This window comes from Antechinus flavipes, chromosome 2, assembly GCF_016432865.1.
Source record: "Antechinus flavipes isolate AdamAnt ecotype Samford, QLD, Australia chromosome 2, AdamAnt_v2, whole genome shotgun sequence".
NCBI lineage: Eukaryota > Metazoa > Chordata > Mammalia > Dasyuromorphia > Dasyuridae > Antechinus > Antechinus flavipes.
The window spans coordinates 673,411,554-673,555,732 of NC_067399.1; the positions used below are offsets into that span (position 1 = coordinate 673,411,554).

The 144,179-nt window shown below is 38.8% G+C and overlaps 2 protein-coding genes across 3 annotated transcripts in view; one reads left to right on the forward strand and one right to left on the reverse strand.

Moving 5' to 3' along the window:
• The first annotated feature begins 21,291 nt into the window (after positions 1 to 21,291).
• On the forward strand, positions 21,292 to 85,785 carry A1CF (APOBEC1 complementation factor). Of its 2 annotated transcripts, none has more exons than XM_051982647.1 (11): positions 21,292 to 23,499; positions 48,515 to 48,649; positions 51,279 to 51,409; positions 52,158 to 52,396; positions 62,500 to 62,664; positions 66,416 to 66,513; positions 67,755 to 68,028; positions 70,536 to 70,744; positions 75,397 to 75,533; positions 76,221 to 76,360; positions 79,885 to 85,785. In XM_051982647.1, the coding sequence occupies exons 1-11, from the start codon at positions 23,401 to 23,403 to the stop codon at positions 80,034 to 80,036; spliced, it is 1,779 nt and encodes a 592-aa protein (XP_051838607.1). In that variant the 5' UTR covers positions 21,292 to 23,400; the 3' UTR covers positions 80,037 to 85,785. The 2 variants fall into 2 exon arrangements, with proteins under 2 accessions (XP_051838607.1, XP_051838606.1); XM_051982646.1 differs by having other exon boundaries at positions 70,560 to 70,744.
• A 21,666-nt stretch (positions 85,786 to 107,451) lies between these two features.
• ASAH2 (N-acylsphingosine amidohydrolase 2) overlaps positions 107,452 to 144,179 on the reverse strand; it is an 80,861-nt gene continuing 44,133 nt past the window's right edge. The window contains exons 9-21 of the mRNA XM_051982639.1: positions 142,526 to 142,651; positions 137,312 to 137,398; positions 133,120 to 133,224; positions 130,837 to 130,918; positions 129,327 to 129,442; positions 127,799 to 127,893; positions 125,285 to 125,324; positions 123,671 to 123,766; positions 123,461 to 123,556; positions 118,681 to 118,827; positions 114,493 to 114,552; positions 110,806 to 110,894; positions 107,452 to 108,015 (exon numbers count right to left, since the gene is read on the reverse strand). Of these exons, the coding sequence (XP_051838599.1) occupies positions 107,826 to 108,015; positions 110,806 to 110,894; positions 114,493 to 114,552; positions 118,681 to 118,827; positions 123,461 to 123,556; positions 123,671 to 123,766; positions 125,285 to 125,324; positions 127,799 to 127,893; positions 129,327 to 129,442; positions 130,837 to 130,918; positions 133,120 to 133,224; positions 137,312 to 137,398; positions 142,526 to 142,651 (1,329 nt within the window). The 3' untranslated portion in view covers positions 107,452 to 107,825. The remainder of the gene's footprint in view (positions 108,016 to 110,805; positions 110,895 to 114,492; positions 114,553 to 118,680; positions 118,828 to 123,460; positions 123,557 to 123,670; positions 123,767 to 125,284; positions 125,325 to 127,798; positions 127,894 to 129,326; positions 129,443 to 130,836; positions 130,919 to 133,119; positions 133,225 to 137,311; positions 137,399 to 142,525; positions 142,652 to 144,179) is intronic.

Consider the following 144,179-nt stretch of genomic DNA (forward strand, 5'->3'; position numbering starts at 1 on the left):
ATTGTCTGTTACTACTAAGTGAGAAAGTTATCAGGAAGGTTACTCATATTATTCTGCCCTCTGCAATGACTGTAGCAAGTTTTCTATCACCAAGAGGAAACTCTGCTGGAATTTTGTGCAATAAAACATTCACTGTGGCTTAATCTTTCCGACTTGAAAAATAAAAGCCAGTCCATTTCGGGTCCCTTGACAGATTTTGAAGATTATAGTTTGGGATAATAGAAATCAAAGAGCTAAATATCCAGATCCTGAGATAGGCTAGCCTAGAAACGTCTCACTACAGCTGATCGAGGGTATAGAGCCAGAAAGCTAAACCAGGGGGCTCATCTCTTATTGGTATTCTTTCTGAGAAGTTTGCCAGATATTCCTGGAGTGAGGAGATATCCATTTGTTACTCCCTTAGTGTTTATTCTCCATGGTGAATGAATAAGAAGAAAAAGATGTGTTAACTATGGGAGTCTCATATATCCTTCTAATTTAATTCAACCTTTCTCCTTTCCCCTTATTTCCCAACACTTAACATTCATTCATTCAATAAGGATTTATTTAAAACTCACCATGTGCAAAATGAGAAGCTGTCTAAATGGAGAGGATGTCAGCCGCTAAATCAAAAAGACCTAAATTTAGGTGTCACCTCTAACATGTACTGAGTGTGTGACACAGGGACAAATAATTTAATTAGCCTAGGCAACTCTCTCAGGCTGTAAGTTTTTAGAGTAGGTATTGATTTTCATTGATAAAGGGAACCAAAAGTTCTTCCAAATATTGTGATCAACGCTGGCAAAAGTAAAAAGATAAATAAGATTATCCCCTGGCCCTGTTGGAGTTTATAACATATTAGGGGTCCATTACACACATAGGAAGTTGCATACGTTACCAAAACTAGATAGAAATTCTAGTACAGGATAGAAGAGGAAAAAAGAGCCCAAGGTGATTGCAAAGCATTGTGTGAAACTGGAAGAATTCAGAAAGGTTCCTACGGGAGGAAGCACTTAGAAGGATCTTGAAGATTAAGAAGGATTTATAAAAGATAAGATCCTTTGAGCATCTTGTGTATGGAGAACAGCATTAGCAAAGGATGGAGACTGGACAAATGCAAGGAATGGTAAATACTTCAGTGTAGGTGGAAACATAATGCGAATGAACTGCAACATTCTTAGGTAAGACTGCATGGAAAGGCAGAGTGGTGCAAGGTTTTAGAATGTCTTACAAACCGGACTGAGGAGTAGACTTTATTTACTAGTTAGTAGAGAAGCATTGAAGGGTCTGAACAGAGGAGTAAGCTGCTCGATCCTGTTGATGGCAAAGAGGAAGTTGGCAGCTGTACAAGTGGAGTCGAGAGAAACTGGACTTGAGGAACCAATTGGAGATGGTTGCAAGAGTCTTGGGAGGTAAAGGACAATAAAGATGTAAGCAAACGTCAAAGTGTAACAATTCATTTTGGAGAAGACAAGCAACATGAAAACAACTCAAATCCAATTTTAGAATTTAGGGAGTAAAAATGATGGACAAAGCAAATTTAGTTGCTCAAGAACAGAAATTAATTTCTATAATGACTCATAAATGGATATTATTATTATTATCTAGTAGTTTCCTAATTTAACTATCCTTGCTAACACAATAGAGAGAGTGTTGCTCTTGCAGTTAGAAAGACTGACACGAATTCCAATCCTATCTCCGAAAGCCAAAGTTATGTAAGCGTGGGCAAGAAGATTCACCTCTTAAAATCTAGATCAAAGCTTCTTAAATAAACTTCATATGGGGTCATGTAACAGAATGTGGGGGCTATAAAATTATGATTTAATATCAGTAAATATTTGATTTGTATACCTATTTTATATATCTATATATCTAGGATCATGTAAAAGTTTCTCAGGTAAAAAGGGGTCACAAATGGAAAAAGTTTAAGAAGCCTTGAGACAACTCCCAAGATTATAAATTATAGGATATTACCATTCTGAATCTTAGATTTCCCCACATGATAAAATTACATGGTCCTCTTATTTCTAAGTCCCATCTTTCCTCATCAAACCTTGATAATGCTTTAATATTATGGTAATCCATGAAATGGATAAAAATATTAAGTGTAAAAAAAAGTGGTAGAAACTTGGATTCCCCAAAATGCCCACTTTATAATAATAAAAATTAGGATTCTTATGGTTATCAAAATTAAATTGTGTCACCTTTGGACTAGCTTTCTGGAGGTACTTTAGACAGGCCTTGGTCTCAGCAGGATAGACACCACAAGAATGGTCAGAAATAGAGTCTAGAGTGGTGGCCTAGTCTTGATCTTAGTGTAGGAGGCAGGAGAGCCACTAGGAGGATGGTCAAAAATGGAATGTCTCATTTCTAGTCCTCTCAGCCCTTAAGTAACTTATTATAATTACATCATTACAGCATATTGATTATATGTGAACTAGAGAACCATTACATCACCATATTAAGTACTAAGTATACGTGAACTAGAGAACCATCATCTCATCAATTACACTGAGTTAATACCTTGTTGTAAGTATCCTTGTTTTAAGTATACTTCTTCAAAGTTCTGGCCCTCTACAAAACTGGAATAGCAGAATTAGATAAAATGGGATCATTGCACTTTTATATTCAATTAGTTTGACTTTCTGCTTCAGTTTTTATAAAGTTAATTCTTTGCAGCATCTTTATAGATTCCCCACGAATATGGGCTGATTGACATAGAACAATGGAAAATGGTAGAGCTAAAAACAGGAGGGAGAAAAGGAAGCTTAGAAGCCAGGTTCAGCCAGGATCTTTAAGAAAGAGGTTTCACAGAATCATGGAACCTGAGTTGGAATAAACTCTAGAAGGTATCTGGATCAATCTGTGACTGCTATTTAGACATATACAGGTTCACAGAATCTCACCATTGGATGGGACCTCAGAGGCTATCTGCTTTAACTCGTATCTGCCTCAGCATCTCCTCTGCAATATCCTCAACAAGTGCTCATTAGCCTTTGATTGAGACCTCACTAATGAAAAATTCACTCCCTTTGAATACAACTAATTTCACTTTGGGGCAGCTCTCATTATTTGGAAGTTTTTCCTGATATAGTCCTAAATTTGCCCCTTTGAAATATCCTAATCAACAAACATTTATTAAGTACCTACTATGTGTCAGGAACTGTGCTAAGCATTGTGAATATAATTAATTTTTTTAAAGAGTTTTTTTTTCTCTTGAAGAGTTTGCAATTGAAAGGGAAAGAACATATAAAGTAGGCAGGGAAATGGAAGGTGGATCCAGGAGGGACCTGATATGTGGACATCTTGTTCTGTGAAGTTGAAACCAGGCAGAAAAGCAGGAGCAAAGTGGAGAGATCTGAGAATTTGGTTCTTGCTGTCTATCAAAGAAGGCATCCCTCCAATCTAAAGGGAGAAGAGACTGAGGGAGATGGTGTCAATCAAGGTTAAAGTTAATAGCATGGTGATGAATTGAGAAATGCTGAGATTTTGGGAGGGGTATCTTGTTCCTCGGAGTTGAAACAAGGCAGAGCAGAGATACAAAGTGTAATTTCTGCCCAGTCCTCCTGGTTCTGCTCTCTGGAGCTAACCTGAACAAGTGGAATCCCTTCTTCACTTAACATCACTTCTAATTCTTGAAAACAAATATCATGTGTTTCCTGAGTCTTTTCTTCTTCAGGTTAAGCACCCCCAGCTCTCTTAACTGTACCTCACAGGGCAGGGACAGGAGGCCTTTCACTGTGCTTTGATATTTGAGCTGATCCTAACCAGAGGAGTGAAAGAAAAAAGTGGAGTGTGAGTAAATTCAATCATTGTTTTCTGAGGAATAGGAAGTCCTTTAGAGATAACATCTCATTGCACCTTGGAAGAATCCCCATGGCAAGCTAGAAGTAGATGCTTTTAGCCAGCAAATCACTTAGATTTGTCTTCTTCAACCAACTTGTGAATTCCTCCAGTTGCTCTTCTATCCATGGCATGTTTATAAATGTATTTATCTTTCATCAGTGGTCTTTCTCCTCAGAAGACATGAGCTTATTGGTCATTCTGTGTACGTGAAATGGGAGACAGAAAGCCGTTCTGCTGATTCTGTAGAAGGAAACAGCTGCAATGATATTATTAGCCATAAGGACATGGGACAAGGCTTGAATGGGACTTCCAACTTGTCTCATAGAACTTGCTAAGTCCTGAGAGAAGGAAGCCTCCCAGGGAAGGGAAATATCACCCTTTCCATCTCCCCTCAGGATTATTTTCCTGAATAATCATGATCTGGCCAGAATCCAAGAATAGCATTTCAAGGCTTCAAGGCCATCAAATCCCACCTGTAAATGGAAGAAAACTCCCCTTAACAATATTCCCAGGGAGTCAGCATCTAGCCTTTGTTTGATATCCTCTAATAAGTAGGACTCTATTACCTCCAGAGGTTACCCAGACCATTTTGATGTAACTCAAAGAATTAAGAATTCTTTCCTCCCATCAAACTCATTTTCTTTTTTAGTGTTTCCCCCTCATTCCTTCTAGTTCTGCTCTCTAGGGTCAAGCAGGAACATCCTAATCCTTTTCCCATGTGAGATGGGAATCAAATATCGAAAACAACTTTTATATATCATGTCAGTCTTCTCTTTTCCAGACCAAATCACCCCTGTTCCTTCAAATTGTTCTCTACTATATGAGCTCTATACACCATATGTTCTATCAATGGCTTTCCAAGAAAGGTGTTGCCAAAACCAAACACAGCATCCTAGATGTGGCCTCCCCAGAGCAGATTAAATTAGAACACTCATCTTTCTAGTCTTGCATGCAATGTTACTTTTAACACAGCCCAAGATCATAGTTAGGATCATTAGCTATTTTTTAACTGCCATATTATACCTTTGGAGAAAGGGGACAAATACCTGCCTTAATAGTCAAGAAGATCCGGGCCCAAGTCCCAACTTTGATACCAACTGACTGTATGACCCTGAGAAAGTCCCTAACTTCTCAGTGTCCCAGGTTACTTCTAAAGCTATAAATTGCTGAGGAGCTGCTGACCTGCATTGGGAAAGGGAGAATGTTCATGCAGAAATATCCAGGAAATCTCAAGTTCATTCACTAAATCCCTAAGATTTTTTTTTCCGCCCCATTTCCACTTAGCTATATGTTCTCCATCTTGTCAGTAGTAGTCAGAAAGTGAGCTGTCTTCTGGATGAAAGGAAATGTATTGTGTGACTCCAGACAGACTCCAGACACTTGAATGTATAAAATATACGTGGAGGCAATCTCTATTGAGGTGAAATGGACAGTAGTCTGTGTAGAAGCAAATATCCATTGGTCAAGGGACCTGAATTCAGAGCAAGGAAGTAAATAAAGATATAAATTATAGGAAATTATCATCTCTCTGCAGAAAATCGACTTTTCCCATAGTGAAAGGGACAATCAGGCATATTAGTTAATTTATATGACATAGATATGTCTTCAAAAGTGTGATATGAGGCAAGTTCAAAGGTCTACCTGGATCCCTATTCAATTGACCCAATGCCCAGAATCCCCCCTCCCCATTAAAGTCATTCCATTTGGCTAAGGTATTGTGTCTTTAGAAGCCCCGCCTCCATTAAAATGCAAATACTTTGGTAATACATTAAATCATTATGGCCCATTAACAGCTCAGCACAACTCAGTTCCCCAGAGAACCACAGATATGATGCTGATCTTGCATATGGCAACTGTGTCTTACTGTCTTTTGTTCTAATTCATGGTCAGAATGTCAATATTGACATACTTTAATTATTCCAGATATATACTGAATAAATGGTTGTTGGGAAAGGATCTTGCTTTGAGAATACCAACTGCTAAACAATGCTTAAGAGTAGTCTTAAAAAACCTCTGAAGTTTAGTCCCCTCTGCCACTTTTTCCAAGATTTTATCATGGTCACTGCAGAAGAAGCAGGGGGCTGCCCACAACTTGGGGCCATTTTGTATTTTTCTTTGTTACATAGATTATCATGGCCAAAGACTATCACTACCTCATGGTATTCATGTTTTCATGCTTGTTTAGGCTAGTCCTTGATCAGAGGACAGAGTTTGTTGCTGGGACCCTGCTTAAAATCTTTCCAGCTTGGTAGGACCTGCTCAGACTTGGCTTCCACTGGCCTGCTCTTCAAGAATTCAGAGTTCCTGCCATGGCTTGAGGAGATAGCAGAAGAGGGATTTGTACAAAGTTAATCTTATCTTTGTTATGAGTCTTGTTCTAATCTGCTTGGAATATCTTAGGAAGTCTCATTTCCTATATGAATTAGGGTTTTTCTATCATGAAAAAAGGAACAGAACTTAGGGCACAAAGCTGAAGGAGCATCCTTCCCATATAATGAGGAGCACATGTCCCATAAGCTCCCCAGCAACCTGAAAAGCTGACAAATGGGATGAATATAGAGAAGCATAGGATGATCTACATCACTTGATGCAGAGTAAAGGAAGCAGAGCCTGAAAATAGGATTCATGATGACAATAGAAATTTAAATCAAACACCAAAAAAAATTTAAAAGACTATAAGAAAAATTATAAAGAACAAATATGGCTTAAGAAATAGGAGAAGACCTCCACACACTCACCCCATCCCTTTGCAGAGATGAAAAAGTCTACAATGTAGAACATAGCATATGTTTTCAGACTTTTTCAATGCTAATTAATTTTGTTCATTTCCTCTTGTCCTCTTTCTTTTCCTTTTTTTGTCTTTAAAACTATTATCCATTATAAGGGATGGCTCTTTATAAGGGAATGGAAAAGGAAAACTGGGAGAAATTGTGGTGACATTAAAAGAAAATAATAAATACCTATTTAAAACAAAAGAAATTTATATAGCTCTTTAATGTGGCTGTGGTATACCATGAAGGTCACAATAGGCAACTTCAAAGGATATAAGATATAAGATAAGAGAGCAGAAGATGAAGTACTATGAATTTATAATGACCATACTTGAACCTAAAAAATTATAAGGAAGCACCTCTATCTGCTTGGACTATAGGTATACAACACTGCAGATATTGACTCATTTTCAGTCTGAATTCTTTTTTCCTCTGTTCTTTGATATGAAGAATGGCTCTCTAAGTAGAGCAATGGAGGGGGGGAAACACTGGAAAGTGTAAATGACATAAAAATTAAAATACATTTTTAAATAGACCTGGGAGTTAACTACATCTGCCTAGACCAATACAAAGATTTTCACATTTTTGGATGTCAACGTAGTATCTGCTTTTCTTTTGGAATGTAATCCACAGCACATCAACTGAACTGCCTTGTATAGAAGAAAACATATGAAAGGCCATTTGGAAGAGATTCAAAAGAAAAGAATCTACCAAACTAAAAATTGGAGAGGGGAACCATTTGCATTTCCCTTGATGATACTATTATATGAAAGAAACCTAAAGTTTAAAAGTTCACTATGAAAAAGGGTATCACAAAAGATTAAACAGACAGATAGATAGAGGGATTGACAGATGGATGGATGGATGGATGGATAGATAGATAGATAGATGGATAGATAGATAGATAGATAGATATAATACTTTTTCTGGTAAAGCACCTAAACAAAAATCAGTGAATGCTGTGAAAACTTTTGCAGCTCAAATTAATAGAAAATGCTAAGTTGTCAATTATTTGGATAATTAAATAGCATTTCATGTAACTATTTCTTAAGGAAATTCCTTTTCAAAGTGTCAGATTTAATGAATTATATCTCCATGGAGGTCTTCAAGAAAAGATTGCATGATGGCTTCCCAATTATGTTTTTGAGCATGGTTTGAACTAAATATACTCAGAGGACCAACTCCAAAAAACTCCAATTCTACAATTCCATATCTTTCCATCAGTTTATCAAGTTGATATTGCCAAAAAATGATTAGTAACAAGATTTTCTAAGATCCCAAGAATCATGGTATTTATTTATGAATTCACTGCTTGAAAAAAATAAGGTCATGGCCCAGAAACAAATTTTAGTGAAAATATACTAAGTGGTATTAGTAACAATTTTCTTTAGACCCTGGGAAGGTCATAGCATCAAATATGGCACCAAGATGCCTTGCCTGCACCTGCCTCTATAAGTAGCTATTTTATTGTATTCCAGCCATTCCAAACATCCTCTCTGACTAACTACAGTACCACAAACATTGCGTTGGTTGCTCCTGGGAATTCTCTATGGTCACTTTTCTCCATACTTTACTCTCCTGCTCATACCCCATGACACTGGTCTCCTTGATTTTCCTTATACAAAACACTCCATGTTCTAACTACAAGCATTTTCCTGGGCTTGGAAATCTTTCTCCTCATCTCTGCCTTCTGATTTCCTTCCTTCCTTCAAATTTCAGTTAAAATTCAACCTGTAGCCAGAATCCTTTCCTATCCCTCCTAAATTTTAGGGTCTTACTTCTGAGACTTCACTATATCTTGGCTATGTCTCATTTTTCATAGTAATTTATATATGATATCCCCTAATAAACTGTCAGGGACAGCTAGGTGGTGCAGTGTTCTGAGCACTGGACCTAGAGTCAAGAAGAATTATCTTCTGGAGTTCAAATCTGGCCTCAAACACTTCCTAGTTATGTGACCTTGGGCAAATCACATAACCCTGGCCTCAGTTTTCTCGTCTGTAAAATGAGTTGGAGAAGGAAATGGCAAGCCACTCCAGCATCTCTACCAAGAAAACCCCAACATTACTGAAACATTTGAACAACAATAACAAGAGCAAGCCATGATCTCTTTGAGAGTAAAGACTGTCCTTTGCCTTTCTTTATACTTCTTACACTTAGCACAGTAGTTGTGGCACTTAATAGGCATTTGAAAATGCTAATTGTTCATCTGACTGACCTGGAGAAATACAGAGAATATCATTATCTCTATCCATACTTTATTTCTAGTGGAGGGATTTTTGATAATTTGTTTTAGATACTTGTGAAACAAAATACTCTGGCATTAGAAGCAGTCTAGTTCTTCCTATCATGGTATCTTTAGAGGTTTAAAAACAACTTTGAAATATGAGATAAAGAGGCCATCAAAGGACCTCGAGGTCACATCAAATAAGATTTGAATGAAGGCACTGGGAATCCCAAGCCTATCAAAGAGAAGATTCAGGGAGATGTAGGAGTTTCCTCCCCAGCATTTGAAGAGTGATTGTGTGGAGGAGAGGTTAGCTTTGCTCTGCTTGGACTCATAAAAGAGTGGACACGATAGGAAAATTACTAAGAAGTGAATTTAGTTTTCTTGATATAAAGGAAAACTTCTTAAAAATTCAAGCCATCCCCAAGTATAGAGGGCTATGTCAAGAGATAGTTATTTCTACCTTACAAGAAGGCATCAAGAAAACTCAGAGTGGGGAAATGTGGGATATGGGATTCTTATTGATTTGAGTGTAAATGAACATCTCTCCTATGCCTCCCATTGATCCATAAGTGATCTGGTTCTTCTCAAAGGGCTTCCACTCCTAAACCCAGAAGCTCACTGGGATAGCATTAGGAACAGGATTACCATTTATCTGATCCTGAGGGAGACACCCAATAAAAAAAAGGGAGACCAAGTGGGAAGGAGAACTTGGTGGGTTATGGGCTTCTGGGACACAATACTGGTTGCTCTGGCTAATGTGCAAAAGCATGTTCTTGATTAGAGAAATAGCTCTGAGACACTAGATATGTCCCAAAAATAAGCTTTGAAGATATATATAGATGTAATTGGAAATGAGGGAAGCAAATGTGTCCATCAGGAAATGACTAGAATACAATCTTGATAACTTACAAAATGACTCTACTCTTTGTCATAAAATAATTGGTCCCAGGGCTACGGACAATACGTTGTCTATGAACAAGTTAAGACATTTGCATCATATGTGGCAATGCCCCCAGGAAACTACTAGCTAATACATTTAACATATTTGAGAAGCGTACATGCTTTCCTGCGTCATCACTCTAGCATTTCCTAATCCATTCCAGCTCTCCTCCCTGGAGGGTAGAAGGATGGGAAGATTGAGAAAGGATGGGCTATTTGTGTGCTCACTTCATTTCCTCATTTGTTCTTGAGTTCCTGGCATGGACTGTTGTGTGTGTTTTTTTTGGGGGGGTGGCAAAAGCTGTTCTTGAACCGGGGTAATTTTCACTTATTTTGTGTCTGTGCAGGAGTTAAGGACCTTATTACTTGATCTGAGAGAATCTAGACATGTGTTGGAACAAAGGTTTGTTTTATTTTAGAAATTTCTTGGAATAACACTCTGGCAACAAGTCAGAGAGAGCAATCAACCTCACTGGGGTCAGGCTTCCAGGACGGAATTCAGGCCACGTGAGCTCAGAATCCCAGGAAGGCTCTGGTCCTTGCCTTAAAATTGATTTGTACTTAATTTGTATGTTTTTTTTAATTGGCTTCTCTATATACATGTTAGCCATTACATTGGGGACAGGGACTCTATTTTGTTTTTACTAATACCCATATCTCCCTATACCAAACCCTTGTGTCCACCATACAGAATGTACTAATAAATGGTTGCTAGATTAATAGGATAGGATAGAGTTAGGTTGACCTATATAAAGTAGGGCCTGTACCGGATGGAATGAGATGGGTTTGGGCTGAATTTGACACAAATTTCCTCCAACTTGAATACATAATTGCTAATCTCATACCACAAACACCAGGACATATTTTCAATCAGACCAGCCTTACACACATCCCCATGTCTTCTTTGAAAATATTGTAGTCCTTCACGGTTAGCTACATAGACTCACTTCTGCTTGATTTCAAACTATTTGATTCAATATAAAATATTTATTAAGTGCCTCTTATATAGAAGCCAACTTGATGAGCAATTAAGACCAAGGCTGTGTCTTAAATTTGGTCATAATCTACAATAAAAGGCTTGTATCCAAGAAAATATTTACAGTATCATGCCTGGTACTCATTGGATATCACTTATGAACAGATCACACTTGATTCCTCAATTTACAAATCAATATTTAAATGTCTCAGAAGCCCATGCATCCTCAAGAAGTTTCTCCTGTATATTCAAAATTTCCAAATTAAGCCAAGGAGAAGAGCCTTTAATCTATATTGCATTCAACAGGTAATTCTGGGTCTCAGTTTCTTCACTTATAATATTGAACTCGAAGCTTTCTAAGGTACTTTCAAATCCTATGATGGCTTGTGGCATGTATCTTTGATCTGTAAAATCTGGGTTAGGGACTATGAAAATCCAGAATGTCTCTTTGAGAAGACCACATCTGGAGAGGGTTTCACACTTAACAGAGTCAGGCTACATCTGGACACTCAGTTGGTGGATCTGTCATAGAAGGCCTTGTTGTTCTGGCCTAGGGTGGACTCAGTGATCTCTGAGATTTTTTTTATGTCTAAGATTCTGTGATTTCAAACCCAGAACTTTTAATTATGCCATGTAATTATTGTCTGTGATAAAGGGAACAGTCTTATAATTTGGTCTTGCATTAGTCACAAATGCAAGGTTTTTCCAATACTGAACCTATTGTACATCTCTATTCCATCAGATAAATCTTAGGTAAAATGATTGTCACATATTAATGTATACAAACAAAATTCTTAATGTAGATGGGCAAAGCTAGACCACAAAATCTGATGCTACAAGACAAGAGTCAGACATTGATCCAAAGGACTTCCCATAACCCTTGTCCAAGGCATAGAATCTCAGATAACGGGAGCTGCAGGCTTGTCAAGAAAGGGTACACTGGCTACTTGGAAAGTCAGAGAGAAATTAGCTCCTTGAAACTCTACATATGTTCACTCCCAATGGCCATACAACTCCTGGTCACTCGGTGTAGATAATTCAACAAGTATTTATTGAGCTCCACAACCCATAACCCATAATCCATGCAACTGGCACTGGATTAGACATTCAACTTTGGGGCCCAGAACACAGTAATCCCCATTCTCCCTTCTTTGTCATAATTTACTGATAACTAACCTCTAGGGAATACATTATCCCCTTTGATCTTGATAACATGCCTGAAAAACATTATTATGTACATTTTACAAATGCAGAAACTGAGACCCAAAGGAATAAAGTGACTTGTTCACAGTCGCAGCTACTATGTGTCTAGTCAAAGGAAAAATTCATAGCTAGTCCCATGACTGGTAGTTCAGCATATTTTACTGTTGTTGTTTGTCCTGCATTCTCAAAGAGAGACACGATGTCAGGGATGAGATGCCATAATAATCAAGCCAATTGGATTGAAGTGAGGAAGGGCTGTGCAAAGTCCCCTGCCTCACTTTCCCCTCCAGAGACATCTAAGTCCAGTGGCCAGAGATAGATCAAGACAACTGGAGATGGCCGTGGATGAGATGGGGAGACCTTGGCCTTTTTAAGCTAAGGTCTTCCACAGGTCTCAGTTTGCCTCAATTGCTACCTAGCCCTGTACTAGAGGGAAATGGGGTGGGATCCATACTAAAAATGGCAACCTAGCTCTCATTTCTCTAATGCTTCAAGGTTATACTTTCCTCACATGCATTCCCCAGTTGAGCAAAATGCATGCTCTTTGAAGGCAGAAATTATTTGACTTTTGTCTTTCTGTCCTTAGCATCTAAATTCCTGTCTGGCAGTGGTGAGGAAGGAGCTATAAAACCAGCCTCAGACTCAGGGAAAATGGGGTATGACATGTGATGTTTCTGTGACATTGAATGAGTTCTCTAACCTCCCATTATCCAGGAAACTCTTGAAGATGATCAATTGTAGAGAGGATGCTGACCTGAATTGGGAAAGGAAATTTCCTTTCCTGAAAGTTTCCTATCCCAGGTCTAGTCCCCATCTCTATCCCCAGCACACAGTAGGCATTTAATAAATGCTTATTGATTGATGAGAAAACCAAAACTAATATGGTTTAACAGACCAGTCTCAGTCTCAGGATTGGGCAGCAATCCTGCCTTCAAGAAGTTTATATAGGAGACAATAAGTGGGGTATGGTTAAAAAAAGGAGGGAGAGAGAGAGAGAGAGAGAGAGAGAGAGAGAGAGAGAGAGAGAGAGCGAGCGCCTTGGCTCTGGAGGTAGCATTGGCTTCCCAGCTTCTTGGGTCTGTGAGAAATATTAAATAGATACTCCAATAGATAGACCAAGAGCCATGTCTTTATCAGATAGTACATTTTAATGGGAAAAGGGCCAAACAAAAAGAGGTTCAAAATAATAAAAAAAAAAATTTCTGAAATCCAATAAAAATTACCTACTGTCCTTTTGAAGAGAACTCAGTGACTATCCAGCCCAATTCACCCATTTTACAAATAAATAAACTGCAGCCCGAAAAAGGAAATAATTTGCCTAAGGTCACCCAAGCAGGAAACGGCAGTCCAGAATTCAAACTTATATGCTCTCATTACAGCTCTTCTTTTTTTTTTTTTTTGGTAGTGCCATGGGCTTATCATGAGGAAGTATTTTATAAATTGTAAAGTGTCCTGCACCCGTAAACTAGCTGAAAAATGGAGAGCGATTGCTAGATCCCCCCATATTCCAACAGTTAACATTGTAATAGCACAATGTTCTTTTCATGGACATATTTTCCGGCATTGATTAACCTTTATGCCCTTTATCAACAACTCCCAAATATTGTTGACTTAACACTATCAGGTAATGAACAAAGGTTGGCCATAAATTCCCCACAATGCAACTATATACAATGATATAACTCTTCTCCCTCAAAATTTAGAAGAGACTCCTTAGAGAAAATTGTTTGAAATACCAGCTGCTCCAATTTTCCTTCTGCAGCTCCCAGGGGAGGCAGTCATGGGAGGCCAGAAAGAGATGCCAACTTCTCCTCTTGGCCCTATCTGTACCAGACTTTAGGAAATGAGTTGCCCTATATCAAGAAGGTGCCAAGAGATATGGCATCCTCAAAAGAAAGCAAGATTTCTGGGAGTGAAGTCAACATGTATTTAGATTAGAGCTATAAGAGCCTTCGAGGCCCTACTCTGAGTCCCATCTGGTCCAACTCCCACATCTTGTAGATAAGAATTTTGAGGGTTAGAGGGGTCATGTGAATTACTGATAGTTAAACAGGTAGTGAGAGGTAGCATTTGAACTCAGTTCTTTTGGCACTGAGAGCAACAACTCTTGGTACTGAACTCCGTTGCCATGTATGTATATGTATATATGTGCTCGTGTATTTTTAGACCTTTGTCACATCCCAATAATCTTGCTTATTTGAATTAATAATAGAAGTCATTTCCTCATACAGTGAAAATATAGTAGAGAGCCTTCCCATGGGAACCTGATCTTTCCTTCTCCCCCAATTAACATAATGTCACTCAGAGAGGAGCTTTGCTCTCTGCTGCCCATGACTTTGTTGGCATCTCAGAGCATCAGCCCCTCCACTGTGCTATTCTCATGGGGAACCATATAATATCTTGATCATAACTTTCAGGGAATTCACCAGTTCTTACATTGCCTCCTCTCGATCTCTTTTCCAGATCAGTTGTTTTTCTTTTTTATATAGAATAATAGATCTTTATTTTTCAAAATACATGCAAAGATAGTTTTCAACATTTACTCCTGAAAAGCCTTGTAGTATATATTTTTCTCCCTCTCTCCTCTCCTCTCCCCTCTGCCAGATAGCAAGTAATCCAATATAGGTTAAACATGTGCCATTCATCTAAACATATTCCCACATGTGTCATGTTGAACAAAAAACAATCAGGCCAAAAGAAAAAAATGAAAAAGAAAGAAAAGCAAACAAAGAAACAACAAAAAAGGTAAATATGTATATATGTATAATCCACATTCAGTTCCCATAGTACTCTCTCTGGATGCAGATGGCTCTCTCCATCACAAGCCTATTGAAATTAGCCTAAATCACCTCATTGTTGAAAAGAGCCACATCCATAAAAGTTGATCATCACATAATCTTGTTGTTGCTGTGTACAGTGTTCTCTTGGTTTTACTCATTTCACTTAACATCAGTTCATGTAAGTCTCTCCAGGTTTTTCTGATATCATCCTGCTGATTGTTTCTTATAGAAAAACAATATTCCATTGTTTCCATGTACCAAGACTTATTCAGCCATTCCCCATATGATGGGCATCCCCTCAGTATCCAGTTCCTTGCTACTTCAAAAAGGGCTACTACAAACATTTTTGCACTTTATGGGTTCTTTTCCCTTTTTTATTGTAGATCAGTTATTTTTTTACTGAGATGTTTCATATTCTCTTCTATTTTTTCTAGTTTTATAATTTCTTGGTGTCTTATAATATCATTCAATTCTACTTGCTCAATTTTAGTTTTCAAGGCGTTGAAGTTCAAGGAGTCTTCAAGGAGTTGGAAAAAATCTTATTTAAGATTTTATACCTCTTTTTCCAATTGGTTAGCTTTTCTTTTCACAATTTTCTTGGATTGCTTTATTTTTTCCCTAACTTTTCCTAAACTTCTCTTATTTGGTTTTTGGATTTTTTTAAAAAAATTCTTCTAAGAGCTCTTTTTTGGACTTGTGGCCATTTGACATTTACTCATTTTTATTTTGTTTTAATTTTATTTTGGCAGCTTTTTTTCTAATCAATTTTTAATCCTGACTTGTGGTAACAGTAGCCATCTCTAGGGCAGGGGAGAGAAGTGAAGAGAGAAGTAAAAAATAAAAGAAAAAAATACATATTAACTTTATTATATATTTTAAAGGAACAGCAAGTTGTACATAATAGATTTGCAATTTCATATGCAATCCTATTTTTTATTATACAATGCTATAAAAATACTTGTTTTGTTCTACAACTTAAAAATAAAATAAACAAACAAATGGGGGGGGAGAGAGACATGGTGTTTTAGATTTGACCATGACAACCTAATATTTGCATATATATTGAAAACTGCTCATTACCACTTTACTTTTGGAAAGTTAAATCCAAATTTGGGGTTGGGGGAAGTAAGTTTAGCTTTTTAAAAGAAATGCTTACTTGTGGGGAGAAGGGAGTTTTCCAGTGTAGAGGAAAGAAGACTTTATTCTCATTTGGAGACAAAATCTGCATCTGAATCTAGATTTAATGCTAAAGCAAATCAGACTCTTCTTTTTATAAAAAAGGGAAATGAGGCCCAAGTAAGTTAAGAGAACTGCCTAAAGTCACATAGTTAAGAAATAGCAGAGGACTTGAACTCAAGTTCTCTGACTTCGGGGCCAGTGCTCTGCCTGAAAATATTACCCTCACATGTGACCTAAGAACCTCAACTGGGAGTGACTCCTTCATCCTCCGCCCTTGTCTCTAATGATTAACTGAAAGGAGAAGCAGATTTTGCAAACATGAACTTGTCACTTTAGCATCATCTGTTGTGACCTTATGATTGAAAGTTAGGCTTTAGCAAAAACAAAAAAATCCCCAAAGGACACGTGCTGTTGCTTTTGGATCCAAAGAGACCTAAGTAATTTCCAAGACTCTGATCCTTTCTACCTTTATCTCACTCATATTGAGAGGGGATCTTCTAGAAGGAGAATTGGGTCATTATACTCATCAACAAGAATATTCTTGAGGATCTTGAGGAGAAGCATAAGAATTAGCTTATTTGGGGCAGGTTTTTGTAGCAACTGTTTCTTACATCTCTTATAGCTTTTTGACACAATATCATTTTGTTTTGATTGACTATTGGGCAGGGTAGTCCATGGTGCATAGATGTTGCATGGACACTGTAGCACATAAGTTTCATGAAGGCAAGGGCTATTGATGGTTTTGTCTTTGGAAATCTAGCACTGGGTACAGGGTTCTGCATATACTAGTAGCTTGATAATTGGTTATAGAATGTAATAACACTAGAAAATAAACTTATTAATGTCAAAGACACTACTCTACTTGATCCCCTATCTACCTTCTTTCCTCTATGCTTCTAAGCAAAGGGGTGACATGATTAAAATAGGGCTTTTGATTAATGAGTCCAACAATAGCCATGTCAAGTGGATTAAAGAGACAGAGGTAGGAAAAACAGTTAAAAGGCAATTGCAAGTACTGGAGATAGCAATGTAGGAAAAAAGGAGGTATGCAAATTGACAAGGTTTGGGCTTTAAGCTTTGGGGTTTGAAATAGCAAATCAAGGGGAATGGATGAAAAGTCTAGAGCACATAGAAGAAGCTCAAAAAATCAAAGTTATTTGGAAAGGACCTGATTTTGAAGCAGCTAGATAATGCAGTGGAAGGAACCCTAATCTTAGGATCAAGAAAGATCTCAAACTGAACTTTAGATATATATTAGCTGTGTGACCTTGAACCAATCATTTAACTATTTTGACCTTAATTCCTTATCTGTAAAATGGGGATAAGAGTATATACCTCCCAAGGCTGTCTTGAGGATCATATGAGATAACTTGTGTAAAGTGCTTGATAAACCTTAAAGCTTTATGTAAATACACCACCATCATCATCATCGTTTATTATTAATCAACCAGTCTAATCCATTATCACATGGTTTCCATGTACAAATCCCCACCAAGGGAAGAACAATTCCAATTTGGGGTTTTCCCCCCCATCCATCATATTTGAATTTACCTCTTTGCCACTTTGTCCCTTTGCTATCAGTTCTGATCCCTCCTCCAGATGAGGGTCCTTCAAATAGCTATACCCCACTTCCAAGTTCTCCCTAAGTCTTCTTATTTCCAGGCTAAAAGTTCCAGTTCTTTTCATCTATTCTCATGCTATGACCTTGATGACCTTCACCATTTTTGTTGCCCTCCAGTTCACCAATCAAGGCCCTTCCTAAAATGTCTCACTCAGTTTAAATACAGTCCTCCTGACATGATCTGCCCTGGGGAATATCAGCCTCCTTTTCCTGGATGCTATACCAAAAGCTTATCGATTGAATTATTTCCAAATAATAGTTAGTACTGATAACATTATTAATCATCTATTATGTGCTAGGTTTGGTGACCAGCTTCAAAGAATTTAATGGAAATAGTGCTATCACTTGAAATCCGGTCTTGATACTTTTTACTATGAGATTTTATGATGTCATTTTACCTCAGTTTTCTCATCTATCAATTGGGATTAATGATAGTGACACTTCCCAGGGTTGCTACGAGGTTTATATGAGATCATAAGGCCATAGGTTTAGAGCTGGAAGAGACTATGGAGGGCATTGAACCTGTTTCCCTCCATTAGAGATCAAGGCCTTAAGACACAGAGGGATTAAATGTCTATGATAACAATATGGTGGAATACGAACCCAGCTTTTCTTGCCTGCAAGTCTGGTGCCAAATGTACTACAGCATTTTGATTCTGAGCAAGACCCTTGTGAAGTGCTTTGTCTGAGGTTATATGGATAGAAGTGGGATAATATATTTCAGGTGCTCTCTAAACTTTGAAATGCTATATAAATGTTACTCCTTATCTTCATCACTTTCACTAATAACCTGGAACTGAACACCAAAAATCATATATGAAAGGAACAGGAATTCAACATGTCTACATATCATGATTTCAGAACCCAATGCACACTTCTGGAGTACTTTGAGGAATAGAAAATATTTTCCTGCCCACAATTCTGTAAAATCAAAAAGAAAATTGCTTATGATTGGATGGTGTAGTCACATGAGACATAATGCCTTGGGATTCCTGTTAAGGGTCACACTAGAACAAAACTTTGCCTAATGGAAGCTATGAATATCAACAAGAGTTAACAAATTTGAAATCTTCCAAAGTGCTCACAACACAGTATCATCCAAATGAAAATCATCAGGATCGTCTAACCTAAGCAATTCCAGGGCTGAGTGATCCTGTCTCTACCCTCTGTGTTCTATTCTAAGGGAAAAGATAACATTTTCCTTTTGTATAGTTCAATGGGAACTTCCCTCTGTGACTTTGGGAAAAACATCCTTCTATGGGAAATGAGCAGATCTGTTCCTTTCTGGTTTTATAAGTTGTATTTTTAAAAAATTGTTTCTTAATAATTATCTTTTAGCTAGGGGTCTTTTCTTCCATATTTTAAAAAAAAGTTTTTATATCTTAAAGTTTTGACTTTTTGAAAATATAATCCCAATTAGAAGATTTTCCTCTGTTTACCAATCAATCAATCTGAACCAATGAGAGAGACAGAATTGTGGCTAGAACACTAGATGCAAAATTGGACAATGGGGGTTAAGATGATCATTTTGTACTTAGCTTGTGATCCTGGATCTCACGGTACTTCAGCTCTGTGTAAAAAGAGAGAATCTAACCAGATGACCTCAAAAGTCTTTATAGTTCTAGATGCTATGTATTCTTTACCCATGATTTCCACATTTCCACAGATCAATTCATTTAAACAATGCCCCAACAGAGGTCTAGAAAGTTTCATAAAGAACATAATCCTTTTCTGTCATTTCATGGTGTCATCTGTGTGACCTGGCATTCTTAATGGCTGTGTCATATAGAATGTAAACTTGGGGTTCTATCAACCCAGTGACATTCAGTAAATAATTATTAAGCCCCTACTATGTGTACAAATCTGTGTTGGGAACTGGGGAACAAATCTGAAAAATGAAATAGTCTCTGATCTTGGCAAGGTTATATACTATCCAGGGAATAGAAAACATTAAAAGAAAAAATTCACTCAGAAAGCTAATCAAAAAAAGCTTCTTCCTATGGGAGTTGGTACCTAATCTGAATTTTGAAAAGAGCTAAAGAATTTAAGAAGCCAAAGTGAGAAAGACAAGCATATCAGGAATAGGGGACAGTCTGGGTAAAGAGATGGGAGAAGAGATGGGGGAGGTGGGACATAGAATTCAGGAAATAGAAAGTAAAATCAGTTTGGTTGGAATATTAGCAAATTGGAATGATTTCAATTATGGATCTAGTGATGTGCTATTTGGATGCAAGGTCAACCTAGGTACCTTGGCTCATCACAAAACTTTTGACCTCTAGGTCGTGACTTTTTTGGTCACAGTAAATCATGAATTGAGAAACTAGCTGGAGTAAGAATAAAGAAAACAGACTGAAAGAACTTATTTTCTAAGGGAATTGTGTTTAAACCTTATCTTATGAAGATATAAAGTCATAAAGAGAATGCTTAAGAAAAATCAGTTTTGTCTTTTGAAAAAAAAAATCTTTTAAAAATATTAGAGAGGTTAGATAACTAGTTATGGTGTCTCAGTTGATATATATCCTGAGATTCCTTTATTTAAATCCTTTCAAAAATTAACTTTTTGGTGATCTGGCATGGCTTGAGATCAAATGCCAAAGGAAACAGAAGGGAGATTATGAGAAAGCGTCTAATTGCTCTGGATGAATTCAACTCCTCCCAACAATGCTGTGAAGTAGATAGTTATTATTGTGCCCATTTTACAGATGGAGATTTTGAGGAGGATAGAGGTCATGACTCATCCAAGATCACACAACTAGAAAAGGACTGAGACAAAATTTGAACTGGGGTATTCCTAACCAAGTGCAGTATTCTATCCACTTCAGCACTGAAGTTCTCATGGTATTCCTATGCAAAAGATAGAGGAGTGTGATTGAATATAAAGTTAGATGAATCCTAAAGTGAATAAGTAACTAGACTCAGAGTAATTACACTGATGGTTCCTTGGCCATTCAGAAATGAGTCTCCAGTAGAGATCTCAAGGATCTATGCTTGCTGCAGAGCTCTTTCACATTTTAACAGTGACTTCAAAGTGTAGATACAGTATTCATTAGATTTTCAGATGACCCAAAGCTGAGATGGGGCAGTTAGCCCGCTGAGTGACAGAATATGGGACTGAAATCATCTTGACAAGCTAGATATATAAGATGAAATATACTAGGGTTCAAAGTGTACCGTGGGTTGAATTTTTCACAAAAACAAATACAAAGAAGAGGAAAAAGCAGGTGTGATATTGGGGGCGCTCAGGACAGCTGTAAGGTTTTCCATCTATCCATCATTCAGAGAAGAGTCTCTCCATTATATTTTTGGCTAATGGCCAGTACTCCTTTTTAATTTGTGTCTGAGAGGTATAGATGCTGGGCAGCTGGTTTCTGGGAAGTTTGCAAGTACACACAATGTCCTGATTTATCTTATTGTTGATTTGGGATATTGCATAATCTTGATCTCTGGGGTTGCGACACCCAGCTTGTGTGTAATTTGATAAATTTCTGCAGCCCTTCCTCCTCCAAACTTAAAATCCTTCTAATTGGGCTGAGCCCGGGAGAATGTAATGCCAGCCTTTGAGGCTGAAAATTCTGGATCTAAATTGGTAAAGGAGGAAGGAAAATGGATATGAAGTCAGAAGAAGCTTGGTTTCTAATTTTACCTTGAAGACTCACTACCTATGGACCAAAACCAAGTCTCTCTGAACTTCTAGTTCCTTATCTGTAAAATGGAGATAATATTTGTTGCACTTACATGATGGGTGTATCGAAGGTTCAAGTAAAATTTTATTGGATCTCTGATATCCTTGGTATTATAAACTTCTAATGAGGAAACTTTTCAATGTAGGTCAGCACCTTTCTTTATCAAGAGTTGTCCAGACTGTTTGATGACCTAGAGCAATATCTGTCAGGCCAGACTTGAATTCAAGACTTCTTTAATCCAAGAAGTTGGTTCTTTACCCTTGAAATTATTCTCCCTTTCTTTAATAATAACAATAATAATAAATCCCTTATTTAGAATAAGGAGATTTGTTAGAGAACATTATTCCAGGCTCTTCTTTTTTGTAAATAATGAAAATAGATCAGAGAAAAGTGGTTTGATTCAGTTCAACTCAATTCAACAAAGTCAAGTGCCTTTTGTGTATAAGATAGTGTTGCCTAATGGATGGGAAGATAACCTCAGAGACATTAATAACTGGGTCCAATCCTCATCTCTGCCAACCAGTCCTGACTCAAATGCATTTATGTATATATGCCTATCTGCCAGGCACTATCATGTGCTGGGGATACAAATAGAGAAGTGAATCATTCCCTCTCATCAAAGGACTTACCTGTTCTGGGGATAATGAAGGGAGAGAAGAGAAGAGACAGACAGACAGAGAGAGAGAAACAGAGAAAGAGGAGGAGGAAAAGAGGAAAAGAAGGAAAGGGAGAAAGGGAGGGAGGGAGAGAAAGATACTGAGATAGAGATACAAAGAAAGAGAGAAAGAAAAAGACAAAAACAGAGAGACAGAGACCAAGAAAGACAGAGAAAATAAGATGCAAAGAGAACCATAAAGAGGGCCTAGTCAGAAGGCTGGGGTGAGTGCATGTGGAGGTTATGGGACATGAATGAGTATCCAGCGAAGGAATCAAAAATGAATGGCCAATTACGTGGGGAAAGAGGCCAGAAAATCCCGTGGCACATGTGGTCTTTTTTTTTAATTTTATTTTATTTAATAATAACTTTATATTGACAGAATCCATGCCAGGGTAATTTTTTTACAACATTATCCCTTGCACTCATTTCTGTTCTGATTTTTCCCCTCCCTCCCTCCACCCCCTCCCCTAGATGGCAAGCAGTCCTATATATGTTAGATGTACATGTGGTCTTGATGGCTCTGCCTCCACAATGCCCATCTGCTTTCCAGTACATGCCCACCATTCTACTTCAGGTCGGCCTTATTATCTGCCTCTATAGTTGCAGAAGCTTTCAATTCATTTCATTTTAGTTCTGTTTAATTCAATTCATTTAATTCAACAAGCAGTTGTGATGAGTCAACTGGGTTCTAGATGCTGTGTGGAGGAAACAAAGATGATTTCTGCTCTCTAGGATGTTATATTCTATAGGGAAGGAGAAGGGACCATATGTACACATAAAAGTAAAGAGAATCTATGTGAAGTAATTTTAGGGGGCGCTAGAGTTTGGAAAGCTCAGAAAGCTCCTCCTGCCAAAGAAGGGGCTAGAACCTTGAAGGACATCAGTGGCTGTAAGAAGGAGACAAAAGGAGCAGGAGGGGATATATTACAGACATGGAAGATTAGGCAAAGCCACGAGAGACAGATCACCATCACTGAGGAATCGGGAGCTGGCCAGTTGATCTGAAATGTTGGTGAAGGAGTAATTTGCAATAAGCCTCCAAAAGCAGGCAGGGGCCAGGTTGTAAAATCTACAAAAGGAAGTTTGTATTTGATCCTAAGACAAAGAGAAGTCACAAAGGAGTGACAAAGCCAGGCTGTGCTTCAGGAATATTCATTTGGCAGCTATGGGAAGGCTACCAGCTATGTGATTTGGGGCAAGTGATTTAGTTTCTGTGGGCCTCAGTTTTCTCCTCCTTAGAATGGGAAGAGGGGACAGCGATAATATTCAGACCCCAGTTTTTAAGTGATCAAAGATCTGTGAATCCAGTTTGCACCTAGGAAATGTTTTACAATGGTAATGGTGTGATGTTTAAAGGACTTTGTGTATTAGTTAAATTAAACCATGAATGACTGATTTATTTTAAATGGTTGATTAAAAATACCCTCCACAAAAATATTTGTCACCTTGGCAATATTAATTTTCTTAATTTATCTTAAATTTGATTGCAGTGAGCACCCCTAATTAACCTGATTTTTTGCTGATAATCACTCTCAATGGAATCAAATCAAAAATCCGGGGATGGATTGAGCGGCACTCAGAAAGAAGCAGCCCTCCGTGCACTCATTCAGCGCACAGGATATAGCTTGGTCCAGGTAGGAACTCTCAGTGATGTGCTGCCGAGCTCTTGTCTCAGCAACCTTGCATGTTGTCTGGTCTTGTTGGGGTCATGGCCTCACGAGGTCAACATTTGCTTATCTGACTACACAGATGGGTGATCACCTTCAAGGTAAGAAGTCCCTGGTGGGAAAGGTACTAAGCTTTTTATCCTTCAGCCGGAAAGATGATTTTGTTTTCCTTGGGTAGAATTAGGTCACAGATTCTGAGATGGAAAGGAAGCTGAAGAACTTCTGGCCCAGTTCCTCCATTTTACAGATGATTAGAGAATATAGTCTCTAGCTAAGATTTGAACCCAGATCTCCTGAGTCCAAGGCTAATTCTTTTTCTCCTATCCACAGTGCTACTCCTAGCTTGAGGAATCAGCCTAGCATAATTACAATTTCAATTCAACAGCCATTTATTAAGCATCTACTAAGTACAAGTCACTGTAGCAAATGTTTGAGACACAAAACTGAAATCAAATACAATCACTGTTCTCCTGGGGTTTACATTCTACAGGGACCTTTTTTTTTTTCTTTTTTGGAACAGACTTGTGATTTCATCCACACAGGAAGCTCCCTGGTGAGAAAACTAGACTGTCCTCAGAGCTAGGATCACAGACCTCACCTGTCACATGCCGTCTATGTGACCTTGGTGGAGTCATTAACTTCAATTTCTGCTGACAATTCTCAGGGACTGTTAAGTTGCAAACTACCAACATTGGTAGATTTGGGGGTATACAACATATGAACTCTTGTTGAATCAAAAAAACACATAAAGAGAAATGTAGGTGTATTGTAATTTGATTCTATTGAATAAATGTCCTTGCAACACTATACTTGTTAGAGTTTTTAAGAAACATATGGAGGGAAAGGAAGAAGGAAAGAAAGAAAGAAGGAAAGAAGGAAAGAAAGAGAAAGAAAGAAGAAAAGAAAGAAAGAAGGAAGGAAAGGAAGGAAGGAAATAAGGAAAGAAGGAAGGAAGGAAGGAAGATTGGAAGGAAGGAAGGAAGGAAGGAAGATTGGAAGGAAGGAAGGAAGATTGGAAGGAAGGAAGGAAGGAAGGAAGGAAGGAAGGAAGGAAGGAAGGAAGGAAGGAAGGAAGGAAGGAAGGAAGGAAAGAAGGAAGGAAGGAAGGAAGGAAGGAAGGAAGGAAAGAAGGAAGGAAGGAAGGAAGGAAGGAAGATGAGGACTGGGTCTGGTTGAAGGCAATCTTCTTCATCTCTTGATGCAATCATGTGTATGCAAATGAAAGAAGCCCAGGAGTTCCCTTTCACAAGAATTGGAAGGTTAGGGAGTAGGAAGAGAATTTAGAAATAAAGAAGAGATGGAGAAAGGAGGGAGTATGGTGCAGTGACATGAACATAGGCTCTGGAGTTAAAGGAAGTGGACTGGAACCAGTGGGTCCCTTTAAACACATCACTTAATCCCTCTAGGTCTATTTTCCCATGCCCAAAATGAGCAGGTATGGGGTTGGACTATGTGACAAAGTTTATTCCTTCTCCAAGTCTATAATATGATAGGTTAGGATATGAAATAAAAACACAAAAGGCAAAATAGATGATTTCAATTTCATAAAATTAAGAATTATTTCCATTAAAATGCAACTAGGATAAGAAAATAGCCATTGAATGGTGGGGAAGGGGCTGTATTTGCAGCAAACACTTTTGATAAAAAGGCTTCAGAAACATATAGAAAGAAAGAGTAGCTTTTATATTCCTGAGGCTGTGTAGCCTGAAATACCCAGTATTTGGGTAATTTGAGTATTAGAGGTGCCTGTCTGAACTTTATAAAATGGCAGTAGAATTAGGTTAGATTGCAGGGGGGTGGGCTCTAGCTCCAATCTTCCACTAATTCATAAAACCCCTCCATCTCTCAAAAGTTCATTTGATTAAAAATATCAGACATTCTCACCTCATGAGTCTTCTCAACTCTATTAGTGTCTGAGTTTGATTCATGACACATATCTGGCTCCTCAAGCTTCTACAGGAAAGAACATTGGATGCTCAGTTTGGGAATCTTAGCATCAGAAAAGACATTGGGGACCATGTAGTCCAATGTGTAACTGAGCAAGGTCCACCCCCCCATTAGCCTCCAACATGGTGGTAGCACTCATGCCTTTGCTTGGAGACCTCCAATGACATAGAGCTCACCATTTTCAAAGCAGCTTATAATATTCTGGGTTCATTCCAATTTTTAGGGACTTTTTGCTTACAGTGAGCAGAAATCTGCCTCTCAGCAACCTCCACCATTATGTAACCTTGATTAAGACTGGGTAATAATGAAGACTTTCTTTTTAATAGGACTTTCAGGGATGCAAAGTACTCTCATTTGGTTTTCGTAATCTGTGAGGTAGATGCTATTATTATCCCATTTTACAGGTGAGGAGACAGATTTATAGGTATTAAATGATTTTTACAAGGTCACACAGCTGATAAGTGTCTGAGGAGGTATTTAAATCTACCTTTTTCTGACTCCAAGGACACTACATTCTCCACTACAACCTATTGCCCCTTGTTTGGTCCTTGGTGGCAAAGCAGAACCAATCCAATCCCTCATGTGCAAGCTAACTCTTCAATCAATCAGTCAACATTTCTTAAGCACTTACTATGTTCCAGACACTAACTAATGTAAGAGTACTAAATGACCTTAGAGAAGACATGATAACCTCTCCGTGACTCAGTTTCTTCATCTGAGTTCCCTTCCAGTTCCAAATTCTATGAAATCTAGTAATATCAAGTATTCAGGCATCCTGAGATCCTAGGGATATATATATATATATAATCAGGATCAAAAATCATGATCAAATGAACCCAGAGTAAGGGAGCAACTGCTTAGGAGATTGGCCAAGCCAGGTGGTCTTAGTAGTTACAACTTCATCTTTTTTAGGAGGTAAAGACCCTCCCACCTTAAATCTATATATCCCCAAATCCTAATCACTGTTTTCACCATCAGCACCAGTATCATGAAGCTGTTAATCATCTCTTTGGAGAGTACACTGAAAAGAAGCACATTTAGACATAAATTAAACTAATTACTTGGTGAGCCAATGTTCCTATTGTTCTAACAAAAGAGCACTGTTCTTTAATTCACCAAGTGTCTTAATTCTCCCATGTGCTTTTCCAACTCCCGAGCCATAGTTCTAATCTTGCTATAAACTAATTCACGTGTCGATAACAAACCTCTCAAACATGTGTCTGTTTTCTTATCAGACATTTATTTGTTTCGGTTTCTCTTCACTGTTGACTTTCCAAACATTCTGAAGGTGCATTGGCCCCTGGGAAAAGAATTATAATAAATGGCCATAAAATCACCTCCAAGGGACCTCCAAGCTACCTAGTGCAATTTCTATTTGGGGGAGGAAGGGGAAGCCCCTCCTCTAATATATACAAATGGTGGTCCAGGGTCTGTTGGAAGAGACCAAATGAAAGGGAGCCTGCTACCTTCAATGCATCTCATTCCATTAGGGTGTATTGTTAGGCAATTTTTCCAGATATTAATCCTAAATCAGCTTTTGTACAACTTTCAATTATTGCATGTGGGTAATCTGCCCTCTAAGTTTAAGCAATAAAAAATATAGTCTAAATCCTTCAGGTACCTGAACACAACTTACCCTATCTCACTTGAGTCTTCTCATAGATATAAATATAGATGTTTACATAGGAATATATGCATGTACATATATGTATATGTATATATTATATATATTTTGTATAACATATATGCTTGTGTTGACACTATCAATTTAGCTTTTTAGGAAAATCCCCCTGGTCCCTTCAGAATATGAACTGGAGTGGGCTGAGACTTAAGAGCAACAAGGAGGTTTCTGTTCTTAAAAGTCCAGGGGGTAGTTGGGTGGCAAAAGGTGAGGTTCTGAATAAGGAGTGTGGGCAAAGAAGAGGCTTTATGTGAGAGGTGAGGGGAAGGGAGAAACAAGATATGGAAATTTCTTAGATGTGGAAGGTGACTGAGAGAGTGTGTTGGGTCCAGGAGGTAACCAAGGTTCTGAAGGGAGTTAACTGGAAGAAAAGCAGTGTCTTCAACAGAAATAGGAAATGATAGAAACAGGGTGGGTTTGGGGGAAAGAGAATTTTCAACATGTTTGTTTTGAGTTGCCCATGGGAATATACATACACACATATATATGCATGTGTGCATGTATATGTATATATACACATTATATTGAGTGTAATATTTTAACAAACACTATACTCTATACAAACTAGTCATATTATATACATTATAAACATGCAGATATACTTTATGTAGAAATTTTTATTTATGATATTCATAATATATAATTCATTCATAATATTTACACACACACACACACACACACACACACATACAAAGTCCCATGGACAACTCAAATGAACATGTCTAAAACAAAACAAATTTTCTTCTCCTTCCCTCTCAACTCACCCTGTCTTAAGTCTCAGCCCACTCCATACTCTGAAGGGACCAAAGTGATTTTCCTAAGATAACAAACTGATAGTGTCAGCACCTATATTCAATAAACTCCAATGGCTCTCTATTACCTCTGGGATCAAATATAGATTTATGTGACATTTAAAACCCCTTCATAACTTGACTCTAACTTATCTTTCTAACCTTACTCCATATTATTCTTCTCTACAAACTCTACAAATTAGCCACTCTGGCTTACTATTAACAGCATAGATGGCGCTCCATCTCTAAGCCATGATATTGACCATTCCTCAGGCCTAGAATATCCCCCTCCTCACCTCTCTGCCTCAGGAAACTCTTGATTCCCTTCAAGGCTCAACTCAAGAATCATGTCTGAAATCTTTCCTAGGGCCTCAACTAGTGGTGCTTCCTCTCTCCTGCTCACCCAAATCAGCTGGCATTTGCTTTGCCTGTGTTTTGCTTATCTTGCAGCATATGCACGCTCTGCCCCCTCTGGGATGTATTTAGGATTAGTGTAGGTTCCTGAGGACACTAATACTTTTGCTATTGATTAGAGCTCCCCAGATCCTAGCACAGTATCTGACACATATTAGGAAGTCTTTTTTTTTTAACTTAGATTTTCAAGTCTTTTTTTTTTCCCTCAACTTAGATTTTCAAGTGTTCATTTCAGCTAGGAGAGTTTTTGTTAATTTTTCAGTGTTATTTAAAATTTTAATACAGACCTTCAAGATGTTTTCAACTGAGGAGATACTGAATACAGAACATAGTCCCCACTCAGACAAGTAATCTATACAAGTCTCCAAAGTGATTGATGATAAAATTCTGCAAAGCTTCCCACTGAGAAAAGAGGCACTTTTCCAGTTCTAAAGGGAAATTTAAAGTCATCAAATCCAGTTAGTAGAGAACCAAGACATTCAGCCTAATGAACACATTTCTGTGTGTGTGGGGATGGGAATTGCTGAATGGGGAGAAACTCTTTTCTTTTTTGTTATTATTTGTAAGAATGCTCTGAGGATTAAAAATTAGGACTGAAAAAAATCAGTGTTCATTCCATTTATTTACCTTATTTTATTCCATTAAATGTTAATGATGCTACAAAGTTGTTAGTATAAACTGTTACCATTAAAAGAGAAACACTATACCAAAAGTTAATGTTACACCATTAAACCAAATAAGTCAAGTAAATATTAAGGTTTGTGACATTACAGATGTAACACATCACACTGTTGGTACAAGAATAACAACTGTTGATGCTACAAGTGTAGCAAATGTTAACAAAGGAAGCTGAGGTTTACAAGTGTACATGACAGGACGGTCTCATTTCTTGTTCCATGCTTTGGAAGATAAAGAAGGCAGCGTTGTGATCTTGATAGCAGCAGGTTAGCTATTTGTGTGTTGAGATATAGCTAGAGAACATTTTACTTTGGGATTTCAGCTTAGTAACTTTTTTTTCCAGTACAGTATTATTTATTTATTTAAAACAAATACAAAATAGAAAAAAAAAATAACCATGTGCACAGCAGACCATAAGAGAGGTTTCAAAATTTAAAAAAACAATATTTTTTTATTTCAAGAAAGCCTATATTATAAATACACATTGTATTCAGAGCTGTACATCTTTTCTTTGATCCCTTGTGAGTTTTCTTTTGTTCTCTATGTCCACTTTTTAGTTTATTCTTTTTTCTCTTTCCTTTCCCTAATTCCCTCAAGAAAGCTATAATTAAGCAGAGAAATAGATAGATAGATAGATAGATAGATAGATAGATAGATAGATAGTAGATAGATATAGATAGGTGTGCATGTATGTATCAATATACACACAGTATATATTTAATTTGTATGCATATGGACATATATGTAGATATCTATAATCCTACACATGTATATATTCATAAACATCCATATAAGATTGTCTAAGCTTGGTTATCCTGTTTCTCTGAAGTGGATAACATTATCCTTCATAAGTCTAAGTCTTTCCATATTTTTCTAAATCCATCAAGTCACTTTTCCCTCCATCACAGCAATATTCCAACCTACCTAGTTATTTTAAATACTCTAAAACAATGTTAATATGGCTCTCATGTTGTGTAGTTTCCCTATTTTCTCTTTTAATTGAATCTATTTTAGTTTTAATTTTGTCTGAGATCAATGATTACTACTCCTGTTTTTCCCCATTCTGCTCATTATTATATTTGTATGTATATCATTTCCTACCCCTGCTGCCTCGTCTGCTTTACTTCTACCCATTACTTTCCCTTGCTACCCCCCAAGTATTCGTATTCTTCCCTTATCCTCTCCTCCTTTTTCCTTCCTCTTTATTCCATTCCCATTGAGCTATACATCTTTCTATAAGCCCCTTATCCTCTTCCCTTCCCCTCTTATTTCTTTATAAATTTAGAAGACTTTTATATTCTTTTAAATATATATATATATACGTATATATATATGTATATATGTATATATACATATATATATATATATATATACGTATATATATATATTGTTCTCTTTTTAACCCATTCTCAATGTGAGTAGAATTCCAGTACAACTATGCTACCTTGTCAGTTCCTCTCACACCTCATTTGTATAATATGACTATTCCTCTTACTTTTTCTTGTACAGTTTTGCTCTTTTAAATCACATCATATTCAGCTCTATCCCAATCTTTCCTTTGAACTTCCCAATTACTAATGGCAACCTTAGACATATAGTCCACATTTTCACTTATAAAAAATAGTTTGTCTTTGAGTCCCTTCAAAGTAGTTACTGATATTTACCTTCTATTTCTCTTGATGGCACACTGTTTTACAGGACTGATCTAATTATTTATGCATCCTTTCAACTAATTGAAGTCCCAAGAATCATAGAGAACTATCACAGCAACTGGGATTCAGACTCAATGGACCTAAATTTGAATTTTTAGCTCTGCTCCTTTACTTCCTGAATGATCTGACTTCCTTAGCTCTCAGTTTCACAGAGTAGTTGCCAGTTGGAAAGAACCAGAGGCACTATCTGGTCCAAGATATACCGAAGTGGAATGACCCCAACTATTGAACCACAAGTCATGTCACCTTAGCCTGAAATCTTCCAATCAGAACAGATTCCCTCACTCCCAAAATGGTTCATTGCATTCTGGGATAGTTCTCATTGTTCCTAAACTGACCTTTTGGCTATATGTACCCATTGTTCTCAGTTCCCTGCTCTGGGGTTGAGCAGTATATTCTAAACTATCTTCCACATGATAATCAATGAAATACTTGAAGATCACCATCATGTTCTAGCACACGTAGAGGACAGATTGGCTCTGTAGTTAAATGATATTAAAAACTCACAGGGAAAAAACTTCCTCTACCAATGAAGAAATGCAATTGGTTTGGCCCTTCTAGATTTAGAGAGTTGCCTGAGCATTGAATTAAGAGGTAAGGTCCCACAGACAATATGTGTCAGAAGCAGCATTTGAAAGCAAGTCTTCCTGATGCAAGACTGGCTCTCTATTCCATATGCCATGCTGTCTCTCACCTGACATAGGTAGCACTTGATTGATTGAAATAAATCCACCATGTGCTAGGGGCATTTCACTTTACTTATGTATGAAACAGAGGAGTTAGAGTAGATGATATTCAGCCAGTGGTCCAATGACAGCCTGAAAGAGAGGTCATTTGTGAGGTAAGGAGTTGTACGGTGAAAAGAGTTCTAGCATATATCAGAGAACCTGGGTTTAAATCCTGCTTTGTTCCTATCTACAAGTCACTTAAATCCTTGAACCTCCTCATGTTGCTCAACTAGAAAATCATTTGAACTTGATAGCCTCCGAGGACCCTTTCACCAGTACCTCTATGGCCCTAAAATCGTTGTCTTTCTGAGGTCAAGTTACATAATCTAACATTGCACCAGATTGCTCTCACCCAGAAGGAAGATTGAAATTGGCACAAGGTTGGCGGAACCGTATTACCTGAATGTTTCTATTTCTGGGCTCCTTTTCTTATCACCTTGAAAGCCAAACACAGCTGTCTGTGATGGAGTGTTGTAGGTTATTTGATAACAATGACCAATCAGCTCTCCACCCGCCAGCCAAGCCAAGCACCCACAGGAGTTTCAAGAAACTCTGTTGTATGATGTTATTTTTACTTTGGATGCTGATTCTAAAAAAAATCCAAGGAGATACTGGGGGAAATGCCTGAAACAAATAACACACCTGTGTTCTGTGGGCATTTCATTCCTATTGGTTAATTGGGACCTGACTTTTGAGCATGAGTAAAACTTAAGTTTAAGTAGCATTAACCCAATCGAGAAGAAATTGAATCCCTTATAGAGATCAATTTCACAAGAGGAAGGCTAGAGCCCAGAAAAACTCCAGAATAGACTTCTACTTTTACTTGACAAGCTCTGAGGCATGGTAGGTTGAGTGTAGACATAGAGGCAGAATAATGGGTTTGGATCCTGTTTCTAATACGAATTAACTCTGGGAAAGACCCTTAAGCTCTCTCAGTTTTGGTTTGTTCACCTATAAAATGGGTATAATAACAATTATATATTTATAGAATGGTGGAATATTATGTGAAGCAAAAGAGGCAGCAAGACAGCATAGTGGGTAGAGTGCTGGACTTAGATTCAAGAAGAGCTGGGTTCAAATGCTGCTTTGGATAAGTATTATCTGTGTCCAATCATTTAACATCTCTGAGCCTCAGTTTCCTCATATGTAAAGTGAGAGGGCTGGTCTTGAAGGCCTCAAAAGTCCTCTCCAGCTCTTACTCTTTCATTCTAATAGCACAGGAAGAATCTCGATTTGAAGTATATGAGTTAAATTCCAGCTCTGCTTCTTATCATTGATGTAATTTTAGATGAGTTCCTTTTGCCTGATCTTCAAGTTCCTCATGCATAAATTAAGAGAATTATATGATGGTCCTTTTCCATTTTCAGTCCTGTAAATTTATGACACTTCTTTCTGGACTCAGTTTCCTCATCTTTAAATTGGAAGATTGAGAGTGGCTAGCCTATATGATCTCTGGAGTCTCTTGAGCCCCAAACTTTTGAATCCAAGTCAGCTTGGTGGTAAAGAGGATAGAGTACCAAATCCAGAATCAGGAAAATCTGAATTCAAATCCAGATTCAGATACTTCCTAGTTATGTGACCCTGGACAGGTCACTTAATCCTGTTTGCCTCAGTTTCCTAACTGTAAAATGAACTGGAGAAGGAAAGGGCAAACCTTCTGTTTGCCAAGAAAACTGCAAATGGGATTATGAAGAGTCAAACATGGCTGAAATGACTAAATGCTTCTCATTGTGACTCAGCTTTTTCCCCTGAAAGAGTACCTTCTATCTAGGGTCTTTTCTAACTTTAAATCATTTAACCTGTTTTGACTATACAGAGAGAGAAAAGAGAAAAAGATACAGACAGAGAGTAAATGGGAAGTGATCTCAGAACAATGGAGGTTGAGGTAACAGGGAAATGTCTCTTGCATAAGGTGAGATTGGAACAGAGCCTGCAAGGAAGTCAGGGAAGTCATGAAGAAAAGGTCAGAAGAACAAGCATTCTCAGCATGGCGGCAGCCAGTACAAATGCACAGAACTGGGGTATGGGGTATCATATTCGAGTCCAAGCAAGGAGGCTAGCATCACTGGATCATAGAGGGCATGCAGGGAACTGGGATATAAGAAGACTAGAAAGCTAGGAGGGGACCAAGTTTGTGGGGACTTTAAGAGCTAAGAGTTTTTTCTATTGGATCCTGGAAGTAAGAAGGGCTTTCTGAGAGTCTTCAGTGATGAGTTGACATGGTAGGCCCTGCACTTTGGTAGGCGCCATGACTTGGTGAATAATGGAAGTTGAAGCCTACAGAGGGCTCTGATTGCCACACTAAGGATCCTGAACATTTCTGGGGCGAGACTTGAGGGGTGGAGTTAGATGTGGAATATATAAGAAATAATCAAGATCATGGATAATAGCACAGAAATCCAGAAATTCTGAAGCTATGAAGACACCTCAGTTATGCTCTACTTTAACCCACATCCCAAAAAGAATCCCACAGAAAGTCTGCAGTGGATCTGGTTGAAGCCTGTCCATGAGAGAATAATGAATAAGACAGAGCACATGAATGTCTGAAGTGGAGCCCATTTTACTTTTTGGTGACTGAGGTTTAGAAAGCTTATCAAGCCTAAATTCACCTCTTTACAATTTTGATGTTTTCAGATAATAGGGCCAGGTGTAAATTCTATTGATTAGCATTTAGAGCTCTTCCAGCCTGATCCCTTCTTATCATTCCCCACTTTCACAACTCCCACCCCAATATACCCACACCGCTCCCTGCACTCTATGACCCAGCTATTTTGATCTGCTTATTCCTCACACAGGACATCATCTCCCACCTCCATGACTTTGTACTGGTTATCCTCCAGCTTTCAATATTCTCTCTCTCTCCATTTCCTAGAACCTTTGATGTATTTCAGGACTCAGGTCTAATGTCAACTTCTACAACATATTTTTCCCAGTCCCTTCCCTCCCAGGAATAAATCTTGAGATAAATCATATGATTCCTGGCTTATATTTATCTATATATTGTATTCCCCATTGGAATATAAAGTCCTAAAGAACAGAGATACATTTTGCCTTAGAGATTATCTCATCTAAAAACAAAAAACAAAAAAAAACAAAACAAAAAAAAAAAAAAAAAACCAAGGAAGCCTTAGAAAGGTAAAATGGTCACACATCTAGTTCAAAGAAGATCCCAAGTCTCAAGGAAGCATAGCGCTGGAATGAATGTCATTTAAGGTCACTTAGTCCAATGCCCATAAATGAGGAGACTGAGTCCCAGAGAAATTAATTGAGTTAGTTAAGATCCCAGAGGTTGAACATTTTCTACTGTAAAATCAAATGATTCCTAGCCTACTTCTCTGTCAACCAGGGATCAGATGATTTATCTCAAGACACATTCTTTTTTTAAGGAAATCCCTTAACAAGGGATCCCTTCTCATCCCTTGAGAAGGAGCAGAAGGATATAGTCAGAAATTCCCCTCTAACTCTGGGATTCTGTGAGATAGTAATTGACTTGCCTAAGGCAAGTAGAAACTAGAGGAGCCAAGATTTGAACTCAGCTATTCTGACTGCAAATTGCAGGCTCCTTTGACCAGACCATCTCTATCCCTACACTTATTTCTTCTCCAAGAGACAAACACTAACTCACTGTAATCAGTTGGTTGGAGGTTGTCCTTTGTCCTTGAAGAGGACCAAATTGGTACCACTATGTTAGAGTCGAGTTATGGGGTGCCCGACTGTGGCTGATCAGACTAATAGGAGCTCGGGACACTCTGCCACGGGTTGCACACAGAGTCCCCATGAACATTTGGGTCGGCTTCTCTAATTTGGCCCAACTCATATTTCCTTTAGGCTAATTCACTTCTGCTGTACTCATAGAGCACAGCAGCTATTCTGACAAGGGCATGCCATGTTGGTTGGTCCTGTGCCAGAGTCTCCTGTGTCATATAATCGATTCTAAAGTTCTTAAGAGAGACCTTAACAGTGTCTTTGTATTGCTTTTTCTAATCACATTTTGAGAGCTTACCCTGTGTGATTTCTCCATAAAATAGCTTCTTTGGCAAACATCCATTTGGTACAATGTGGCCAACCCAATGGAGTTGTGTGCTCTGCAGTAGAGTCTTCCACCCCACACATACATAGCCCTGACTCACTATAATTACAGCTTTTTAAAAGCAGATTTTGCAAAGTATACATGATGGGATGAGTTAGCAAGGACTTTGATGAGTCATCAATTGAAAAGTCTAGTAAAAACCGTAGGGGGGAGGGGAGAAAACTATTGCTTTATCTTCCTGGGAAGCAATGCAACATGGTGGAAAGAGTTTGATTTGGAGTCAGAAGTCTCAGATTGGGATCTTTATTATGACCAGTGTGACCTTGGTCTTGTCACATAATCTCTTACTAAAAAGGATCTCAGCAGCCTTCTAGGCCCACCCAAACTTAAAGGAATTATCACTTTCACAAAGTCAACAAGGGGTTCACCAGCTTCTGCTTGAAGACTTCCATGGAGAGAGATCTCTGTAGAGAGCACTAATCACTTCCACATGCAACTTATCCTGCTTGAAATGAGTTCTAATTGTTAGCAGGTTTCATTTCTGTTTTTGCTTTTCTTACTGCACGTCTCTGTTCTGTCCCTTGCTCTTGTTTAGTTTTAGTTATCCCTGAGAAAAATTTATAAAATGCCTTCAGATAAAAGTTAAAAGGAAATAAAAAACTTAGATTTTGTGAGAAAGCCCACCTTACTTTAAATTATATAAAATTGCACAGAATCGTTGCTTGCCAAGGGATAAAGACCTCTGGAGTCCTCCTCCACTGGCAGCCCTTTTAAGAAGTGAATATGGCTATCTTGCACCCTCCCCAAGACTTGTCTTTTCTAAAGTAAACAGCCCAGTTTTTTTCAAGTAATGCTGGCCTTTCTGGATACTTTCCAGCTTATCCACGGTTCTCCCTGAACCCAGATTTCCAGAATTGCCCAACAAACTGAATGCAGTTCCCCATGTGAAGTCTAATGAAAAGGGGACAATTAAATTCTTTGGTCCTGGAAGATGACTAGCTGTGTGACCTTGAATAGATCATACTCTCCCAGTAATGGCTGTTTCATCTGTATGGAGATTAGAGGGACTATAGTATCTCCTTCATGGGGTTGTGATAAGGCTCCAACTGAGTCCTCTGTCAACTTGAAAGTCCTGTATAAATGTCAATCATTGCTATCTTTTTATTTGAGACAGAAATAGACTTGGGGTTGTACTTGGTTTAAGATCTAGCACCAGTAATGAGGGCTGTCAGCTCCGGAACCTGAAGAGTCGACTAGAACACCAAAAGAACATGCCCACTGTCACAAGCTCAGGATTTTTTCAAAGATAAGATTTAATTCCTGTCTCCCTGACTTGAGGGTTGGTCCCCTATACACGAGACCAGGCTGCCTCTCCCTTATTATTTCCATTAATTTCTATTATTTCCATTAATATTCCAATATTTTGATGGATCCATTATATCTTCAATATGAGTGGTCCCTCTAATGATGCAGATTTCAGCTCTTTTTTGCTTGTCCACTCTGTGCAACTTTGTCCTCATCCTTCCATCTACACTGTGTATAGTTTGTTTATATTTGATCAATCTGTATTTTGTCTCCCCATTAGAATGTGAGCTCTTGAGGGGAGACACTATGGTTTTTCTCTCCACTGTTTAGCACAGTTTTCAGCAAATAGGAAGCACTCAATAAATGCTTGATGATATTGTAGTTGAGGATGATGATATGATCATGATGACACCTTTCCATAAGATCACCCCAATGGTTGTAGATAGAACACCAGCCCTGAATTCAGGAGGACTTAAGTTCAAATCTGGTCTCAGACACTTACCACTTCCTAGCTGTGTGACCCTTAACCCCAATTGCCTCAGTAAAAAAAAAAATCACCCCAATGGGTACTCCATCACCACCACCATGCCATTTGTGTCTAGAAATTACCAAATAAATAATTCCCAAAACCCAGATGAGAATCGTGGACCTAGATTTGTCTCCTCCACAATAAAGCGAGTAGAAAAATACTTCAGTATTTATACTCATTCCCAACCACTGGGCAAAACTTCTTGGAAGATAAGATCTAAGCCCCAGGACCTCCTTCTTCACTTGATTGTCAGTGGCTTCCCATTTCAGGACATTAGCTCATGTACACAATGTATGACCATCGATGTCTTAAATAGGTAGCAAAAGTCTTAGAGGCCAGATTGGGCAGCGGAGCACTAAGACACCCCCTCAGCCCACATGTTTCCCTAAGCTCTGTGTCCCAGCCGCCCACACCCCTGGGCTATTTTCAGGCTCAGAAGAATCCCTGTGTCCATTGGCCGGACATGCCAGAGCGTGGTGTGGATGTGTCTAAATGGGTGAGCAATTTAAAGTCATTAAAATAGGTAGACGGCATGTACACAGCCTGATGAAGCAAGGAGCTCACACAAGGGAAATATATCCACGAGGTTATTTTCACATTCTAATAATATTAAGTCACTAACCATTTCTGGCCTCCTCTAGGTGACCTTTAAGGGCTGGCTCTGAAACTTCATGAACTAGGGGTTCTTGTAGCCCTCAGGGAAAAAAAAGAGAAAGATCTTTGCTGTTTGTTCTGACTTGACTTACCTGAATATCATGGCCTCCAGTATTGGGGAGCAAAGAGACCATTAGGGACAGTGTGCTGCTCATGGGCAGCTTCTGGATTTTTAGAAGGGAAAAAAACCACAGCAAATGACCCTGTGTGCTTGTTAATTATGGATCAGTCAAAAATAAGCTCCACCCCACCCTTAAGTCTTAATAGCTTCTTGATGTGAATATGCAACAAGATGGACTGAGGGGAGAAAGAGAGAGTAAAAGTTTAAAGTCAGGAACTTATTTGAAAGAGAAAAGGTTAGATCCAGAGAAGCCCTTAGAACGTAGAAAATTAAGGTTAGAGGAGCCCCCAGAACATAGAACACAGAATGTTGGACTCAGGAATAAGGTCAGAAAATAGATTGTCAGAGATGGGCAGAACTTCAGAACTTGGTATAGCAGAATGGGGAGGGATGGGGAAGTCAGCATGTCAGATCTGGAAAGGATTTTAGAACAGAAAATGGAAAATGGCAGAGAAGGGAGGCATGTGTGAACATAGAATATAGGGATCTGAAGGAACTTTAGAACATGGAATATCAGAGCTAGAAAAGGTTCTAAAATGTAGAAGATGGAACTTGAGTTTGGAGGACCTACAGAATCCTGGACATGAAATAGCAGAACCAGCAGAGCAACAAAACATAGAACATAGACATTAGAACGCAAAGGAACTTAGAATGCATAGAATGTTAGAGCTAAGGCAACACACTCCCCTCGGCTATGTACCAATGCTTTCCTTTCCAAGGTTACTTTGCTACTCATATATGTCTATGGGATTATAAACACATGTGTGTGAACCCTAAATGTATACACACACGTGTGTTTATAATCCCATATATATACATATACATGTGCGTATGTATGCTCACAACCTATACTTATATATGTACAGTGTACAAATATACGTGTGTATGTAACATGTTTTCTTCCCATTTAGAAGTAAACTCATTAAAGACAGGTGATTTTTTTTTGTCTTTGTCACCCTAAATCTTAGCACACAGTAAATATTTAATAAATACTTGATTGGTTTGAGAGGATACAGAACATAAGACATAAAAAGTCAGAGTGATAAGAAATCATAAAGAGTTTGTGAGTTACAGATAAGAAACTGACTCAGAGGGATAGTGATTTGCCCAAGTTCACATAATTATTTACCAAAAAATCAGTGACAGAAGGCAGATAGGAGCTTTATAATAGCTTTGTAACATGCAACTGAAGGATGCTACATTATTCCCATTTTATAGATGAAGGAACTAAGAGTTGGAGAGTGAAGGGGACAGCAAGTCACTGAAGTGGCTTGAGCATGAGTGTTTATCTGTTAAGTGTCAGAGGCAGGATTTATCCCAGCCTTTGTTAACCTCAAGTCCTGGGCCCTTTCTATTCTATCCCTTGGATTTTCAGCAAAACTTAGAACTTATTCATGCTCCTCTTTCACTGAGAGCTCATTCTCAAAATGTGGAAGGTGGTCCTTGACCTATTAGCTCACTCAGGAATGAGCCTGAGCCTAGCAAGCTCCAATCAGGCCAAAATCAACATTTTCCCCCAGAATACGTCACACTGTGACCTTCTGTTGCAAAGTAAAGAGAGCCTTGGTACTGAGTTGGTATCATTCCAATTATTGACCAACCAAGAAGAGTATCCTAGAGTCCTTTATGTTTGGGAGACTCCCTATCAAAAACAACAAACCCTTCCAACTAACAATCCCTAGAATATGGCCATAAATTTCAGCTGTAGGAAGTTTTTGCTAGCTGTAAAGATCAAGAACATATCCATTCCTGACCCCTGGAAGTCTTCAACGATGAGAATAAATGATTATTTAGTGGCACTTTTGCAATAATGCAACAAACAATAGTGAAGAAAAGTATCAAAAGTCCATGCTGATGAACATATCGGTTCAACACCAGAATCGCCAAGACCCCAAAACCAGCACAGTTGATGCTGATGAAAATATCACAGAGGAAGAGCAGGAAGGTAACTGCTCAGTTCCCCAAAAACTCAGCCACTGATAAATGACATTCATTGTAGGGCAAGAACATTTCTGAACGTGCCCTTCTCGTTTTGCCCAAGTTCACATAATTAGTTTTTAAAAAGCCATGATAGAAGGCACCTTATACATACAAGCTTTACAATAACACTATAATGTGTAACTGAGGAAGACTACATTATTCCCATTTTATAGATGAAGAAACTGAGATTTGGGGAGTGAAGAAGACAGATCTCCTATTGGATAGTGCTCAGTCTGGTGTCCTGAACACCTGGGTCCACTCCTCACCTCTGAAAAGTGAAGAGATGTGTGATCATGCTTCATCTCTCTGAAGGATTCTGATCTCTATTTTACAGATGAGTTAATTAAGGCTTAAAATGCAGGGGATTGCCCCATGCCCTACAGGCCAGTAAGTGGCAAAGTTGGAATTCTGGCTGGATTTTCTGCATTCTAATAAAACACTCTTCACTATTTCTGATTTCAAAGCCAATTTGAGTTCCTATCTTAGCACTTCAGGTGAAGGAAAAAGGTCTAAAAAGTGAGCCTTTCTAAATGTAAAATAATCCTAATGATTCATTTGCCTCGTGCTCTTCTTTACTGCAGAACCATAGCAAGAGTTAAATGATTTTCACCCTGGGATTTCAAACTGGAAGGGAGTTTAGTTGATACTCCTAAAATCTAAATCTAAAACTGTCCATCCCCTCTCCTCAAATCTGCGATGACTCTATTGCCTCTAAGATACAATATTGAATTCTCACTCTGGCTTCTAAATCTCTCCAAACTAACCTTTCCTGGCTAATGTCCAGGTTGTTTCTCCTCAGTTGATTGACTCCTTAGTTGTTTCCTGTACCTATCTCATCTCTCGCCCAAGTAGCTCCCATACCTAGAATAATTGCCTTCCTTGGCTCCACCTAAAAATCTCCTTTGTTTCTTTCAAAATATGGCTCTAAGATCTCCCCCAAATGCCTCCCCCAGTCTCCAGTGTGCTTCTCCTCTTGAAATCACTTTGCATCTAATGACTTGTGTCCATTTTGTTTCCCCAGTAAAATATAAGTTCTTTGAGGACAGGGATCATTTTGTGTTTGTCCATATCTAGCACCGAGCACAGTACCTAGAACATAGTAGGAATATCATAAATCTCTGTTGAATTTATTTCAGTTCCTTCATTTTACTTATGAGAAGGTTGAGGTCTGGTGATGAGAAGGGACAATGGGGCCTAGAGGAAAGAGCTAGAGAGGTGGTTAGGAATGCCTGGATTCAAATCTTACCTCAGACTCTTTGTAGCTTTTTGCAGACAATCCATCTGAGCCTTTGTTTTCCCCACTTTGAAATGGGGGAGGTGATAAAAGCACCTACCTGAAAAGATGGCCATGAACATAAAATATTACTAGTTTCTGTAACATCTTATCATTTGCAAAGTACTTGACAGATGTTACTTCATTCGATTCTCACAATAACTCTGTGAAATAAAAGCCCATTTTACAAATAAGGAAACTTAAAGTTGCCCAAGGTCACACAGCTAGTGTCTGAGACAGGATTTGAACTCAGATCTCCCTGCTTCCAAGTCCAGTGTTCCATCTACTGCAGCAGTGTATATATGTAAGGTACTTAAAAAAAAAACACCAACTTTCCATTCCATTATAAATATCATGCAATCTTGTTATTCTAAATCATTAGAGATGAGTTCCAGATCATTAGAGGAGTCCTTAGTGAGGATCTTGTCTAACACCATTAGAAACTAAGATCCAGAGAGAGGAAGGAATTAATATAATAGGATATTATCAACTTGGAACTGGTAAGGACCTTAGAAACTGGCTAGTCCAATCCCCTCATGGTAAAGATGTTAAAACACAGCTTGCCCCAGCTTGCTCTTGAGTAATAAGTGTCCAAACCAAATTTGAACCCCATTCAAGGTACTCTACCACATTGGATCCTGGGATGCTAGGTTGTCTGCCCATCTCAATCTATCAGACAAAGAATCCAAAAGGGGCCAGGAGATGGCTGGAAATTTGCCCAGATTTCCAGGGCCAGCTAAATGACAAAGCCAGGGCTAGTACCCACATACCTTGACTTTCGTACCCATGCGCCTTCTATTGCACTATGTGAGATTCAGTATGAAGACTTTATAGAACATAGACCCAGCCAAAACGTGTTCCTGTTTGATCTGTATAGAGTCATAGATTTAGAGGTGGAAGGGACCTGAGAGATCATTGAGTCCACCCCTTGATTATGCAAATGAGGTAACTGAAGTCACTTAAGTCTAAGTTTCTTTCACAAGATCCCATAGACAAGAGGTTAGAGGCAGGCATCAGAATGCTACAGAAGTCCAGGCTCTTCCACTTCACCACACTGCTCCCTAGAGGTCAGAACCAATTGCATCTATTCCAGCCCTAGAACACTTCCAAAGCTTTCTAGTGAAATCACTCAGCTCATGACTTCTGCCTTCCTCACCAGTCTCTGTCTCCTTCCATCCTTGCCTTTGTTCTTAAATCCCTGAATTCCACTTTTCTTTTTATGCTCCATTTCATCTGCCTCTCCTTTTTGGAAAGTCATGGATGCCATTTATGCCACACATTCAAGGCTCCAGTCCCAGGGTATCTATGTTCTTGCCAATATGGATGATTCCTGCAGTGAGGATGATTATTATTACTCTCTCTCCACTTCACCATAAGGGATGCACTCAACTTTCTGTGGTCTTCTTCACTTCCTCTTTACATGAATGCCAGGGAAACATGAGCATTGTCTTATTGGTTATCTCATGCTAGGACCACGGCTCTTTATTTTTCATTGTACATCTCTTTTCCTATTAAGATCATCACCATTCCAAGTATTCATGCACTACAGAATTTATATTTTGTAGAATATCACAATCTTCAGAGAAGACAATCCTAAGGATCCCAGAAGGTAACAGAAAGGCACAAGATGGCTGTAGTCTATAATGGATTAGAAAAATGACATAAATAATATACAAAAATTATCACAGGCATAGGGGAAAGAAAAGAAAAAGGGGGCAGAAAACCTTCATCAAGGGAGAAGTTACTGGTTGCTAGACCCCAGAGCTAAACATAAAAAGAATAAGAGAAAGACTTCCCATGTATTGAAAGCCTGTGGAAGAAATTTTTTAAAAGATACCTGCATAATTTTTTTCACAACATGACCAAAACAAAAATATGTTTAAATAGTTGTATGGATAACCTATATCAGATTGCTTGCTGTCTTGGTGGGGAAGAAGGAGAAAAAAATTTGGAACTCAAAATCTCACAAAAGTGAATGGTGGAAGCTAGCTTTACATGTATTTGGAAAAAAACAAAATAATATTAAATGAAAAAAGACAAATATGTAATTTCACAAGATCACAGAATTTCAGAGCTGAAATGTACTTTGCATATGATTTGTATGAATTTATCCATGACAATTTTGTTTCACCATTCTCTTCTAGAATGTAAATCTCTTGAGGGTAAGCACTTTCTCCTTTCTTCACCATATATCAACAGTGTCTCTGATACACAGTATCTTGCCAATAGTCACTGCACAGCAAATACTATTGAGTGAGGGCGTGTACTATAGACAATATCTGAACAAAAACTCCTCTAAAAGAACATAGGGACAAATCAGAGGATGGTGGGAAGAGTCCTTGCTGGTTTCCAAACCGGAGGACTTATACTTGCTAATCTTAGAGGGCTATATAAATTCTATTAATATTGTTACCAGTATTGTTATTATTCTCTAACATCAAAATCATTTCCTAATATGTTTAAAATTTCAATTTTATTTAGAAAGACTCTCTAGTTTTAAAGATAGCAGACACTTGGGGGTGTGGTGAGGAACACAGAGAAGGAGCCTCGGATTTTTGATGTTTAACCCACTTGGAGAAGAAGAGCTTACTGTTGCTTGTTTGACTGGAGAAGTCCAAGGCTTTCTTGGACCCGTCAGAATGCTCAATGAACATTCCTGCCTTAAAAACAAGATATCTGTTTTTCTTTGAGCACTGCTAGGCTCTCCTGTTCTGGGACCATGTCATCCGAGAAGGACTTTAACTGATAAAAAGTAGTTTTAAACTGCCTTTGGCTATTTCCATCCCTTGGCTTATAAAAATAGGGCCCAAAGATCCAAAGTTCCTGGCCCCATCTGTCACTAATGGGCAACGGAAGGCTATTCTCTGTCCTCGTGTGACTCACTTTCTACACCTGTCTTTCGTAGGCCTTGGCAAATTCCAAATGGCAGGGAGGGCAGGGTCCACGTGGCACAGTGCTCCCTCCACGTATTGAGTTAGCAGCATCTCTGGGCCTGCCAGGGGCTTTACCGACCTCAAAGGATCCCCTGGTCTTTTCCTGGTGGCAAAAGAAGCCACATCAAGACTTAGTGGGGAGGAGACAGCAGGAAGCTTCCCGTCCAATCATTTCTTTTCTTAAGGAAATCAAGCCTTCTATGTCCATGTACTGGGCTGGAAGGGCCCCAGCAAGGGCAAGGGACTTTCCCAGACGTGCATGACACCATTTTGGTAATGCAGTTTTTAGCAGTTGGGGCAAGTTGAGAATGGCCTAGCTTGCTGATTGCCTCTCTATTTTAGACAATCAGAAGAAATAAATCAAGTTAGATGACAATTCTGGAAAATCAATGTTACCTACCAGTGGATGGAATGCTGGTATCTAGGCTGAAGAAAGGCAGAGGACAGCAGAGTAGGAGAAAGATTGAGAGAAAGGAAAGAAGAAAAAGGATAGGAAAAGGAAAGTTTTTTCTTTAATTTTCCAAACTCATACTCAATTTATCTCAATACTTCAATGAACACCCAAATTCAACTCAATTTTCCTCCATTTATAAAGACCCTACTATATGCTCTCAGGCACTATGTTAAGTTTAGGGAATATCTTAGGGAATACAAGGACAAAAAAAGAAACCATTCTTGTATCAAAGAAACATATATTTCACTGGAGTGGGAGGTGGAAGGGTTGAAGATTCGACATGGCTGAGTCTAATATCAAAAGAAGGAAGTGAAAAGGAAGAAAATATTAATTTTTTGGGAATCAGGAAAGATTTCATTGACAAAGCCATGCTTTTGCTGAGCCTTGAAATACCGGGGAATACCCAAGGAATACAAGGACAAAAAAAGAAACAGTTCTTGTACCAAAAGAGCATAGACTTCACTGGAGTGAGGGGTAGGAGGGTTGAAGATTCAACATGGCAGAGTCTAATACAAAAAAAAAAAAGAAAATATGAATTTTGGGGGAATCAGGAAAGATTTCATAGACAAATCAATGTTTTTGCTGTGCTTTGACAAATGATTTATAAAACAATGTGTTCAGAAGGAAAGATCATTCTCTGAATTAAGAGAAATGTTTGTTGAGTATATGTGTGTGCTTCAATTGTGCACCCTGAGTATATGTATTGCCCCAAAAGTCTATGACTATCACAGAACAAATTGCTGTGACTTTGGACTTGCTTCCCTTTCCTTACATGGAAAATTGAGGAGGGGGAGACCCAGAGTAGAGGACCCCTGAGATCTTTTCTAGGTCACGATTTACATAGATCCAATTTGAAATGTCCTAGGAGGCTGATAACTTTAAGAAATATGTGTTGTTTCATAAAGTAGACAGATCTTTCATAACATAAACATGCTAACTATATCTTTGCTTCTTTATGTAAATATTAGGGATACATGTGGACTGTATCTAGAAATGTCAAATAGATGTGAAAATTCTTCAAAGAAAAGATGTTTGGGGCCAGAGAAAGAGCATAGTGGATGAGGCACTGGGCTTGCAGTCAGGAAGGTCTAGATTCAAATATTGCTTCTTCTATTTACTAACTATGATCCTGAACAAATGACTTTATTTTCTGAATTTCAGTTTCTTCTTCTGTAAAAAGGGGTATCAGCATCTATAACCTGCCTCACAAGATTGTGGGATTCAAATGAGATCACCCTAATGTGAACTTTAAAGCACTCTGGAAACATCATTTGTGATTAATTATTATATAAGTCTAGGTTTTTAAACACCAGGAGTGTTCTGTTATCATAAAATAAATCACTTCTCATAATACCAAAATGGAGATTTGTAATTAGGCCCAAATATAAAGAATGAATGAAAGCATAGAATTCTGCAAGCAAACTTAAATATTTGATGTAGCAGAAATGAATCCAGCTTCATTGAAGTCAAAAGTTAAAATTAAAACATGAGAAACACTTCCATCTCCGTTTCCACTATATTTGAAATAATTACATCATAGTATATTTTAAAATCCTAATTAGTTCTCACCATTAGCATCATTCAAACCACATTAGCCCACTATCTCATAAAGCAACAGTCTGAATAAGAAAACTGGGCAAGTCAATAAAATGAAAACAACTCCTAGAATGATTTAGTAGCTAAAGGACCTTGGTTTTAAACAACTAATGTAAGTTTCATATAGTCATCATGGAAGAATGACAATATTAGCCTTACATTCAGGAAGATTGGCTTTCAAAAAGTCCAGAGTATGAGAGTTGGGGAGGAGCACTATATCTAACCCATGTCTGAAAGTAATGCCCCATGTAAGACCCCTGGCCAATGGTTAAATAGTCTTAACTTGAAGATCCCCAAAGACAAGCTCAAATTCAAATGCTGTTTTTGACATTCACCACTTGTGTAACGTTGGAAACGTCCATTTTTTCTCTAAAGACTTTAGAAACTTTCAGTGTCATTTAGATGACCTCAGAGATCTCTTCTAGGTCCAAATTTATAATCTATAGATGATATTTTAAATGTCCTAGGAGGCTAGTAGCTTTAAGAAATGGATTGAGATAGAGATGGATTGAAATCTCCCTGGATGAAGTTCTTGTGCTGGAAGATTACCCCACTGATGAAATTACAGATGAAAAACTTAAAAAAAAACTAATAATGTGAGTCAACTGTCTTTTCAAAAGGAAAGAATTCTAGAGGATAGTTAGTCCAATCTTCACATTTTATAATTGAGAAAACTGAGGTCCACAGCACAGAAGTGGCTTGGTCAAAATTACTCAGGCATTAAGTAGCAGAGTTTGCATTAAAAACTCAGTCTCTCTCACTACAATTGCATTGGACTATACATATTGTGAGTCCATGGTTCAATTCAGGGGGAATCTGGGACATGGAAGTAAGATTGTTGTTAGGGAAGTTGCTATGAGGAAATTGGGCATCAACAGAGCTTCATCTTTCTACTTTTCCTATGCATGCCATCTCTAAATGTATTTGCTGCCTCTCTAAATGTATTTGTTTCTAAACTTCAGAACTGAAGTTGCAGGAAGAAGCCTTTAAAGTATCAGTCTTAATTTCTGCCTTGAGATAGTGTCCAATTACTCCCCTCTAGTTATATCTCTACTTGTTTGTGATATAGAAAAATTGAGGCACAGAAAGGGGAGATGTTTTTTCCCCTGTATTAGCCTATAAATCATATGAGGGCAGGAACTTTACTGCAACAAAACTTTACATTTGGCTGAACACCTAATGCAGATACTTTTTAAATTTTTGTTGATTAACTGAATAAATATTACATAATAGCTCTTTCTGTGGTGGTAAAGAATGGGAAACTTAATGCCCATCTATCAAAGGGAAAATGGCTTTAAGATATATATGGATGTGATGGAATACCATTTTATCATAAGAAAGGTTGAAGGTAATGGTTTCAGAGAATCCTGGGAAGACTTTTATAGACTGACATAGAAGTGATCAGAACCAGGAGAATAATTTACACAAAAACAATAGTAATTCCAGTCAACACAATGAACAATGGCAATTCCAGAGGACTCAACATGAAGCATACTGCCTAGCAGTCTGAGGGCAGACTTAGATATGTGGAGAGGGAGCAAGGGAAACAGGGCCAGTATAGAAATTTGTTTTCCTTGACTGTACATGTTGGTAATTGGGGCATTTTTTTTTCTTCTTATCCTTCTTGTTTTTATTTCTCAGTGGGCAGTAAAGGTAGAGGCAGAAAGAAAAAGTGAACTTTGTGAAAAATAAAATATAATATAATTTTAAAATTTGCAGTAACAAAAAAAAATTGCATGATACATTGGAAAGAACACCAAATATAGAATTAGAAGACTTAAGTTCGAATCTGACTTCTGCCATTTACTCCCTGAGCTACATTAAAGAAGTCACTTACTATATCTAGGACTTTGTTTCCATATCTAACAAATGAAGCAATGGTACCCATATCCCAGATAATTCTAAATCTATTTTCTTGTAATCCTAAAATCCTAAGTATCAAATATGCTGAAGTCTCCATTAAAATGCCTTCACATATCTAGAAATCAAAGCTCAAAGAATAAGCATTACTATTATTACTATATCATTTACATGGAATTTTAAAGTTTAAAATAGTGTACCAAATGGTTTTATCATCTCATTTTATCAGCAAAACTCCTGGGGGACATGAAGTGTCTTATAATATCTTTCTTTTCTCTTCCTCTCTTCCCTTGCAGGAAAATGGACAAAGAAAATATGGCGGACCTCCCCCTGGCTGGGATGCGGCACCCCCAGAACGAGGCTGTGAAATTTTTGTTGGAAAACTCCCCCGAGACCTTTTTGAGGATGAACTCATTCCACTTTGTGAAAAAGTGAGTTGTGGTCCCGCTTATAATCTACCCACTCTCATCTAACTTCTGAGCCAACCAGTTTCCTCAAAGCCCTCTTCTGGCCCGTTCTAAATCTATTGCATTTCTTTTCCAATCACCCTCTACACAGCAGGCAGAATAAAATTCTTGATTCATAGATGTGACTGTGTCACTCTCCTACTCAGGAAACTCCTGTGGTTCTCTTTTAGCTCTAGAAAAAAATACAAAGTTCCTAGTTTGGTCATTCCCCATTAGAATGTTAAGCTCCTTGGGGTTAGAGACTTTTTTCCTTTCTTTATATTTCTATAGGTTAGCAAACAATACCAGCACACACAAAAATTAAAAAATTTTGTAAATTTTCCTTTTTTAATGTACTATATTATGGAAATACTTGTTTTATTACATACATCAAATAAATTAATTTTAATTTTAAAAGAGAATAAAATGAACAAAACCAGAAAAATAAATAAACAAATGGTTTTTGATTGAATGAATTCTTTAAAAAGAAATTTATATTAAATAAATAGGACAACAGAAAGAACAAATTATATGGAACACAAACACAAAGCAAAGATTCGGGGAAATATCTGTGGCAATTATAAGAGCAAATTTGACATTAAATTATGCAAAGATCCAATCTTATTTCAGGAAAACACAAAATCACTAGTTCAAAGAGTATAAAAGACAATTAACAAAAGAATAAATTATAAAGATTTATAAAACTCTTCAAGCTCCCTAATAAAAAATGCAGGTTCAAGCCATTTCAAATATCAGCTCATACCAATCAAATTGATTCCCTCTGTCCCCTCCCCCTACCAATAGCTAAATCCAATGTAGGTAGGGCTGAGGAAAAACAAGCACAGTAGAGTGGAATAGAAAGATCACTGGGTTTGCAGTCTGGGAACCTGGGCTCTAAGTTCTTACCTATGTGATCTGAAAAAAACCATTTAATTTCTCTGAGACTTAGTTCTGTGATTAGCAAATTATGGATTTTTACCTAATGATCTCTATGACTTTTTATTTTTAATATTCCATGAATTTGTATATTCAAGGTATATATTTATACTTTTCTGGCAAAATTTGAAATTGGTGGAATTGTTCTGGAGAATAATCTGGTTAAGACTCCAAATGGTTACCTTTTGATCCAATAATCTTATTCAGAGAAAACATACCCTTAAAAATTGTCAAAATTATCCAAAAGAGCCTTCAGTTTTAATATGTTTATTAATATTATTTGTAATTGGGGGAAAGGAATTTTAGGGGGTTTGTTTTATTCTGAACTTAAGAAATGAAACAATCATTATTTGTGGAATGGCTAAACAATCTAATTTTTCAATGTATTCAACTACCATACTACTACTACTACTACTACTACTACTACTACTACTACTACTACTACTACTTCTACTATTACTACAACTACTACATAAAGAAATGGGGAAACACAAAATAATATGAAGAAAGCAAACTTGAATCAGTATATGGATTATTTGAATTTATGTAAAAGGAAATATGCATATATATTAATATACATATAGGTATCCATGCAAACCAGTTGGAATGTAAGTTTAATTTAGTTTGTTGTTTAAAGTTACATTCATATAACATTGCTTTAAAAAAAAAAAAGATGACAGTGTCTTATTCCCAGCTGTTTCTCTGACAGCTGTCTTCATCAAGTAGCAACTTCACTTTATATGGAAATGAGGATAGAAATAGGTCAGAGAAAGAAGTCATCACAACTATAACTAAGAATGCTTGTGCGTGGGGCAAGTGCCACAGACTGACTGTTGTGAGGGTACTGGGATCAAGAGGCTTGGAAGAGGCAGACACCAAGAAATATCAACATAGGAAGGCTGCTATAGAGAGCTGAAGTTGAGATAGAGAGATGCTCACTTTGTAGGACCTCAAATGTCTGTAAGGATCATTAACAATCTCAAATTTGGCAATCTGTGACTAACTTCTGATAGCACTACCCCAGTTCCATTTCTGGTTGGTATGCTCAAAATTGGTGTCTCTTTCTCTAAGTTTATGGTTGGTTAATACTTTCTATTCATTATTACCTTTCACAGAGGAAAAAATTACAGGATCACCAGATTTAGACCTGGGAGGAACCTTTGAGGTTGTCTAATCCAAACTATTTTTCCCACTGAGGAAATTGAGGTCCCAAGCAGTGTTGTGACTTACCACTCATACAGGTTATTAGTGACATTGCAATGATCTGAGTCTAGAAGTTCTAACTCTGAAATCCAGTGCTTTTTTTTTTCCTTAAAAAAAAGGAAGAAAAAAGGAGTCACTATCTCCACAGATTCAAATTCTATCTGTAGGGGTAAGGACCCAGTCATTTCCTGGAATCAGGACTTTTGTTGCTGATGAGTACCTTTTTGGAGCCATACAGCACTCTGAAAATGTTTCTGGGTCCTTGCTCCACCTCACCTTCACCCCCATTCCCACCATCTCCTGATAAAAAATGCTTCAGCCCAGGTATAGAACTATGGAAAAAGCAGAACTGAACCCAGAACTAATCCTCCTGGAATAGGGATGCCAAGTTGAAAATGGAAATTTTGGGGGATCCCACGGGATCTCATCTCAGTGTTGAAAGATTAAGGCTTCTGTCTGTTTTATATTTTTATAGTTTGGTAAAATCTACGAAATGCGGATGATGATGGACTTTAATGGAAATAACCGAGGCTACGCTTTTGTCACATTCTCCAACAAGCAAGAGGCCAAAAATGCCATCAAGCAACTGAATAACTATGAGATTAGGTAAGACTCCACTTGATGCACATCATTGTGACCACATCCTCAGGGGTTTCCATTGATTCACGGTTTTTTGGACATTCTTTAGCCCAACATTGGTCTTTCAAAAATGTAGCATCCAGAAATGTACGCACATCACCCCCTTATTCCTGAAAAAAAAAATGTGTCTCTCTTAAAGCAGCCTAAGATCACACTGGGGAATTTTGACCTTTATATTATACTATTGCTAGGCAATGGGCAAACAGAGCTGGGCTTAAAGTCAGAAAAAATCTGGATTCAAATTCTTTCCTGAGTGATCCTAGCAAGTCATTTATCATTTTAATGTCCTGAGAAACTCACTAAGATCATACATTGCTGAGGAGGTGCTGACCTGCTTTGATAGAGAGAGTTACCTCTCTTGGGAGTTACCTATTTCAATGAAATTTCAGGTCTAGTCCCTATTAGCTTTTGAAGCAGAATTGCCTGGGACTGCCTGCCCCAGTGGTAAACACTTTTTACCAAGAAAACAGTGATGGTAATGAAATGGACTCTCTATATGAGGGATCAGAATCCCAGAGTCCAAGCCTGTCCACCACACCATTCAATAAATCATCATCCAACCTCACCCAAAATATGAAGAGGTTTCAATGTTAGTGTCTCCAAGGAGCCTTCCTCCTTCACCAGGGTATAGATGAGTGGGGATCTGGCAAAGGTTCTGGAGGGTGTTTAAAACTTGGTAGGATCGAACTTCTCACCAATGACTGTTTTCTTGCAGGAATGGTCGCCTCCTTGGGGTTTGTCCCAGTGTAGACAACTGTCGATTATTTGTGGGGGGAATCCCCAAGACCAAAAAAAGGGAAGAGATCTTGTCAGAGATGAAAAAGGTCACAGAAGGAGTGGTGGATGTCATCGTCTACCCCAGTGCTGCAGACAAAACTAAGAACCGGGGCTTTGCTTTTGTGGAGTACGAAAGTCACCGAGCTGCAGCCATGGGCAGGAGAAAACTACTCCCAGGTTTGTAGCTTTCCCCAACCCCACCCCTAACAAGGGAAAGAACTCACTGCTCCCTTCTCTATGGCTGTCACTGAGAATGAGAGAAATCAGGTTTTCTTCCTTTCCCATTCAAAATCCAATATTCTCTCCTTTCGGCCTTCTTAAACACCCAATAAATGGGCAAGGTTAAATAGAATAAATAATAGAATCAGAAGACGTTGGCTTAAGGTCCTTGATCTGCTTGTGATACTTTAGGCAAGGTCTTCCTCTCCTCCTACGCAAGAAAAAGGTAGACTTAGTCTCTGTGATCCCTGAGGTCTCTTCTAGCTTCAGGTCCCATGATCTTAAAATGGATGCATCATCTGGCTTTTCTATCATAAGTTATACTTAAAAACAGAAGCATATTAAATTGATCTGGGTAACAATTTCCAAATAGATACACACATATGTGTTTCTGTACACACACACACACACGCACATGTGTGTATACATATGCACACATGTATGTAACTAAATGTTACCCAACAAAGACTTTTAAGTTTCTCAGTCCTTTCTTGGAAATGGATCATAATCAGGACATTCCTCATTTCAAATCATGTTATACTGCTGCTCATCTGAGTATGGGATGATGATGATGATGATAATGATGATGATATTCTTAAACCTTTACAGATCTTACAAGTTAGAGACAAGGGCTTCAAACTGCTTTTTGTCAATGGTACTTTCAGCTCTAAATCACACAACGATGAATTACAGACCACTAAGAGCAATCATAAAATATCATTTCCTCCCTAGGCCTGCAGTAGTTGAAATAAGAGTACAATTGTGAACACACTTAAATCAAAAGAGGGAAAAGCACAGAAGCTGATGGCATTGAAACACAACATTAACTCCCCCAATTTCACCTTGACAAAAAAGAATCCTGCTGTCTGAAGTTATTTTGAAGAGGAGCTGGAAATACTTAGACTCATATCTCAAGAAAATCCTTTTGGAGTTTATTGGCACCCATCTGACCAGCAGAAAGAATAATCAGACCAAAACAGCCATTGAATGTAGCTGTAATCTGTAATAACGTTCATAAACAAGCATAGCTTCCCACAATATTTGACTTTATGCAAAAATAGTTTGGAAGCTACACACAAAATTAGCTACATGATTTCTTAATAGCAGTTATTCTCTTAAAGGTGCTCTCCAATCATTATCTCATTTGAGCTTCACAAAACCATGAGAGTTAGATAGAAGTTATTATATCTATTTTACAGATAAAGAAACTGAGGTCCTTAGAGATTAAAAAAGTCTTAATGACTGGGTTGTTATCAACCACTACCCCATTATTTTTAAGTGTACTACCTTAGTAGAATTAACTCTAGGGGTGGCTACTGAAGATATGTGAAACAGTTTCATAAGATTTCATCAAAACCTATCCAGTATTCACAGTAGAAAACTTGAATCCCATTTGGCCCAATAAAAGAAAAGAGAAAAAGAAAGGGGGGGTAGAGGAAGAAGGGGAAGACAGGAAAGACAAGGAAAGAAGACAAAGAAGGAAGGAAGACAAGGAAGGAAGGAAGGAAAAAAAGAAGGAAAGGAAGGAAGGAAGGAAGGAAGGAAGGAAGGAAGGAAGGAAGGAAGGAAGGAAGGAAGGAAGGAAGGAAGGAAGGAAGGAAGGAAGGAAGGAAGGAAGGAAGGAAGGAAGAAGGAAGGAAGAAGGAAGGAAGGAAGGGAGGGAGGGAAGAAGGGAAAGGAAGGAAAGGAAGGAAGGAAAGGAAGGAAAGGAAAATGGAAGGAGGAAAAGAGAAAGGGAAAGAGGAAGGGAAGGAGAGAAGGAAGGAAACATTTAGAAAACAAAAGTACATTAAAAACTCCAAATTCTCTTTCTCAGCAACTAAAAGCAAACATCTAAATGTTGAGGTGTTGCATGGAGAAAATATGTTGTAGGAAACAGAATGAACAATTCATATCTGATCATAAACTCTACTAGAACAATAAATAAAGGAGATAGAGAACCTCTGGAGATAGGGACATGGGGACTCTACAAGATCACAAAAACATCCCAAATGACAAGTGACAAAATGACTCAAAGGAGATAAGGAAAGATGGACCACCATTAATAATGACAATGTTCATCACAGGATATGGTTGAAACTCCAAATCCTCTGCATAACTGAAAGGAACAAAACAATACACCAAAGAGACCCAGAAATAGGAAGAGATACTTCTTATCAGTTTTGTAATCACTGAATTAGTTGCCTAAATTACAACATTTATTACAACTTTTGAATCTGTTTGATACTCATGGTTTGCTTATGTACTAAAATGACATAAAATAGAACCAAATATAGTTAAAATGTCAGGGGATTTAATATCTTCATGAAAGCATCTCTATTTAAAGTATGTCATCCTTAGGCAATAGGAATGTCAATGTAAAGTAGGAATGGATGTTGAAAATTATCTTAGGGCAATTTCCTCTTATTATAGTTAAAATAAGTAGAACTCAAAGTACCTGCCTCAGTCACACGTATAATAAGAGAAAGAGTCAGAGCTTGAATTTTAGTTCCATTCAAAATGTCAAGAATAACTGATATATACACACAATATTTTTCAGGGAAATCATTAAGCCCATTGAGGTTCTTCCCACCTTTCACTTGTCAAAAACAAAACCAGAGTGTGGCTTTCATGTTAAAAAGCCTCCCCTGAAGCTCCTAAAGAGTCTCACCTCAAAAACAAAATGAAGAACAAGACAGATAATAGAGCTGACATCAAAAAGTACTCTAAGGTTGACAATTTTTTTTCTATATGAATCTCATAATGACCTTTTAAAGCAGAGACTACCAGGCATTGCCCCACAATAACATTACCCAACAGGCATCTGTTCTTAGAGGAGAATGCTTGGGCTTAGAGAGCTGAAGCATCTCTCCCAGGATCACATAGCCAAGAAATATCAGACAATGGTATTTGAACTCAGGTCTCCCTGTCTCCAAGTTCACCCAGAAGTATTTTCGGTGAGGGATTTAGGCAAGCTGCAGTTTCAGTCAGACCAAGTTGCAAGAGCTCAAAGTCCACTCCATCACTGAGTTCAAGAAAGGAGGATGAAATGAATTCTTTCTGTGAGGTTTCATGGAGAACAGATTAAACTAATCAGAAGTAACTAACCACAACTAGGGCTTCAAGTATAATATGATAGATAGAGAGCACTGGGCTTGGAATCAGGAGGATCTGAATTTGAATTCTGCCCAGATTATTTATTACCTGTGTGATCCTAGGCAAGTCACAGTTGTTCTAGTCTCAGTTTCATTACTTATAAAATAGGATATCAGTAGCACCTACATCACAAAGTTGTAAGAAATATAAAATTATAGCACTTTGTAAACCTTAAAACCCAATAAAATGGCAGTCATTATGCTCTCAGAGTTCCATTTTCACTGAAACTTGGGAATAGTCATAACACTAGAAATTCTGCTCTATGCCTGGTTAAGAAACAGAGAGAAGATACAAGGACAGGCTTCTGCATCCCTCACCCCAGCAACAGGGTCAGAACCCTTTGCCTGAGTTCTCATACCATCCTTGCAATGACCAGACATTCTCAGACGAGGATGACTAGGAGGTAGGTGACTGCCTCAGGAAGTCTTTGGAATCACAGACATGATCTGAGAAGCTCTGAGAGATGAGTAGAGAAGGACCAAACACAGCCACGGCACATGTGGACATCCAGGAGAGGCAAAGCACATGAGGTCCTGCTGCCCTGACCACTTTCCATATGCCACACAAGATGGAGACGAATTAGCACATGACTCTTAGTTACAAATGAACTCCCTCTAAGGTCGAGAGAGACATAGGCAGAGCAGGGAAATCTGGGAACCGGCAAAGTGCAGCCCCAAGCTATCCCAACCAAAAAGGCTGACCTGGGTCTGGAACACTGCATGCAACCTCAAGGCTTCATAATAGCACCAGCAATTAAGATAGAATTATAGTATATTGTTGGTGGAATTGTGAACACATCCAGCCATTCTGGAGAGCAATTTGGAACTAGGCTCAAAAAGTTATCAAACTGTGCATTCCCTTTGATCCAGCAGTGTTTCTACTGGGCTTATACCACAAAGAGATACTAAAGAAGGGAAAGGGACCTGGATGTGCCAAAATGTTTGTAGCAGCCCTGTTTGTAGTGGCTAGAAACTGGAAAATGAATGGATGCCCATCTATTGGATAATGGTTGAGTAAATTGTGGTTTATGAACGTTATGGAATATTATTGTTCTGTAAGGAATGACCAGCGGGATGAATACAGAGAGGACTGGCGAGACTTACATGAACTGATGCTAAGTGAAATGAGCAGAACCAGGAGATCATTATATACCTCAACAATGATACTGTTTGAGGATGTATTCTGCTGGAAGTGGATCTCTTCGATAAAGAGAGCTAATTCAGTTTCAATTGATCAAAGATGGACAGAAGCAGCTACACCCAAAGAAAGAACACTGGGAAATAATATAAACTGCTTGCATTTTCGTTTTTCTTCCCGGGTTATTTCTAACTTTTGAATCCAATTCTTTCTGTACAACAAGAAAACTGTTCGGTTCTGCACACATATATTGTATCTAGGATATACTGTAACCTATTCAACATGAAAAGGACTGCTTGCCATCTGGGGGAGGGGGTGGAGGGAGAGAGGGGAAAAATTGAAACAGAAGTGAATGCAAGGGATAATGCTGTAAAAAAATTACCCTGGTATGGATTCTGTCAAAAAAAAATTATTAAAAAAAAAAAAAGATAGAATCATAGGATCCCAATGTGGGAGGCAACCATGGGATTCATCTTGTCCAACTCACCCCTGAATAAGAATTTTCTCTAGAACATAATCTTTAAGCTTTTCCTGAACATCTCCAACAAGTCCCTGAGGGATCCCACTCCACATTTAGACATTTCTTGATGTCAACTATTTTTCTTTCTTTGATCTCAAGCCTAAACTCTCTCTGATTTCTACCCATTGCTCCTACTTCTGCTCTAGACCCAAACACAGCCGGTCAAATTTCTTCCCTCCTTCAATATTTGAAGACAAACATCTTTTTAAGACCCCTTTAAACCCTTCACTACATTTCATTCTCCTCCCTTTTCCATAATGTTCCATAATGTTTCCATAATGTTTCCATAATGCTAGACAGCAAAACTGATGGCTGTCTAGAAACACTATTTGCCAAGGTGCTGACTCAGCACCCCCCTCTCAGGTTTGTCACTGTCCCTGGCCAGGGTGCTGATACAGCTAGAAATGGAACTCTGTGGCTACAAAGTACAAAGTTGGCACGGGATGCATTTTTCTTAGGTCAGGGTTGTTTTCTTACTTGAAAGGTGGGAGGGGAAGAAGAAAAAAAAATCTCCAGCTCCCCTTTGGATAACTGGGGGTATATTTGGCTTTCTCTTCTCCTTTTGTTATACTCTCATCTTGGCAAATCATGGGTACTTTGAAGCTAACTTATGCAAGTCCTGAACTTCTATTTGCAATGATTCCGACCCTGACAGAATGAGGATAAAAGTGATCCCCGAAGCAGATGTGCTCAGGAAAAAGCAGTTTATTAAAAGAGTTTAACTTGGCCAAAGTAAAATTATATCAGTATACCTCACATAGGTATTACATACACATAATAAAAGAAGAAACTCAATCTTATCTATATTTATATCTTTGTGATAAATGAAATAACAGACAAAAAGAGCTTGCAGCTAAGTGGAATGATTACTCAAAAGTATTCATAGAGAAACAACATGGCAGAGTTAATTTTTATCCTTCTTTTAATAAAAATAATGAGGAACATGGGTGGTTTGATGGATAGAGTACCAGGCCTAGAGTCAAGAAATTCTGAGTTTAAATCCAATCTCAGACACTTACTAGCTGAATTACCTGGGACAAGTCACTTAATTCTGCTGGCCTGAGTTTCCTCATCTATAAAATGAGCTGGAGAAAGAAATGGCAAACGATTCCAGTAACTGCTAAGAAAATCCTAAATGGACAGTCAGACACAACTACACAACAACAACAAGGAAAATAACAAAATTTTTAGTGGTTTACATGTTCTTCTCATGGTATAATAATTGTAAAAAAAAAAAAAAGAAAGATCACCATGAGGATAGTTGTGGAATCTGTGTCAGAAATGAAAATGTAGAGATATTCTATTGAGAACTCAATAATTCCCTGCAAATCAGATCAATATGTAATATTTTGTGAATTTAATGCAAGCTGGACATAAAGGGTGGCTTAAAAGAAAATATGATAGAAAATATGGCTTAGGATTAAGAAACAAAAGAGGCCCCAAAGTTTCTAGGTTATGTGAATAAATTAGGCCTATGTATTATGAAATCTTTAATGGAAAAAGTTATCAGGTGGCACAGGATGTGAAAGCATTCAAATGGCATCACAAAAATGAAATTGTTTCTAATTTAACAGACAGGAAATGATTAGCAACTGAGGCAGTGACCACTTTCAAAACATTATCTTTGTACAGTCAGACAAACGGTTTTTCAGAGTAATGATCAAAACGAATGTTAAATGAGAGAAAAAAATTAAACCAAAAAGAAATCATAGAGAGAATAATAAGTTTATAATCAGATTGATATATTTTTAAAGAGGCTCAATTAAGACAAATCAACAGGAATATGGAAAGTTCATATTGGAAAGACAATAAATGGACAAAAATGGTAAAGTTCTGTCAAGATTTCTCTAACAGTTTCTCCTTCAGCGATTGTGAAACCCCAACATGCAGCAGTGTGCCGCATGAAAATGTGCAATTCCAACTAGGGGGCCCAGTCATTTATGACTATGACAGTGAGAAACAAGTAAACAGTTTTCCAGATGTTTTGGATAAACTACACATGGGGGAAAAAAAAGGATTCTCTGTAGAAAGAAGTTGTCCATTTTTCCTTCCTTCCATGTCCTGAAAGCTTCTGCCATTTTCCAAAACAAACAAAAATAGTTTTTGAATGGAGATCATAGTTTCCCATATGTTTTAATTAAGCAATCCCAAAATTTACATCTAAGATCTGTTACATTTACTTTGACATGTTATTTCTTGCTTGTGAAATACATCCGGTTTTACAATCATAATAGCTGAAATGTACCTAGCGTTCTTACAATGACAAAATGGTTCATATATGTTGCCTAACATAAATCTCACAACACTGTGGTAAGGGCAATTTTTTAGAAAATTTGTTGTTTCATTGGGAACTTTTTGTAAGGAAACTTCCTCTACCGATCCAGAAAAGCACTGATGCTATAACTTATTGTCTAAGAAAGTTTCCTAGAATGTTGAATAAATAAACGAATTGATGAATGGGTGAGTAAATGAAAAAGAATTAATAAGCAGAGTTCCAAATGTTGTAGTAATCTTGAGGATGCAAATGCAAATGGTAAAATAATAATTGCATCCCAAAGGGAGGGACAACACATTTAATGATATGGTTGACAACAAGGGATACTCTGATTTAGAAAATTACTGGAAACATCAAAGGAGACCCTGAGATAGACACTGATAATACTTTTACCTAAATCAGGATAAAGTAAATTTCATTCTGGTTCCATAGTTGGAGAGGTCATAAAGGTTTTGAGGGCCTGTGAACAGCTAACAAGGTAGCCAGCAAGAAAATGATTGGGGAGGGGGGGAGGACAGAGAGAGCGGTGAGGCAAGATAGGTTTCCACCACAGTGGAATTGAGGTCTTCCTCACTTGGAGGTCAGATGCCAAAACCATGTTTTTTTTTCCTGTACCATATTCTACCATACTACTGTTATCATTTCCATTTTATAGGTGAAGAAGCAAGAGTTGGAGAGCAGTTTTGAGTCTTGCCCAGGGCCACATAGTCAGCCATTGCCAGATGCAGGTTTAAAACCCAGGTCATCTTAATTCCAGCACTCTATCCATTATTTCACCTGCCTGAGAAAAAAAAGAAACTAATGCTCTCTTTTTTTTTCTCCTTCAAATGACCTGCCTCTCTTTCTTTCAATAGAAGTGTACCCTATACCCAACATGTGAATGGAGATGTGAGACCATGTTTAGCCATGAACGCTAAGCATTTTAGCCAAGAAACACCATGTCCCTTACAGACATCTCCCTTCTGTTACACAATCCCATACTGTGAGCATCCTTTCTTTTATCAGTGGAGGTCAAAGTCCCATGGACACAGATCATGAACTAGGACTTAACTGTGTACAATGTCTTTGTCTGAGTATCCTGTGATCAATTTAGTGATAAGCATCTCCAAACTCAGCAAAATGGACCTGGGGGGGGGGTATAACATATTATTGCAACCATTTGCATCTTTTCAGCAAGGTTGGATATATTAGATTTTGTGCTTCATTCCAACCCTACCTTCTCTGCTCACCGCTCATCTCCAACTGCCTCTTAAATATCTCAAATTGGATATCCAATAGACATCTTAAGTCTAACATGTCCAAAACTGAACTCATCTTTTCCTGGCCTCCAAGACCTCTGCCCTTTAGAAATCCCCCAGTACTGTTGAATGTACCATCATCCTCCTGGTCATCTATGCTCACAACCTAAATGTTTTCCTCGACTTTTTGCTTCTATACCCGAGATCCAATCTATCACCAAAACCTTTCCATTTTACCTTGATAACATTTCTTCCCTGTGTCCCTTTTTTTGATTCTCTCTAGTGCAGATTCTCATCACCATGTACCATGACTATTGCAACAGCCTTTTACGTGGAGATCAGTCTTCACACTGCAAGTCACCTTCACTGCAGCCCATGCTCAACTCAGTTGACAGTGATTATACTACAGTGTAGGTCTGACCATCACACACACACACACACACACACACACACACACCACTCAATAGACTTCAATGCCTACATATTATTTTGAGAATCAAATAAAAAAAATTTCTTTATTTTGTATTCAAAATCTACTTGCCTACTTTTTCAATATTCTTCTATTTTATATCTCACCCACCCACTGATATATTCTGTGATCCATTACACTGACTTTCTTGTTATTTTTCAAATAAAACATATCATCTCTAGACCCTAGGCATTTCTGTCGGCTATTCCTTATTTTAGGTATTCTCTCCCTCCTCATTTCCACCTCCTAGCTTCCCTAGATTCCTTTGAGTTCCAGATAAAAGTCCCACTCCCTATAAAAAGGTTTTTCTGTATGTTTTTAATTCGGGCACCTTCTCCCTGTTAATTATCTATATTTTATTTGTACATAGGTCTTTGCTTGTTGTCTCCTCCATTAGACTGGAAGTTCTTAAGAGCAGAGATTGATTTTTGTCTTTCTTTGTTAACACTGTGCCTGAAACAAGCTAGGTACTTAAAAAATTGTAATTGACTGTGTTTAATTCAGAAGAAAATTTCTAAGAACTAAAAGTATCTTGGAGGTTCTTTCATACTGCTATTTTCCACTTCACTTATACTCAAATAGATATCATCCTGATTTCTCTACCAGACACCTTTTGGGCTGGGTGCAGAATGTAGCACAAGGACCATATTTTACTCAAAATGTTTTCTCCTCTCTGATTTCTAGATTCATTGATTTAAAGCTGGAAAGGAACTTAGAGGTCATCTGGTCTAATCTCTTCCTTTTATAAAGGGGGAGACTGAAACAAAAAAAGAAAGTGACCTTCATAAGGCTAATAATTCCACCTATGTGGAATTCTTGTGTGTGACAAATTGATATAATAGAAAGCATGCTGGATCTTAGGTCAGAGGAGCTAGGTTCAAATCTTGGCTTTGCCATTCGCTGAATATCATGTTAGACAATTCATTTTTACCTTACCTCAGTTTCTACATCTCTAAAATGTAGGAGCTGAACTGGATGATTACTAATTTTTCCTTGAAACCTAAATTCCTGACCCTATAATTAGCAACAATATAAAATGAAAGAATTGATGAAGGGGTGAGTAAATGAAAAAGCATAAACAAGCAGATATTAAGTTCCAAAATGCTGCACTAATCTTGAGAATGCAAATATAAAAGGGAAAGCAATAATTGCCTTCCAAAGGAAGGGATAACACATTTAAGGATATAGTTGGCAGCAAGGGATACTCTGATTTAGAGTCCTATCAAGGACCAGTCTGCTATCTCAATTGCTACTTTGCTCAATTATTCTTCTGGTCCTTCTTACCAGGGAGAATTCAGTTGTGGGGACATCCCATTGCAGTAGACTGGGCAGAACCAGAAGTAGAAGTTGATGAAGACACAATGTCTTCTGTGAAAATCCTTTATGTGAGAAACTTAATGCTCTCTACCTCTGAAGAAACCATCGAAAAGGAATTCGACAGTATCAAACCAGGTAGGGACTTCTGTGGGAGATGACTTTCATTTTGGGAGTGGGAGGTTCATGCATTTGGCCTTGATACAAGTCTTCAAAGTTTTGCTGAGGACTACGTTAATTTAGATAGTCCTATAGTTGAATATTTAGTGAGCAAATGAAAAGGTGAAATAATCTGTATATAGTGAAACTCAGATTTGAAATTAAGGCAAAGAGGTAATTCATCAGAGAAAGATCTGTGGGATAGGGGACTGTAATCTCAATGAGTCAACAGGCAGTTGTGGAGTCCTATCTTATTATTGGCTGCAGTAAGAGGTCCCGATGTGCAGAACTAGCAAGGTGATAACATCCTGCATTCCCTCCTGGGTAGACCAATCTAGAATATTATGTTCAGATCAGGCCATGACTTCAAAAATGGCATTGGCAACCAAGATGGTGAAACTGCTGGAGAGCATGCCATATAAGAACTGATTGAAGAAGGATACTTAGGATAGACAAAAGAACTAGGGCAATATGGCAGTGAGACTTAGGTTGTGTTGTAAAAGGCCCCAGAAAAAAAAGAAAGAGGAAACATGGGTGGGAAGCTAGTGATTTAAACTGCTCCCAACCAGCATGGGCTGCTTAGAACTGAGTCACCCCATGTAACAACAATAATAATAATCACAAAACAAAAAGCAAAAGCAACTAATAGAGCAACCACATCTAGCAGTGTTACAACATTCTAACCCCATAGTCTACCACCTTTCCACTGAGAGGAGAGAGGAATGGGACCTCCTCCAGGGTCATCCTATTGACTCAGAATTTGGCTTTCCTTTTATGGCTCAAACCATTTTCCTTCTGATTTCTGGGCTGTCATACCACTCACCAGGAGTGAGTGATGTTTAATAGTTACAGCTGAACTTTTGAAGAACATTAACAAGAACAAGAAGACATTCCAAAGACAATAGTGAAAGGCTAGTCATTTATCAGCATTTCCTCCCAGCTCCTCCTGGTAAGCCAGGGCTGAATCTAGGCCCCATTAGTTGGAACAAGAATGATAAAAACAACGACAACAACAACAACAACAACAACAACAACAACAATTCACCTTTCTCTATACTTCTGCTCTGGGATAATATTGTGTATGTGTTCCCTAATTTGTTGCCTAGACTCCTAAATTCCCTAGTGATGCCCATCATACTTGTTCTTTTTCATGCTCTGGGAGAGAATAAATAGTAAAGAGTTGATCTAAGGGAAAGAAAGTCTGCATGGAAGGGGAAGTATGGCTTCCAAAGAAAAGATCCCAAAGTACCAGGAGGTCCTATCAAGGAGCCAAGTTTTACTCTATTGGGACTTCACCTTTCTTACAATCTAAAAAAGGAAATGAGCAGCAAGGACAGATTAAGGAAACTTTCAACTTTATTTTCATCCCCAGACATCTAAAACCTCATAGCTCTCTAACAATTACACCGTGAAAATATTGCCAAAGCCTTCTAGAGGAAATATTGTTATCATTATAGGAACTAATAATTTTAATCCCTTTTTAAATTGGTTCTTCCTTACTTATGTAATTCTTACCGGAATACACAGGCGTTTTTTGTCTTTTTCAACCATATTTTCCTAAAAAGGTAGTTAGAAACCAAAAAAGGAGGCAGCATAGGGCAATTGAGGGATAGAATTGGAGGGAGATGGTCCCATTTGAAACCCCAGCTCTGCTACCATATTACCTGTGAAATCTTAGGCAATTGAAGAATCTCCCTAGACTTCAATTCCTTATCTATAAAAGGAAGGATTTGGCCAAAGACCCCAACAATCAGAATAAGGAGTCACTATCGGACAAGAATGCCTGGAAAATTGGAAAGCTTTCTGGCAAAAACTGAGTATAGAAAGTATATCATAATACATATCAAGATGAGCTTCAAAGAAATCTATAACTTAGACATAAAAGGTCATGCTATAAATAAATTAGAGGAACAAGGAGAAAAATACCTTTCTGAACAGAAGAGTGGGAAAAATACCAAACGGGATACAGGAGGTCATACAACATAAAATAGACTCCTGATTATAAAGTTTTCACACAAACAAAACCAATAAAATTAAAATTAGAAGAGAAATAGATAACTGTGGGGAAATTCTTTGCAATAAATTTCTGAATAATATCTGATATGCAAAATGTATAGGGAACTGATTCAAACTTTCAAGAATAAAAGCCATTCTCCAGTTTAAAATATATATGTAAACATATGTTTTCCAAAGGAAGAAATCCAAAAAAAAAAAAATGAAAAATGCTCCAAATTATTAACAATTAGAGAAATATGAATTAAAGTAACTCTGGCTTTCTACTTCATATTCATCAGATTGATAACAACAACAACAACAACAACAACAACAACAAATGGTTGGAGGTGGGAGAAACACATTAACTAATCAATAGTTGACAGAGCTATCAATTGGTCCAGAAATTCTGGAAAGAAATTTGGAACTCTGCCTACAAAGTCCCATACTATATGTATATATGTGTGTGTGTGTGTGTATGTGTGTGTGTGTGTCTATGCATATAGATACATACACACACACACATATATATACATATAGATACACACACACACACACACAAAATCAAAGAAAGAAAAAAAGGAATCAGGTAGGGGTAAATTAGTATATGGTATATGAGTATAATGGAGTATTAATATTTCATCAGAGAAGAAAAGGATAGAAAATCTGAAAAAAAAAAAGCATGAACTGAGATATAGTAAAGTGAAAAGCAAAACCATGAGAACAACCAAACAACAATAATTACTGGAGAAAAACTTTGGAAGACTGAAGAAGGCTTATCAATAAAATAACCAACTTCATTTCTAGAGCTTGAATTATAAATGCATACTCCTCATTTTCTTTCAAACTTATGAGGAATTCAAGTTATAGCATGAGAAAAACAGGAGAATATGTATAATGTATCTAAATATTTGTGTACTGCATGGATATATTCATATGATGATTATAAGCATATATTAATTTTATATATTCAAAACCTTCCAAAAATATTGATAGCTAAGTAAAACAAATAATGGCTGCATCATATGTAAATATATATTTAGATAGCTATAGATATCTATAAATATCTAAATAAACATCAAATATAAGTATCTAAATAAATAAGTAGATAAATATATACATATCTATATATGATATTATTTCATTGTTGGAGGCCCTTCTATTGTTAAGCCAATCATCACTAACATACCTCTGAAGAACCTTTCAATATTCAATTATCAATAGTAGGTAGATAAATAGGTAAGCAGATATCTAGAGAAACACAAATACATACACATGTATATGTACATTATATATTAATAGCCTATATAACAATGCTACATATAATATCATATATGCATATTTAATATACACATACTATCAATATTTCAGATTTTTGTTTTCATTTTAAATGGGGGAGACAGAAGAACAGGGCAGGGTATGCTCCCCTTGTTCCTTTCCAAATAGGAAACAGAAAGAAGGTCAGAAGGAAAGCAAGACAAGCAAGATTGCTTTGAAATGACCATGTTTTATTTATTGTCACATAAAAGGTCTATGTAGTAGGGATTTGCAGTTTCGAATGCAATCCTTTCCTACAGAACTATAATGGGTTTTGGTGTTTGTCAATATAAGAAATGTTTTAAAAACACATTCTAAAATGACATAAAAAAAGAATATGGTTCTGTTATTCAAGTTGCCCCAGAAATTACTTGTGAAGTCTGCCTTGTGATAGCCTCATTTCCCCCCAATTCCTTTGTAGGTTCTGTGGAGAGAGTGAAGAAAATTCGAGACTACGCTTTTGTGCACTTCAATAACCGTGAAGATGCAGTGAATGCCATGAAGGCTTTAAATGGGAAGGTAATGCAGCGATGTGAGCCAACGAGTGGCTCCCAAACATAGGGAGGGAAAAGAGACACCTGTCTATGAAATGACCAAAATCCAATGGCCCCATAATGTCAAGGTTTCATATATAGAATTAGAATTGGGGGAGACCATCAAAAATATCTAGTCCAGGAACCTCTCTTGATGGATGAAGAAGCTAAGATCCATAGGGGATAAATTTCTTACCCAACATCATCCAGGTAGTAAGCAACAATCAGGATTTGAATCCAGGGTCTTTGATTTTTGAAGTAGCCCATTTCCCACTATACTTCACTAATGGTCTTTTGGCTTTTTTCCTTTCTCCTCCTTAACATTTCTATATTCCAGAGGCAAACATGAAGTAATTAAGATGATTTCTACATATTGCTTCTGAGAACATTTTCATTATATTATGGTCTCATGTCAACAATTAGTTGATCATGGGGTTACACCTACCTTGTTTTGGCAGTGGGCCTAAGAGGACAAAAACCCCACTCATCCCACATCTAGGATGGGAGCTTCTGATTCTCCATCCAAATCTGGCTTAGGGAAAAAACCAAACTTGAAGCTAATTCTGCACTGCCTTTGGGGCTGGTGTGCATACCACTGTCAGACTGGCCCATGTCCTTTAAGAGTCACATGTAATGTCCATGAAAATGGGGACATGAATTAAGAAGGGGAGAAAAGAAGTAAGGCTTCTATCCCATCCAGGAGACTATGTTACCTATTATTCTGACATGTCTCAGATAAAGAGGAAGAGATCCTTGAGGGGATTTGTGTAGAGTCCAAATAAGGATGGGAGCATTTGAAAGTCTACAAGCTGAGTTGGCACAGGATTTGTTCAGATGTCAACATTTTATTCAAAATATTGAGATGACAAGTTCAGAATTATGGGTTAGAATTGCGTGAGCTCAAGAAATTGATTTTCAGCCCATAGAATGGGCTAAAGATCAAGAAGCAAGAGGATGGAGGGAGGCTTGTTTTTTTCTTACTCAACCCATTTTCCCAAAGGTTTGGCCTTTTATTGGAGTTACACATATTCTTTGCCATCCCCTCAAGCTGCCATATTATTGTTCCCACCATTTTCCCCCGCTCTTGACTTAGTGACTATGTAAGGTCATGGGACAAACAGTATGTTAAACCTAGAAAGTGAGAGCAAACAACAGGTGGGACAGACATGTGAACTGAGTAGCCTTTCTTGTGCCTCACTTTGTTTTTTCCTTTTTTTCTTATAAAAGGTATTGGATGGTTCTCCTATTGAAGTGACATTGGCCAAGCCAGTAGATAAAGACAGCTACGTGAGATACACTCGCGGCACAGGAGGCCGGGGTACCGTCCTACAAGGGGAACACCCTTATCCACTGGGACAGGTTTATGAGCCAGCCACAGCGTATCTGGGAGCACCCGTCTTCTACGCCCCGCAAGCCTATGCAGCCATTCCAAACCTCCACTTTCCAGTGGCCAAGGGACACCTGAGCAACAGAACCATCATCCGGCCCCCTTCTATTAGAGGTAACAGCCGCCAGTTAGAAATATCAAAGATTTCAAATGATTTGTTTTGCAACAGCCTTAGATGCATTATAAGGGAGATGTTCTAGCTACCGAGAGTGGAAATTGTTCATTGAAAATCACAATTGTACACTCTATTAAGCAAGGAATTTTTTCTTTAGTCACATTACAATTGGGAAAAGTTTTTACATTTTCACTAGAGATTTAGAGATGTAGAAAATCAATTAAATATGGATAAATTACTTGTTCTGAGCCTAGTCATTTGGTTACAGCATGGTGGAAAGCTCAAATCCCAGTTTGGATCCTAATCCCAACAGTAATTGTCATTATTATTAAAAGCATCAAGCATCTGTGGTTTCATCAGTGTAGATTGCAGGTTCCAATTCTCTTCTTTCCTCCTAACCCCCATCACCATGCTAATGGGCAGTTTTATGAGTTTCTAAATAGAGATAGAAGCTCACTGGTATGGGGCAGTGAGGTTTGGCAGGCCAAGATAAATGATAGGAAATGGGCAAAATGCTAATTAAAAAACATTGTAGAGTTGAATTGACTCATTAAAGTGTCAAGATGGGAAAGGGAAGAGAGTAGAGCTGCTTCAGGAGTGATGGCCTGGGAAAGAGCAGAGGTGAAAGAATTGGAGTTCCCAATGAGGATCAAGAATAGGATTTGGGGGTTGTAGGGCAGAGGGGAAGGTGGAATGGCAATAGATTGTGAACAGAAAAGGGAATTTCAGGGTTCCAATCGTGTAAGTGGAAAATTACAAGTATTCTATTTGAGAGTGATGGCAAGATCAAGGTTATGATTAAGAGCATCTCTGTATGTAGCTGAAGGGAGAAATGGAGTAATAAATATATGCCATGAAGTATAAGGAAACCTTGCTATTTTTTACCCATGAGACCCTGCTTCAGCCACTTCCTCTCTCTTGGCCCTAGTTTTTTTCATCTATAAAAATAAGAAGATAGGACTAGAATCCATCTTCTTCAATTCAATGAACATTTATTAAGTGCCTAATATATGTGAGGCATTGTGCTAAGTGCTATGGTTACAAATCCTTCCCTGCTTTACATCCTATGACCCAAAGAGACTGAATTTGAACATGAATAGCTCAGCATAATCCACTCACCACTAATGGAGAAACAATTCAGAATACACTTTCTGTGGATGGTGGGTTAAAGTATCATCTTTGTCTCTGAACAGCATGTTGTTATTAATCTGATAACACCTAATATAGCGGGATGCTCTCATCTTCCGTCCATTTGGAAATACAGATTGCATATTCTCGTGAGGATGTGAGTAAGGAAATTAACTTGTTTCTGAGTGATATTAGAGAATGAGGAATTAAATTTCAATCAGAAAAGGAAACAATCAGTCTGGCTGCCAGATAATTTCTATTTCCTGTTATAAAATATCAAATGAAGACGGAGGGAAAAAACCACACATCTGTAGATTTCCAAGTCCTGGATCATTTGAGCAGGGAGGACGACTACTAAGATACTAATTCAAGATACTAATTGTATCTTAAATCAAACATTGCAAAGAGCCACAGTCTTAGAATGGAAAGGGACCTCAGAGCTAAATGCTGTCCGACTACCCTCCCCCTAACCTCCTTTCCAGTGTGACTGATGTGGTCATACAGCCTTTGCTTAACGACCTCCTTTGTCTCCAGAAGCAGCCCTCTACACTTTTCTGTGGGGAATCATGTCAATGAAGAATCAAAAAAACGTAGTTTTAAAATCAACCATTTGTAATGTATGCATGCGGGAAGAGGAAGAAAGTGGGAATGTTCTGTGCTGTAAGCAAGGGGGGGAGAATCTATGTTTTCTAACTATTCAGGAACTAATGATACTGATTGAAGAAAGAGTAATTGACACAATTGGTTTTTTCCTATCCCTTTATGCCATCGATGGCAAATCGAATCGGCAATATGGCGCACACACACAAAATAGTAAAGTGAAAATCAAAAATAATCTGTGCATGAACTCAATGAAAAGTTGAACCTCACATTAGCAAAATAAAGAAGCAAATGTGAGAAACTTAACTGAAATGGCTGTTTGCTTTCTAGTCCAGTACCCCAGTGTGCTGGCAGTGACTTTGATTTTGCTGATAAAGGAGAGTCCAAAAGCAAGACAGAATATTATAAGGAGGGTAGTGACTTGGCTTTGGGGTGCTTTAATAAAGCCTTCCACCATCTTGCTTCTCTGGCTAAATCTCTCCAAGTGCTAGGTTAAATTACCAGCCAGAATTGAAAATGTCACTTCTAGCTTGGAGATGCAATTTACCATAGATATTAAAGGCAAATCTCCATGATCCTCTTGTCCTTCAAAGGTCACTCACTCATTTTTCCCTTGTGAATTATACTTTCCATTGAGTTTCATTCCATTAGAATCCCACATCATGACTTATCTTCAGGGGCATAATCAATGTGATGGGGGCTAACTTTTCCATTACAGTAAGAATCAGGGTGATTTTCTGGTGGTTTGATTCAGTTTAATACCTTCTTACATTCCTAGAAATTTACATGAATGTCCCTGTAGGGGCTGCGGGAGTTAGAGGACTGGGCGGTCGTGGATATTTGGCCTACCCGGGCCGGGGGCATGGCTATCAGGTCAAAGGAGAGAAGAGGGGAGAAGACAAACTCTACGACATTTTACCCGGGATGGAGCTCACTCCCATGAATCCAGTTACCTTAAAGCCTCAAGGGATTAAACTCGCTCCTCAGGTGGGTAGTAGGAAATGGATAAAGCACCAAGTCTTGTTTTCTCTAAATGCTTAAACAATAAAATTAATAACTAAATTCATAGACAAACTAAATAAGGAATAAAGGCGTATGGAAACTACCACCTCTAAACTATTTTAGTTTGTTCAAAGGAAGCCAAATGGATGTAAATTTCAATAGAATTGTGGAACAACTGAAAAGTTGGAAGGGACCCCAGAAGCTACCTAGCCCAGCAAATATATGAAATGAAAACTCCTTAGTAATATAATGGAAAGTAGCTTTCTGGCATCTGATTGGAGACCTTCCAGGTAGAGGCAGCCAACACCTAGTGAGGTAACCTAATCCATTTTTAGAAAGCTATAATTGTTAATATGCAATATAAATTGGCTTCTTCACAAATTCCCACCTGTTGCTCCACGTTCTACCCTCTAGGGCCAAAAAGAATAAAACTGATTTTCCCCCTCATGAGAACCCTTCAAATACTTGAAGAAAGACATCCTATCTCCCTGAGTCTTCTTGCCAAACTAAACCTGTCTACTTCCTTCAATGATTCCTCATGTGCCATGGCCTCAATCTCCTTTACCAAGCTGGTTACCTTCCTCAACATTAGAGTTTTTCCAATGCCCTCCTTAAACCTGTACTGAAAACAATCCTTCAGATAAAGTCCTATGAAGATAGATTATGATAAAACAATCATTTCTCTATTTCTCAATGCTCTGCCTTTTTTGAGGCAATCCAAGATAACATTAAGCTGACTTATAGTGAGTCTCGAAACTACTGAAATCCCAAAATCATCTTGAAACTCCTGGCCACTCAGGCTTTGCCCATTTTGGACTGGCGGTGTGTTTATTTTTTGAACTTAAGTGTAAGACTTTATCCTTGTTTAATTCTAGCCACAGCCTCACAGGATGTATTTCGGATGCTAATTTCAGCACGTTGATTATTCCTCTCTGCTTTGTGCTATTGGCAACATTTTTGATCAAGCTATCTATACCTTTTTTCTAGTCTGATAAAAAAAATATTAAAAAGTATAGCCCCGAGCTCAGATCCCTAGGATCTCCTAAGAGAAACCTTCTGTCATTTTAACATTGAACTATTATCAACTACTTTTTGAGTCTAGATATCCCACCAGAATCCAACTATGTTAGTCTAATCTATATCTCTCCACATTCTCCATAAAAATGCTATGAGACATTTTGACAAAAACTTTGGTTAAAAAAAAATCTAGGTAAATGGGAATCCATAGTATTCTTTCATCAACTACCTTCAAAATCCATGAAAAAAAATCACAATAGCATTGAATTTGCCAGTGTCTTCTTCCAGTTAATCTTTCCCTTGGGGTGTGCCTCAGATTTTGCTACTGGGTTGGTTTTTCTCTTCTGTTTCCATTGCTCTATCTCATATAGAAATATTTCCACATTTCTTTATCATTTTTTGAGCATCTATATATGTTCCTGGGGAGAGGTGGAAGCTTATGGGAGTGGAAGAAGGACTGCCTTGACACAAGTACAAATCTGCATTTTGTTGCAAGAAATAAAACCTATTTCGTAACTTATATATTATTAACCCAATCCCTTGCTTGAGAGCTGAGGAATCATAGATCATAGCAGTAAAAATATGGAAGTTAACTACTCCAACCTCTTCATTTTACTAATAAGGAAACTGAGGCCTAATGAGGCAAGATGATTTCTATTTGGACTGTCATTTTTCTATTTACAAAACAGACTGGGTCCAATCCCAAATTAACCAGAGGGATTTTTTTTTCAGTATAGGATTATATCAGGCCTCTGTTGGGGTATATGGTACACCATTCTATCCATCAAAATCCACTCTACTCTAGAGTCTACTTAATCTAGTGATGAGAATACCCAAAGAAGAACCAAGGAGATTTGTGTTTGAATCCTGCCTCAGACATCTGCTAGTTATGTGACTTTGGAAAGATACTTAAACTTTGAGAGCCTCAAATGCCCATCTGTAAAATAGGGGATAGCAGCACCACGAGGGAGTTGTGGGGATCAAATCAGATAATATAGGTAAAGTCTAATGCCTAAAGTATATAATTATAATATAATAATAATATAAATAAATTATAGGATATTATAAATACATAATTCTATATTATATAAGTTATTATATGTAACAGTTTAAGAATTGCCCAATATTATTACAATGATTGTGTTTTTCTTTTTCTTTTTCAATGGCAAGGGATGGGAGTCAAAAAAAGTGATTTTTGTACATTGAAAAAAATTATTTTAAAAAAAATAAAGACTTGCTTCCTTCAAGTTGATCAGAAATTGGCCCATATGTCTTCTCTCCCCTAACAGATAAGGAGCTAGCCTTAACCATTTAAAGGCTCTTCAGGTCTGCCCCCAAATAGTAACCTTCCAAGGCCCGTCTCACTCTCTGACAGCAAAATCATCTCATTCCTTTGGGCCTCTTGTTAAGGCACAAATGACCTGGGAGAATTAAATCTTATCACTGATATCTTAGCAGTCAGTCAATTGAACAAGTCCCACAGACAAGCAAGCAATGATCTAAGGCTTGGAGTGTGCATGCCCCGAGAAACAATGAGCAGGAGGAAAGGACCTGCTGATGGTGGGGATGAGGAGCTCCAAGAGAAAGCTTCCGCAACCTCATAATTGTAGGGGGTCTCTGATCAATGATGTTCCAAAGTTCAGAAGAGATGACATGATACCTGTTGATATCTCTGTCTGAAACATGGCATAGTTATATTCTAGACTAGCAGCTGAATGTGGTACCTACAAACGAGATTAGAAGGAGAGAGAACTGAAAAGCCAAATGGGAATTCAGATGGTCTTTAGGATGGATCACTTTTGGAGCACTGTAGGACTATACTGGGACCATATTTGGAATATAAAGGGCTAAGAGAACACTCTTCCTGGAACACCAGAGGGACCACATCCAAAGTTGTACAGGAGTAGTATATGGGATTATCTCAGGAGTATTCTGTTCCCTTCTGGACCACATTAAAAAAGGACCTTAAAAAGCTTGGAAATACCGAGAATGAAGCAACTGAGATGATGAAGGATTTTTTAAAAATCACAGGATATGAGAATCTGTTGAATAAATTAGGGATGCTTAGTTTGGAAAAAAAGAAGATTGAGGTAGGAATTTGATCATTACCTTCAAAAATATAATCCAAAGATAAATGGATTGTTTTAAGGGTTGAGGGTACCCCCTTCCTAGGAAATTTTCAAGAAGAGGCTGGATATCCAATTGCTGGGTATGTTATAGTGGGATTCCTTCATTGATGGATTGGACTAGATGGCCCTTGAAGTCTCTTCCAACTCAAGTTCTGTGATTCTACATAAAAGAGAGCTAGTTTTGCTGTGCTTGGCCCTAAAGAGCAGAATTATAAATGATGGAGGGAAGGTGAGGAGAGGTAAATTTTAAGCGAATATCAGGAATTATAACATTCTACAGTTAGAGATATCCAGATGAATGGGCTTCCTCACTGGAGCTGATGGAGCAAAGACTGGATGACCATTAAATATCTTACATAAAAATATGTATTAGATATTATATATAATACTATATATAAACATTAAATATGTTAGAGAGATAATTACAGTTCAAATCTGAACTAGACTAGATGGCCATTACGGTCCCTTCTACTGCTGAAGTGCTGTGATTCTGCAAAATAATTCCAAAAGGATTATTGAAATCACATCCCATAATAGACTTGGAAGCTGTCTACTCCAACTTCTTCATTTTACTAATAAGTAAACTGAGGTCTAATGAGGCAAGATGATTTCTATTTGGACTGTCATTTTTCTATTTACAAAAGAGACAGGGTCCAATCCCAAATTAATCAGGGGATATTTTTTTCCAGTATAGAATTGTATTGAAGGCCCCTATTGGGGTAGAAGAATTATTGCCACACATTTGGACCCTTGGTTCTTTCCTCTGTCCTGTACCTTGTAGACTCTTCTGGAAATATGTTTCTTGCATGGGCACTGGTCTACTGCAATCCACCGTAGACATTGGTCATCATCCAATTTAGCACTAGTATGGAAAAAAGACTGAGACAGTTATTATGATTAAGTCAGTATGTCTGGGGCCAAAATACTTAGAAAAAAAAGTGCAGGAAATTGAAATTAAATAGAAAGGATTCCACAGGTCAATAAGATTTGTCAGAGAAATCAAAGGGACCAGACAAAGAAATATAGGACTGTCCCTTTGAAATTTTTTTCTTGGACAAACAATAGCACATTTCTTACATAAAGGTCACCTTTGATGGCTGTGCCCCAGTGAATTGAAAAGAGAGTTTATTTATATCCTGTGCTCTCTGCATAAGTTAAAGGTGATCAGAGGAAAGAAAAGTTGATCCAGCAGCAATCAAATTGCTAACGAAATTGAGGTTAAAGCTAGAAATCACAAGTTTAGGCACTTGGGACAAAGTTAAATAGCTAACATCTATGCAGAAAACACATTGGAGTAATTGGTGGGAAAATCATCTTTATTAATTAATGGTAATCCAATTTTCAATTGAGTTCAAATTGAGTTCAACTCAAGGTTTATGAGTCATTAAGCCATGGAGCATTTTCTGCCTTTCTTATATTAGCATAAATGCAGAAGTATGACATTTGTTTTTAAAAATGACAGAGTGAAAGTTTTTCTTTTCATTCTCCTAGGTCTTAGAAGAAATCTGCCAGAAAAATAACTGGGGGCAGCCAGTGTACCAGCTCCATTCGGCCATCGGTCAAGACCAAAGACAACTTTTCCTGTACAAAATCTCCATTCCAGCTCTTGCCAACCAGAACCCAGCAATGTGGGTAGTTTTCCATTTTTTTCCTGTTTACTCAAGATGGTGGTTTCTCTCTGTTCAATTCAATTCAACAGGCATTTATTTAAGCCTCCCAAATGAATACAAGTTTCTTGAGAATAGGGACTATCTACGGGGTCAAGAAAAGCTTGTCATTTTTATATGTCTGATACTTTTCTGGGTGACAAAACAAGGAAAACAAAGTCAAAACTGTCCTTTCCCTCAAAAAGATTATATTCTACTGGGGTGAGGAGAAAACACAGTAGGTGCACAGATAAATTAATATAAACTGCATAAAGAGTGATTATAAAGACATTTTGGGGTGGGAAGGAGCACTGGGGAGATTGGGAATGGTCTTGGGTTGAATACATGAAGTCATTGCCCTTTGACAGTTTCACTAGTAGTCAAAAATTAGAGAGCAAAGAAAGATGATTTGTATACAAAAATATGAGCCAATCTAGGAGCTCAAAATTCCAAAAAGGATCATCTTCACCATTATCATCATCATCATCATCATCATCATACATTTTGAATAGTCAGTAATTTCATGTCTCTTCCACCTCTCAATTTCCTGTCCTATGATTCCATTAATGTTTCTCACTTTATCATAGAAATACTATATAAGTAATGACTTCTATTGGGCCAAGAAGTTTGGAAAATGATCCCAAATCTAACCTGATCTCTGTTTTACAGTCATCCCTTCACGCCTCCAAAACTCAGTGCTTTTGTTGATGAAGCTAAGACATATGCAGCTGAGTATACCCTTCAAACTTTGGGCATTCCCATGGAGGGAACTGAGGCTCTGCCAGCTGCTGCTGCTGCTGCTTTTCCAGGTGGGTGAAAGCTGCCACTAATTTGTGTTCCACAAAGGAAGTCTCATTTCAAATAGCCTTAGCGTGGAATCGAACATTCCCAGCCCCTAAAACTTGAACAAGTGACTTGCCCTCTCTAATCCCCAGCTACTTTAGACCAGAATATCTGTAAGGTTCCTTTGACTTATAATTCCATTCTTTTTAAAACCACCAAAATATATTTGAACTATGCTCATGGAAAGTTTGCCTTTGCAAGATACATAAACACAAGGTTTGCCAAGGAAATTCACAACATATCTTCATGGAAAAAGAACTGGACCAAGACTCAAGACGTTGGGTTTTACTTTATAACTTATTTTGAACTTGTCACTTCACCTCTAGACCTCAATTTACTCATGTTCAATGGCAGGAGGAAAATTAAACTTCATTGACCAATCAGCAAATCAGAACTTGATATGTGACAAGCAAATTGTAATGTTCTGAGAATCCAAAAATAAATGAAAGATCCCCTGGTTCTCCAGGAATCTGCATTTTATAGAGGAAATCATAGGATCTTAGATCTAGAGGTGGGAGTTTCCTGAGAGTTCAATGAGTCCAACCCCTTCATTTTACAGAGGAACCTGAGAGTCAAAAAAATAAGCTAGTAAAGGTTGGAGGTGGGATTCAAGTTTATAAATCTACTTTTCCCATATGATCTCATTTCATCCTCTCAACAAACTTGTAAGATAAATGCTACAGGCATGATCATCACCTTTTTTCAGATGAGAAATTTGATCAGGATCATACAGTTTATAAGTATCTTTGATAGTATTTGAATTCAGCTAAGATATTCTTAGTCATATCTACTACATCACCTTATAGCCTAATATTACAACAGACAGACAGACAGATAAATATTTAGATAGGCAGACAGATGGATAGATAGATAGACAGGCAGACAGACAGACAGACATTCAGATGGATAGTCTTATTTGATCAACAGCCAGAAAGATTGGATTCCTTTCCATGTATAAGAAAACTTTTCACCAAGAGAGCTTTTTGGTTTTCATTGACTTTTCCCTGGTTCCATTTCCTGAAGTCAAAAGACAAAAATATGTAGGGCTTGAGAGCTGCCCCATCACCTTGGGAATAACAAAGAATATATTTGTATGTCATGGGATCAGCAAAGACAAGGAAAGCTTCTTTCCAAATATTGCAAAGACTCGAGTCCTCAGCCCAATGTGAAAAAAAAAAATCAGAAGCCCTGAGATGTAAACTTCCCTAGACTGTATATTTATATTGTTTCTCTTAGGAGAATCCTGGGTATGAAAGTTGTTCTCAGTGAACTTCTCAGGGGCACAAAACAGACTCAGCTGCTTAAGAAATGTGGATTAGTGAGCATTAAAATGCAGTGAAGAAGAGTTAAGGAGTGGTTTCAATTTTAGAAAAAAAATGACAATGATGGGTTCCAGCCAGTTTCCTGCCACAGAGATTTGCAAAAGCCATACACACACACATGCATAAAATCAATTTGTCTGGGGTTGGGCAGGCTTACATAGCACATCAGCCAAATGGATTCATTGTTTGAAACTGGGCCTTACTTTTTGCTCAGTTTTAAGTATCCCTTTCTCTCTCTGTCTCCAGCTCTATCTATCTATATTCTCTCTCTCTCTCTCTCTCTCTCTCTCTCTCTCTCTCTCTCTCTCTCTCCCTTTCTTTCTCTCTCTCTCTTTCTCTCTCTCTCTCTCTCTCTCTCTTTCTCTCTCTCTCTCTCTCTCTCTCTCTCTCTCTCTCTCTCTGTGTTTCTCTGTGTCTCTCTGTCTCTGTCTCTCCTTGCTGTCTGTCTCTCCCCTTTACCTTAAGTAGTAGGAGAAAAAATACTCACAATCAGCATATCAATGGCAAAAACACCATTTGGTATCAAACATCTTTGATAAGGGTTTAATAGCCAAGATGTATAGACAATTAATAGAAACATGTCCAAAAGCCATCTCCGATATATGAGTGGCCAAAACATATGAAAGAATAATTTTTAAAAGAAGAATCATGATTAATGACCCAAATTAGAGAGGACTGCAAATTGGTCCAACCATTCTGGAAAGTAATGTGGAGTTAGGCAAAGCAAACAGCTAAAATGCCCATGGGCTTTAACCCAGAGATTCCACGCTATGACTCCACGAGACAGTGAGGCTGACAACTTTGTACAAGCCTAATTCACTTTAAGTAACTCATGCACATTTCATGATGGCCTGTTATGATGTCATTGTTCCTCTCTGGAAATGAAAGACGAACAACAACTGTTAGGAGATTCTTAGCAAAGAACTAGAAACAAATTTGATGCCCATCATTGGGGACTGACTAAACCATAATGAGCTACCATTATTCTGCAAGAATTGACAAACATTATAAACACAGAGAATCACAAAAAAATCTTGCATGAACTGATGCAGAGCCAAGAAAATAATATCCACAATGGCTACAAAAGTTTAAATAAAAAGGGCAACCACAAAAGAATCAAAAGTGAACTTTTCAAAACTATAAAGACCAAACATGGCTCCAAATAAACCATTTACTTACATTGTAAAGTAATGTATCTACTTTACTTTAGATACATTACTAGGTCCTTCCTTCTTCTGCTTCTTTACAAGGATGGGGATCCATTGGAACATTGCCTATCATGTCATATTTTTTTCTCCATGTGTTGCTTGATTTTGTTGAGTCCTTTCTCTTCATCCTGGAAGGAAGGAAAGAAAGAAGGAAGGAAGGAAAGAATTATATATGATATATATAATACATACATATAATTATATATTATATGTGTTTTATATTATATAATATATGATTATATTATGTAATTATATAATAATGTAATATATATTATATTATATGTAATGAAACATTATATAATTATGTTATATAATATAATTATATATTATTATATTATTATAATTGTATATTATGTATTTATATATAATTATATATTATATAATAGATAATAGATATTTATAGATAGAAAATCCTATTCTGTTGAGTAAGGAGGTGATATGGTCTTTAGAAAGTTCAATTTAATTTTGAGTACAAGATGGATTCAGATGGGAAGAGACCCTGGGAGTTACTTCATTTCGCTGACCTCAGTTTCCTATTCTGTAAAATGGAAGCAGCAGATAAGAGATGGCCTCTTGGGTCCATTCCAGAATGTGCTTATCGGGTCATAGACTCAGAGCTGGACTGAATTTTTGAGGCCCTCTGCCTCCCTCAGCGCATTGATTTAAGTAATAGATCTAAAATTAGCCTATGGGTCTTCTGAACAAAGCTGAAATTAAGGTAGAGTAGAACTAGTATCTAGAGTGCCAGTTATTATTTATTATTCTTTGCAAAGGATTCAAGAACTCCCATGGAGGAAAGTCTCCCCACCATGCAGATTGGGGCACTCTGAGGTTCAGCCTTAATTGGGGTGTGTCAGAAAATGTATCAGAGAGAGCACTTGAGCTCAGATCCAACAACTACGGAACCAGAAGGTTGTAAATGGGCCTTGTAACTGGCATTTCTTTTGCATCCCTCCCTAGGCTACGCCATCGCAAACGCGGCTGCCACCGTGACTGCGGCCCAGCTGAAGCAAGCAGTGACCCTGGGCCAGGACCTGGCCGCCTATGCTGCCTACGAAGCCTATCCTGCCTTTGCCGTGGCCGCACGTGGGGATGGCTATGGGACCTTTTGAGGACTGCTTTTTGTACATTCGTTTTTTATTTAAAAACAGACACAAAGCTCACTGTAGACAAAGCCTCCCTCAACTCTCCGAATTGTTTCAAATAACTTGCAAGTAATCCACTTCCTTAACTTTCTTACTCATTAGCCAGTGGATTTTTTTTTAGCATGGGTATTTCCAAAATTAAATCAAATGCTTATGAATCTGTTTTCTAAAGTAGAAAGGGAAGGAACTCTGGCCCCAAAAAGTATTCTATTATTACTGGAGACCTTAGGTGTCCATTTGGTATGTTTACAAAGGAAAATATAGAAGGGAGTCGGATATTTCAGCCCATGGGAAGCATGACCAAGATCATTTATAGAGATGAGAGACCAGAAGCTCAGACACCTCCCCAGCCCCCAAAGGGCTAACATTCCCCCTCTAGTGGGCCCTATCTCCATCTTGGGCTCTGTTTACAGGCCTGGCCTGGATATAGCCCAGGAGAGATTTCCCTAGTAATCACTGCTGGACCTTTCCATTCCGTCTATCTAAAACATATACTTAAAATTCAGGACCTTTTTGGAACTTCTCTGAAGGCATTAAAAGTAGTCCGTTCCCCCACTGGAAGTTAACATATGGTTCTACCTCTGGCCATTTTCAACTCATTTCCAGTAGATTTCTTTTAAATCCATTTTGGTTAGGCTCTATACATCAGGAAAGGGGTAAGATCCCAGAGAGGTCCTGAAGGTTCCGACTTAGCCATTCTTGGCTGAGTGCAAACTCCTCAAGAATTTGTCTTTTTTTCTTCATCTTTGTATTTCCTGGCCCCTAATTCAGTAACCTGTACAAATGTTTTTCCTCAGATCTACTGTCTAACTGGTATGGGAAATTCTGGAATGATAAAGCCCTCCACTGAACTAAATAACTATTCTTCTATAAGCTTATAGTCTAAAAAAGTTGTCTAAGACTCGGGTTAAAGTTTCCCACTTCTGGTGTCAGAGGTGGAATATGAACTCAGATATTCCTTATTTCAAAGCCAATGAGCTAGTCATCATATGATTAATAAGGAGATTAATTCACCTCTGAATTGAATTGCCAGTTACAGAGAAACAGGTGAAAATGTTCCTTTACAGCAGGAAGACAGAGGAAAAAGGAGCTATTCCCTTTTTTTTTTTTGTTTAAATCTTATGGGCCTTCAAGTTCTCTTGCATTTGTCCTTGGCCCTTCTTTCAAATCTAACCATATGACAAATAACATGAGAGCTCTCTACCTTAACTTTCTTCCTGTTCCCATAAACATCAAACAACTTTGCTAAATCAGAGTTAGTTTTTCATGTGGCCTCTCTCTGGGAAAGTCTTCTCCCTCGTCCTCCCAACGATCACAACCTGTTTCTTCAAAAGACTAGATTCCCTTCCCCTGTTCCAAAAAGCAGAGTATATCCCCCTTCCCCAAGTACACTGATGGGGAACAGGGGAGCCGAGAAATAAAGAAAAGGAGCCCCAAACCCCACATTTGCCAGAATGATGGTTTATGAATCAGACCGAGCAGGCTGTGTGCTTTGGGCCCACTCAGGCACCTATTTCCTGGATGAGGCCCCCCCTTCTAGTTTCATTAATGGAAAATCAATAAAACATACTCAAATTCCCATTCAGAAATCCCTGGGCCCCCATAAACATTTATAAGACTCAAATCAAAAGACTGGCTGAAAATGATGTCAGATGCCGAAAGGGATAATGGGATCCGAAAGCAGAGCAGGGCTGACCTTGTCCCTATGAGGCCCCTGTCTTGCCCAGCAGCAAAAACACTGGAAAACCACTGGTAACATGCACCTTTAAAGCCCCCAAATGTTCTGCTCTCTGTCTCTCCTTCTGCCTCTATCTCACTAAGCACATTTTGCTTCTCAAATCCCTGGGAAATAGGATTCCAATTTGCATCCATTTTCCTCCCCGTGAAAATCCTATTTGCTTTGAGGTCATAATTCCTTCTCTTTTCATCAATCTAATCTGACAAACATTTGTTAAGTACCTACTATGTGCCAAGTGCTATTCAAAGCACTAGAACTCAATGCACTGGACAGCTCAGTAAGACTAGAGGAAATTTTGACATTCAAATAGGAAGAAAAATACAGATTACATGGGGAATGGAAATAGCCTGAGGTAAATTTCAATCCATAAGTGTAAATGAGGCTGTCGAACCTCTGCTATCTTGTGTCCCAATCATCTTTCCGTGGTTCTGACCTTGCTGGATTACCTTGTCTTCTCAAGTTGCCACTGGAAGGAAGCCATTGAGTTCAATAATTAAATCACCCTCTTGGATGTGAATCCCAGTCCAATATCATCCCAAATGACTTGATATTTAGTGAATGGTTTAGTTAGTAAGGCTCCCAGGTAACCAGGAAGTTACCTCAAGTCAAGAAAATGCTGGGGTAAGAGGGTTTCTCATAAGAGAAAGCAAATACTTTTCAAGCTATATTTCAGGTATTCCTTTGCACTGAGAGAGATTGAGATTCTGTTATTTACTAACATTAACCATATGGAAATATTTTTTCTTGAGTATTATTTTACTTATATGGAAGCACTTACCCCCATGTTCGTCCCAGTCTAGAAGAGTTCAGCTTTTCATCAAAACAATATCCATCTAAATTTCAATTTATATTGAGTGTCACAAGGCTTTCAACTAGCTCCATTTTATAATTCTATTTGGAGTTATTGAGCTCCAAATTATTATTATTGGCTTGGGGATAGGAATAGTCTGCACTGAGTCATTTGTTGGGTTAGAAATGTACTTTAAAAGTTGGGAGTTCCTTTCCATATCTTTGGCATTTGGGAGTCATGAGAACAGTAGTAGATCCTGTTGAATATCAATATTTACTCTTGGCCTTGGCTTCCATATAGAGCCATTGAACCCCATTCTTCCCAAGCTATCCTAATCCAGAATTAGTCTGTGTTCACAAGCTAAAGTGAATATAAGACTATTTAAAGTCCTTAAAGGAAGGTCACACAATTGTTTATATGAAGTGAGATTTTTATTTTCTATCGTTTGTATTCCAGAGTACCTGGTTAAAGAAGGTATGTTTATATACCCTTTTTAATCCTGTAACCTAAATATATTAGCCCTTTATATGCCCAGTAATGAATGGACAAGAGGAATACTAAAAATAAACTTAAAAAGAGACTCATCGTTTTTTGGATTTTGTAAATACACTTTTTGTATATTGTAAATACATGCTGGGGAAACTAATTAGTCCTCCATTTCACACTTGGCACGATTAATGAACTCTGTGATCAGATTTGTTAAAAAATCAAATTATAACCTGGAGCCCTTAAGATACTTTTCAAATAAATGAGTCAAATTCCCTCACAGTTTTCAGTATTCTGTTGGATGTAAACGACTAATGCTCATCAGTAACTACAATAACCAGTCAAAGAAAGTAGTAGACAACTTTGGATCCTGTGGAACCTATTTTTGAAGATCTGGCCCAAGGTTTAGCTTTACTCTAAAAGCATTAAGTATATCCCCCAGTACATAATAATAGGAAGTGAAATGATGTCTGCGTTTTGAACTCCTTAGATGAAAAATAAATCATAAATATAAAATCATTACAGAAATAGGATCTTCTGATCCCAAACCCTGCTTTTATCTGATTGCAGTTAATCACATGAAATAAGAAACAAAATGTGGCCCAAAAAAAGCATATAAATGTAGTATAATATTATTTTGTTCAGAAATGTGTTTGATTAAAATAACCAACTTTTTCTAGCAGCAATTAGAAGGAAAATAGAATGTTAATGTACAGCTGGTGGCCTTCTTTGTGTAATGTTTATTATTAGAGAAAGCAACTCATGGACATTTCAGTCTATATATGAGTATTTCCATGATTCCCTGAGGTTGTAAAGGAGATATGAAATAGCAACAGCATGATTATTAAAGTCTCTGCTTCTGCCTTCCTTATTGCTTTTTATTTAAGTGATCCAGGGAACAAAACAAATATACTGAAAATAAGCCCTTATTATGACACTGATGACCACCAGTATCATAGATCTAAAGATAGCTGGGACCTCATCTATTATACCTCCCTCATCTTGCAGATGAGGAAACTGAGGCAAAAGAAAAGTGAACTTTCCAAATACAACTTTAAAATCAATTTACAGTTTTTTCTCTCACTCTCCCTCCCTCCTTCTCTCTCTCTTTCTCTCTGTTCCCTCTCCTCCTTTCCTTCCCAATATCTTTTTTTTCAAACATCAGATTGGCAAATACAGATACACCTTACTTTAATTCCATTATGATTTATCAACTTTGACCTTTTGCACTATAGATATTCACATAAATCCCAATCCTTCCCATATTTTAAAATAAAAATATCAGAGATAGAGATAGGATAGAAGATGGATTCTAAGAATTAGCACACAATACATACTTTTAAAAACTGATTTCTCATCTTCCTCATCTTTCTTCCTCTACTCCTATTGTAGAAGATCATAAGTATTAGACACTGTGTATTCTCCCAGAGGCTATAGAAACATTTGTTCTTTAGTGAATATTCTTTTCATGGCAAGTTCCTTTTTATATCTTTGGCCATTAAAAAACATAATTACACTCAATTTCAATCCATCAATTACCAAGAGTTTTTAAAACTTTGAGGAAGTATATTATACTTTAGGTCTCAGAGAAATTTGCTCTTTTTTCTGTTTCTTGATTGGGTGTCCTAATTTGGATTAATTTAATGCTGGATCTTCTTTTTTTTCTTCCCTTAAGTTAAAATGATCTTCCAACTATTTTGATGGAGTGGTGTGTGTGTGTATAGGGAGTGGGGTACCAAATAAATGACTAAGCAAAAAAAAAAGTCATTACAAATTAAGGAAATACTTTTTTAAAAATAATTTTAAGCCAAATAGAGACTCCAGAATTGCCCAAGTGTATTAATTAATAGAGAGTCAAGGCTTTTTATCAGGCTGAAATCACTGGTTCATTATTCTTTTAATTTCACAAGTGCATTCCTGGGCTGGAAAACCCAGGATGTAGTTCACAAAGCAGATCTGGCCTGTGGAGAGGAGGGAAATGAATGAAAACACTCTTTTCTATTTTTAGATTTCCTCACAAATGTGAATTTTACTCAGAAACTTGGCCTTTACTGCCCTAATTCCTGGAGAAGTTTTATTTTTGCGGACTGCAGAGAAGGCTATTTAAACCAAATCATGAGGATCAAAAGCCTGAATATTTCATTCACTGATTGGATTTAATTTTGATTTAATTTTGGTCATATCTTGCTCTGTCAAACACTGTCTTTTGGGGGGAAGGTTATATTAATAGTGGCAATACTGTCTAAAAGAATGACTTCAACCCACCCACCTCCACCTTTATTAAAAAAAAAAAAAAAGCACAGTTGGACAAATACATTTCTTGCTTGAGTCCCATGTTGTTAGTCCCCGTTGGCATTATTACTTTATTGTGTACAGGAGGAGGTTCTTTCACTGGGGCCACAAAGCCAAGTGGGCATAAACAGTATTAAGTGTGTGTGTGAGAAGCGCTTATTTTGTCCTTTCAGTAAAATGTGTGTATAGAATTCTCACTATAAACTCCCAGAATGGAGTGAGTCAGAATTACATCATCTACATGTTCGGGGAAACAATCATTGGTTTGGAATAAATAAACATAATGGATACCTTGGAATAGTCAATTAAATGGAACCATAAACTTCCAAGTACTGTAATATGTTGTATAATTCTAAGCTGATCCGATGCTCTTAATTGATTTGTGAGGTATTATTAAATATCTAAATCAACCTGTGAGTTCTGGATTTGTTCTTTCCTTATCAGATTCACTAGTTTAGCCAAGAGAGTAGTTAATGTCTTTTTTTTTTTTGAGGAGAGAAGTCAATCATTCATTCAACAAGCACTAATTAAATACCTGACAAGAGTCAGTCACTGTGCTGAGCTGGGGGAGAAGATTACAAATTCAAAAAAAATGAAATAGACCTTACCCTCAGGGAATGTACATGTTCATAGAGAATCTAATGAGGGGGGAGGGAAAGAGAGACAAAGAGACAGAGATAGAGACAGAAAGATAGATGTCGAGATAGATAATAAATAGAAATAGAAAAAGATGTTAAATAGAAAGGAGATAGTCAAACAGAATTTATATGATTTAATGAACAAGAAGCATTTATTAAGGGCTTGCTCTGCCCAACCAAAGCAAAATAGTCCTTGTCGTCAAAAATTTGACATTCCAACCTAAGACAAACTTAATGAGACAAATCCAATATAAATGATTTCTCAGAATCTGCCTTTTTCAATTAGTACAAGTGACTTCTACACCATAGGGGTTAGGGGTAACCTAACCAAAAGATTATAGGGATCTGGAAAATTCACAGAAAAAAATTGGGGCCTCTCTTTGCATCAGAAAAGAAGTCTGAATTTTTTTCTTTTTTATGTTGAGGAGTTTACAATGCTTTGTTGTAAAATATGGGTTGATGTTATAGATGTATTTATACTATACATAAAATGTGTACATATATATTATGTATTTCTGAGTTTCTAAATTTTTTCGAAGTTGTCTATTGACCTTCACATGTCATCTGCAGCTTCTGCAAAACTCCCCAAAAAATCACATTTAATTTCTTGTGCTAATCTATGTCATATTACAATGGGAACAATAGCGATATAAAAGGGACAATTGTAGAGGCTCACCATACTAAGATCTTTGGTTTCCCATTCATGTTGTTTGTTCATAATATTTTAAATCTGCCATCTAGTGGAGGAAAATATTTCTAATTGACTTAATTTTTTTTCAAATGGATTCTACAAATCTCTACCCAGAAGATATTTCACTTGATTACTTAGAATTTAAAAATAAAGGTTTTTTTAAAGGAAAAAAAGTATTTTGTTCACTGGAGATAGATTTTCCTGGTACATCGTGCTGTTTTCTGAGTACAGTTATTTTATGGTAAGAACTTCACAGAATCTCAAGGTTTGGAAGAAATCTCTGAGATTGACTTGTCCAGAAGATCTGAAGAGGAAATCCATCGGCAAAACCTCCAACGAGTAGTCTTGGCTTAGAGATTTCTCATGAGGACGAATCTACAAATTCCCTTGGTAGCCCACAGGATAACTTTTCAGACGTCCTGGCCATTTCCTTCAATGGAAAAATGAAAGGGCTGGAATCAGATGAGCTCTGATATCCTTTCCAGCTCTAGACCAATGGTCCCCACTAAGTCCTCCCTTTTCCAGGATAAACATCTGTGGGAGACAGGAAATTTGTAGATGTTTTAAAGGAAGCAAAAGGATTTATCTTAATCCACTCCTTCCCTTCAAAAAAAAAAAAAAAGTGATGGTGGTGTGAGCCCAGGTAATAGAATGATGTACTACGATTGCTCAGTCAAATAGTGGTGGGGCCTCCGGCCAGGTGAACTCCCTCATCTCTAACTGTCTAGAGTCTCACCAGGACTATTTAGCTTGCTTACCCAGCAGCACTCTGGTATATGGAATACTCTGATTCAGCTATCTCTAGATTGGGTCAGTGTTGGGGAAGATTCCCCTAAAGACTGCTGTTCCACAGACTCTCTAAAGGGGTTTTCCTCAAGGCTGAAAATGTGAGCTTATCTCTATTCAATAAAGGGGTTTTTTTTGTAAACATTCTGTTAAACTTCCTATCCTGGAGCTCCCTCTATTAAAATCCAGGCACCCCGTGGCTACAACATCCCCAGTTGTTTCAGTCTCTCTTCACATGGCATAATTTTGAGGTGATCCTCTACTGAACACTCTCCAGTTTATCAACATAAGCATAGATTTTCTTTAAAATATACGTAAGGCATGAGGCATAAAGCAGAATAATCCCTTCATTTTAGGTGAAAAACCAAGGTCCTTAGGGGAGGAAGTAAATTTCCCCAAGTGACTCAGCTCATTGTTATTATTTACCAAGTATTATCGGGTTCCTAGCAGGTGACCACCATGATGCTAGATCCTAAAAGGGAAAGGAAAAGAGACTAAACCCCAAGACACAATTTGCCCTCAAGGGATCTTATAAATCATTGCATTATATGTGTGTGTATGTATATTGTATTATATTTGTATATATATTACAATATTCATGTATGTTACATTATACACATCATAAATCATATTCTATCATTCCTATTGTCCTTAACTCCCCTGAGCCTCAGTTTCTTTATATATAAAATGAGTAAATTGAACCTAAAGGATTATAACATGTCTTTCAACTCTAGATCTAGGCTCCTAGGAGGTGGAAAATGACTGCAGAAAAAGAAACATATATGGAAACAAATGATTGAGATCCAAAGTTTTTTTGAAGAATTATTAGCAATTATGTAAAGGCATTTCTATTTATATCTGTATTACTGAAGGCTAATAGCTAGTTTGGGCATGATGGTGTCATGTTAAGGATATATGCACATGAAAATATTTGCTAAACTATCTCCCTGGTATGAACTCCAAGTTACATGAAAATCTATAATTATGGAAATTAAAGTATACTTTCACTTACAAAAGACATAATTCATTTTATAGATATATATATCCATAAATATATAGATAAAGATGTAGGTACAGATAGATAGATAGATAGAATAGACAGACAGACAGATAGATGATAGATAGATAGATAAATAGATAGATAGAATAGACAGCAGACAGACAGACAGATAGATAGATAGATAGAGAAAATAGACGTATCAGATATCTGCAATTCATAAGGAGAATGCCATCATTGTTATTTGCCCGAGTTCCCTGGCAAAGCTTGGGCTAATTGATAGGAGACTTTCTGGAAATACAGGAAGAACCTAACATTTTGGAAGCTAGAGAATTCTCCTCCTTGCCTTCATGCTGATACCCCAAAAACACAAACCATGAAACAAATCTACACGTCTGTCCACAATTATTATTGTTCAGTCCTTCAGTTGTGTCCAACTCTGCCCAATAATACCAATGTTGTCCATGGAGTTTTCTTGGCAAAGATATCAGAGCGATTTGCCATTTTCTCCTCCAAGGGAGAAGATTTGCAGAGTCACTTGCCTACAGCATGTCTACAATACAAAGCCAAGCTGTCTACAAAAGTTATGTTTTAAGTTACAAAGACTTTGGGGTCCCTATGGACAACATTACTGTATCTACAGTAAAGATTGACCAGACCAATAATTCAAAACAGAGTGTAATCATTTCCTGAGCTCAAATACGCAAGGCCACAGGAAGCCGAAATGATGTCTCTACAAGATGTATTTCAAGCTATAAACATAAGCATAAAATGGTGGGAAAGTTACAGGAAGTCCTGCCAAGTTTCAGGTCTGGGTAACATCAGGATTATTGAGTGTTTGTTTTACTCCAGAGATGCATCCAAAAGCAAAGAAAGACTTCTTCTAGTCATCTAAACCCTGGGGCTGAGTCAAGGAAGCTGCCTAAGAAGCCAAGTCAAGTCAACAAGCATTGATGACACACTTATTACATGTCAGTCATTGTGCTAAGTGTTAAGGACGCAAATACAAGCAGGAAAAAAAAATGAGACATAGGCCCAAGGACTTTGAATGGTTTGGCCTAAATTCATATAGCTTGTAAGTGGCCAAACCAAGTTTGAACCCTGGTCTCCTGATTTCATAACTAAAGTTCTTCCTCTTATTCCAGAATTATGGATTTAGGATTTATTTACTTTATATGCTCAAGTCCACATGTCCCTCTCATTACCATAATACTAGGAGAGCTTTAATTAGTGCTTGTGGAGTTGAATTGTTGAATCTTTGGTGTTGAAAGGGCTCTCTTTCAAGTATAGTTTTTCATTCACACTCCAAAACACACACACACACACAACGCCAAGGTCATCCACTGCCTCCCAGGCCATCACCTTGACTTTAGTCCTAACATTGGATTTCTATGACTCTAGAACAGAGTAAGACTGACAATTTTATGCAACACTGCCCCATTTAAATCCCATTCACCCAAGAGTGTCACCCATGATGTTGTTGGACCTCTTTGAAAACAAAGGGTAAACAATAAATCAGCGACTTGTGTCTTATTGGGATTCTAAATAAAACATGACAATTCAATAAAGTACAGCTCTGGCTATCTGGGTCCTGGAATAGATGGAATGAGCAGGATAAGAGTTCTAATCCTGCCTCATATACTTTAAATCTCTTTTGTCCTGGGCAGGTCACATGAGCTAGTTGTGAGAACAAAATGAGATAGCATATGAACCTTAAAGAATAATATGAGTGTTGGCTCTTCATATGACTATCTCAATCAACAGTCAATAGCTTCTGCACCCCTCTAGTGGTCAAAACTGCAGCCAGTCCTTGATCTAGAGTGACCCAGCAATGGGACATTGGACAACCCCATATGAGCTTCCTTAGTGTAAGAATTAATTCTTACACTGAACTGCATATATTGCCCCAAAGACAGGGAAGTGTGCTTGGTTGGATCTCACTCCCTGGTGTTTGAACAAGGGAACTTTCAAATTGAACCTTGGCAGGTCTCGATAGGATGCTAGAAAATGTCATCTACCTCCACATCGGTACAACAAGATCCAGGAGCCTCTGCTGTGCAAAATCATGTAGGAATCAAGCTCACCTAGAGCTCAGAGCTTTCAGCACCAAGAGGGTAGAAAACTAGGTTGCGGCCCTCATCTAAGCTCTGCCAGGGCACCAGGGTATGGACAACGTTAAAAGTCAAATGGAAGATCTTCTGTTGATCCTGGAGATGATGAACCTGAGATTCAAGGGAGCTGTGTCTTGCCTTAAATCATAATCTCCTGGATTTAAAGCTGGAAGTGATCATCTGATCTACCTCCCTCATTTGACAGAAAACTAACTGAGGCTCATTAAGTTGAAATGACTGGTCCAGGATCTCATAGGTATCGAGAGGCAGAGATGGCATTAAAACCTTGCAAGGTCCTGCTCCCACCTGCCTGACCCTTCTCAGTCTCCTGTGCTGCATCATCCCCCTTTTCTTGCTCATAAAATCCTGCATCACTGATAGCTTTCCCCCTCTTTGCAAGATTTCTTCTCTCCCGCGGGTTGGCCATTGGATCTAGATGGCTCTGGAGGGGAAAGTGAGGCAGATGACCTTGCACAGCCCTCCCTCACTTCAATCCAACTTATTTGAATGTCACGGGATCGTCTCCCTGATGACATGAAGGACAAACAGTGACAGTTGAGGGGGGTTAAATTGTGATCTCTGCACAAATCCAACCCTAATCTCTTCCTGAATCCCAGGCTCACAGATCCCTGGAGGCTGTGTCCTTCTTAATGTCCCATGTCCCTTCAAACTCAATATTCACTCTGACTCCAAGCCAAGCATTCTGTTAACTCTACGCCACCATGGAAGTGCTACTCTGTATAATGAGTGCTCCTTCCTCCTCCCTGCGCCCACATACACACTTCCTCATGATCTGCCATTTCCCTTTCTCAAGCCTGAACAGTTTTCTGAAGATGTTCCCAGGGTCCTGCAGGTGGTACTAAAATTTACAGGAACAATGCTTTCAGGTCTTTAGAAAGACCTGGACTTAACACTTCCATAGTAATAATCACTAGTTAAAATAGAAATCCATCAGATGGTGGCTTCCTCTCCTGCCCAGCCCTCCCCTCAACTATACATATACCTTTGGTGGCAAATCCCCAACCCCTCGTCCCATGTGCCATCAGGTGACTCAGTAGGCAGACAGCCAAAATCAAAGACACTGAATTCAAATCCTGCCTTCAGTGACTCGTTCTGGGGCAAGTTACCCAATGGCCTTTATTCTCAGTGTCCTCATTTATAAAATGGACATCATAAATAGCATCCACTTCATAGCACTATTGTGAGGATGATCAAATAAGGTTAAAAAAATGAAGTACTTTATAAACCTTTGTCATTCAATAGTTTTTCAGAAAACCTCAAGATGGGGCTTTCTTGAAAAAAGATAATGGAGTTTTGTACCATTTCCTTTTCCAGCTCATTTTACAGATAAGGAAACTGAGGCAAACAATTAAGTGATTTGCCCAGGATCACCCAGCTAGGAAGTGTCCGAGAGTGAATATGAACTCAACTCTTCCCAACTGCAAGCTGTTGCTTTGTACCACCATTGTACCACCTGGCTGCCTCCTTGCAGAACCTTAAAGGTTTCTATTAAGGTAGTTGTTATTATTAACTCAGACAAATCACTAGTCGTCGCTCCATCTCTGTCACTGGCTTTCTTCATTGCCATTTTGCTTTTTCTTTGCTCCTGCAATGCTTAGAACATAGTTGGCACTTAATAAAAGGGGACTTGCCCCTCACCAGCCCCAGATGCTGCTTTGAAAGCCTGGAGCTGCCTCTCCCTTTTTCTCTCCACACGAGCCTTCCTCTTCCTCTCTCCCCCTTTTCTCTCTTTTGTCTCACCTGTTTTTTGCAGATTCCTCCTGCCCTTCCTGGTTCCCCGACCTCATCCTCTGGAGCAGTCACAGTGGGCTTGCCCTCTGAGTTGGGGAAGAGCCCCATCCATCCAATGGATACGGGGGCTTCTCCAGGGCATTGACTCAGAGAGACCTTTCTCACATCCAAGTTCAGGCTCATTACTGACACTAGAGGGTGCCAGAGTCTAGTCTCTTGAGCGACCAAATTTTTACTGATAGAAAAGTTTGATTTTACTGCTGTAAAACTTAGTGTTACCTAAAAAATATAAGTCCCCATTACCATCATTACTCTTGTTTTTGTTATTATTATCATCCAATCAGCTCTTACCCCAATCCCGGGAGAGTTCTGGTAGTGGTAAGAGCAACCCTATTGTTACAGCTCCAGAAGTGACTTGGCAGCCTACTATGTGTTTCTCATCACAGGACCAGACTAGCTGAACATAGTGGGTCCTCCTGAGACTAGCCCACAGAATGATACTGCTCAAATGCTGGGTTTTAAGTTACTGGAGAGTTGGGCGGACAGATGGGATGGTGAAACTATTGTGAAACTCGAGAGAAGTAATGTATTCAGGTTTTGGACTTACTCTGCCAAGCCCCACTTGCACTTGTAAGTAGAAAGCCTAAAGAACAGCTACTAGGTCTCCCCTTAGATTTTAGAGGTAGCACATAAGAGATGATATCTTTTCTTTTTTTCTTTTTTCTTTTTAATTAAAGCTTTTTATTTTCAAAATACATACATGGATAATTTTTAAGTCACCTTTACAAAATCTTGTCTTCTAATTTTTTCCCTCCCTTGCCCTCACTCCCTCTCCTAGATGGCAAGTGATCCAATATATGTTAAACACGTGTAACAGCTCTATACAGATTTCCACAATTATCTTGCTGTACAAGAAAAAGGAAAAAAATGAGAAATAAATTAAAATGCAAGCAAACAACAAAAAAAGAATGAAAATACTATGTTGTGTTGCACATTCAGTTCCCACTGTCCTCTCTCTGGGTGCAGATGGCTTTCTTCATCATTGGAACTGGCCTAAAGAGATGGTGTAATTTCTAATGCTATTGTTCCTGGTGTGCACCACTTCCAATTATCAATGATATAAATTAGTCAGCTTAATTGAATTAGTTTTTAGAAGTATGCATTTAGGGGCAGCTACGTGGTTCAGTGGATAGAGCCCCAGTCCTGAAGTCAGGAGGACCTGAGTTCAAATCTGGTCTCAGACACTTACCAATTCCTAGTTGTGTGATCCTGGGTAAGTCACTTAACCCCAATTGCCTCAGTAAAATAAAAGAGTATGCATTTTTCATGGTCCTATAGTTCTTATAAAACATGTCTCCTCTTCCCAAAAAAAAATTTAAAATAGGAGAAAATCCTATCACTGATACATGCAAGAAAATCAGACTCAGGTCTAGAGCATATGATGTAGCAAAAGAGTAACACACAGTCCTGATCCACTAGGAGTCCTTTTCCCCCTTTGAGAATACTTATTAAATTCCACTTAGACACGCTATAGATTATTTTGCGGTGTTCCTAATAGAGTCCTCAATCACCCATTCATTAGCACATCCAGGCGGTTCTCTGCTCTCAATGCATAAACTGCCAACCACAGCTGTCCCAGAGGTGATGCTAGGATGCTGATGGGGAAAGGAGAATAAATCCTCCAGAGATTTCAGGGCTCAGAAGGCTCTCCTCCAGACAAAGAGAGAAGGAAAGATGAGGGGGAGGTGATCCCCTCCCCTCCCATAAGTTACTCATCTCAGGGGCTCAGTTGGAGATGTCCACCACGGTGTCTCTAGATACTTTAATCTTTGGGTTCCAAGCTAATTTACTATTTTATAGATAACCCAAGGCTTGACCAACCAATCCAAATACACCGTCTGAGTAATGTCATACTAGTTCTGCCGATGACATTCAAGGTTAATCGTAACTTAATGTAGTCTTTGAGATGTGTTCTCAACTGGTTAAGAGATCCAAGAATGACATCTTTTCACTTCCTTTTAAGGAGCAGAGGTTATCATTGATCCACTGAATCAATATGTCTCCATCCTTACATATGTACATTTTGCATTTGGCAAACTCAAATGCGCCCTTGCTTGGTTATTATTAGAATGACACAGCGAAAGACCGTGATTCACTGATAAGGGCGCATCCAAGGAGCAGTGAGACACGGGAGAAAGAAAGACTGGAAGTCTGTTGAAAGTCATCAGCTCTAAGTAACTCCTAACAAATGAAGGTGAAATGCTCTAGCACTTTGCCAGCAGCTGTCAACCTGTTTCTAATAGAGAAGAGTCCGAGCCTGAAGCCATTTCATGAATGATGGCTTGAGAAACCTACACATGGCATATCTTATGCTCACCCAACTGGCAGAAAGTGCCAGAGATTCCAAGCACAGAGGGCTTTTACCTTTTCCTTTAACTAGGTAACCCCTGCCCCAAAGCACCAGCAAGGTGTGCTGCTCCTGGATGAGACTCGTGATACAGAAAGGGGATTACATCCAAATTGGCTCACTTGGTGTGATACAAACTTGACATGATGTCTTCCATCTCTGTGACTTTGTTTGATCTCTCCCTCACATCTGGAATACACTCTCTCCCTAGTTCTCTGAGAACTCCCATTTTTCCAAGGCTCCTCTCAGTTGACACTTTCTATAGGAACCTTTTCCTGATCCTATTAGGATATAAACTTTTGGATGACTACAGATTGCTATTATCTTACATGTGCACATGCAAATGCAAATACATACACACCCACACACGTGCACACACACATCTGAAATCATGTCTAACACATTGGAAGTACTCAAAAAATATTTGTCAATTGATTAAACCCGCTAGCTTAAAGTTCTCTGTCTCTCTCTCTCATATATATATATATATATATATATATAATATATATATATATATATATATATATATATATGTATATATATATATATATATTATAAGAAGTAGAACTGAGGTCCTTAAATCCCAAATACAGGGCTCCTTGACATCAATGGGGGAGACTTCTTAATGGACATGTTGCATCCTCCAAGTAGAATATAAGCTCCTTGAGGGCAGAGAGTGTTTCATTTTGTTTTTGTATTCCAAAACCTTGCTCAGTAATTGACATACAATAGGAAATTAGAAAAAGTTTATTGAATTGGAGTGAGTTGTTAAATTGGAGAAGAGAAGAAGATACAGGAGTGGGCTGGTGTGAGGATTCAGCCAGAAAAGAAGCTCCATATGTTCCGGAGAGCCTTTGAGTAGCCTCTGAAGGCACTCATTAATGAAGCCCTGAGTGCCATCCCACAATCAACCCTTCAAGCTGTCTGATTCTAATGAATTCTCTTACCAAATACCAGGTAATGTCTCCTATAAAGACAGTTGCCTTGGTAACTATAGATTTTAATAAGATTGACTTTTGTGAAAGGTCTTGCCACAAAATAAACATGCAGTTTTCTTACCAATGGCAAAATGCCTTTATTTGGAAGACAAAGACAGAAACACTAGGAGCTGGGCCGTTACCCAGTCTTGTCTCTCATCACAAAAATTTTTCATAGCTAATTCTTATTAGCTGACAGGAGCTCAAATCATCCCAAAGTAGATCCCATGAGTAAGCTGCCTTCCACATATCAAAAGATCCATGATTTCATCCCCATAGTTTAATCATAATCAAATCAGAGATTTAACCCAAAAGGATCCTGAGGGCTCCTTGAGTCTAATCGCCTCATTTTATAGCAAGGGAAACAGAGTCCAGCGAGAAATACTGGCCCCAGATAACACAGAAAATGGCAGGATTTAACTAGGGTACTCTAACTCCAAAAGCAATATTCATGGATGGTCTCTCTCTTCTCTGGGGATGATCCATTCACTGACTCCCATTTCCCTGACCCCAAAACAGTCAACAGTCTTCATGAATAACTGTGTCCAACACAAATCATCACCTGATCCTCCACCTTCTAACCATCAGCCCCTCTGAACCAACCTGATTAGTTCTGGGACAGATGATCTCAGATTCAACAATTCAATTCAATAAATACTATTAAAGAATTATTGTGAACAAGACCATGGTTCTCAAGATCTTTTTTTAGTCCAGACCTGAGAGCTATTCAGGGCAAAGAAGTTCCAGTATAGAATTCCCCTCCACTGGATCATTAGATTCTTTAATAGAGGCTAAAAGATTGGTCCTAGCATCGGTTGGTTAAGTACCCATGGTCCCACAGTTTGAATGTGCCCAGAATCTCTCTGTCTCCAAAACTGGCCCTCCAACTATAACCTTTTTGGGATAAAGAGGCAAATATGAAGTACTTCTTGCCTTCAGAGAGAGAACATTTTTCTAGCAGAAACTATATGGACATAGACCATGAAAACACAGATTCAGTGCCAGAAATAGGCTTAGAGGCCATCAAGTCCAATATTGCATGTTGCAGAGAAGGGAGCTGAGGTCCAGTGATGGGAAGTGAATTGGCTAAAGTGACACAGGCAATAAGTTTCAGAGCCTGGATTAAAAGTCAAGTTCTTTGACTTCAAAGCCACTGGCTGGTGCATTGTAGCACACTGCCTCTTGTAAAGCAACAGAACCTAAATGCAAAGTATCTTTAAAACAGAAACTGCAGTGACAACTGGGAGCATGAAAGGCTTCATTGAGAAGAGGGCATCTGAACTGGACTGTAAAGTCCCTTCTCCATCTATTTTTTTCTCTGAAAGCCACAGCCCATGGAGCAGAGTACCTTAATTTATGCTGCCAGAAATCATGCTTCACAGCCTCATCTAGAACTTCTCTTCTTCCCTCCCTCTCCTTCTTTCTCCCTCTCTCTCTCTTTTCCTCTTTCCTTTCCTCCCTCTCTCTTTGTCTCTCTCCCTCTCTCCCTCTCCTTCTCCTTCTCCTTCTCTGTGTGTGTCTCTGTTTCTCGCTGTTCCTCTCTGTCTTTCTGTCTCTCTCTTTCTCTGTCTGTCTATGTGTCTGTCTGTCTCACTCTGTATCTCCATCTCTCTGCCTTTGTCTCTCTTTCCCTTTCTGTCTCTGTCTCTATTTCTTTGTCTCTCACATATATACATTTCTACTTACACACCACACACACACACACACACACACACACACACACATCCACTGCGTAGGAGGCCAGAATACAGAAAACATTCAGCATCTAGAAAATGAGATCTGATTCCCATTCCCCCTTATCTTTACAGTCACTTCTAAGTCCTCCAGTTGCACAGACAAAATCAAAGAAATTGCTCCCAGCCTCCATCCTGAGCATCTGAGCAAGAGAACTTGAACAGAGGAGATAATGATGAGCTGAGGCCGGTCTTCCCCCAGTGAGGTTAGGCAGCAAGCAGAGAGCAAGTGCTCTGGCTAAGTAGCCAGAGGAGCGTTATTAGGAAGAGCTGGCCTGAATTCTCCACGCAGCATTTAAAGCTGCTTAGTTACTCGGCACTGATGGCCCTGGGAGTAAGGGGCTCTTCCTGCACAGATGAGCCACCATTAAGGGAAGCTGCCCGAGATGCTCTTTTTTTCCCAGAGAAAAGCAGTGAGTTTGCTGTCGGCAAGATGTACCCCTGGATGCCTGACAAGGTTTTGTGAGAATCGACGGGATCATAACTCAAAATAGCACGCAACGATGACAGTTGGGGGTGACGAAGGCATAGGCCTTGGGGGAGACTGAAGAGGAACAGCTGGGTAACCTTACTGATCTGTGATAGCCACAAAATAACTGTGAGACCCAGAAGGCCTTCAGGGAACCGGGGAGATCCTTATAAGGAGACTTGGGAAATATGGATGAGAATATCATCGAATGAGGAGGAAATAACTCATGGTATATAACACAAACAGGAGTATTCAAATTGATGAGATCATGAGGCTATTGAACTTTTAAAATATAAGAATAGTTTTTAAGACAAGTCTGAGACCCTCTCAGTCATGGTCCTCCTGAAAATTATTCTCACTGCAATTTATATCAGAATTCACTTAAAACCACAGCTCACAAACCTTCACTGATATTTCTGGTTGCAGTCCAATTTAGGAATGCTTTAATTCAATGTGAGAACATTTACTTGAACCTCATAACAAAAAAAAAATGAAAATTCTTCATCTCCAAACAAATATGGATGCGCACTCCCACAGAATCTCACCCTGCTAGCTCTTCTGCACCACAAATTACAAACACCCAAAAAGTCACTAAACTACATATTCTTTGACCCCGTGTGGCTGTTATATCAAAGAAATTATTTTGAAAAGAGGAAAAAAACTACATATTCAAAAATGTTTATGGTAGCAAATTATGCTTGGGGAAAAGGAAGGGGTAGCTAAGAACTGATTAAACAAATGATGCCGTGTGAAAATAAAATTATCGTGCAGGAAGAAATGATGAAAAAATAGGTTCAAAGAAAATTGGAAAAAACATATTCATTGATACAAAGTGAAACAATCAGAACCAATAGAAAACAATGTATACAATCACCAGGACATTGTAAAGAAAAAACACTTAAGAACTTTGATTAATGCAAAGACCACTACTCCAAAGGACTTCTGATAGAATATGATGCCAACCCTTTGACAGAGAGGTGGAGGAAATCAAAGGAGCAAAATGAAATACACATTTCCAGATAGGACCAAGATAGGGGTTTGATGCTTATTTGTTAACAGAGGAAGAGGGTAAAGAATTTGAGAGCAACACCTTGGATAAAAATGCCAAAAATAAAGAAAAAAGGGTCATCCATTTTTTAGTATATAGAAGAGAACAGGAGATACAAACAGGACGGGTTGGTGATAAACATGCTGAATTTATTATATATATAATAGATGTGTGGGTGTGGGTATGTGTAAACTGTACATAATAGATTCATAGTTTCAAATATAATACTCATTTCTCTTTCTTCTATATACATAGACATGTTAGCAAGTGATAAGTGCCAGGTACACAACAATAAAAATAATCAAAATGTATTTTTAAACTAAGAATCTCAATCCACTGACAGGAGAGAGAATGCACAAAGAAACTGTCACAGTCAGGAGCATCTGCCTCCTAGAACTAAATCCCAGTTGTGACCTGTGATGCTCCTTTGCTTCCCCATGAAGCTGCTAATGTCACCTGTTGATTTGATGATGTCATAATTATCCATTATCTGTTCCAGACAAACTGGCCTTTGGAGTGCTCCCCAAGCATGACATGGCCTCTTGTCTCTTTGCACCCCTCCCATAACCTCTTCAACTCTTGGAACCCCCAGCCTCTGCTTGAATATCATCTTCAACAAAGGGATTTCCCTGTTTTCCCCAGTTCACAGTACTAACCATATTATTTACTATTATTTCTATATGTAGATATTGTGCTACACACACACACACACACACACACACACACACACACACACACACCTACTAGGGCTTCACAAGAGCAGAGAATTACTGTCTGTCTTTGTATATATGTCTATGCATACTGACACATAATAGATGCTTTAAAAACACTGGCATGAGATAGTGCTTGCAAACCTTAAGGTGCTATATAAATACTAATGTTGATGGTGGCGCTGGTACTGGTACTGGTGCTGGTGCTGATGCTGATGCTTGTACTGGTGCTGGTGGTTAATAAAATGGAGTTCAATTTCTTGCCTGCTCCTCAGCTGGCACTCAGCCCTTGAGTCAGAACAAATGTTGAGTCCTTCCCTACCAGGTTTTGACTTCTTCTCTGCCCTTAAATTCCCAGCAGTCAGAACCATAGACAGCAGCTTGGATATCTGACCCAAGCTTCATAAAACATTCCCTAAAACCAGCTTTTTAAGGACAAGTTCAGTTGATAGAGTCTGGAGGCATTTAGGGCCAGGGTTAGAGTCAGAAGTTAGGAAGATTAGACCCTAAGATACCTCTCTAAGTCAGGGAGACAGAAACCCCTAAATGCAGGCTATTTTTGGCAAGGAGTGCAAGATACTGTGAAGCTGATGCTGGGAAATCACCACCAGGACTGGAGGAAGAAGGAAGAGGAAGCTTCAGGAGCTGTTCCATTCAAATCTAGGAGATGTCTGCTTGGAGTAGCCCATTGAGGGCCAGAAAGCCTCCTTATTATTAGTGCTAACCAGGGGCCAAGTTCAGCTGTTTTTATACATCTGGAAGATTCTAGGTATTATAAGCATCCTCTAATTTTCCACACATTAAGGCAGAGTTATAGTCACCTCACCTTCGTTATAACTAGGTTTCATAATGGGGACTATCCCAGAAATTCTCAGATCAACACTCAACTCAGATGAAGACTTTAGACAAATATTAACCTCTCCTTTCTCTCCTCCTGCCTTCTGATCAATACCCCCTTCTCTGATGGGCCACTTTCAGTGCCCCACCTCTGAGCACTGCCTGCTGGGATTTCTCACATATCCCTGTAGCAGGAAGCCAGGGGATTCAATATCTCTCCAGCCAAAGTCACTATGGGGGAGCCATAGTATTTCTGGAGAGGACGGGGGCTGGGTTAGATCAAGCCTGACATCCAGTGGCCTGTTTTGTTAATGACACTGATCTTCCAAAAGCCTGAAGAACTTTGTCCTCTGCCCTTGCAATAAATAAACCATAGAGTTTTCCAGCCAGAAGAGCATCGTAGCAGCCAGTCAACCCAATCTTTTCACGTCATGGTGGAGAAAAGTGAAAATCAGAGAGAAGAAGCAATGTGACCAAAATCACAAAGCAATCTACCGTCAGGGTCATGTTTTAAAGAAGACTCACTTGCTCTTATATCTTCAGGTCCAATCTAGATTCAAAAATCCTGCTTCTTTTCTTTTCCTTCTCAGGTTTTTTTTTTTACCTTTATTCTGGATCTGATTTTTCTTGTGCAGCAAGATAACTGTATAAATATGTGTGCATATATTGTGTTTAACATATACTTTAACATATTTAATTGCTATCTGGAGGGGGTGGGGGAAAGGAGGGGAAAAATTGGAACTGAAGGTTTTGCAAGAGTCAGTGTTGAAAAATGACTCATACATATGTTTTGTATATAAAAATCTATAATAAAACAAAGATTATGCTTCACTTATTCTCCTAGATCCTTAGGATATTTCCTCATCACTGACAACAGCTTAGGGCAGAAATGGCCCTCAGTTACTTAGTTAAAATTTTCTTTATACCTTCAAGGAACATTGATTAAGCAGCTAGCTACTGAGTATGAGGGTCACTGGGGTCACAAAGATCAATATGGCGTAGATTTTGTCCTTGTGGAGTTTACAATCTAAAGAAGGAAGAAAAGTGAATAACTAGCTATGAGACAGATTTTGTGATTTAAAAAAAAAAAAGACTTGTGATGGATGTGCAAAAGAACAAAATGCTAGGAGAAACTGAGGAGATAATGGGTCAGCAGGATAGATCAGGGAAAATTCCATAGAGAAGCTGGTCACCAAGTTCGATTTTGAGGAAAGGAAGCAAAGCTTCCCCAGAGCACCTGGGTCAGGAAAGTTTACCTCTAAACATGTGGCACAGCATAAGCAAATGCACAGAGATCATGGGATCATAGATTCCTATCTTAAGACCTTAGAAGCCATTAAATTCAAACCCCTGGTTTACAAATAAGGAAACTGAGGCACCCAAAGACTAAATGACTAGACCAAGGTTCTATAGACTAGACCAAGATTCTATAGACATTAAGTACCTCAGGCAGGATTTGAATCCAGTTCTTCCTGATCCCAAATCCAGTGTGCTATTCATTATTCCAGGTTGCCTCCTTCCTCACCATCCCCTCATGGCTTCTTTCAAAACTTAAATCATAACCTACAGTCTGCAAGAACACATTCTCAGACTCTCTCTCCCCTGCCACTCCCACTGCTAATGCCTTCCTTCTGAGACCTCTCCTTCATTTACCCAGAATGCATCTTGTACATAAATTGTTTTTTACATGCCGCCTCTCACATTAGAATGTGAAATCCTGGAAGCTGTGAATAGTTTTTGCCCCAGCACCTTAGCACAATACTTTGCATATAGTAAACACTTAATAAATGCTGACGACTGACTCTCTAAGAATCAGGGATGTTGCATTGCATTGGAGAAATTAGGAACAGTATTGCATTTCATTAACCAACTTTCCTTCTAAAATAAAAGACCATCTTTGAACCATAGTATTATTAGGGTGATGGATAGCTACAGATCATACAAGGTCCTAATCTGCATGGAATGAAAATTGTGGATCACTCAAAGGGCCATGGAGAAGTGGGTGTGGGCAGGCTGCAGCTGATTCCAGATGTGGGCAGGAAAAGCACCTCACAGAGACGTATGATCATAAAGCAGAATAGTAGCTCTCGCTCAGAACTTTGTATCATGTATGGGCTTGATAACCCTGTTATCTGTATCCAAATCAATGCTACATATGTTATATTTAACATGTATTGGTCAACCTGCCACCAGGAGGTGGCTTCCCAGGAGGGAAGGAGGGGAAAAGATGGTTTGCAAAAGGTTTTGCAATTGTCAATGCTGAAAAACTACCCGTGCATATATCTTGTAAATAAAAAGATATAATAAAAAAAATTAATAAAAAAATGATGCATATGTCAAATGGCCCAGGTTCCACTGAAGATCTCTTTCCTAGTAGACATTGAACTATTAATGACTACAGTTTGAACTCCAGAGCTTGACTGAAATGTAACATCTAGTCCACATTTCTCTATCTTGTTCACAAGTATAGTTTAAGAAATTTTATCAAATGGCTACTAAAATCTAAATAAGTGACATATATGCAAATACAAATAATTTATATATATATATATATATAATATGTGTGTATGTATATACTGTGTATATGTAATGTATATATTGTATATATGTAATGCATACGTACATCGTATATATTGTGTCTATGTAATGCATATGTGATAAAACATTTCTATGATCTACCCAACTGAGTATATGCCTGTTTTTAAGAGATATGGAATAAATTCAACATGTCCTATTCCTGATGAAGCCATTCCAGCTTTTATAATTATCCTTTTCATTTTCCATCTCTTTAATAATACATACAGAATTTGGTCCAAAATAATAGTCATGTTCACCAGCCTGTAGCCTGCAGAATCAATTCTCTTTCCTGTTCTGAAAATGGAGACATTTGCCCTTCACCAGTTCTATGGCACCTTTCCCTATGCTTCATGATTATCATGTCTTCTGACAGGAGCCATCAATCACAACTCCTATTTTCTTGAGATCCTAGAATGTTTTTATTCTGGATCCTGCTTGAATCTACAAAAGGCAGCAAGCTATTGTGATTATTTCCCAACTTGTCTTGGGGGTTCAACCCCCGTTAACCACTTTATTCTCTCATTTTCTTAGCAAAAATCATTCCCTTGGGAGAGGAAAGAGTGACATCAAAGGGGTTGTCTGCCCAATTATTAAAATGGGAGCAATTCACTGAACAAACATTGCTCATTGAAGAGCCATAGGTTTTCTGAACCAAAATGGAAAACTGCATTTATTTTTATTAAAATTTCATCTTATTTTATTTGGCCAGATGTTACAATCTGCTAAATTTGGGGGGATTGTGACTCTATAATCTATAATCTATCCTAACTTTGTGTCACCTGACGAGTAAACTAAGGATGCTTCAATTTTCTCCAGGTCACTGAGAAAAATATAAAACAGCTCAGGATCAAAGCACAGATCCCAGGGAATCTCCCACTGAAGACCTCTTGCCATGTTGATATTAATCATTTGTCAAGTGCTGGACTTTCTTTAGTTTAGTCAACTACCCCAGTTTGAATCCATACTATTGCATTATCATCTTTCCCATCTTTTCCCCTCTCTCCCACAAGGATAACATGGAATCCTTAATCAAACAAAGTAAGAATTAGGGACTGAACCTGTGACTAATTTCATTACTAGGGGAGAGTTGTTACTGATACACAAGACACTGAGAATTGTAGTCATTTGCCCAGGATCACAAAAGCACATGTCATAGGTGAAACTGGAACTCAGCTCATCATCCCTTCCAGGCTAGTCTTCTATCCACTATACCCCATTGCCTCTCATTTAAGCAGATGTTTTCCTAAACTCTAGAATATTTCTTTAAACTTAAGAACCATGGCCAAAAAAAAGAAATCAAGTTAGTCTGGAATGATTTGTTCTTAATAAAACCACAATGGCTTTTTGGAATCATTGCTTCCTTTTCCAGTTATTTAGTCACCATCTCTTTATGAATATGCCCCAGAATTCCATCAGGAATCAAAGTCAAGTTCACTGCCCTATAGTTGATAGACTCTCTATATTTCATCCTTGCCCAATCCAATGGGAATCCTCCCCATTGTCCCTGGCAGTGGCTCAGCAATCAAACTGTCCAATCCTCTCCCCACTCAAGGAAGTAGTCCATCTGTGACTCTTGCTATTGATCTGTATTTTGGTTATCAACTCCCCCTGAGTCATTTTTGTTTTGTATTTTCAAAGCCAAATGGCATTTTCCTTGGCAGAGAAAATAGAATTAGAACGAAACAGTTCTGCCTTCTCTCCATCCGGTAATCATCATGGCTTTTACTCCCAAGTAACAGTACTATGCTTTCTTGGAGATTTTTCTTTTCTCCAGGATAGTTAAGAAATAGGACTAGGGACCAGATATGTGATCCCACTGATAGAGAGAATTTCTGCCTCTACCAACGAAGACTGGCATTTTATCTGCAATTTATCATCTAGAGGTAACCTTGGAAAGGTTAATTGCTGTGTCGCATAAACATTACGTGTCAGAGGAGGGATTTTAACCAAGAACTTCTAATTTCTTTTTTTTTTTTTTTGGTTCTTTAAAAATATTTGATACATTTTGTTTTGAAACAATAATTACTTACCATGATTCCCTTTGATATAGAATCTTCTTTTTTAAAATTTTAATAGCTTTTTTATTTACAAGTTATATGCATGGGTAATTTTCCAGCATTGACAATTGCCAAACCTTTTGAAGAACTTCCAATTTCTCAGCTAACTCTCGATCTACTAGGCCATAGTCACTCTCTAAAAATTTAAAAAAGTAAATTGAAGGATTTTTAAATTCCCAGAATCCTAGATCTAGAGCAGGATGAAAACATGAGGTCTATGTCATCTGACTCTTTTATTTCTTATTAAAAATCCCTCTGACGACTTCGCCAACTTATGCTCAAACTCATAGGCTGGCTCTCCAGAGGGTAATTGCTGTTCTTGCGTTCTAAGAGTAATCCTGTGGTTGGCTATTCCTACTTCTCAGAAGCCCCCACGGGTGTGCTTCTATTAACAAGTGTGCAAGATACTTAATTTGCCTTTAGCAAAGACATTTACTCTGTCAATAAAAAGTTACAATAATAATAAAAAAAGACATTTACTAGACTGGCATAGTAAGAAGAGTTAATACAAAGCTTTCCATCTACAGTCTGAACACACCCATCCTTCAAATTCACATAGATGAGTAAGCTCAAACTTACGATACAATGGTCATGAAGTACACATGAAGAGAGTCACTCACAATTCCTGATTAAAGTCTTTCTGTAGCGTCTTCATGAATTTCCCCTTAGATCTAGTATCAGCTCTTCTGTTCCATCCACTCAGCTGGATTCCCAGATCTCTTCCTTTCTTGACCAACACACGTCTGTTTCAAGGGAACACATTCCTAAAAGCTGACTTCTCCCTTGGGTGACCAGAGTTTCTCATCTGTGAATTTTGTGTCTCAGTTGTGATTCTCTGCCCCTGGTTGGATTCCTACTCTCCTCTGCTCATGATTTAGGTTTGGAAAAGAAAAAGAAAAGTCTCTTCCCCCAGTGTGCTGCCCTTTAAAGCACTCCTCAGCCCGGATTCCTCAATTGTTAAACAAATAGCTGTTCCTAAACACAGACCTAAGAGACAAGCGTGATTTTCTCAGACAATCCCAAGCTCCTTCCTATGTGGAATCAGTTACCTTCGTCCAATGGCTGAAGCCCTCCAATCTTCTCAAGTGGATCAAGTTCTTATCCACATCTTGCTGTGGAGTTGCAGGAAATGACTTCACAGCTGCTCTCACTTTGTGATTTAGCTCCCAAACTAGCACAATCGTGTCACCTGAATTGGGGCAGGGAATTTCCTCCCACTTCCGCTAGGGGGAAACTGAGTCAGGATGGTGACGCGTCCAAGCTTACAAGGATCATGATGTTCAGGTCTGGGATCTGAATAATACATCCTATAACTCTAGATTTAATCTACATTTAACTGCTCCCTATGTGACCCAACTCCACATTTCAAGACCCTGCATTTGGATTCCACCTCTGAGGCTTCCTGCTTGTGTGACATCAAGCAAATCACTTAACCTTTAGGAGCCTCAGTTTCCCCTTCTGTAAAATGAAAGTTTTGGATTCATCTGAGATCTCATTCACCAGGACCGAACTAGATGAAAATATAATTGGGAAATCTTTCATAAAATAAATAAAAATACAATAGAACATAGGTGTGTGCTTTTCTAATTCAATCTGTACAAGCAGGCAGCCTTGTTGTGGGTTAGTTTCTATTTGAGTTTGGACAGATAGTCCACAAGGTTCCTTTTAGCTCTAGACCCTATGGAGGGGGAGAAGGAAATAAGCATTTAGTATCTAATCGGTGCCATGCTCTGTTCTAAGTGCTTTACAAATACTGTATTATTTTATTTTGTCATTTCAACAAGCCTGGGAAGGAAGTACTATTATTACAGTTTTTTGGTGTTGTTTTTGTTTTGGTTTTGAGTTGGGTTTTTTTGTTTGTTTGTTTGTTTGTTTTGCTGAGGCAATTGGGGTTAAGTGACTTGACCAGGGTCACACAGCTAGGAAGTGTTAAATGTCTGAGAACAGATTTGAACTCAGATCCTCCTGTCTTCAGGGCTGGTGCTCTATCTACTGTGCCACCTAGCTGCCCCTATTATAGCTTTTTATAGTTATTGTATTATATAGCTATTATATATATATTATTTATTATGCCATTTTATAACTGAGGAAACTGAAGCAAACAGAGGTTAAATGATGTGTCCAGAGTCACACAGCTGGTTATTTGGAAGTATCCAAGGCTGTATTTGAACCCGGGACTTCCTGACCCTAAGCCTTGTGGTCACCCAGTTATGAATATGTGATCTTATGACATTCATTTGTGGTTCCACCAAGGTGGGCACATGCATAGACACAAATCAAAAAATCTTTTCATGAATAAATTGTTTAATTGCTATTTACAAGTCTTTAGTCACTTTGGCAAGACACCGATCTTGCTGTGCGGTGACCGGCTGTTCTAGATGACGGCAGCGGCGGGTCAGGAATGAAGTCACATGGGGATGGCTTCTCCCAGGGCATCTCACAGCAATTATAGCCGCCGCTTTGTGTGATTCCCAGCCCCCCGCCGAAGCACCCACACGGCCACGTGTGTGGATCCATGCTCACCCCAGTAGCATTCGGTGTCAGGGTAAAGGGACGGCTGGAGACACCAGTGGGGTGTCTTGTCCCCATCCACTGCCGGGTACGTTAGGGAAGAGGAAGAAAATGACTGGAAAGAACCATTTTTGGCTGTCAGCTCATCATTAGGGCCCCACGACCCAGAAGGAGGCCGAGGTTCCTTGGAAGGCAAGAATATCCGGTGGCCGCAGGATATTCTGCTTCCGGCTGTGCCCAAAGTAGCGGATCCTGTAGAGCCCTGGCGGGGTGGTGCCCGCAATGTGCCATTCGATGCTCACATTGCTCTGACCGGAGGATCCTTTAAACCAGTAAAACCTGAGGGAAAAATCAAAGAGATTTTGTTTGAATTTTAATGAAATGAGGTATTTTTAGAAAGTCATAAAGAAAGATGTTCAGGAAGAAATCTCCTCCCTGGGAAGGGCCAATAAGGGAGATGTTTGTACCTTACAGTCCTGGTGAGTTGCCCAGGACAGCTATATCTTAAATAACTCACCTAGAGTCATAAGCAGAGAAAGAGCCTACTATGTGTCAGGTACTTTGCAATGTATTTCACCAATATCATCTCATCTGATCTTCATAATAATCCTGAGATGCTATTATTATTATTATTATTATTATTATTATTATTATATATCTCATATATTATAGGTACTGTTATCATGGTTATTTTATTGTTGAGGAAACTGAGGCAAGCAGAGGTTAAATGCCTTACCCAGAATCCTAAAGTTAGTACATGCCTGAGTGGAATTTGACCTCAAGTCTTCCACTCTATCCACTGGGCGCCCTCGAGCCAGTGGGTACCCAGTGCCACGATCAGCTTCTGTAAATGCCGTCACTTGCCTCTCACACAGTCAGCGCATCTCAAACTTATTTTGTTTGTATTCAGGTTTCTCCCGAACCTTTCAGAGAATGGGACTCTGTCTTGTCCTTTCTGCTACCAACTCAGGGTCTAACAGGGGTCCTCAAACTACAGCCCACGGGTCAGATGCAGCAGCTGAGAACGATTATCCCCCTCACTCAGGGCTATGAAGTTTCTTTATTTAAAGGCCCACAAAACAAAGTTTTTGTTTTTACTATAGTCCGGCCCTCCAACAGTCTGAGGGACAGTGAATTGGCCCCCTATTTAAAAAGTTTGAGGACTCCTGAAAGAGCATAGTAGGTTCACAATCAGTATCTGGTGTTGGGCAAAGGAAAAGGCTACTCAAGGATGAATCATATATGTCCATATTTGTTCTTCTCATTTTCCCACTTCACAAAGGAATCTTCCACATCCATGAGTTCCAGGGGTCGGGAGAGCCAGAGTCTCTTAGGCAAGGGACTAATGTTCTTTCTGCAGGAGAGTGACGGAGTCCCGTCTGGTTCTTAGCAAGATGATATGGGCAGCTGTGTGGAGGTTGGATCGCAAGAGGCCAGACACAAAAGGAACCACAACCACAAACATACACTGAGTTTTGTAGAAAAATGACAAATGGGAACATCTCAAAACTCCAAGGCAACTAGATGGGGCAGAAATTCAAATCCAGCCTCAGACTCGGCTTCCTCATCGGTAGAACGGAGATGATTTGTGAGGTCTTTTGCCAACCTTAACATGCTACATAAATGCTAGTTATAATCATCATTATCATTCTTTCTATCAACCTCGATTATATAATATGAGATCACATAAGATATAAGATCACAGACATTGGAAGGAACCCAATCCTGGGCAAATAACTCACCAATTTGGGGCCTCCGTTTCCTCATTGTGAAATAGGGAGTGTGTATGTGGGAGGGTGTACTCAGTGACTTCGAAGCTTTCTTATTAGCTCTAAATCTCAGCTCTTATGAACCCCCTCATCTTACGTATGAGAAAACCGATGTCCAGAGAGAAAAAATGACTGTTCCAAGACCATACAATGATAAGCAGCAAAGCCAAGATTTGAATCTAGATCCCTTAAGTTTTTAAGAGTTGTGTACCAACATAGTATTTTCACTTCTTTTGTTGTTTGCTTGAATTTTATTTTCTTTCTCATTTTTTTTTCTTTTTGATGTGATTTTTCTTGTGCAGCAAGATAATTGTATAAATATGTATGTCTATATTGGACTGACATATATAAGTACCATGTTTAACATATATTGGATTACTTGCCATCTAGGGGAAGAAGTAGGGGAAGGGGAGGATTGGAACACAAGATTTTACAAGAATCAATGGTAAAAAATTATCCTTGCATATGTTTTGAAAATAAAAAGCTTCAATAAAAAACAAATTTTAAAAAGAGCTGTGTACAATGATGTCATTGGAAAGAATAAGAACATGAAAATTACCCTGAAAGTCAAGAAATTATAACTAAGTTTGGTTCCAAAGAAGAAACGTAAAAATGCATCTTCTTCCCTGGGCATTGTGGGTATGGAACATGGCAGATGAGGAAAAACAATGTTTTATTTGGGGGGTTCCTCTCGTTTATTCTTTATTAAAGGGGAGATTTCCCAGGGAGAAAGGGGGAGGAGAAGAGAAGAATCCATTAGAAATATAGAAACAAAAGATATCAATAAAAGTATTTTAACTAGTAAAATGATGCAAAAAAAAAAAAGACTTCATTTCTGTGAAATTACAACAGCCAAACTTAACCCCAAAGAAGAGAGAGAATTCTCTTCCTCCTTCCCTTCTTTACAGAGGTGGGAGAATATTGGCACAGAGCCATGATTCCAGTAGTGGACTCCATTCATGCATCACTTAGTGTTGCTGAATTGTTTTTTTTCTTCTTTGTTATAATGAATTGGGGACAAGGGAAAGGATGGAAAAATGAAAATGACGTAAAAACTGAAGATGTCAATAAAAATTCTGCAACTGATGTTCCTTAGGCCTCTGCAATTAGCCAGGCTGGCAGACACAGTCTGACAACAGCATCAGACTCAAAGCCTTTCCAGCTAGGTGAAGCTCAGAAGAGCTTTGCCCTGGGCCCTCCCCTGGGCCAAGGGGAGACAAAGCGGAGAAAACCTGTAAGATGCTCGGTGAACCCAATGTTCAGCAACAACAGCCAATGGGTCTCCCCCACTTCTCTTGCTTATCCAGGCTTCAGGAACCAAGTCTTCTCAAGGTTTAAAAGATAGGACAGAGTGACTCACCTGGTGTCCCACGAGGCATCATTCTGCACCGTCCACCACGCCGCTGAAGCGTTCTCATATTTCTCTACTGTCAGGAAGGTGTGATCTGTCTAGAACGGAAATAGATTAACCTGTTGGACACTGAGTGCTGCTGACCCCAACCTGGAAAGAGAGGCTTATGGGTAGGAAATACAGAAGCAGATAAAAGGCAAGAAGGAGATATGAATGGGGGTGGGGGGAGGCAGGAGGGGGGGGAGGCAGGAGGTATCTCACCTTGTGGCTGCTGGGAGTACTGAGGGATGTCAGCCCGAACTACACCCAAGGATCCAGTTTGGGTAGATGAGAGACCAGGGACTTTCTTTCCCCTTCTCACTCCCCCTTCTTCCAAAGAAGGGTCAACATTTGTTGGGCCATTTATTCCCATTCATCTCCTGCCTTCCCTTTGGCCTTTGGTTTTATTTTTCAGGCCAATGTTTGTTAAGCCAACAAATGGCATAAAGCTTTTGATTAACACAAGCATTAAACTGTGCGGTGTATTCCATTTAATAATTCCCAGTTCGGGGAAACAGAGACGATTCCTTTATGTAGCTGATTTGGACGGCTCTTTTAGAACAGCTGGACAACAGAGGAGACTAATGTTAAACTATTACAAACCTGGCTACAAACTCAGGGTTGCTGTGCTCGTAGAGGTTCTTCAAAGCTAGGCAGACCCCAGAGGAAGCGGGGATGGCTTATCTGGAAGCAAAAAGCCCCCGAGGAGCAGCGCGCTGCCCACTAGACTGAAGGGAAGCCAGTTCCACTAGCTCAGTGGATAATTAGCAAGTCAGCCACCCAGCTGCTCACATTTGTTATATATTTTTTTCCTTTCTTGCATACATGTCTTCTGAAATAGAAGGCAAGTCCTTTAAAAGGTATCAGTTATGCATTTGTATCCTTAGAGCCTCATCCAATGTCCAGTACATAGTAAGTGCTTAATAAATGCTCATGCCATTGACTTGAATAGGTTTCAGAGGAATCCAAGAGCTCTGTTTTTTTCCCCTGAAGCAATTGGGGTTAAGTGTCTTGCCCAAGGTCACACAGCCAGGACATGTTAAGTGTCTGAGGCCAGATTTGAACTCAGGTCCTCCTGACTTCAGGGCTGGTGCTCTATCTACTACACCAACTAGCTGCCCCCTAAGAGCTCTGCTTTTTGCTGATTTGGCTGAGACACAAGGGCATAGATCAATCAGGTGGCCCAGTGGGTAGAGCACTGGAAAGAGCACAGAAACAGCTGAGTTTGAATCCTTCCTCAAACACCTCCTAGTCCTGCAATCTTGGGAAGGACCTCTCTGTATTTGTTTTCTTAAATGCAAAATGGAGCTAATAATAGCTTCTGACTCCCCAGGGTTGTTGTGGGGACCAAATGATTTAGTATAGAAAGCACTCTGTAAATCCCAGTTATTACTATTATTATCACTATTATTTATTATATTCATTATGGTTGCTCTTATTTTATTTATTATTGTCGCTGTGGTAGTTATTTTCTTATTATTAGTGAGGGAAAGACTTATTTGGGAGCCCGGGGTTAGGACGTGGGGTTCAGGAACTGAAGAGAGCTCTTTCCCTCCCTGCCTGCTTTTTCCAAGGCTTAATGAGCTCCAGCCATGCAGATCGTTTACCTGGAGGTAGCCAAGGCTCTGAAGCAAAGAGCCTGTTTTCTTTGTTAGCCTTTCAACTTTAGGCGCTGCTGTTTCTCCATGGCAATGAAAGAGACATTTCCCCGGCTGCCTGGTTCCCATGGATATCAAATAGGCTGATTAATCATATCCTTTCCAAAGAACCTTTTGATATCCTCGGGAAAATCGTTATATAAAAATGCAAATTGTCTCCACGTCGTTAGGCAGGGCTCTCACTTGCTTTGGCAAAAATGAATTTCCAAGAGGTCCAACATCGCCCCCTCTGGGGCCGGATTTAGCCCCACAGTTGGTTTATAAGAATGACGTTTTTGTAACTGGTCAAGAGACAGGAGTCGGGGGGCTCGACACGGGGAGGGAGGGGTGGCTGTCAAACAAGACCATCCATCAGCAAGAAGGCAGAATGACAAGCAAGTGTGGAGCTGTCCAGCCGAGAGAGGGCCCTCTGGGGCAGTGAGATCTAGGAGTCACAGGTCAAAGGTCACCCAGAGCCTGGGGTGCCACAAATTGCATCACTTTGGAATAAAGTTTAGAGGCATCCAGTGATGTCATGGGCAGAGGGAACAGCTGGTGTGGAAACGCCCAAGCTATGGGTCACTTGGAGGCTCAGGATCACTGAGAGCACGGGGAGACCCTGGCCACTTGCTCAGGAACATGCAATTTGTATCTGTCAGAGGCAGGGGCTAAAGCTAGGTCCTCCTTCCTCCAGGACTAGCTCTCAATCTAGGAAGCCCCTCTGCCAGCATTGGGAAACAAACTCCAATTCTAGATGTTTATTCAGAGGGCCAGTGGGACAGCATGGCGGACCCAGGGCCGACCTGTCCTGGCTGTGGGCTCTGGGACGAGTCACTCACCTCTCATGCCCCAAAGAGCACTCTGAGACCGCGGGACTCAGGAGGTGCCGATTTCCAAAGGTAAAGAGAGTTTTCACAATGGGAACAAAACCAGAGGTCTAGACATATGTATGTGTGGATATGTATGTGTGCAGACATGGATGGATAAGAGTCTGTGCATGTGTGTATGTGTGCATGTATGAAGAAAAAAGAAGGAGAAAGAAGAAGGAGAAGGAGAAGAAAAAAGAAGGAAAAGGGAGGAGAAGGAGATGAAGAAGAAAAAAGAAGGAAAAGGGAGGAGGAGGAGGAGGAGGAGGAGAAGAAGAAGAAGAAGAAGAAGAAGAAGAAGAAGAAGAAGAGAAGAAGAAGAAGAAGAAGAAGAAGAAGAAGAAGAAGAAGAAGAAGAAGAAGAAGAAGAAGAAGGAGAAGAAGAAGGAGAAGGAGAAGGAGAAGGAGAAGGAGAAGGAGAAGGAGAAGGAGAAGGAGAAGGAGAAGGAGAAGGAGAAGGAGAAGGAGAAGGAGAAGGAAGAAGGAGAAGGAGAAGGAGAAGGAGAAGGAGAAGGAGAAGGAGAAGGAGAAGGAGAAGAAGAAGAAGAAGAAAAAGCAGAAGGAGGAGGAGGAAGAGGAAGAGGAAGAAGAAAAAGAAGGAGGAGGAAGAGGAGGAGGAGGAGGAGGAAGAAACAACAAAGAAAGAAGAAAAAATATAGAAGAAAAAGAGGAAAGAACAAGACAAAATAGAACAGGACAAGAGAAGGAACACATCCCAGGCTGTAGACAAAGCAGACAATCGCCTCCCTGTTGGGATTTCAGAGGCAATGAAACTCCTCATCATATTCCCTCACCCAGAGAACAAATCTCTGCCCTCCAGGGACCATGGTGGCTGCCCTCCCCAGCATGTGTGTGAGTGCTCCTGCAGCCTCTGCACAAGCTGCCTCCTTCTCTCTGGGACAGCTTCTCCCTGACACCCAGGAGGAGGAGCAGAGGAAGCCTGAAGGTCAGGAGCACAAGGCTACGTCTCAGACCAACAGCGACTGTCCGAGGGGCCTGTGAGCGGTTGGGACTGGGCATCTGGGCACCCCTGGGTTTGGAGAAGGGGCTGGAAAGCCCAGGGAAGGGGTCGGGCAGCCAGGAACTGAGTCAAAGGCTGAGCTGAGTCCAGCTTCCCTTTGGAGCAGCTCTGTGTATATTGCAATGATTCTCACCAGGTTTTCTGCTGAATTCTTCGGGTTGGCACCAACAAACACGACCTCAGCGACTTCACCCTGAAGAAAACAGAAATTATCTGATGAGATGTGACGAGGACATTAAAAACAAACCAGCTCGTCTCTATCTAGCATTTGAAAAGTGCTCTACCTATGTAGAGAGCCTCATACAGCACCTCCAGGACGTAGGTGCAATAATTATCCCCTACTGCCGATAATGATCCCCTTCTTACAGATGGGGAAACTGAGGCAGACAGCGGTTAAAGGGACTTGCCCAGGGTCACATAGCTGAAGATGGATTTGAAGCCATTCCAAGTCCACTGCACGACCTATATTGCATCCCTATTTTATGAAGCTGCTACTACACAGAGCTCTCATTAGCTCAGTCATTTTGTAGGAGAGATGGTGCAATGGCAGGAATGGAGGCCGGCCTCAGAGCCAGCAAGTCCTGCTGGTCCAAGGTGGTGGGGGCTGACTGATCAAGGATGAGCCATGTCATTAACCCCCGGGGCCCTGAGCCCCCTTGATTGAGACTCACAGTTGCAGAGAAGGAGCCAAGGTGCTCTGGGGGCACTGGGGCTTCCTCAGTTCATCCCCCATGCCTATATTCTGCGTGTTGTCATACGCTTATAGTACTTAAAACACTAGGATTGTTTCCTTTTAATGTCTGACACAGTCCCTGGCACACAGCAAACACTCAATACTTGCTTCTCGGTTGACTTTTCAAAGACAAAGAGCACAGAATTGGAAGCTGGAGAACCTACATTTAAGTATTAACCTCCCTGTGTGGGGGGCATTCCCCAAGTCACCTACCTCCCCACAATTCCTTGGGTCCCATCCAGTGAGCTAGAAAGTAATTAAACTTTCCCAGGTTCCCACTGGCTAAACAGACTCTATAGGGAGCAGAGGAGAGAACCAAAAATAAGGAGCAAAAGCTGCCGAGTCAAAGTCCCGCCATATGTGGGGTAAACCGCTCCTGCCCGTCAGCACCTTTGGCCCCATCCCACAGGTAAATGGGCCGCTTGGGCAGGAGAGTTAGAGGATCACTCATTGGGCACCGTGTAGCGGAATGGCCTTGCTGGGGCCCCTGGGATCGTTACCCTCTGAAGTTCTGTCCTTTGAAGATGCTCTCCACTGGCTTCCACCATTCATGGCAATTATTTTTAAATCATCTCATCTCCGGGGAGGGTTTTGCAAAGGCTCAGGGCCCATCAGCTTCTCCGGGAGCCTGAGCCCAGCCTTACATGGATAGAAAGAGAGTGGGAGGATGTTCGACTGAGGACAGATCATTAAAATCGTTCTCAGAGCACTAAGCACCCCCCCGGGTTCCAAGGACTGGCGACAGTGACTTGCAGGGGACTCTTGGCATTGATCCTGAATCCACTCAGGGTAGCTAGCCCAGGCCGGGGGCTCCTTTCCAACCTTCTCCACACTGTACTTTACTTTTCTGCTGATGTGGACAGGGCTTGTTTGGCCACATCAGGATGGCCAGTGAGCTGACTCCTGTCCAAAGGCAGGGGCGCAATTCGGTCCAGCTCCAAGGCCTAGCGCGGGGAATTGTCAGGGAATGCTCAGGAAATCCACATCACCACGGGTGAAGGACCCCACGAGCCAGGCACAGGCCAAAGCCAATGCAAAAGCAGAGATGGGAGCGGAGACATCCCAACGTTTTCCAATGTGGCAATGGCAGAGCTGAAGACAGGAGACCTGGGTTTGACACCAACTCAGGCAGCCACCGGCTCGGGCCCTGAAACACAGGAGGTGTTCACCAAATGCAAGCTGATTGGGCTGACGCCTTCCCGTGTGACCTTAAGGCAGGTGTCTGCCAGTGTCTTCCCAAGCACCTTCCAGCGCAGCCAGTCGTCCTGTGTTGGGCCATTCATCCAGTCATGGAGGCAACTTTGTACCGGGGACTGGGGAGACAGATGGTACCAAAGGCTTCTTAATCCTGACTGAAGCTTCTTGTTACTGCCTAGCACCCTTGCACCTTAGCACACACAAGTGATTCCTCCACCATCATTGAGAGAACTTTCAAAAGGGCCACACGTGGTTTTATATTAGCAAAAAGGAATGGGCCCAGAAGGTCTGGGAGTATGACACAATCTCAGAGCCGGCCAAAGAGGCTCCTGGGAAACTCCCTTGAACATCTGGGGAAGAGGCTCCAGGCGAAGGGGAGCTCATCCGCCCGCAGCTGCTACAGGTCCTTCACTTCTCGCTTTGGAGCTCTGTTTCAGGTTCATCTTCCCTCAGTCTCGCTTTGTATCTTGGCAACTTCCACAATGGAGTAAGCGGAATTTCACTGATCGAAGTCTTCTTCATGTCCTTTTTCTCCCTCACCTCTGGGATCCTGTCAGTGGCCAAATCGTGTCATTTCTACCAGGCTCCGCAGTGGAGTACCCCCAGTGGGTACTCACAGCTGCAAGGCAAGGCAAGTTCTTCCTTGTCTCTCACCCGGGTTAGTCAGGAGCCTCGGACCCATTTCTCCCCTTCCACCCTGTCCCGCAGCAGCTATCATGGGTCACATCAACCCCCTACTCCATAAATTCCTTCTTCCCTCCAGGGCAAATAGAAGCTCTCTCTGATCGGTGTTAAGAGCTCTCCAAACCCATGCAATCCTCCTACTCTCTATCCTCCTCTTCCCACTCTGCTTTCCAGCCATCTCCTCGAGACTCGACAGGACGATGCCGTATTTCCCATCTCCAAGACTTTTTATTGCTTGACCTCCGTGCCCGGAGTGCCCTCCCTCCTCATCTCCACCTCTGAGAAAACTTGCTTCCCTCTCAAGATTCAGCACAAGTACCACCTTCTTCAGGACTCTCCAGTTACTTGGACTCCCCCTCCCAAAACTACCTGGGATTCGCTCATTTATACTTGCTGGAGTCTCATTTGTCCAGATTTGCTTTGTGTAGACTTGGGGTTTTCATTGGCCTGGGAAACTCATGAGGAAGCACTTTCTATCAAGGCAGGTTTTCAGGGGATAGTCTTGAAAATGCCGGGGAATCGAGACAAAGCGATATTACTTGCTCGGGCCACACATTCAAGACATTTCCAAGGTGGGACTTGAACTCGGGTCATCCTGACTCTGGAACCATCTCTCCAGCCTCTCCTTCAAGAACTCTTAAAGATAACCAACCATAGAGGGGCCAGAAGGAAGGGACTTCAGCCATCAATATCCACTCCCCAATCATTACCCCCTCCCCATTTTATTGATAGAAAAAGAATTACAGAGAGATGGAGTTATGTATCTAGGGTCACACAAAGGCTTGGTGACGTTACTGCTACGGACCTTATCACTATCATTTTACTTGTGGGGAAGCTGAGTCAGACAGCAAGCGTTTATTAAACACCCGCTACACACCAAGCACTGTGTTAAATGCTAGGGAAATAAAGAAAGGCAAAAATGTCCCTGCCCTCAAAAGCTGACAACCTAAAAAAAAAAAAAGGAAATAACCTATAAACAATAAATTAAAAATAATAGATATAGGTGGAGATGTATATATGTGAACATTAGTGTGTCTATATCTTGTTTTATATATATTATATATAATATGTATAGCTATATTAAGGTATAAAAATTTGAGGGAGAGACAGATTGTACCTTGTTATTGATAAGATATATACATATATGTGGCATATAAATATACCTTTTTTACAAGGTATACATCATATACCTAAATATGTATACATACACACACAGAGACACACTCATGCACCCACACTAAGTTGATGATGATCTAGGTGGGAAAAGCCCCACCAGAAAAGGCCACCTATAGAAAGTGGAATCGGAGCTGAGCCATCAAGGAAGCTTCTGGCCAGAGGGGAGACGGTGACGGGGCAGAGGAAAGATGGAGAGATTGAAGAGTCATACACTTGGTCCCACAGAAAACGAATGTTGGAGGCCAGATTAAAAATCAGTTCCCTCCTGGCTCCATAAGAAGTATTCTCCCCACCCCCACCTCTCAAAACCAAAGGATTTTAAAGAAATAGTTGGAAGACTTCAAAAATATCATCTCCAATAGGCACATTTCTCTTGATTGCTTCTTGAGAGAAGGCTTGATTGCCAAAGTGGTCACTGCCAAGAACAGCCATGGACACCGTCCAATTGGAGACGGGGAAAATGAAATACTCGACACGCACAAAAGCACAGAAATTGAAGTCAAGAGGCCGAAGTGTCTTGAAGGGCCTTACCTGCTGGTACTGTGGTTTGGCCGGCTGCAGCACGTCCCCAAACGTCATGTTCTCAGGGGGTTTATCAGATTGATTCGGCGTCAAGGGCAGCATCAGCTGGCTAAAGAAGGGTGGCTCTGGTCCCTGGCTTAAATTTGCCACCGTGTCCTACAGCAAAATAGAGAAAATCTGCTTCATTTGAAAATCCAATACTTGAACACGCACTGAGAGACTGCCAATTGTTAGCAAGTCCCCTCCCCATTTGTTGATTTTGCAATTAATAGGAGACTTTCTGACATTTGAGCTGAAGGTCTGTTCTTTTAAACCTCTGTCTTCTCCAGATGACCATTTCATTGTTCAAAGCAATGCTGTAACACCAGAAAAATGGTGGCCTAATGATGCTCTAAATGACTAAAAATATGCTCAAGTTCACCCACTGGCACATAGATACTTAGAGCAATTAGATGTACCAGAGATTGCTGAGCCTGCTGTCAGGAAGACCTGAATTCAAATCCAGCCTCAGACACTTACCAGTTGTGTGAACCTGGCCAAGTCACTTCACCCTGTTTGCCTCAGTTTCCTAATCTGCAAAATGAGTCAGAGAAAGAAATGGCAAACCACTACAGTATCTTAATCAAGAAAACCCCTTATTGGGGCCATGAAGATTCAGAAATAACTAGCCAACTCAATAAAAGAACAAATGATATTTGGGAATTTTTAGGTCAGAATTAGAGGCAGAATCTCCAAGTTAGAAAGGACCTTAGAGGGATCTAGTCTATCCAAGCCCGAACAGTTCCCTCAACCAGATGACCAATGGCTTCATCATCAACAGCAGTCCAGATTGAATTTACTTTTGCTGTCCATAGTCAGCAATAATAACAATAATAATAGCATTTAAAAATATGTAAAGCACTATATATATATATATATATATTGATTCCCAACAAGCCTTTAAAGCAGGTGTTATTTGCATGATTATGTCCATTTTATAAATGAAGAAACAGGCTGGGAGAAGCAACCTACCCCAAGTCACACAACTGATAAGTGTCGGAGATGGGATTTGGCCTGAGATTTCCTGACCTGAGTTCATGCTTCCCCACAGATACAGTAAACCCGCAATTATCTGCTATTACTGAAGAAACGAGCATTTCACGTAAGTGAAGCTCAATCATTTGTTTTTTAAAAGGCCTTTCTGTGTCAAATGTAAAATGTGTCCCACACTTCCTGAGCACAGGAGAGAGTGTTCTGTACTTAATGGGCAGTCATTAAAAAGGTTTGCTCACTGTACTTATGATATGAGGCTGTTGAGAAAGAGGGCTGTTTGTTCCTGTATTTTAAGGGATCTGTATTGTTTTTAAGTTTGTGTCCACCTCTGGAGTGTTCCTTGTTGGAGACAGTTACTTCTGTAAGTGTGCCTGTCATTTGAAGAGCCCCCAGCTCCTTCTCCTTCCAGCTCTGAGGTTCTGCTCTTATAACTCGAATAAGCGATTCCTTAAAATCATCCAAGTCCCCATGTTCACCAAGTAGATTTCCATAATGGATCTGCTTTTCCATGAGAACTTTCTTGTTAGGGAAGGAATAAACTGACTAACTAATACAGATCTCCTGAATGGTTATATTAATATAAATTAATTAATCCTAGGTTTATATTATATATATATATATATCTATATATTTATTTATATATTTATATATATATATATATATATATTGATTCCCAACAAGCCTTTAAAGCAGGTGTTATTTGCATGATTATGTCCATTTTATAAATGAAGAAACAGGCTGGGAGAAGCAACCTACCCCGAGTCACACAACTGATAAGTGTCAGAGATGGGATTTGGCCTGAGATTTCCTGCCCCGAGTTCATGCTCCCCCACAGATACAGTAAACCCGCAATTATCTGCTATTACTGAAGAAACGAGCATTTCACGTAAGTGAAGCTCAATCATTTGTTTTTTAAAAGGCCTTTCTGTGTCAAATGTAAAATGTGTCCCACACTTCCTGAGCACAGGAGAGAGTGTTCTGTACTTAATGGGCAGTCATTAAAAAGGTTTGCTCACTGTACTTATGATATGAGGCTGTTGAGAAAGAGGGCTGTTTGTTCCTGTATTTTAAGGGATCTGTATTGTTTTTAAGTTTGTGTCCACCTCTGGAGTGTTCCTTGTTGGAGACAGTTACTTCTGTAAGTGTGCCTGTCATTTGAAGAGCCCCCAGCTCCTTCTCCTTCCAGCTCTGAGGTTCTGCTCTTATAACTCGAATAAGCGATTCCTTAAAATCATCCAAGTCCCCATGTTCACCAAGTAGATTTCCATAATGGATCTGCTTTTCCATGAGAACTTTCTTGTTAGGGAAGGAATAAACTGACTAACTAATACAGATCTCCTGAATGGTTATATTAATATAAATTAATTAATCCTAGGTTTATATTATATATATATATATATCTATATATTTATTTATATATTTATATATATATATAATATAATTTATATATATATATAAATTATCCTAACTTTATAATTCTTGTGTGTCTAATTAGCAAGACTCAGTTTCCCAGGACTCAATCAATTATGCATTCATTAGTAAAAAACCAAATTTTTCCAACCATAGGGCCAAAGACCAAGCCCCAAACCAGAGCGGATGTTGTCCAGGTATTGTCACCCAGAGAGTCTCCACTTCAGCAACCATTCCACTTTCTCCTTCATCCTAAATTTAACACTATGGAAAGCTAAGGCATTATATTATCAAGATGAATCTTCCTAAGTTCTTGTCAAATGAGCCCCAAGGCAAATTTACTCAGATCAAATAATACTTTCTCATTTGCTTTCAATATTATGTGGATATTATTGGCTCAAAATTTAATAATATTTAAGAATGCATCATGCCTTAAGCATAGTGAAATTACTTATATAATTAGAAATAAGTTTCTGAAATAGAGAAATAATAAAACAAATTTTATAGGCTATGTTTTCAAATGAAAATTAAAAGGTCATGTAGAAATTATGTTTCTTATGGATAAATCTAAGGGTATTGTTCCCACCATTAACAACACCACTAGACTAGAAGGTCCTTGAGAATAGAGACTGAATTTTTGCTTCTTTTTGCATTTCCAGTGCTTAGCACATTGACTGGTACATGGTATTTAATCATTATTGATTGACTGATTAATTGAAATATGCCTAATGTGTCACCTGGACCTTTAAATTCAATCCTTGGTATATCTCTAATCCAAGATTAAAATAATATTTGAAAACTTTAACCTGATTTTGTATATATTCTATATATATTTGTATATATTGTATATATTTATATAAACTTATATAGGTGCATCTTCTCCCTTGCAGAATGTAAGATCCCTGAAAGCAGGAAATGGTTAATTTTTGTCTTAGTATCCCCAACATTCAGAACATAGCAGATGCTTAATAAAAAGCATGCTGATTGTTCGGTGAATGGATTGGCTAATGGAGAGATTTATCTTTGAGGATCTTTCTTTGTTGTTTCACCAATTTCTGCCGAGGCTACGGGTGCCTCTTAATGGCTTTAGTCTCCTAAGTTCTGCCAGTTAATTCAGGACTATTTCCCCAAATATTCACAATTAGTAGTAAATATCCAGGTTGTGGTAGTAAGAGCACTCAAAATAGAATCGGGGGAGATCCGTGTTTCAATCCCGTCTCCAACATTTACTAGACTTTGGTTGGAGTTAATATCAGATGTGGATTTGAAATAGAGGACAGATGTTGTTAGCTTCAATAACGTATGGGGTCTAATAGAAAAATGGAAATCAGATAAGGAATTGGTTACTGGTCCAATAAGAGAGCTATTGGTTCACAGTCGATTCATTTAAATTCTCTAAGATTCAATTTCTTCATATGCAAAATGAAGATAGCACCAAGATTACCTGTCTCATAGGCTCCTTGAAGCTCAAGAAAGATAGTATATAAAGCATTTTGCAAAATTGCAAGTATCACAATTCATGTTGGCTACTTAATAATATTATCATTACTATTGGAAGGGCCATGACCATAATTAGTCATTTGTATCAGAGGAGATTTTTCATCATTTGGGTTTTCTTAAGTCAATATACTTGTTCATATGTATAAATATACATATTTATATACATATACATATAAATATATTATTATATCATCATATAAAATATATAATAAATAATATAAATATAATAATAAATAATACAAATATGATAATATAAATAAATATATAAAGAATATATAATATTCTTTTATAATATATATAATATTATAAATAATATAATATATAAAGAAAATATATATAAATATAAAAGAAAGAAAGAAAGAAAGAAAGAAAGAAAGAAAGAAAGAAAGAAAGAAAGAAAGAAAGAAAGAAAGAAAGGTAAATGACATATAAGTATGGATATGGATATATATGTTAAATTCCCATGAAGTCTATTTTGACCCAGAATAAACTCTTTTGCTGATTTCTCATAAGTAGATGGATCTCTTTTGAGATGACTCCCCTGTTAAAAATGAGATCAATACTTTAGTCAGTCTCAAACTACCGAGATTCACACAAAATGAGAAAGTCAATTCATTAGTCCCTCCATTATCCGACTATACCCATTGACTCCCTTTGAATGCATAAGTAACAAGGTATTTGTTTAAGAAAAAGAATTCAGTCTCATTATTTTAGAGTCCCTCCCACCCCCCTCAAGGATGTGTGAGTTTTAAGAGAGAGAATGAAATGAAAACAACTGGAACACATAAATGAAAACACATGAAAGTGTCCCTCTTCCTTTCCACATACGTGCAAACGCTGGCATTACCGTGGCAATGGCCTTGGCAAGACCTCTGAAGAGTTGGATATAGGCGGAGAGAGTATGGGGACCATAAATCGTGGATGCTGCTTCATAGCGCTGAACCTGTGGGAAGAGGACAAGGGCAGCTATAACCCCAAATGTCTGGGTTCACTTGCACAATCTTGCATGAATGATCTCACAGAAATAGACTTAGGGCAGCTAGTGCTTGGGGCTCACCTGGTACTCTTCATAGGTTGCGATGTAATGTGTATAAACATTGCAGAGCCCCGCCGTCACCACGCTCATGTTCTGCTTCCCATTAGTCTCGAATTCCTGGACATTCGAGGAGTATGAAAGCATGAAGAACACAGTGAAAATACACTTCGAGGCAGAACTCTGTCACAACATGGCATTCATTATTCTAGTCTCACTTAACACCTTGTGCTCATCATTAATCAACTCAAATATTCTACGTTAAAAGTTCTTGAAGTATTCCCAACTCTTCTACAACTCACAGAAGACTGGGTGACTTTTATTTAAAATTAGCATGATAATTATGGAAATATGTATAGAAGAATGTTTAACCTATATTGGATTGTTTGCCCTCTAGGGGAAAGGGTAGGGGGGAAGGGAGGGAGAAAAAAATTTGGAACCCAAGGATTTGCAAGGGTGAATGTGGAAAATTATCTATACATATGTTTTGAAAAGAAAAAGCTTTAATAAAAAAAAAAAAAGAAGCAAAAAAAAAAAAATAGTGCATTAATTAAGGAGCTCAGGTGGAATGTTCCCTGGAACGATGAGAATTTTAACTTCTGTGTTTCAATTTATCAAATTTTTAAAATAAATATTGGATTAAAAAACAAAATCTTACATCTGTTTTTTTTGGTTTGTTGTCTTAAGAGAACCAAAATCACATGACTGTGTTGCGGTCAAGATACACCTTGTCAGACTGTGACTGATCAGACCAATATGAGCTCAGAAGTCTCTACCATGTCAGACACAAACAGTCCATATGAATATTGGGGTGGAGATATCTCGAAATCTGTGCATCTCTTTTGAGAAATTACAATTTAAGCTTCTTACCATGTAGGGTTTAGGTTTTCTTAAAGTTTCTCTGACATAAAATAGTCATAGTCATAGCTAACATTTCCATAGCACTATAAGATAACTCACTCAACAAGCATTTATTATGCACCCACCATGTATATCACCCTGTGCTAAATGCTGAGGATGCAAAGAAAATCAAAAGTCAGCCGCTACTCCTGAGGAATTCACAGACTAATGTAAAGTTCACAAATTTCTTTCCCCCTAAACAGATCAATTATCTGTCTATTTTTAATCAGGCTACAAAAGAAAGATTTACACAAAATGAGCCTCCCAAATGGACTGGCCTTTCTGTTATACCATAATTCTTCCCTTTTGAATGTATAAGTTATAGGGTATTTATTTAAGGAAAAAAATGTCAGCATCATTATTTGATAAGGTTTCCTACCTCCAATGCTTACTAACTGTGAGACCCTAGAATGTCATTTAATCTCTTAGTGAATATTCCTTAATCACAGATTGCTTGAAGTCTGTTCCCTCACCAAGAGATTTCCAAATCACAATCATTAGTGTGGATTTTAAAAATTAAAATGCAATCAAAGATATGAAGACTAGCTAAAATCATTATTCTATTTTCAATTTTCTAGTTTTTATTTCTCCTTAATACTTACTACTAGCATACTTTTCAGATCTCCCATGATGTTAAACAAAAAATCATAAGAGAGGCACTAAGGTAGAGAAATCTGAAATGTTTTTGTCACTTGCTATAAAAGATTAAAATGCCAAGGATTTTAGCTTTTCACTTACCTTTTGAATAGCCTCCCGAAGTCGCCTTCCAGACATTGTCCTGAGCCATGGAAAGAGATGTTTGAAATCAAAGGAAGGTATTTTGAGAATTGAAAAGTACAAAAACAAGCCTCGGCATTGACCTGTTTCAATAGTGTTAACATCCAAAAACCTCTCTTTTCCCACCCCTACGTTAAAGTTACTGCTGTATACCAGTGCCTTTTTCTCCTACTGTTAATGCCTTTTCCTGCCAAGGCTCCTTTCAATCTCCTCTGTATTTATTTTATATATGCTTATTGTGTGTGTGTGTGTGTGTGTGTGTGTGTGTGTGTGTGTGTGTGCTGCCTCCCTCATTAAAATGTAAGTTTTTGGTAAAATGGACAATTTTGATTACATAATTTCTTTTTAAATTGTACAAACAAAACCAATGCAGCTAAAATTAGAAATTAGAGGTAGGAAATGGGGCAAAGTATCTCGCAGCAATTTACACTGATAAAGGCCTCATTTCTAATAAATATAAAGAACTGAATCAAATGTATAAAAAATAAGAAACAATTGAAATCAATCTTCAATTGATAAATGATCAAAGGATATGAATAGGAAGTTTTGAGAGAAAGAAATCCATGCTATCCATAGCCATATGAAAAAGTGCTCTAAATCTTTAAGAACTAGAAAAATGCAAATAAAAACAATTCTGAGGTACAACCTTATATTTGTAAGATTGTCTAAAGTGACACAAAAGTAAAATGACTAATGCTGAAAGGACTATGGAAAAATTGCTACTTTAGTATACCCTTAGTGAAGCTATGAAATGATCCAACTATTCTGGGAAGCAATTTAAAACTATTGCCCAAAAATATTCAACTGTGTATGTCCTTTGACTTAGGTCCCCTGAATCACTACTATATCATGTCTATACACCAAAAGATTTAAAAAGAATGAAAACAACTCATATATATATATATAATCAGAAAAGATCAAAAGAATTGTGTGTGTATACCCAAAAAAAAAAAAAATACTCTAGTAGCTCTTTTGTGGTGGCAATTTAAAAACTGAGAAGGTGCCCATTAATTGAAGGATGGCTAAACAAGTTCTTTGTTGTTCAGTCATTTCAGTCATGGCTGACTCTTCATGACCCCATTTGGGATTTTCTTGGCAAAGATTTCAGCCGTTTTACAGATCAGGAAACTGAGACAAATAGAGTAAAGTGACTTGTCCAGGCTCAAACATCTAATAAGTGTCTAAGACCAGAGTTGAACTCAGGAAAATGAGCCTTCCTGGTTCCAGATCCTGCATTCTATCCCCTGTACCATCTAGCTATTTCAAACAAGTTAATATTATATGAATTTGATGGAATACTACACTGTAAGAGATAATGGGAAGGATAGATGGTTTCAGAAAAACTGAGAAGACTTTTATGAACTGAAGCAAAGTGAAGTGAATAGAACCCGAGAACAATTTATAAAATAGCAACAATATTATGAATAAACTTTTCTGTAAAATGAGTGAGCTTTTTTTGTCTTCTCAGTGAAGAAAGGAAGAGAGAGGGAGAGATTAAATTAAAAATAAAATATAGTGTGTGTGTGTGTGTGTGTATGTGTGTGTTTTAAAGAATAAAGCTAAAGAGCAGAGGCAAAATAGTCTATTTTGCCTTTTTTTTTTAAGCACCTGCTCAGTGACTAGAACATAAATGCTTAATGCTTGTTGCCTGACAATTGATTGAGAATAGCTTAAGGCAAGGGGAGACAGTACACAGTCTGAGCCAAGGGGAGAGCTCACCAATGTCACTGACAAAGGATTCTCAACATTTTTAATGCCTAATTCATTTATCACATTGTATATAAAGCTGGCTGGTTAAAGCGCTATCATCAATCATCAATCAATAAGTATTTATTACTCACCTCCCATGTGCCCAGCACTATTCTAGGCACAGTGAAAGCAATAACAAAGAATGAACCAATTTCCCCTCACAGGGAGCTAACAGTGAGAACATATAAAAATAAGATGGCATTATCCTAAGATAGCACTTAGGGTATATAAATATAAAAATAAGATAGCACTGCAAGGCTGCCTCCAAACTGTGTGATATTATTTTATGTTTCTCAAAAGACAGATGATTTTCACAGCAATATCAATAGAATTAATGATGGCAACTGGTTTTTCCTGAGTACTTGCTATTAGGGTTGAGGATGGACAATCCTTCTCCCTTAAATCACATTTGAGTGTGCACAGACTGACTGAGCTCTGCGTCTCTCCTGATGTTATCTCCATTTGATGCTGAACCAGAAAAGGCAGCCATACACCCTTCACGGGTATCCTAGGAGCCTTCGGAGCTTGGGAGATTTTAATCAGTTTATTGCTCCTTGATGCTAATTCTGAGGGGGCAGATTCTTGGCAGAGAACAGAAATGTCCTTTTGTCATCCTTTGTCATCCATCCAGCGTGGCTCCAACAAGGAATAACATATACTCAGTTAACATTTACATCATTGCCAGCAAAAAAAAGTGGGGGAGGAGGGAAAGAAAAAGGAGCATACGTGAGCTCTCCAGGAATAGCAGCTATGGCCAAGGATCCAAGAGTAACGATCTGGACGTCAACGATCTCAGGGTGCCAGGGGTGAGGTTTCGACATCTTCAGGATAAAAAAAAAAGGAAGTAAGGATTTTAATTTTTTCTTGTTGTGTCGATAATTTTATTTTCCCTCCAGTCACTTTCTGAATAGTGGGTCTTATATTAGGATGGTATTGATGACTCGATCCACATCCTACTTCTGACACCCATAAGCTGTGCAACAACTTGCCCCCCCCCACTTAAGTCAAGTGTAATTGTATTGATCAATCATCCCATCCCCCCTTTAAAGAACTTATTGGGGGGGGGGAGGAAAAAGAAAGAAAGAAAGAAAGAAAGAAAGAAAGAAAGAAAGAAAGAAAGAAAGAAAGAAAGAAAGAAAGAAAGAAAGAAAGAAAGAAAGAAAGAAAGAAAGAAAAGAAAAGAAAGAAAGAAAGAAAAGAAAAGAAAGAAAGAAAGAAAGAAAGAAAGAAAGAAAGAAAGAAAGAAAGAAAGAAAGAAAGAAGAAAGAAAGAAAGAAAGAAAGAAAGAAAGAAGAAGAAAGAAAGAGAGAAGAAAGAAAGAAAGAAAGAAAAGAAAAGAAAGAAAGAAAGAAAGAAAGAAAGAGAAAGGAAGGAAGGAGGAAGGAAGGAAGGAAGGAAGGAAGGAAGAAGAAGAAAGAAAGAAAGAAAGAAAGAAAGAAAGAAAGAAAAAGAAAAGAAAGAAAGAAAGAAAGAAAGAAAGAAAAAGAAAAGAAAGAAAGAAACAGAGAAAGAGAGAAAGAAAGAAAGAGATAGAGAAAGAGAGGGGGGAGGAAATGGGGGATGGAGAAGTTGCTTTCCTCCCCCCCCCAAATCCTGAAACATTGTGAACTTCAGAGAATCACAGCATCTCATTAGCATCCTAACAAGGTCACCAGAATAGGAGTGGCTGGTTGTGATGTTACTGTACCTGTAAAGTGAAAATATCTCATTTGGTCCCCCCAACAGCCCTGGGAGGTGAGTGCTATTATAGGTATCCCTTCCATATCACTGGGGTTCAAGATGCAGCATCTACTTGATCTGGAAAATCTGCACAAAATTTTTTGGCCCTCCCTTCTTACCAGAGAAGAAGTCTGAATTATTATGCATTAAAAGATAGGCCATATAGGTATTTTATAATACTCTACATATACTTTGTGCATTTCTGAGTTTCTAAACTTTTTCCGTGTTGTCTATTTCCTTTGCTTGTCATTGGCAACTTCTGCAAAACTCTTGGAAAAGTTCCATTTCATTTCTTATTTGGATCCAAGATATATCAAAGCCAAAAGAGAAAAATTGTGATATGAAAGGGATAACTGTTTTGTAGAAGAGGAAACAGACAGAGAGAAATTAAAAGACTTGATCAAGATCACATAGCTCATAAGTGTCTGAGGGGAGAGAGCAGTATAAAATTCTTGAAAACAAAATTTAATAGATGCCTATTGTGGATCCCATTAAAATCTATAAATGAATAAAGCCAGACGGATGTTTTCGGTACCTCCCCTGTGCTGAGGAGGATGGGCTTCGGATAGTGACAATCCTTGGTCTCATTGGATGGCTCTCCCAAAATCTGGTCACGAATGCTGTCCCAAAAAGGGTCTCCTTCAATTGCACCTGTGAGAAGCCACATGACAAATAAGGCATCTTGAGTATCTCCTGTCTCTCCCCCATGTCTGATGAAGTCATCACTTTTCTAACATTTCCTTTGTCTCATCACACTGTGTAGATTGTGCTCTGATCAAGATACTCCTCAGGTTCAAAGAAAAGAAAAGAAAAGAAAAGAAAAGAAAAGAAAAGAAAAATTTTCAATGGTTCCACTTTGCATAGTGAACAATGTACCAATCGACTCCAGCGTTCATTCAGTCAGTCAGTCAATCAATCAGAAAGTATTTATTAAGCACTGGTAATGTGCTGGGGATTGTACCGGGTGCTGGGGATCCAAAGAAACAAAAGAAAGCAGCTCCTGCTCCTTAGTCCCCTATCTTCTATCAATCATAAGCATTATCCCCCTCCTACCTCAAAGTGGGAGCCTCTCAGGATATCATGGGTGAGAATGCTCTTTTCGGAATGTCCTCATACTTTATGACTCTGATCACTCACCCTTACCAGACCAAGGAAATTTTAAATGGAGTCCACTTTTTCCCTTTCTGGGAGCCTAGACTGTACATTGAACCATCGCGTCCCAAAATAGCTAACTGTAAAGAACAGGTTTGGGGCATCCTGTGCTATATAATTAGCTTGTATTTTTATATAACCATTTATGGTTATATAATATACATATATGTTTCTATATCCATTTATGGTTATATTATATTTAGTCTGTGGTTTAGGTGTGGGCCCCAAATCATAGATAAATGAGCTTAGAATCCTATTATTTCAGATTGGATATTGGAGATCATATAATCCATTCTCCTTGATTTATAAATGAGGAAGTTGAGGCACAAAGAAATTTGGTTTGAGGATTATCCACCCTTCTCCTCTTAGGTCACACAATTCCAAAGTGGCAAAGCCAGGAGAACCCACTTCTCTCTACTCCCATGCCAGCTCCCACCCTGCCATTCCCCACCCCAAAGACCTGCCTGCCTCTTGGGCATCTGTTGTCCAACATACTTCAAGCTCTACACTCAACCCCGACACTAGCCTTCCTCGGCAGGGATTTAATGGCATTGGACTTTGGCCCTGGGAAGAGCCATATCCTAGCGGGAAGAGAGCTGTATTTAGAGTCTTAGGTCCTGATTCTTCCACCTCTTACCAGTGGGTCTCTTAGGGCCTTCTTTTCCTCAGTTTCCTCCTCTGTAAAAATGGAGTAAGGATTGGCCGGGGATCTCTCAGGTCCCTGCCAACTCTGAATCCTATGTACCAATTAAATGAACAAGGAAGCCCTGTCGAAGGTGAAGAAAATGACTAAGAACAAAGAATCAACACCCTGGCAGACATAACTAACCTATCCCGTCTAGGCCGATCATCGATGATGATTTATAATCTGGGTCCGATTCAGTCATCCTCACCTTGTGTAAAATTGAGACCTCCAACCCCATCGATGGTACCAGCTGCGAAGCTGTAGCCGAGGGCGGGTTTACAGGTTTTTGCCTAAAAGAATGGTTTTCAACAAACAAGAAATAAAAGTTTACTTGTGTAAATAATTCAATTCTTTCCAAAAGTTGGGTCCAATTAAATACACATTTGTTAAGCCTTACTATGTCCAATATACTGTGTAGGGAAGAAAAGACAAGGATTTTTAAAAAGGCAATTCTGTGTTTCATTCTTTAGGGGGATACAAATATATATATAGTTGTTTTAAGAGTGGGAAAGAGAGAGAGGGAAAATTAACAGCTGGGAGAATCAGGGAAGTGCACTCTGACATGTAATTTCTGAGCTGCCCTTGGGTAGAAGGCAGAAATTCTAAGCCAGGGGTCCTCAAACTTTTTTAAATAGGGGGCCAGTTCACTGTCCCACAGACTGTCGGAGGGCCAGACTATAGTAAAAACAAAAACTTTGTTTTGTGGGCTTTTAAATAAAGAAACTTCATAGCTCTGGGTGAGGGGGATAATCATCCTCAGCTGCTGTATCTGGCCCGCGGGCGTAGTTTGAGGACTCCTGTAAGCTATGGAATAAAGGACATGGGAGAGAGCCTATGGGGAGGTTTATGGGCAGGAGGTGGTGTTTGAGGTAGAACAAGTTGGCCAGTCTGTCCAGAAAAGAGAGCATGAAGAGGAGGAAAGTATATTATAACATGTATAAATAAAGTAGGCCAGAGCTGCACCGTGGAGGGCCTTAAAGGTCAAACTGTTTTATCCTAAAACGATAAGGAGCCAGTAATGGTTCTGGAGCATGGAGGTGATGTGGAAAGACCTGAGCTTTTGGAAAATTCTTGTGGAGATGTATTGGAAGGAAGGGGACCAGAGGCAGGAAGACCAACTGAGAGGTTTCTTGCCTGTTCCAAGGCTTACACTAGGATGGTGAGGATGGATACGAAACATTTTGCATCCATTGCTCTGCCTGGTTTCAGCCCAGGATAAGCTCACTGCCTCGAATCTCACCACCAAAACACTACTATGATTGACCCTGCTTCCCTCAGGCTCCTCTCCACTCAGCTTGGACCCAAAGATGGTATCCCAAACTTCTCCACAGAGGGCAGAGCCTGGCCACTCAGCTCATCCACTTGGCATTTGCTGCTCTTCCTTTTTTCACCTCCATGGGGAACAAGATGCCCCAGGCCTAGGTACTCCCAGCATTCCCCCACCTCACTTTCCTGCTTCCTTTTCTGTGTTGTCTTCCTGATTACATTATAAGCTCCTAGAAGTGCCTTTCTTTTTCTTCATTTTATCCCCAGCCCTTAGCACAGTGTCTGACACGTAGTGGGCAGCTAATAAATGTTGATTGGATTGGGAATGAGATAGACAAGACACAGCAACTGGGTGGTTATGGGGGATGGTTCTTTAGTCTATAAAAATGAACACTGACAAGCTGAAGGCCTGGAAGGATAGTCACACCTTCAATGGGAACAGAGAATTTTGGAGAAGAGGTAAGTTTAGAGAGGAAAATGGAGAGTTCTCTTTCAAATGTGTTGTGTTTGAGAAGTCAGTGATAGATGGAGGTGAGAGCTCAGGAGAGAAATGCAGAGGAGAGGAGATCAAGATGGATCTGTATGGGGGTCTTATATCAATATGTAATGTGTGTGTGTGTGCGTGTGTGTGTGTGTGTCTTGTGTACAGGACTGATATATACATTTGTGTGTGTGTGTGCGTGTGCGTGTGTGTGTGTGTGTGTCTTGTGTACAGGACTGATATATACATTTGTGTGTGTGTGCGCGCGCGCGCGTGTGTGTGTGTATGTCTTGTGTACAGGACTGATATATACATTTGTGTGTGTGTGTGTGTGTGTGTATATATATATATACACATATCTCAAAAGTCATGTGTATAATATATATATGCACACATATACCTGTGGCTCCTATATGTATGCATATATGTGAAGGATCTATCACATATACCGCTGTGTATGCATTTATATAACACCTCTTACAGAAATGAGAATTGCAAGTGTATACAAACATTTGTACGTGGGTATATGTAAATCTTTATATATGTATACATGTATAGAGAGATACATGAGGCATCTGTACAGGGATGATAACTTAGCCTATGGAGCTGATAAGATCGGCTAAAGAGGGAAGGGAGCAGAGGGCCCAGGACTGGGCTCGAGGGCTGCCCAGGTTTAGCGGGCAGAGATCACCTGGCAGCCCGCCAAGGAGGCTGAAGGGCTCGGGGGTGCCTGAGAGCACTCACCGTGTGTGTGGAATTGAGCTGCACAGTGACGTCCGTCATGTTGACCCACTGGTGAGCGGCAGACACAGGACCTAGGATCTCCTGGGAGGCTGCGGCGTACAGTTCCTGAAATATACAAGTGTGTAAGGAAAGCAGATCGATTCAGTGGCTTCAGCAAATATGCATTAAGCAGTGAGTATCTAAGCAATAATGTGTCAATGAAATCTAATAAAGCATCTAATAAATGTTAGTAAGTATCTAATCAATGCTTTAGCTGCATATCTCATTAGATCATATGGTATGTACATACTATCTAAGAAATAATGTGTCTAATAAAATCTAATAAAGGTGTCTAATAAATGTTATTAAGTGTCTAATTAATGCTTCAGCTGCATATCTCATTAGATCATATGGTGTGTACATACTATCTAAGAAATAATGTGTCTAACAAAATCGAATAAAGGTGTCTAATAAATGTTATTAAGTGTCTAATTAATGCTTCAGCTGCTTGTCTCATTAGATCAGATGATGTGCACATACTAAGGGTCTAAGAAATTCTGTATCTAATAAATAATAAAGTTTAACAAGGTGTCTAATAAAGTTAACAAATATCTAATTAATGCTTTCACTATATGTCTCCTTGGATCATAGGATGTGTACGTACTAAGCGTCTAAGAAAGAATGTGTCTAATAAATAATAAAGTCTAATAAAGTATCTAATAAATGTTAATAAATGTCTAATTAATGCTTTAGCTGCATATCTCTTTAGATCATATGATGTGTGCATACTGTCTAAGAAATAACGTGTCTAATTCAATCCAATAAAGGTGTCTAATAAATGTTATTAAATGTCTAATTAATGCTTCAGCTGCCTATCTCACTAGATCATATGAAGTGTAGATTCTAAGTATCTAAGAAACAATGTGTTTAATTAATAAAATGGCTAATAAATGTTAATAAGTGTCTAATTTATGCTTTCACGAGTCTCATTAGATCACGTGATGTATACATACTGTCCAAGAAAAAATGTGTCTAATAAATAATAAAGTCTAATAAAGTGTCTAATAAATGTTAATAAGTGTCTAATTAATGCTTTAGCTGCATATCTCATTAGATCATATTTGATATATACATAGTAAATAATAAGAAATTCAGTATTTAATAAATAATAAAATCTAATAAGGTGCCTAATAAATGTCTTAACTGTATACCAGTCTCATTAGTTCACATGATTACAAGGAAAGAACACTAACTCCAGAATCAGAGGACAGGGCTTCAAAATCCACGTATGAAGCTCATTACCTCTGTGACATTGGACCAATCTTTGTCTCAGTCTCATTTATGTCCAGTATAAAAGGTGGTGATTCTAAGGTCTCTTTCAGCTCCCAGTTCACCACGCTTTCTCCCTACAATCTTGTGAGGGCAGTCACAGGGAGCCAGAATTTGAGGGCCAATTCCCAATGGATGAGGGAGTGCTCTCTAGAAAAAGTGAGTACCCAACAGAGATTGCAGCTGTGAACCGACAATAGGGATGGCCTACAGGAGCGGGGAAGGAGAGCTCAGCCTCATGCTCTTGACCAAGTCCAAAGAGAACACCCATTCTTCCTACTTGGCAAAACTGCAGAGCTATAGCTAGGAATTTTGGTACCCGAGGCACGTAGCACAAAATAAATCAATTTCATGATTCATCATGTGAAACCGGTACAAGACTTGAGTCACTAAGACTGATTCAATTGAATGGAAAGTAAAATTAATTAGCTTAGGGGTACACCTAATTGCTTCCTATTTTAATTGATGAGTCTGGCTAATTAGGCCACCTTGTCCCATCCCCTTATTTTTAGATAAGGAAATTGAGGCTCAGATACACTACGTGGTTTGCCCAAGATCACACAAGTAATAAGCGGCAACATTCGAACTACAGAATTCATTAGAGTGAATTAAGGAAGGAAAATACATTTGCCAAAAGTCCTTACTCAACACCAAAATTTTATTAGGATTCTAAGTCAGTCTGGACAGAGCGGGGAGTGGACCCCCTCTGGCCTTCTCTTGGACTGTCTCCTAAATGGTCCTGATGTGTGATGAAGTCCAGTTTTACTTTAATTCAGGAGAAAGGCCTCTGGATCATTGGAAATGACCAGTGAGGAAAGGGTTACAATGTGTGCTAATTAGATCATCGGTTCATTAATAGTAACTACTGACTCTTCTAGATACTTTATGGTTTGCAAAAATCTTTAAGTTTGTGATCTCAGTTAGGTCTCCCAACAACCCTACAGACCAAGTGCTACAGGTGATATTGTCCCCATTTTCCAGATGAAGAAATTGATCATCTGGTTACTATGATCTGGTCCATTATTTTTATTCAATAGTATTTTTAATTTTTTTTTCCAATTGCATGTAAAGACAAGTTTCAATAATGATTTTCTGAAAGATTTTTAGCTCCAAATTTTTCTCCCTCCCCTTCTTCCTCCTCAAGACAGCAAATAGTATGGAATAGATTATTCATATGCATCTAGATCACTTTAAAAAGGAATTGTCGAGATGAAGGGACACCCCCAAGGTCACACAAAGTGGCCAAGCTAGGAACTGATCCTAATTCAAGAGCCAGGGCTCCAACTACTGTCCCACTGAGGCTCTGGAAAAATAACACGTCCAGAGTCCGCAGCTTGGAAGTGTCAAAGGCAGGACACGTAGCCAGGCCTTCTTGACCCTGAGACCAGTATCCATCCAGTGCCTCTCAGAATCGTCTTAAAACCCGTGACAGGGCTGTAAATGGGACAGTTCAGAGAATAAAGCAAGAGGCATCCTTATCCATGCTAGGAACATACACCAGGGCAAGACCACTCTGCACACTACTTAATCAGAAACAATAATGCACAGTATAATCACAATCACCCTCAGCAGCCCTTATACATTTAGAGCTATTGTTCCTAGGGAATCACTGCAAACATCTGGGCACAGAATCGGAAAAAGCAGGATTATTATTATGAATCCCTACTTTGCAAATGAGGAAATAGAACTGATGACAAATGATTAACCTAAGAAAGAATAAAGATTGGGGGCATGAGATGCAAGGATTGAGGAGAAATTCCTGTTTGGGGTGGGGGTAGGGGTGAGGGGAAGTCTGACTGTCCTTTTTTTTCCCTCTTCATTATCAGTTGTGAGAGATTAAAGTTCCTTGAAAAGAAATTAAGCTCTTGGCCAAGTCAGAGATTGTTAGAAATTAAGTTGAACTCGATTCATAGAGAAATGGCCTTCTTCTACTTCTCTTTGAAAAGCAGAAAAAGCATAATTTCTTCTTGAATCACTAGGAGACTCCTAACAATCTGGGATTGTCCTGCCCTGATGTGGACCATAGAATCACACTTTCAGAGCTGGGCCATCTCCTACCCAAGATCACACAGAAGAGAGCCAGAAAACAAAACCATCTCTCTGACTCCATGGTCAGCTCCCCTTCTACCATTCCTCAGAACAGACCTTAGGAATCCACCAGTTTTACAAATAAGACACTGAGGCCCTAGGAGGGCTCATGAGCTTCCCAAGTTAACACAGATGGACTTGAACCCAAGTGTTTTGACCCCCAGGGAAGACTTCTAGCTGCTAAGACTTCTTTCTTATTTAATGATGTTCCTCAAGTCTGTATTTGTATATTCATAGCTTTATATAATAACTTGTCATAATTTTGCCCAACTTCTTGGTTCTAAAACATTCTGAATCCTATATGAATTAAGAAAGGAAAAAACATTTGCCAAAAGCTTTCTGTGTTCCAGGAACTTGTTAACTGGGGGTATGGAGGCAAAGGCACCCGTGCCCATCATGTTTTAAGGGGATTGTGTTTTCACAGAGGGAGGAACTATAAAAAGGGGACCAGAGTGAGGGAGTCACAGGGATGGAGACTAGGCCATGGGGCTGACAGCCTATTCCAGCCCCAGTGTGAGAACCGTAATTCCAGCACTAACGGGATTACTGTACACAGAGCAGAAGGTGAGAAGCAGAGGGGAAGCTGCTCTGGCCATCATCTCTCAGCATTACCATCCTATTTGCTCCATCCCCTGCTCCCCCATAGCCTCTGTGGCAGATCTGGAAACTGCCGACTTTCTTATCACTGAACTCTTAATCACCCTGGTGTGTGGGACGAAGTAGTACAGAGGTGTGGGGCACTGCTAAGCTAGTAGAGAGGATCCGGATGGGAGGACCGAGTCTGGTCCCAGCTTACCTTGGCTTTCTGATAAATGATGTCTCCAATGATCCGGGTGCTGTCGAACATATCCTTGCCAGGACCCGCAGCCATGCACATGTTGGACTACGTGGGAGGAAATCAAACAAAACAAAACAAAACAAAACAAAACAAAACAAAACAAAAAAAAAAAAAAACAAAAACAAAAAAACAAAGAATCTCTTAAGGACAGCAAGATTACAGACCAGAAAAGGCATTTGACCCTGACCAATGATGCTGCAATCCCTGGGAACCCCTGGGGCCATTTTGTGCCCTCGAACACCTCCCCAGCATCCTACTTTCCCTTTCTTTCTCTGAGAACCATCATCAAAGCCCTAAGTCCAGTGCCTCTGCATACCAGCCCTACTGTTTCCACTCTGCCTTTGGACTCCCCAAACCATAATTTGTTTTCCTAGCCACAGTTCCCTTTAGATTGCATTTCCTCCACTAAAAAGTAAATTCTCTGAGGATAGGCACTTTTTTCTACATACAAAAGTGTTTAATCAATGCCTTCCAGACCAAAAAGTCATCCCTCCAGTGATTTCTCTTGAACACTGAATCTGAGTTTTGGTAGAAAATTGAACAATTGTAGAATTTTAAAACAGAAAGGAGCCTTAGATGGTATGTATTTCAGATTCATCATTTTTAAAAAAAAAAAAAAAAGATTAATAAATGTCCAAGCTGGGACTGAAATCTCGGGCTCATCCCACAGTATGTGGGGTGAAGAAAGACCTCAAAAGTCCAAGGCAAAGGCAGAATGTCCACGTCCATCATTGTCATTTGACATAGACTAAAAACGCTAGCTAGAGAAACAAGAACAGAAAAAGAAATTGAGGGAGTAAGCACAGGCAAAGAGGAAGCAAAATAATCCCTTTCTGCAAATTACAGGAAGCCATAAATAAAGAACCCTAGAGGAGTGGCTAAAAATGTTTGGAAACATTGCTAGAGGGTCATGCACAATTCTGGTCATCTCAGTTTAGGAAGGATACTGAGAAACTGGACAGTGACCAGAGGAACCCAACAAGAGTGGGGAAAGGACTTGAATCCATACCATGTGTGGACTGGATGGTGTTTATTTAGCCTGGAGGAAATAAGATGACCAGGGCTCTGAATGATAGCTCTCTTTAAGTACCTGAAATATTGTTAAGTAGAAAAAGGATTGGGTGCTCTGTGCTTGGCCCCCAAAGATAAAACTAGGGGTAATGGGTACATCTGGCAAAGAGACCTGAGGGTCTAAGAATTCTCCATGTTGAGAAACTAGAGTTTGCTTCCTGGAGAGGCACAAAGATGAATAAAGGAAGTGCCTGTGGATCATGTCTACACATGATCTGCCAACCATGCACTGAATGAAGGGTTCTTTGATTGGCTGCCAAGACAATTTTTCTCTTGACTCAGTCCTTTTGGCCACTCTATTTCTGAATCCTTTGCCCACAACACTGGCGAGAAAGCATATTGTAGGAGAGAGTCATCTTCCTTCTGAGGTCACCTGGTCTCCACAAATGGGCCTTGGCCCTTGGCCTTTGGATTTGGTCTTTTCTATTCTTTGTGAAGAGAATGGAGCTCTTCAACCTAGCAAGTATCAAAAGGTCCAGAGGGTTTCATGGCATTCCCGTGCTCCAGTCAAGAGTGAGCAAAGTATCAGTGCTCAGAAGAGCAAGGAGAAAAGATCTTTGGGAGTGACTGTCAGGTCCCCAACTCAATGGCTGCTGAGAAAAGAAATGATTCAGCAGAAACACCACCTTTGTCTGTAAATCTGATAGGACCATTGCTAGGTAGGAACTGAGCTAAGGAGAGCATAATCTCCCCAGAGACTGAGATGGATGTCCCCAAAGTGTTATGCTTATACATTTGTTCTTGTCCTGTCTTTATCTTAACAGTTTAAACTAACAGGTCACAGGATTCTTGAATGAATGGGGTTATGAGACAGGGACCACTGGGTGACCAGAAGGAGACCTATCGGGATCTGCAATGGCCAGAAGTAGTGAGCAATAAGCAAGCCCACGGGTTTGTGAAGTGACTACACTCTTTCCTAAGTTCACTATCCCAGGATGCAAAGGAGAACTTGGTAATAATACCAAGATAGATATAGATTACTCATTTCATACCCTTTCGCGTGGAGTCTGGTCACCACTGCCCCCAAGAATATGTCCCTGGTGTTGGTACATATAGGCAGGAGTCAGTGGATTACAAAAGTCACTCATTAAAAAATTCTCTTAAGAGAATTGTGAGCATTTGCTGGAGGGTAGAGTTCTTGATTTGGAGATCCAGGTCAGAGGGGAAAGCTGAGGTGAAGCCAGAAGCACCATCCCCCAACCCCATGATTAGAAATGTTTACATTAATACTTCTTGTTTAACAAATGAACAAGCAAAGAAGAAAGAACCCCACCAAAAAAAGATACTGTGGGAACAGGGAAGCCCAGGATTCATCTTCAGAGGAGGATACTGAAATTTTAAAAAGCTTCTACCTCAAAGAGTAATGTGAAATGGCTTCCTGCCCAGACACAATTCATAGAAGAGTTCAAAAAAGAATTTAAAAATCAAATAAGAGACAGTGAGGAAAAACTAAAAAACTAAAAAATAATAACCATCCAAGAAAAACAAGAAGATTAGTTAAAAAGTTAATTAAGTAGACAAGGAAATATAGTCTCAAAGGTGAAAATAATTCTTTGAAAATTAGAATCTGGCAAGGGGAAGCCAGTGAAGCTATGACAGACCAAGAGAGAAAAAAACTGATTAGAAAGAATGAAAAATAGAACATAATGTGAAGTATCTTATAAGAAAAACAAGAAAATCGGAGAACAGATCAAGAAGGGAAAATATAAAAATAATTGGATTGCCTGAAAATGGTGACCAAAAAAAGGACCTTGATACAATAATGCAAGAAATAATCCAGAAGTAATAAAACATGAGGGGAAAGTAGAAATACAAAAAAATCCACCAATCATGATTTCAATGAGATCCTCTGTGGAAAACACATAGGAATATTATTGGCAAATTTCAAAACCCCCAGATCAAACAGAAAATTTTGCAAGAAAAAAAATTCAAATATTCTGGAACTATTACTAGAATTGTACATAACTTTAAAATACATAATACACAATAAAAGACCACAGGTTCTGGAATCATATTACTAACAATCAAGAGAACTAGGCCTTCAACCAAAAATATCGTATCCAGCAAAATTATCCATAATATTGAATGAGAAAAAAAATGGACATTCAATGAACTTGCAGATTTTCAGGACTTTCTATCAACCAAACCTAAACTTAATAGAAATTTTAACATATAAGAGCCAATATCAAAGAACAATTTCAAGGAACTCAACATGGACAAATTGTTTATATTTTTAACATAGGAGATGAATATCATATGTTTAAGATTGAGTCAACAAAAAGGCAGTTCAAAAGAAAGATTGAGGCAGAGTTAAGGTAAAAACTAGTAATTATGTTATACAAATGAAGTGCAGAAGACTAGACATAGAGGCATTAGAGAGGGAAGAAGGGCTCACAGTGCTAAAAATCTACTCACATCGGGACTAGGTTAAATAGGCAAATATATATATATCCCATAAAGAGTATAGAAGCTTCCAAAATCTTTAAAGAAATAAGGGGGGAGGCATGGGCTGATGGGGAAGCAAATGGTGTGGGAAGAAGACAAGGGAAGAATCCATGGGGGCAGAGGGAAGGTTTAGTAATAGCCAGGCAAGTTGGGAGCACAATTAAAGCAAAGAGTCAATGTGGAAAGGAAAGATAGATGTATGTATTTAAGTGTGTATGTGTGTGTGTGTGTATATATATTTACATATGTATACATATATTTTTAACTATAGCCTATTTGGGCATGGGAGAATGAAAGAGGAAAAAAAAGAATAAAATAAACAAGTTGTGCAGCAGAGAACAAAAGAACAATTTACAAGGAAGTAAAGAAAAGTAAAGAAAAAAGTCATAGACACTCATGAATATAATTTCTTCTATTAATGTGTATGCTTTCTTTAACAGGTAATTTGTTGTTATATATATTGAATCCTCCCTGATGTTCTGCTGGGCACATGACAATGTTCTCTTTTGTTTTGTTTCATTTTGTTTTGTATTGCTTTTCTCTTTTTCTTTTTTCTTATTCCATTTTTTTTATTTAGAGGATAAATATCCTCTAAACAAGAACCTGGAACTGGTGAAGGTCAAAGAACAGCAGGAGTTGTGGGAGAGAAAAGAAAAAAATCAAAGCAGAGATAGAAAGGGCAAAATCAGACAAACAAACAAAAAAAGACCACAATATCACAAAAGATTAGAGCAAGTGACATTTCCAGAGCAAAGAAGAAAATGGAACAAGACATCATGGCCTTGCAGCTTTTCAAAATGGAGCTTAAAGAAGCATGGTGACTTTGGGCTCAGAAATTCTCCCGGGTAGCCAATATAAAGTCCTCATTCAAAGAGACCTTACAGGAGGCACCATTGATCTAAGTTAGCAGACGCAAACACAGGTGAATACATGGGGTATTGATAAGCTTGGGAAAGTAAAGACTGTTTTTATTTGATTTTTAAGTGACCTAAAATTATTTGACATAAAAGAGAAAGGGGGAGGGATGGATGGATGGTTAGATAGATAGATAGATAGATCCTAAGGCAAAATTGTAAATTACCCTCATGCTTGACATTTCATTGTTCTGTACAAGGCTGTTTGTTGGGTTTTGTTTATTGTTTATTAACTTTTTAAATTACCCAAATCCCAATAAACTGGTGGAATCCATCATGCATATGTATGAAAAAGAGATTTAGTTAATCAAAAATGTCAGCCACATGCAAAAATAACAAGTAGCACTATTCAAGAGTGTGAAGGGTTATCCAAGGCAGGGGACTCTCCTTCACTGGAGGTTTTTAATCAAAGGCTGGTGTCCATTCATCAGGATAATAAAGAAGATATTAGATGGACTAAATGATCCTTGAGCTCCCTTCACACTTGGCTATTTGGTGATTCTGTAAAAATGGGGAGGGTTTCCCCCCTATTTCCCCTTCCTCAGTTTTTCATGACATAAACCTTCAATGGAATATGGGGAAATAATCTTACCCAGTGGATCACTGAGGATTTTTTTTATTCCAGTAAGAAGCTGAGTGGACACGGGCAAGCTCTGTCCACTCCATAATGGCGACCCAAGCTGAAGAATGCAAATGAAATGAATATCTAAGAACTGAAAAGCCGACCGGGCTCACTACTTACCCCACCGATTGGACAAGAGCTGTTGAAGTTGTCGCACGACTCCCCAGTGTTGATGCAATGAGGTCCAAGGATATTGGGTGACACATCCCCAAGATTTGATGAGGCAAAAGCAGCTACAAATGACCCCTGTTGGAAGACAAACCCAATTACTTTTTCATGATTCCTCATTTCCCATATAAGGAGTATTAAAAATGCAAACAGATGGTTCTATCAGTCTACTCTCTCCAAACCATTTGCAAACAATAAAAAGATGAGATGACGAAGTGTTCTGGATAAAGTCAAATGTAAGAAAATTCTCACATTGCAGGAAGTGTGAACATCACTAGTCAAACTGTGGCTAATATATAAATATGTCACTTCCAAATGGAAGATTTTTTTTAAACTAAGGAGGCAGACAGAAATCTCTTAACACTGAAAATTAACAGCCCTGAGTCAGTGTAAGATGAATGGATGGATAGATGGAAAAATGAATGAACAAATGAAAAAATGATTAAGTGTTTACTATATAGCAAACATTATGCTAAACTCTGGGAAGACAAAAAGAGATGAGTCAATCCTTTGTTTGGAGATTTTCCCCTGGAGTTCAGAACACCTACTTGCCTTTTAAACCAAATTGTTCTATGTTTCTATGTTTACAAATTGTTCTAGGTTTCTAATAAACACATACACACATACACACAAACGCATGCATCTGCTGCAAATGGAAATTGGAATTCAATCTAAACAAATAATTCACTGCCAATGTTTGTGCGCCATCGTGTCTCTGTTGAGAGATTATTTTCTTCTGCCCTTTTTTTTTTTTGGAAGAAAAAGAAGCTAAGTAAGAAAAAAGTATACATATAACAGAATTAGTAGATTTGGATGATGTTAGAATCGTCAACTTGGTGAATAGTGAAACAGTGAAGTACAGCTTAAAAATGTAAAATTTAGAGGGGGGTTTAAAAATCTGAATCCCAATCCTGACTCAGTTGATTTCAATGACCATGGGCAGGCTGCTTGCCTCTCTAGGCTTCGATTAACTCATCTACATGGAGGACAGGTACTCTCTATGGTGTCTTGTAACTTTAAATCTATGGCCCTATGACATGCCAATTTTGACAAAGACAATGGAGATGGAAATGGGGATGGAGGTGAAGCAATTTCTAGGGAGTCAGCCTGTGTAGTGCAGGGCACTCTGGACGTGGAGTTAGGCGATCCTTCGATTGGTGATTGGCCCCAGGGAAAGAATAAAAAGGATTTCACTGGAAATCCAGCTTGGAACCAAGAAGTACCTCAAAAGTTCAACCAGCAGAAAGTATTGCCCCTATAGTTTCTTATTTGCTGAGTCCATAGGGCCCTCATTCCCACTCATGTCTGCATCCTTATTTTCATTCTCTTTGTAGCCCCTGAGCCTGCCGAACTTCCCTTGAACCACGGGAGCCAAAATGGTCTTAATAGAGATGAAGGAGTACTGCCCACTCTTCTACTCAGATATTATGAGAAGAAGCCAGTGTTTTCATGGCCAAGTTGAGGAAAATGAGATAATAGGATCCATCCCTGCAGCTGGTATTCCAGACCACCATTGGTTCTCATGCTAGCTCAGCTCCCAACACTGTGAGTTCAGATTTATAATTCTATGTTTCAGGTATACTCTATCACTGGCTAGTTGTATGAC

Excerpts from the sequence above, each read along its gene's own strand:
- A1CF (XM_051982647.1), top strand. The coding sequence starts at position 23,401 with ATGGAATCAAATCAAAAATCCGGGGATGGATTGAGCGGCACTCAGAAA. Across the intron at positions 52,397-62,499 it reads CAGGAGAAAACTACTCCCAG|GGAGAATTCAGTTGTGGGGA; the intron begins GTTTGTAGCTTT and ends CCTTCTTACCAG. Across the intron at positions 75,534-76,220 it reads GCCAACCAGAACCCAGCAAT|TCATCCCTTCACGCCTCCAA; the intron begins GTGGGTAGTTTT and ends TCTGTTTTACAG.